This window comes from Nelumbo nucifera, chromosome 3 (genome assembly GCF_055504915.1).
Source record: "Nelumbo nucifera cultivar China Antique chromosome 3, China Antique-T2T, whole genome shotgun sequence".
In the NCBI taxonomy this organism is placed as follows: Eukaryota; Viridiplantae; Streptophyta; class Magnoliopsida; order Proteales; family Nelumbonaceae; genus Nelumbo; species Nelumbo nucifera.
In genome coordinates, this window is record NC_142651.1 from 28,040,536 (window position 1) to 28,157,614 (window position 117,079).

A 117,079-nucleotide genomic window follows, 5' to 3' on the forward strand; every position below is an offset into this window, starting at 1 on the left:
TGTTCATCCCGTTCTGCCTTCAATAAGAATGTTAAATCCAAACATGATAAGACTTGTGCAGGTCACATTCATGCATATGATGAAGCTAACTTCTTCACTTGCATGTTTATAAATGGCCCTAAGGAAGTCCGAGTGAAGTTTCCTTTGTTGCTTTCATTACATTATGGAATCTTCCCGATATTACAAAGGGTTTCTTTCTTTTCTTTTATCTTCTGCGCCGGGCCCCCCCGGGAGTTTGATTTGCAATTTGGGTTGGTCCCAACTCCCAACCATCATTTTACATTGCTTTGGACTTGACCTTTCAGTTGACACCATTCAAATAAATTTTGACACAAGTACAATCCCAGCCACCCAAATCTTAATTTGTACTTTCTTATGAAAATCTTGACATATCTCAGTACTAAACTTGGCTGGCCACAACGCCATTAATCACTTGGAAGAACAAGTACAAGACCGACGTACCCAATTCATATAAGTGTCATTTCTAGTTGTTAAGGTTGTGTATTTTCAAAACACAAAAAGGGTCTATTAGAAACCTTTGTTCTCGCCCGGCCTATACGGGTTGAACTACTTCACTTCACAGTGCAAAAGTTTTCTTCCTCTTCTCCGTTCAAATAAAAAAAAAAAAAAGATCTCGCAGAAACTACTTGATCAAATGAAATCTTCTTTCAAGTTTTAACAACCGGAGTTGGAATTACTGTGGATGCTTAAATTGTTGTGTAGGAAACATTTTATGAAGAAAAATCAATGGTATATATGAAATGTTATATTGATTAATTCAAAGCATTTGTGGTAGAAAAAAAAAAAAAAAAAACATATCATTTCACAAATTTTCGTTGACTAACCCCAAACCTGACCTGGAGAATCCTTCCAGAATCTTCTATATGTTAGACAGTTATGTCAAGATGGCAAGTTGCTATTGCCAACTGGAAACCAATGACAGACAAGTACGCCAAATCAGTAGCAAAAGTGCGGTCGTACTGCTTTGGTGACCCGTCATCCTTCTATTACTGACCCCTGATTGCTATTTGGCAACTTGGGGCGCTTTGTATTTGAATGTTAGACTCTCTCCTGTTTCACCGGATTGTATATCTGATCTATAGAAAAAATCACAATGAGACAAGATAATTTCATTCGTATTAAGCATATACCAATCAAAAACTAAAGCCCACTCAATCAATTCACTTATACTAGATCAAAACATGTATCAGCAGAGTTGTTTGTAAACTTAACCACATGATCATTTCCTTAGATCTAATTCTTATTTATTTAGTGTTTATGTGCTTAAAAATGCACCATACATGACACATACAAGACGATATTACATATCTACTAAAATTAATTTGGGGGGACCCGCATAAAATGTCAAATTATTAATGCTGCAAATGTGTGGTTGTTGTGTGTTCATACAAAAGAACTATATACAGTGGTCCTCGTTTACTTGTTTTATCTTCTCTTTTGATTTTATGCTTAAATGTATTAACTAAAAGTTAAGTACTTGGTCACCCTCTTCATGCACGTTACTTCATAACCAGGCATTTTAGCTCGTTGAATAACCTACTACTTCGATCTCTAATTTGTATTTATTTAATTATTTATAAGTAGCTCTTGACCCTACCAAATGATGACATGGAAGGAATTGTGCTACGTTCATGCACTCTCTGGTCCCACAATAGGAAGGAATTGGTATGGGTAAGGTGAGTTGTTTGTTGGAAAGAAATCCTTTGATTGATCAATATAAATGGGTGTTATTCCATTAATTGATAGACTTTTGACTTTGGAGATCCACTACTGGGTCCCACCTTTACCTTTGTTATGCCACGTGCCCTCACAATAGTGGTATGGTGATTCAAACCTCTAATGAGGAAAGAAAAGATATATGTGAATAATACCCTAAAATTTATTGACTTGAGAATGATTTATTACATCTTCTCCATTCAATACAAACAAGGGAACCATCTGTAACCTATGCTTTACATAATTTATATAAGGAAGAGAACTGAACACACACAAGTTATATATATTACAACTTCTTTAGCTGCATATCTCATCTGCCATGAGATCTATGATCCTAAACCCAATACCTATATATGACAGTTGAAAGATAAGCCAGCTGCATGCAGCATCTTTGTGAATTCACAGCCCGGAAGTGAAGGGAACTCCGGCAGACCCAATCCAAGAGCCTCCGCCCAAGAAACTTCCGACTGTAAACTTTCCGGCATCTGCAGCACTCATGACATGGTACCCTGCCCACTTTACTCGCCCACCGGTGCTTGCACCGGCACCCGTGTTCATGTACTCCCCGTAGTACAAAGTGCTTAATGCAAAGCTGCCACTCCACTCAAGCCACCCTGCTGGGTCGATCAAGCTATCGAGAGATGTCTTCATGAAGACAGTCCTTGAGTACTTCTGCCATGGGCGACCCAGGTATGTCTTGAATGAGCCCTGGACAGCTCTCAGGTCGGAAGCGGCAGTGACACGGGAGTTGTGGATGGAGATGCCTGTGTTTTCATTGGGGTCTGTCCGTCCCTGAGCCGTCACGGTGTTCTTCTGCCCGCTCATGGGCTTCCTAACATAGATGTTGCAGTTCTGGATGACAGCAACAGCATCCCCAAAAATGAAATCAACTGTGCCGTAGATGTCACAGTCGCGGTAGAATTGGCGTTGAGAGTAGACGTATAAGGTGTCCTGGTAACCCTTAAGGCTACAACGGTAGAACACTGAGAGATCCGAACCCGAGCGGAGAGCAACTGCTTGGTGTTTCTGGGGCCCCGCTGTGTTTTCAAATGTCATATCTCGAGCAATAAAACCACCACCGGTGACCGCTGAGTATATGAAATAGACCATGTAAGTGATTGATATATAGCTGCTAGCTTCAATTTTATTCGAATTCACATCTCCGCCCCACAACGTCCAACAGCACATCCCCGCCGGGTATTGGAAGCATCTCCCGATGATGATGACATCATTGGTTCTGGTATTATCATCGGGAGATGTTCCCGGTACACAGCGGGAGATGTGCTGTGGGACGTTGTGGGGCGGTCCGTAATATTTTGCTTCTTTTTTCTCCTTTTGACTACGCAAAATTCACACAAGTCAGAGAGAGTTAGGGCAAGGCATCCCTATCATCATAATACTATGGGCCTATGGCAACATAATAAAAAGGTAATAAGACAATAACCACGACAGCAGCTTGGTTGGTGGTCGCCGGCCTGCCGGTTTGTTCGTTATCTCTTGATGACTTAAGCCATGCAATAAAAATGGCTTTTAGTCTTTTTTTTATTAGTTTGACAAAGATGAAAACAAAAAGTTTATATAGAACAGTACAGCCAAGAACAGCATAAGAGACACGGAAAAACTTATGTCGTTATGACCAGAGCGTGAGGCCTTAGAATTGAAAACGCCATCAGTGGTTAAATATTAAAAGCTAAAGATTCAGAGATGTTTTAGTTACTTATATAAAGATTGCAACAAAGTCTCATCTGGATTGGCCCGCCAGTTATATATCCACCAAAGAAAACAATTTTTATATAAAATATTTATCTGTTTAGAAACTGGACTGATGATAAAGCACTAACGATCAATATTATCATCCATTAACAGGGACACAATTTGATAGTCCATGAATAGAACTTACCAACTGTTGCTGATCGAAAGGTGGTGGAACCATCTTGGACATTCCTACTGCCTGTAACAATGGTAGCGTCGATGCCGTCTCCAATCAACATGATGTTCGATGCCTTAATTTCAACGTTTTCTTTGTAAACACCTCTCTTCACGTATATAACAAATCTCGACCCACTTCTCTTGGATGAAGCAGCGACCGCCTCCGAGATGGTCTTGTAATTCCCAGACCCATCGGCGGCCACCACGACATCAGCTTGCGAAGCTGCACCAGATGACTGGAGAAGCTTCCTGTCAGCGGCGGAGACCCATGTCGGGAATCCATCGGAAAGCAAGCGGCGATTATTAGCACCTTGCTTGCCAAACAGCGACGCCGACGACGTAGAGGCTGCAGCCTTGTTTATAGCAAGCGAGTTGCTAACCATCTTGGATAAGTTAGTCAACATGAAGGGAAAGGACGACAGTTGAGAAGACGAGCTTAGTTCGATGAACCCATTTCGGCACGTCTGCTCATTGGTGATAGCAGCACTCAACCATGTTTGAGCATCAGACCAGATCAAAGGATTCTTGGACGCCATGGAGCGGTTTAGCTGGCTAACTGTGTCAGCATAAAGCTCCACACAATCAGCCCATGCCATCTTGGACTTGTCATCAAAGGAGCCCAAGTCCATGGCGGAAATGAGCCCATGGGCTCGTTGAGCTTGGTCCAGGGTGACAGTAAGGGCAGTCTCACGGAAATTGAATTGGGTTTCGTCTAAGGTGACTAGAGGTTTAGAAGTAATGAAGGACTCACATATTTCAGGATATGGGGTTTGGCTGCATGATGATATTGCATCAGCATTCACCACCCCAATAATAGCAAAATAAGCAAGAGAAACACTCATCACAAAACCTAATAATGCAAGCTTATCCATGGATCCCCGGCCCAATTAGTTTGCTACTAATAACTAATATATATATATATATTGATCCCCTGACTCTTGTATTTCCAATGATTCACAAATGCAAGATTGAGCTCCTTTTATAGGCAAAATTTTGGCTCAATGGGGAACTACTGTTAGTAATAGAATTGTTTGAACGCGTATGGGATTTTGAAAATCTGTTGGGTCTGGTCTGCATGATGTTTACGTGAAGAGAATCATGGTGTAACGTAGTTTTTGAATATTCCAAATTAATATACGCGCCAATGGATTAATGCATGCAGCCCAAGTCAAAACTGATCAATTTCCGTGGACACCCACGTCAATAGTCGATACAATATTGATGACCAGCCAATATCCTTTAATAATTTGTTACTTTGATCTTTCGATTCCAATCTATTAGGCTTCAATGAAATCCCTTGATGAGAATACAATTACATAATAAATAAAGAGATATATTAAAGAAAGCAGCGTGAATCATATATATACAAGTCAATTAGAAAATATTATTTTATAATGATTTTAATATTCGTCCTCTGTCTTCTTATATTAATTATATTCTTTTTTCCCTTATCCCATTTTTGTGGCCCTGAGAGAGTATTCTGATTTGTGGGCATGGATGCCAGACGGCTTCATGCATGGTTTGGTGAACATACCTAAGCTTGGTTTGTTGGGGAGATATTTTGGTGAACAACAAAAGCCATCCTATCCTATGTGTGGCTGTTGGGGTTTATTTGCTCAGGTTTCGGGACTCCGTACATAACATTTGCTTGTTTCTGATTTTTAAGTATATATATATATATAGACTAGGATTATCTGTTTTTGGAAAATTGGTAACTAAAATCAAATTAAAATTAATCAATTAAATAGTTAACCAATTTTGTTAATCATCGGTTAAGTTTATTGTTTTTTTATTATTTACAATATATTTGCAATATATTATAAAAAATATATATAAATATATAATAAACACTAGAAATATATACAAAATATTATATTTTAAATAATAAATAATATATTATATATTATAAATATAATATTTATACACACACACATATATATATATATATATATATATATATATATATATATTGCATATCTATTAATTTATAATGTATAAAAAATATAAAATATCTATAATATATATAATATACATAAAAATACATAAAATATATAAATATATGTATACCAGTTGGTTTGGTTAACTGCCAGTTTTCTATTTTGGTTAATCAAAACCGAACCGATACCTTCGATTTTTTAAAATACTGAACCATCCGATTTGGTTTCGGTCAATTTTTTGTCAATTCAATTTTTGGTTTTTCTTGCTCACGTATGTAGAACTTGATGCAATTAATAGTAAATCTTTGATATAAGAGTTAATATTAGGGAATTAAGTATTGATGGGTCCCCATTATATTAACATTTTTTTAATCCTATGAGCAGTGGACGTATCTTGTATCCTTGCAATTAAGAACTTACCAAACAATGATGTGGATAGTATTTCAATAACTAATTAAATTACCTTTTTATGATATCTCCCAATCATAATAACTTGTAAGATTAATCTACCAAGTTCAACAGCATCTAAGGCTTGTTCGAACTATATACATGATCAGGTCAACTACATGGATCTGCTATTCAATTCAGTACCATATCCATTGTTAAATTAATCACGTACTCTAAAATAATTTCTAACTACTTCAATCCTTAATTAATAGATTATGTTTAGTGATAAATTCGATGTATGTTTTCAAAATTCATATTTTCTGGGGGATAAAAAGATTAAGATGAGGTTTAGCACTCCGACTTTATCCCTTAAAATAGTATTATATTAACTAGTCCTAGTCAGGACTCAAGAGTTTAATACATGCATATGACTACTGCTATGGTATATATATCTATCTATCTATCCATGCTATTGTAAAATAGATATTTGTCTTGATTTTGATACAGGTCATAAAAATTAATTTTAATTATATAATGTCAGTTTATATTTTTATTTTTTTTTTACTTGCACAAGTTATATAGATAGATTTGCCCGGTGGAAATGGTTGGAATCATCAAGGGAAAATGGCTTGACCTTATGGAAAACTGGTGTAGCACAAATATATGTAACTACAGTGGTTATAATATGTTAGCACCAGTATATTTAGATATCATTCATTGAGACGATAGAGAACTGATGGAATGTTTTACCAGATGATTAATTCTAGATGTTCATGTATACCAACTAGAGTAGTTATAAAACGATTTGTATGATAAACCATACACACACATGATCGCCATCAATCGATGCTGTAGATCTAAATGTCATTGACATATATATAATCAGTGATCGGAAACTAATTAATGAATCAAATATAATGATATAATAACGATTCGAGCTTTATCAGCCTATTGTTTGAATTGGATTATTAGTGCGGAAATGCTTAAATGTTTCCTACAAGTAGACGTGCCTAATTATTTAGCTAATTAAGTTTTAACTTGTGCTTATATATATATATATATATATATATATATATATATATCTGAATTGTCAATTAGATTACTGTAAACAGCGTCCATCAAAAAGGCTGTTGTTAGGTGGTGAGGATCAACTGATTGATACGACCGGTATAGAAATGGAAATGGATGGCTGGAATACAGTGACTTGGCACCAAGGGTGCCGTGTACTGATTTATGGGTCTAAGTTGTGAGACTTGGACGATTAGTAATGTAGATCGAATTAATTAAGAAGCTGAAAATCTGATTATTAATTTGTTGTATACTTGTATCAAGCAGTCTGTTTCAAGGACAAAGACCCATTTAAATTCTCATTATTTGTGTTAAATCTGTTCAAGGATAAAGACCCATTTTATCTTTCCAAATACTACAGTTCTAAAATCTGGTACTTAGTAATAAGTGTCTGTTCATGGACAAGGACCCATTTCAATTTTCATCTGCCAAACAGTACTTCTGGCGTGTTTGTTTAGCAATTAAGCAAGTATTTTTTTATCATTTTTTCTTACCATGAATAGGATATAATGATCAAAGAAACGAATGCATCTTGATTTTGTTTAGCATTTATTCAAAGAGCCAATATCTTCTTGATGATGGGGATTCTTTGCATGTAAACAAATATATCATTTAAGCCCTATAGACTGAGTCTCCACAAATAATGTCTCATTTAGACCATTATGTAGGGTAAGCAGGCAATATATAGTAAGACACAAGACATATAGGGGGCTGTGGGGGAACTAAAAATCTGGTGTGGGAATTATAATTTCGAATTAAAAGGCAATACTAAATAGTGAAATAATAATGGATATATTAATATGTAAGCTGCTTGTAGTTTAGGTCAGATAGCTAATCATGGTTATTGGTTACATTTCATTGTATTTTTTATTTCTTTTCCCAACTTATAGCTTATTAAACAATTTCTTAATAATTTTTCCTCAAGAAAAAGAAAAAAAAAAAGCAATTTCTTAATATTAGAGGAGGGACCATTAACAATGGCATTACTTGCACGAAACACCCTTTAATTGTCCTTATTCCAACATTACCTAATAAATTTTGATCAAATGGGGCCTTGTTTTTACTTGATGTATGGCTATTGAATTGATATTGCTATCTGAAATATTAAAATCCAGTTTATAAATTTCCACCAAGAAATCTCCTCGCTTCATGAGCTTAATTTTTGCATTTTTTTTTCTGATGATCAATGGCATAAAGTTCATGATTCATCACGAAGAAGCCCAGTTTCTCATTTCGGAACTAGTTCTGCAATTGATATACCCTCTTGTATTTGTAACTTAGCTCAGTTTGAAAAGAATAACAAATATTGCCAATAGGGAGGTTATTGTCAATAGGAAGGTTGCTTACCTAGCTAAAAGATTTTAAGACTGGCTTGGGTTTATTTGGAACCACAAGACCGGCAGCTAGTTCCCTCATAACTTGCCACGTATTGGTTACTTGGAAGATCAGAACCAACCATTAAATGGGTCCTACTCCTACCTAAGATAGGGCATAAAGAAAAGTCAAAACAATTATACGACTTTAATTAATCCACCAATCTGATGGGTTTGCATTATCGTCAAAGCTTTCAAAGCGTTTTAATATTTTTGTTGCATCCTTGAAATATTTGCAGCACGAACTGATATATCCTGATCATATATACTTTAAAGCTGAAAATGTTGCCCATCAATGGTGGGTCCTATCATCTGATGTGGATATTATGGTCGGCTTGGGAGCCAAGTTTTTGCTAAAGAACTATTATATATCTATAGAGTGAAAGTTTCACGTGGCTGATATCAATTCCGTGATGAGAGATTCCAAAGCAATGGCTCTTGTGCAATCTCTAGAAACAGAAGACCAAGCCAATTAGAGGCCCATCCATGGCTTCTCTTTCTGTCAAGTATCACATATAATTGACAAGCAACTAAGTTGGTATAAGGTTGTACATGGAAGAGAGAATCATATCTTTAAGAGGAGAACAACGAACCCCTTGTCTCCACTCTGCAACACACAAGTTGCCAAGAAGAATCCAACTTCAACAAAGTTCATGTGTCACTTTCTTGATGTGTTGGTTTCAACCACTTTAAATCTAAATTTCTTCATATTAATACGTTTTCTCTGGTCTAAATGTGTTCTTTTTTCTTGGTTACCAGCCCCTTTTCACAACTAATTAATTAATGCGTTTCTCGTTTAGATACTAAATCAAAATGCGTGTGAGAAGTAACACAAAAATGGTGAGTCTTGTGGCTCTTGCCCATTGTTTTTGTTCTTAATTAAAGCCATGCATGTTCAGAGAAACTAGTAACTGAAGCCTGAAGGTGGTCCTAATATCAGATTGGACTAGATTAGTTGGCCGGTTTTCACAGGCTAAGCTATTAATTAGACGAAGATGGTTGAATTAGACTTTTTTTCTTTTCTTTTCTGGGTGCAAGACTTCTCCTTTTTCCTTTCTCGTGAAAGTTTGTCAATGGTGAGTTATTAGAGGGTGGATATGAGGTCTGAAAATATAATTTTTTTCACATGCCTTCGAACCTAAAAGAGGTATAAAACGGGCCATGCTGCCCGTGGCCCGGCACGACAGTCCGCAGACCGTGCCAAATCCAGAACCGCCGTGCAGGCTGTGTTGGGCTTGGGGTTTTAGGTCTATGGGCCGGGTCAGCACGGCACGACTGTGCGGGCCATGCTGTCCATGGCCCACGTGCTGGTACAGCTCAGCATGGCCCATATATATTATATTATATAAATTATAATTATATAATAATACATAGCATATCATATATTAATAAAATAAATATTTTTTTAATTTTATTATACTAATTTATTTAATTATTATATATATAAGCAATTTTATACATCAAAATTCATATAAAATTAAAATTTGAAATTTTTTATCAATTTTTTTAAAAATAGCTTTGGCCCAATACATAACCCAATCTGACCCAAGGCTCAGCCCACAGGCCAGATTGGCCCGCGGCACGGCACGGGCCTAGGCCGTGGGCTAGGCCGAGCCAAGCCAACCCCCCAAGTTATCCCAGGGGGTGGCATGGCTCGGGACGGCCCGTTGGCCGACACCGTACACCTCTAGGTTGACGGTCTCAAAGTCTTTTGGGTTAGCTTAGGAGGAGGGAAAGACATCCTTATCCTTATCCGTAGGCACAAAGTCAATCAAACATGTTTTGTGAGAAAAGGCAAAGAGATGTCACTAGTTTCTTACCCTGATTTTTTGGTTTGGTGCTGCCCTTTTTGTTCTGTTTCTTTGTATATTCCTATTATGTACAAGTTTGTATCTTAGGTTTCATTCGTTTTTCAGAAAGTGGGGGCAGATAAGTTGGTGGGTTTCATGGAAGAGAAATAAACCTGTATTTGTATTTCAGTTTTAGTAGGATGGAAAACAATAATTCCCTAGTGGCTTATTTACCTGGCCAATTTTTATCCTCTTAAGGCTTGAGTGAATCATTTATCCATTCACATCGAGAATTGCTAATATATGATGGGAAAATAATAATGTCAATTTTTATTTTTTGGATAAAACAATTATTGTAGAACTCGGAAAATAAAAGAATATTGATAAATGATAAATACACTTATTTGGGTAAATGCATTTACCAAGATAAATGACTTCATAAAACTCGAACAAGGCCTCAATACAATTTAAAGTTACTCTTCCCTTAACAAAAAAGCATCACCACCCAATAACCATTACAAGTATTCATGCCTTCGGCATTTTTTACAAAAAGGCCGCTTTTAGACTTAAACCCACATTCTCGCGCTTACCACCAGCCCGAGATGTTAATATTAGACCAAAAAGCATGGCCCTACCAGGGGCTTTATAATACAACTCAATTAAGATTAATTAAGTCATCAGAACGTAGAGTCCACATTGCAAACAAAGAGCCGCCAAGGACTTTGTATCTTGCAGCTGTTTGTGTCAAATAAAGAACATTGGAACCAAAGCTGGCGTTGCATAAATAAAGACCAATAAACAAGCAACAAGTTGGTTTGGTAGTCAACGAGAAAAACTTGTCTTTTAGTGAAAATGAGAAAATAATTTTCCTTTATGGATGATATATATATATATATGCAGAATAAATGGGCTATAAATATAGGAAAAACTTTGACTGTTTTCAATATTCCCAAACAGCCCAAGTTGCCCATTAAAATAATAAAATTAAGCTAGTTTTCTCTCAGCTCAAGAATGACTAGTTTAGATTATCTGAGCAGATAATTCATCAAAAGAAACAATAAAAGATTATTGAGGAGATAGAGCATGTAAGTACCATTGAAGAGCTATAAACACAATTATGTTTAAAATAGAACGGTGTCTATTTAAGTGACAAGAGCCACTAACCCTATGGTCCTACAGGGGTGTATCGGAGGTCTGACCAGTTCAGGGGGGTTGAAGAGACCTAAACCGACCCCTTAAACCGGATGTGAAAAAAAATAAAGAAAAAAATAATAAAAATGTATTTGCCCAATATGCCCCTACCAACGTATCAGTATTTTGAACCTTGGGTAGGGCTATTACACATTTTTTTCTCCCTCGTTGGTTCCTTCAAAGAGTGATACCGCAAAACACTTGTTTAAAATTAGATCTGTGGAACTGAATGTAGGGACCATTGTTTGGTTTAATGATAAAATTGTGAGATCGGGTACTAGAGTCTCAGAGCAATCACTTCATGAAAAAAAAAAAAAGGATAGGCCTATATCCAATCGGACCAATCCACCCTCCAATCCAAAGACCCCAGATAGTTGGGACTAGAAAAGGTTTGGTTGTCTATGTTCGACAGCCTGGGCTATAGACAGGACGGTCCATGCATGGCATGTTAGTTCAGACTCAGTGTAACAGTAATGTTTCCAGATGAATGGCTGCATGAACTACCATGTCCTGCAGGTAGAGCCCAGGCTGTCAAACGCGGACAGCCAGACTTTTATCATTGGAACCAACACAACATTGGGTAATGGCTTTTTTTAACCTCTGGAGCTGAATGTGCACAATGAATACATGTTACTTGTAATGCATTTCAACTTGATCTTAGACCTCTTTTTAAGTCTCACCTCTAGCATTAGCATTGAGACGATGAGACACAGGTGGCTACAGGATTATTCAATATGTACTGGACCCGGACTAGTGTATTATCATTTATACTGCAAGATAAAATGAAAAAAGAATACGTATAAGCTCCTGGATGCCTCAGCTGAGCATACGTGCTTGAGATAAACGAGGCCTCATCATACAAATATGTCACAAAGATGAATGGCTTTAATTTTTTTTCTTACTTTCAAGGGAAACAAAAACATCCTTAAAATTTTCTTCAGATTTGTGACTCAGGACCATATTTTACATATTGCCACCAAGCTATGTACATTCCCTTTGCTCCATTTCTAACCGAGATCTACAACGAGAAAGTGAGAAACAAAATCTCCAAGCTGCTAAGTATGCACGTGTTTTCTACAATGGCAAAACAAATTGTACTCTTGCGTCGCAGCACTTCAGTTGCTCATGACAACTCTCTCCGTTGAGTCACAGGAAGGTTGTATCTGATTAAGGTGCTAAAGTTCCTCCACTTGAACTGAAAACCCACAAGGGCAGCGTTTGGTTCGCACTGAACTTTCTTCATCAAAACTCTGGTCTTCTACTGGAAATACATGTTCATGGTCATCACCAAGCACAGCTGATTGAGTATCAGAATTGGCACCTCGTACATGGCCATGGCATCCAAGAGATTGCACATCATCCTTGCTAGTACAAGTCTTAGGTCCATATTTTTCATCCTTTGGGAGGATGCGTTCAGATGCCTGTGAAAATGAATCACCCCCATAGCAGTTATTCAACCGTTGTCGTGTTATAATTGATGAAAGAAGCTGATACCATCTAGAAATAGATTGGGCTTCAATCCGTCTCTTCTCTTCAGCATCTCTTCTCTCTCCTTCTTCTGCATATGCCTGAAGAACAGAAAAGATCACATAAAAAATAATATTCATTACCTCTAGAAACTTGCAGTTCCAAAGATCTCTCATTAACCTAAAGGATAAACAAAAAATGGTCAAGGACTTTACCTCCAATATTGCACCTTTAAATTCTTTGCACACTACAATCCCTTCAAAGATGGGAATGGATCGGCCATTCCGAAATTCAAACCCAACCATTGCAGGGGCAAAATCAATCTCCAGCCTCTTTACAACAGGGACCACCCTAGGTAACCTCAGGTGCACAGTGCCAGGTGGGAGACACTTCTCGGACCACACATCCACTTGACCGCGCTCGTTCTATAAGAAAATTCAAATCAAGAATTAACTTGAGGACATCCATATAACAGAATACAGATTTTTCCATTTCAATATCCTCAAGTAGTATAGAGCATGACATCATGGTAGCAATGCCTCAAGATATATCATACCAGAGTGGTGCCCTTGGGGTAATGTTAAGCGCTAAAATAGGAGTATATCCCCCCAAGAATGGATTGCAAGTCAGGCACTACATGATTAGTAGCTCATTCACCGGTGTCAGTTGTTATTTTACCATACTGTCTAGAAATTTGGCAAATCAGGAAGAGATAATCTTCCCATCCAGCTTGAGTTAGAAGATCAAGATGTATTCCAACAACTTGAATCGATTAGTTGTTACTGGCATTTACTAACAGAACCCTTGGTCTTATTTATCACTTCTCATAACATAATGGGATCCTCTAAAACACTCATCATCTATTATACCCTGACTGACACAGACAGATACGACTCCCCATTTCCTAAAACTGCACACACATATACGGGTACAGCACCCCATATCATTTGTTTATTCATGCTTCTATATCCACTTTTGAAGTTAAATGCTATTTCTCAAGGCTTATGTCTTGCCAAACTTAATTAATTGCCAACGTATATAGTTTTTTACTATTACTTGGTGTAATAGTCAATTCCCAAGGTGAGAAGCATGAAGAGGCAGGTTTGAGTATGAGAATGACCACTTTGTGCAAAAGAAAAAAAGGTCAAAGGTCAGATCCTTATCCAGACCTCCCCTCCCAAGACCCTAGATAGATGGGACCAACATAGGGTAATACCCTTTAAAATTCTTTATAGTATGATTAGTTCAAATACACCAATTTACATATTTTAAAAGTGTTAATAGAGTATATATATAAGTGCCCATGCTGTGTCTGCCATCATATTGAGTGTGGATCACATCAGACACCATTATGCTAGGCATGTACAAGTATTCAGATAACCATAGCTCATCATAATATCATGCCAACTGAAAATGGATCTGAAACTGGAACACAACCATACCATGTATAAGATGATTTTGGTCAAGTTGGTCAAGTTAGCTAAAGAGAATACCAAAGAGAGAAAAAATGAAATTTATAAACTTGGAAAGATGAGAAAAAAGAAACAAAAATTTTCAATCAAGTTAGGAGCATCAAAGAAAAAAATCAAAGAGCCTTATCGAAGGGTAGGGTAAGGAAATCTTGGAAAATGGAATAGTTTTTTTTTAATTACTAAATAAAGAAAATATAGAGACTGCGAGCTAGGGAGGGGTTCATAGCCCCAATAATAACTAGAAGCTATAGTACTTTCATAAAATTAGATCTTTAGAGGCAAGAGACGATTTAAATAAGATGAACAAGGGGAAGGAATTAGAAGTATCTCAAATAACAATCTGGAAAGGTATGGGAGAGGTAGGGTTATCATGGTTAATAGTGTCTGGCTGGTTGAAGTGGAGACTTGGGATCAAAGTCCATCATCACCTGGGTGGAGGGGATGGACTACCCCCCATTGTGTAGTCTCACAAAGCAAAAAGGTTAACCAAACAATTTAATAAGATAATGAAAATAAAATAAATGTTAGATGAATGGAGAAAGAACACCATGGTGCCTATTATTAAAAACAAAGGCAATGTACAATGTTATAATAATTATTGCAGGATTAGACTTGTGTACACTATAAAATTTTGGGAGAAAGTGATTGAGTCATTGATAAAAGATCATTACATGGAACATATACATTAGAAAACCAATTTGGTTTTAAGCTAGGGAGACATAGAAGCTATCTTTTTCTTGAGTTTTTTTTTTTTTTTGAGAATGGAAAAGTATAATTGTATTAATGATGTATAAATGAGAGAGACTTCCAAGATGGAGAAGTTCCATAATAAAGGATCTTGAGAAATGGCAAAGTATAATTGTGTAAATGATGTATAAATGGGAGAGGCTCACAAGATGGAAAAGTTCCATGATAAAAGAGATCTTCACTTTGTTTCACCATTCCATTTGATGGTGCCATATCCATTGTTAAGTTATTAGCATTTAAATCATTTATTACTACTTTGAGGCATGCCCTTTTTGGTATGTGAACCTAATTAAGAACATATTTGATGGTGCAATGACTAATGTCAAAACACCCAGAGCGGAGACATCAGAGTACCCTAGGATTTATATTGTTTATTTTAAAAATCCCAGCACCTAGGTGCCTAGGCGTCAAGGTGTCTCCATGTCACCTAGCTTTTTCTTAGCGCCTTGAAAACAATGTTATTAATTCACGAAACTAAAGAGGGATCATACAAAATTAGATCTGACAAGAGATACTTCAAAAAATAAAAAACAAAGTATTAAGATAAGTAGGACTAAAATGAAACAAATGCTATGTAAATTTAATAATATAGGAGCACAATTCAGTATATAATTAGGATCCAAGAGAAGAGATACCTCAATGTATGACATATTTTATTACCTTGATTTGATAATGAGAGAGAGAGAGAGAGAGATTGAAGAGGATATCATCCAATAGAATTAGAGCAGGATGTGCAGAAGGGGTGTGTATCCAGAGTCCTATAAGATAGGGGAATACCACTTGAACTAAAACAAAAATTTTTTAAAGTGGCTATAAGGCTAGCAATGTTATATAAAGCAAAGTGTTGGGCATTCAAGAAACATGTCCAAAAGATGAGCGCAATAGAGATACAAATTTTGAGATGAATGAGTGAGAAAATTAGAAACGATAGAACCAGAAATAAGCAGATTTATTAGAATGTTGTAGCCTTGACAAGTGATAAAATCAGGTAAAGTAGATTAAGATGCTTGTTTATGTACAGAGAAGACCATCTACAGCAGTAGCAAGGATAACTAACCTATTGCAAGTTGAAAGGTCTAGAAGAACCAGGAGCAGGCCAAAACAAACATGTGTTGAAGTAGTGAGTGTTAATGTCGACTGTGTAGAGGTATTTTAGTCTTTATCTTTATGTTTAAGTTGCTGATGTGTAATGTTCTATTAGTAGTTGTGTCCCTCACTTAAGTAGGGGCAAAGGAGTCTTTTTATGATTTAATAGAAACATATAAATTGATCTGGCCGACTAGAGAGAGACAGATTTCTCTCTTGTTCGAACCAGATTTCTTTCCCTCTCTATTTTCTTCGCTTCTTCTTCTTCTTCTTCTTCTTCTCATCTTTCTCTTACTTCTACAGTCACTATTCTAACAGAATTCAAAGGCAGATTGGATTATAATAGTGAGAAATAATTTGAAGGCCCATACTTGCCAATGGACATAGCAATAAACAGAGCAGAATTGTGGAACAGAAAAACATAATTCATGTAGCCAACCCCATATAGTTGAGACAAGGCTTTGTCAAGCTGAGTTAAGTTGACCAGCTTAGATCTAGCAGAATATATCTTTTTTTTATTGCAACTTTTTTTTTGATCAATAACCACAGATTTCATTAAATGGTAGTAAACTTGCAAAGAATAGGAGCTAAGGTATCTTAACTCCCCAGAAGTTGGGAATGCACCCAAACTGATAAAAACAACAATTACAACTGAGCCCAGAACCCAGAAACCCTATTAACCCCTTGCCTAGCTAATCCATCAGCAAAGGAGTTGGCATTTCTCTTTACCCAGGTACACTGAACTTCCATATTCTTGATCAGCCATTTGAACTCTCTTTTCATTACTGTAGCTCCACATCTTAGAGGTGTCTTCTTTTAGCCAGACCACTACAATCACAGAATCTCCCTCTATAATCAATTTCTTGACATTAAGGTCTTTGGCCCTTTGTGCCCCTTCCAAAGCTGCTAACACCTCAGCCCTCAAAGAGTCTCCCACTCCAATTGGGCCAGAGAACTATTACATTACCTTTCTCTCTTAGCACCCCCCCAATACCCGAGGGCCCTGGATTCCCCATGCTACTGCCATCAAAATTTAGTTTGATAAAACCAGGAGGTGGAGGGTTCCATGTGAGATTCGAGGTCTTGTTACTTGAGACTGAACTAGCAATTTCTTTCCATTTTCTTAACATATCATCTGTTGAAAAATCTGTGAACTCATCCATTGTTTTCAGCCAGTGTATTACCCTTATATGAATCACTTCTAGCATAGTTTCCAAACCTCTCTCCTTTTCTGAAAAGATCCTTGAATTTCTTTCTTCCCATATTGTCCAACAAACAGCAGCTCTCACACATCTCCACATGATTCTTGATCTTTTTGTTGAGCAGTCAAGAGAGGAAGAGGAAAACAAGCTTTGCACGTTTGTTGGGGAGATCCACCTGCACCCAAACAAAGAAGCAAACCATTCCCAAATATTTTTTGCCAAAATACAGGATATTAGTAAGTGGTAACCAGACTCACCAGCGGCTTTGCAAAGAACACACCAGTGTGGAGATAAACAGCTATTGGGTCTTTTTCTTTGAAGTAAATCACCTGTGCTAACACTTTCTAGGAAAGCTTCCCAACAGAAACTCCCAATCCTCGGAGGTATAGGTTGACACCACACTTCCTTGATAGGGAATGACAAACCAATAGGAATTTCCGATTGTATTAGGGCTTTAAAGAAGGAGGCACAAGTAAAGGATCCGGAAGGAGACAAAGTCCAAATCCTACTATATGTTTTTGTAGGCTCCAAGAAAATCCCATCAAGAATGGACAAGAGAGTTGAGGTACTATCCAATTCGATATCCCTGAGTGCTCTTCTCAAGCCCAAGTTCCAACCAAACCCAGAATTTGAATTTGAGGGAACAAGGAATGTGGCAATTGGTTCATTTTTGAAAGTGGAGATTGCAAAAGGGCAGGAAATTGGTCTTTCAAAGGAGACTCCCTAACCCAAACATGTTCCCAAAACTTTATGAGGTTACCCGAGTGCAAGTCATACCTGATCCAAGGAGAAAATAGAGGCAAAATAGCTTGGATTGATTTCCAAGGTGATGCTCTTGTAGACATAGCCAGAATCCCAGAGTCCCAACCATTCTCTGCAAGCCCGTGAATACTACAAATTATCTTAGCCCACAATTTTCCTTCTCCAATGAAAATCTCCATAGCCATTTCCCTAGTAAAGCCAAGTTCCTCTTCCTTATGTTCCCAATGCCTAGCCCTCCATCTTGCTTACTCCTACACACCATCTCCCATCTAACCCTATGGTCCTTTTTCTCCTCCCCTGGCTCCCACAGGAAATCTCTCATTAGCTTTTCCAACTTGCTAGCCACCCCTACAGGCACCTTAAAAACTGAAAGGTAATAAATGGGCAAGTTAGCTAAAGTAGAACTAATTAAGGTAATTCTTCCTCCAAGAGGTAGATAGTTTTTCTTCCAAGATGCAAGTCTCTTTTCAAACCCCTCCACAACTAGAGTCCTAAAACGTCATTTTTGAGGATTATCTCCTAGAGGAAGACCAAGGTAAATTAGAGGCCAATTCGACACTTCACAATCCAAAATGTTTGCACACGCAAGGATCTCACTTTCCCCCATATTCACACCTACAACACAACTTTTATCAAAGTTTACTTTCAGATTTGGCATTTGCTCAAAGAGTTGTATTGTAAGTTTCAAATTCCTAATCCAATTTATGTCCCCTCCCTCACGGAAGAGAATCGTATCATCTGCAAACTGCAAATGTGTGAGTTGTATGTACTCCCTGCCAACTCTCCACCCTTTGATTAGACTTCTAGAATCTGCCCTACAGATCAATCTCCCTAAGACTTCAGCAACCAAAGTGAACAAGAAATGAGAAAGGGGGTCTCCTTCTCTTATTCCCCTCAAAGCTGGGAAGAAGTCCACCATCGTTCCTATTTCGACTGCTGCTACAGTAGTCCGAACAGGAAGAGGAGAAGAAGAAGAAGAAGAAGAAGAAGAGGGGTCAGTCGAAAATCTGATGGTTAACCCATTCAGTCGACCCCCTTAATCTATATTAGCTTCTAATCATGTTTACAAAGACAAATGCCCTTACTTAAGTGTGGGGCAGAGTAACTCTAATAACACAGCCACATAAGCAAGTTACTTAATAAACAGAAGAAGACTAAACTACCCCTATTCGACATATCTTAACACTCCCCCTCAAGCTGGAGAATATATGTCATATAATCCCAACTTGTTACATAGATAGTTCACTTTCCCTGAGCTTAGAGCTTTTGTAAACAAGTCTGCCCACTGGTCATTGGAGCTCACATGTTCTGTATTTATCTCTCCGGCAAGAACCTTCTCTCTCACAAAGTGGCAATCAACCTCTATGTGCTTTGTTCTCTCATGAAAGACAGGATTGGAAGAGATATAGAGTGCAGCTTGGTTGTCACAGTACAATTTCATAGGTTTATCCATGTGAAACCCAATTTCTTGTAGAAGATTCCTCAGCCACACTAATTCACAGGTAGTGTGAGCCATGGCCCTATATTCGGCTTCAGCACTGCTTCTGGCTACAACCGTCTGCTTTTTACTCTTCCATGTCACAAGGTTTCCTCCCAGAAATGTGCAATAGCCTGTAGATCTTCTGTCACTCACTGAGCCTGCCCAGTCTGCATCTGTATACCCAACTACTTCAAGTTTTCCTCCTGGTTTATACAATAGCCCACGGCCTGGAGCTCCTTTCAGATACCTCACAATTCTAAGGACTGCATCCCAGTGAGGTATACGAGGGTTCTGCATGAATTGGCTCACCACACTGACTGCAAAGGAGATGCCGGGTCTCGTGATAGTCAGATAGTTCAGCTTTCCCACTAGTCGTCTATACCTTCCAGGATCTTCAAATACTTCTCCTGTATCACTGCTCAACTTAACATTTGGTTCCATAGGGGTTTCAGCCGGTTTTGCACCTAACAGTCCTGTTTCTTCCAATAGATCAAGGACATATTTCCTTTGACACAGATTCACACCTTGTTTTGACCTAGCAACCTCAATTCCCAAGAAATACTTTAATGTTCCAAGGTCCTTTGTTTGAAAATGATTTTGCAGAAATGCCTTTAGTTTGCCAATCCCCAATTTATCACTACCAGTGATGACAATATCATCCACATAGACCACTAATAAAATCTTCCCAGCTTCTGAGTCATAGCTGAACACGGAGTGATCAACCTGGCATTGCTTCATTCCAAAACTCTTCACCACTTCACTGAACTTCCCAAACCAAGCACGTGGAGATTGCTTCAACCCATAAATTGCTTTCTTCAGCTTGCACACCTTACCACCCTCCCCCTGAGCAACAAACCCAGGTGGTTGCTCCATATATACCTCCTCCTCTAGATCACCATGAAGGAAGGCATTCTTTATGTCAAGTTGAAGGAGAGGCCAATCATACATAACTGCCAAAGAAATTAGAACACGAACGGAACCAATTTTAGCCACCGGAGAGAATGTCTCCATATAGTCCACACCATACGACTGTGAGTAACCTTTAGCAACAAGTCTGGCCTTCAGACGCTCCACACTACCATCTGGCAAGTATTTCACAGTATACACCCATTTACAGCCCACAGCATGCTTCCCAAGTGGGAGAGTAGTGAGTTCCCACGTTTGAGTATGTTGAAGAGCAGAAAGTTCCTCCTCCATTGCCCGCCGCCATCCAGGTGAACTAAGAGCTTCTTGAACATTGTTAGGTATGGAAATAGAAGACAAAAGTGAAACAAACTGGCGATGTGAGGTAGAAAGACGAGATAATGAAACAAAATTGGAAATGGGATGGAGTGTAGAACTACGTTTACCTTTCCGTAAGGCAATGGGTAGGTCAAGATCTGAAGGTTCAGCAATAGGAGCCATGAGAGGATCCGCAGACGAGGTAGAAGTAGGAGGGGCCGGTGTCGTTCGACGTGTATACACTTGTCGGATCGGTGGTCGTTCAGTGGTGACCTGCACTGGATGAGGAGATGTGTCTACTCCAACAACAGCCTCTGGAACTGAATCACTGACAGGAAGAGGAAGAGGAGGTAAGGGTGAGGACAAGGGTGCTTCAGGACGGGAGAAGAAGGGAACAGACTCAAAAAAGGTGACATCAGGGCAGACATAGCATTTTCGGGCAATGGGATTATAACACTTGTATCCTTTTTGAGTCCGAGAGTAGCCAAGGAAGACACATTTAATTGAGCGTGCATCTAGCTTGTCTATTCCAGGACTCAGATTATGAACAAAGCACACACAACCAAAGACACGAGGAGTTAATGGAAACGGAGATAAAGTGGGAAACAAGATGGAGAAGGGTGACCGACCATGAAGAATAAAAGAGGGTATCCGATTAATGAGAAAACATGCAGTGAGTACAGCATCACTCCAAAACCGTTTAGGAACATTCATGTGGTGAAGCATAGACCGAGCAATTTCAAGAAGATGACGATTCTTCCGTTCAGCCACCCCATTTTGTTGAGGGGTGAAAGCACATGATGTCTGATGAATAATGCCATGCTGTTCTAAATACTGTTGAAATGCAGTAAGAAAATATTCACGACCATTATCTGAACGGAGAACTTTGATTGGAACACCAAATTGTGTACGTATTTCAGCATGAAATTTTTGAAAAATGGAAAATAATTCACTTCTTTCTTTCATTAAGTAAATCCATGTCATTCTTGAACAATCATCAATAAAGGAGACAAAATACTTGTACCCATTGTAAGACTCAATTTTGATTGGACCCCAAACATCTGAATGAACCAAAGAAAAAGGACTCAACATGCGACTCTCAACTCTCGGACTAAAGGACACACGACGGTGTTTACCAAACTGACAACTGACTCAATGATGGAACCAACATCTTGAGAACCTTGAGAGATGGATGTCCCAGTCGACAATGCCATTGTAGAGGAGTAAGGGAGGTCTGAAGTGCAATTGAAGATCCACCGCCGTCAAGGTAATACAATCCACCAGCTTCATGCCCCCCACCAATCTTCTTCCCCGTCTTGAGATCCTGAAAAACACAAGTGGAAGGAGAGAAGGTAACAGAACAGTTAAGAGCTTTGGTTATTTTACTAACAGACATAAGATTGAATGGAAACTTAGGTACATATAAAACAGATGATAAGGGGACAGAAACTTTATCAGTTTATTACTCTGACTTGACAACTGTTTGGAAGGAATTGGACCATTACCAGAATATTGATTGGAAGTGTGATGAAGATGCAAAATTGTACAAGAAACTTGTCTCACAGCAAAGGGTGTTTGCCTTTTTACATGGTCTCAATCCTATCTATGAATCCATCAAAGTACAAATTCTAAGTTCTAAGGATCTTCCTTCAATTCAGGAGGTCTATGCTCTTGTCCAGTCTAAAGAGAGCAGAAGAAACTTGATGAACAGCACCGGAGGAGATGCAATTGTGTTGGCGGCAAAGGGGGGTTCCTCTACTAGTGGTGGCCCTTCTTCCAAGAGAGGGGATCTCCAGAAGAAAGCAGAAGATAAGGAAAAATTGTGGTGCACTAATTGTCAGAAGCCCCAGCACACCAAAGATACTTGTTGGGATCTCCATGGAAAACCAAAGTGGGCTCAAGATCTACCTAAGAAGCAAGGCTCAGATGTAATTAGAAGACCCGGGCAACAAAGTACCAAGAAACACCACATGGCCAATATGGTTACTCGGGAGAATCAGCCCTCCACTTCTACTGTGACTCAAACACCACATGGCCAACATAGCTACTCTGGATCTGACCCAAGGGAGGATATTGTAAACTCCTTCCGTGACCATTTGGATCTTTATGGTAGAGCTATTCGCCAGATGGATGCTCCTCCCACCACCTCTTTTGCATCCACATCAGGTAATCCCGCACAGCTTTCCATGTTGCTTCTCACAACCTTGACTCTCCATGGATCATTGATTCTGGAGCGTCAAAACACATGACTGGTATGTCTTCTTACTTTCAAACTTATCACCCTATTTCCGGAAGAGATAAAGTGAGACTAGCTGATGGATCATACACTTCCATAGTTGGTCAAGGAACTCTCTCTCTTCCCCTCGGCCTTACTCTTTCTAATGTTCTTCATGTTCCAAAATTCCCTATGAATTTGTTTTCAGTCAGTAGTGTTACAAATTCCTTAAACTGTTCTGTGACCTTTTTCCCTTCCTATTGTGTGATTCAGGATCTGGCCTCGAGGAGGACGATTGGTGGGGGATGTATGGTTGATGGACTCTATATGCTGGAGAATACGGTTGGCCTTCATGTTACAGAGTCTCTGAGTCAGTTCAGAAAGAGTAAAATGTATTTGTGGCATTGTCGTCTGGGTCATTTGTCTTTTGAGTCCTTGAAAGTTGTTTTCCCAGAACTGTGTAAGTCTGTGTCTGTTTCTAATTTTTCTTGTCAAACGTGTCAGTTAAGCAATCATTGTAGAACTCAATTTCCTCAAAGAAATAGTAAATCTGAGTTTCCTTTTCACATTGTGCATTCTGATGTGTGGGGCTCTGTTACTTTACCTTCTGAGAGTGGCTACAAGTACTTCATTACCTTCATTGACGATTATTCCAGATACACTTGGGTATATCCAATGCAAACCCGTGAGGAAGTACCGAAAATTATCCAAGATTTTCAGCAGATGGTCTTCACCCAATTTCAGACCGAAATCCAAATATTTCAATCAGACAATGCAAAAGAATTTTTTCATAGTGACCTCACGGAGTTCTTTGCTTCACATGGCTCACTTCATCGGAGCTCTTGTGCCCGCACACCACAACAAAATGGTGTGGCTGAACGGAAGAACCGACACCTTCTTGAAGTGGCACAGGGTTTACTACTCCACATGAATGTTCCCAAACGATTTTGGCTTGAGGCTATCATTTGTTCTACATACCTCATTAACCGAATGCCCTCTCGTTGGTTAGAGTACAAAGCCCCACATCAGCTTCTCTTTCCTAAGGCCCCTCTTCTTTCTATTCCTCCTCGTGTTTTTGGTTGTCGGTGTTTTGTCCAAAACCTATCTCCCACCCGGGGGAAATTGGACTCTCGTGCTATCCCGTGCATATTTCTTGGCTACTCATTCTCTCAGAAAGGGTATCGTTGCTTTGATCCTATTTCTCGGAAATTCTATGTCTCCATGGATGTTACATTTTTTGAGGATGAGCCCTTCTTTCCTGTTTCTCCCCAGGGGGAGTGTAGGCATGAGGAGAAACTGGTTCAACTGCCTCCTTTTCCTACTCCTTCTCCCCCTTCCCCTTCTGATCCTCCACCTTTCCGTGTTTTTTCTCGTCGTCGTAAAGGCCAACCAGGTTCAAGTGCTGTGGAGAATCCAGAAGTCGTACCTCAAATGCCATCAAATTCCTTGGGGGAAGATCATACTCACTCAGGTAACTTGACTCCCAACCTCCCTGTTGCTAATGATCTTGACCTTCCCATTGCCCACAGGAAAGGTGTTAGGTCGTGCACCACTAAACACCCCATTTCCATTTTTGTTTCCTATGAGAAAATCTCACCTTCATTTCGTGCTTTTCTTACCTCCATTGACAGTATCCCTATTCCCAAGAATGTGGCAGAAGCTCTCTCAGTACCAGAATGGACGAAGGCCATGAAGGAAGAAATTGATGCTCTTCATAAGAATGGCACGTGGGAACTTGTTGATCTCCTTAAGAGAAAGGATACAGTTTGATGTAAATGGGTGTTCACTGTTAAGCATGGGGTTGATGGAACCGTGGAGAGGTATAAAGCTCGTTTAGTGGCAAAGGGTTTTACTCAAGTGTATGGGGTTGATTATGCTGAAACCTTTGCCCCTGTTGCCAAAATGAACTCTATTAGAGTCCTTTTTTCTCTTGCTGCCAATCTGAATTGGGATCTACATCAGTTTGACATCAAGAATGCCTTCTTGAATGGTGACCTTGAAGAGGAAGTTTATATGGTTCAATCCCCCGGTTTTTTGGCTCAAGGAAGTGAACAAAAGGTGTGCAAGTTGAAGAAGTCTTTATATGGGCTGAAGCAATCTCCAAGAGCTTGGTTCAGCAGATTTCATACTGCAGTTCAGCAAAGGGGATACAAGCAATGTCAGTCAGATCACACACTGTTTGTAAAAAGAGTAGAAGGTAAAATGGCTGCCCTAATAGTATATGTGGATGACATAATTGTTACTGGTGACTGGAAGGATGAAATTCAAAGTTTGAAGGACTTCCTTGCCACTCAACTCGAAGTGAAAGATCTAGGACCCGCAAAATACTTCCTTGGAATTGAGGTTGCCCGATCAAAAAAGGGTATCTTCATCTCCCAAAGGAAATATGTCCTAGATTTGCTTAAGAACACTAGAAAGATTGGGGCTAAACCAACTGACTTTCCCATTGACCCCAACCACAAGTTAAGTGACAGCCAAGGTGAACCTCTTAAGGATGTGAAGCAATTTCAGAGGCTTGTAGGGAGACTGTTGTACCTCTCTATGACTCGTCCAGACATAGCATATGTTGTTGGTGTCCTCAGCCAATTCATGCATGCACCTAGGTCCACTCATCTTGAAGTAGCGGAGAGAATACTGCTGTATCTTAAGAAGTTCCCGGGTGCTGGCTTATTATTCCAGAAACATGGACATTTGAGAGTTGAAATTTACACAGATGCGGATTGGGCTGGATCTCAAAGTGACAGAAGGTCTACTAGTGGTTACTGCACCTTTGTAGGAGGGAACCTTGTTACTTGGAGGAATAAGAAGCAAACCGTGGTAGCTAGATCTAGTGCTGAAGCTGAGTATCGTGCAATGGCACACGGAGTAGCCGAAGGTATGTGGATAAGGAATTTATTGGGAGAGTTTGGTAAACCCATGACTCTACTCTGTGACAACAAGGCAGCTATAAGTATCGCTGCCAACCCGGTACTACATGATAGAACAAAGCACATTGAAGTTGACAAGCACTTTATCAGAGAGAAAATCATCACAGGCGAAGTATGCACTCCATACATCAGCTCTAAAGACCAACTAGCAGACATCTTTACAAAAGGGCTAAACCATTACAGACACCAAGGTCTCTGTGACAAGTTGGGCATGATTGATATCTATGCCCCAACTTGACGGGGAGTGTTGACAGGTGTATTATATGTATTGTACACAAGTTTAGTACCTGCAGGGGTATTCTTGTAATTTTGCAGTCCTATTGTGTTGTACGGCCAGTATAGTATAAATACAATGCTTCACTCGACTGAAGTAGAACTTTTGAGGCCTCAACTCAGTTGCCTCTTCTTCTTCTTCTTCCTCTTCCTTCCTCCTTTCTTCTTCTCCTGCTCAACACCTACGATCACATAAATTGGGGTTTCTTGGATAATATACTAAGGAGGAAGAATTTCACCTCCAAGTGGAGGAATTGGATGAAGGCGTTTGTTACAACTCCTTCATCCTCAGTTTTGGTCATTTCAGGAGTTCAAGGAGTCTAAGACAAGGTGACCCCTTGTCTCCCCTACTATTTCTTTATGTGATGGGAGTTTTGGGAAAATTGACTCTGAGAGCAGTATCGAGTGGTCTTTTGAGGGTTTTACGGTGGGAGAGAACAGTTTATACATTCCCTTGCTACAGTTTGCAGATGACTTGGTTTTCCTGTACAATGCTTCTCAGGAGCAACTTAATTTTTTGATGGCAATGCTATGGTGGTTTGACGTAGTCTCGGGACTACGTTAGAATGTGCACAAAAGTAAGCTGGTAGCAGTAGGTGAGGTACAAGATTTGCAACTCTGGGCTGATTCCTAGGGTTTCAAAGTGGACAAGTTCCCTTTAAAATATCTGGGAGTGCTCTTGGGTGCCAAATGCAATGCTAAATCTATTTGGGAACCAATTGTGGAAAGGATTGAGAAAAATCTGGCTGGATGGAAAGCGAGGTACCTATCAAAAGGGGGTAAGATTACTCTAACAAAGAGTGTTCTGTCTTCTTTACCTGTTCATTTATTATCGCTATACTCAATTCCAGCAAGGATAGCCTCTTAGATTGAGAGACAAATGAGAGAATTCTTATGGAGAGGCTGGAAGGATGGTAAAAAAAGTTCATACAGTCAATTGGGGAAAGGTGTGCAAATCAAAGAAGAATGGGGGATTGGGTATTAGAAGATTTCAAGAACTAAACCTAGCATTACATGGCAAGTGGTTTTGGAGGTTCGAACAACAAGGGAGCTGTCTATGGAAAAGAGTAATTCAAGCAAAGTACAGAACAAGAAATGAGGGGTGGGATCCAGGAGGGGCAAATCAGTTGTTTGGTTGCTCGATTTGAAAAGGGGTTGAAAAGAGCTACAGTTCTTTTAGCAAGGAAAACAAGTTTAAAAGTAGGAAGAGGATGCAGGGTTCGGTTCTGGATGGATTGCTGGTGTGGAAACAGCTTGTGAAAGGAGGATTTTCCATATCTGTTTGCAATTGCAGTGGACAAGGAGACAAAAGTGGCTGATTATGTGCATTTTTAAAATGGTGATCATGTTTGGAGCCTGCAGTTTAGAAGAGTTCTGAATGATTGGGAAATTGAACCTTTTGGGCAGCTACTTCAGAACTTGTATACCATGCAAATTGATTTCAACTCAGAGGACAGAAGATTGTGGTCAGAAGATAAAAGGGGTCAGTTCACAGTAAAGTCTTTTTATAATAAATTGACTCGAGGACATGCAGGATTTCCCTTGGCATATAATCTGGAGCAAGCATATCCCTTCAAAGGTGCCTTTCTTTGTTTGGTCTGCCTATCTCAACAAGATTCTTACAAAAGATAACCTGATCAGGAGGATAATGGCGATTGACTCACCTGTTTGCATGTTATGTAATGGAGTAGAAGAATAAGCTGACCACCTGTTGCTATATTGCAGTTTTACATACAACATATGGGTGAAAATCTTTGGCATATTTGCCATTAAAAGTTGCTGCCATGCAACAGTAGAAGTTTTTGTAAAAGGCTGGTGGATACAAGGTCTGAGTAAGAGAGGGAAAAGTCTATGGAAAATGGTCACAGGATCTTTTTTCTGGTCAATTTGGCAGGAAAGAAACTCAAGGCCCTTTCAAAGTAAAGGCTGTCAAGAAGAGGAAGTGTGGCAGAAAATAGTTGGGAAACTTCTATGTCAAGGCGTCGCCTAGGCGACTAATGGGCGCCTTGACTTTTAGCAACTAGGCGCCCTTCTAGGCGACTAGGCACCCGCCTAGGTGACTGAGCGCCCGCCTAGGCAACAAAAATGACAAGGCGGGTACCTTTTATAATATCATTTATATTGCTATATCTTATTAATGTATGTGTTAATACATTTTATTATATGCTATATATATATATATATATCAATTATACTTTGTTTTAATGTTTTACTATTGAAATTTAAAAGATCAAAGGGTTTTGAGAAGAGAAAAAGAGAGAAAGAAAGAAAGAAAAGAAAGAGGAAAGACAGAATAGAATAATAAAGTTATTTTTTCTACTCTCTCTCTCTCTAATTAAATAAAACAGAAACTCCATCCTTGTTTTTTTTTCTATTTTACTTTCCATCTTGAATATTTATCATATAAAGTTGATAACCATCTTTAGCTGCTAATTAATATGAATTTTCTCTATTAAATACTAATTATAGTAGTATTATTTTTTAAAATAATGAAATTAATATATGTAAAAGATTTTTATCTTTTAGATGTGATGATTTGCACATTTTTAGAGGAAATTTAATGTTCTTAATAAAGAGAATTGCTATTTTTTCAATTAACATGCATGCTGAATGGTATATAAAACTAGGAAACTAGCCAAAAGTCATATTTTTATCGCCAAGGCGACGCCTAGGCGACTAGGCACCCCAGTGTCACCTAGACGCCTTGAAAACTATGCTTCTATCCTTGTCATCTGCACATCTATCAAGGAATAGTATTCCCCTTAGTTCTCTCTTTCAATTTGAAAACCTTTTTGTAATGACAAATGGGATAGTGATCTAATGTTTGTTGTATCTCCCACTGTATAGCCTTTGGTTGCACATGGATCATGTTGCTTTTTCTTAATGAATTAATACTTTACCTCTTCTCAAAAAAATGTGTATATCCTATCATTGATAAAAAAAAAACACACCTGCTCCTTCCTCCCTAGGCTGGGGAAAAGTCTATCTGCTGGCTCCTAGTTGATTTATCTTTTAAAGTCATTAGGTGTTCTTTCCCTCTTTTCAAGTGTGTATTTGATATACAAAGATTGTTTGGCATGGCAAACTCAAGGATCGCTTCCTATCTGTAGAAAGAAGTGAGCTTTTATGTTTATATTTGTTGGGCGTTAGTGGGCTGTTACGTTTCTTTATTGGCCCTAATGGGCCTGTTACTTTTAAGACATTGTAACTGCTACCGCCTAAGAAGGGGCAGACATGTAGTTCTATTTTTTTATTACATAAAGTATAATATAGACTAATAGGGGTCTCTATCAAGCCCACCATCTCTTCTTCCCAATCTCTCTTCTCCTCTTCTTTCTACTTAGTTTTTGGTGCTGCAACTGTTTCTTTTCTGATTCAAATACATAGAAAGCTAAAATAATCATGACTGAAGTGTGTTTGGATCAACAACTCTATCTTATTTTCTTCTTGTAATTCATGTCCTTCCCGTATCGATCATCCATTATTCTCTAACCCCCCCCACACCTTTTCAAGCATCCATTTAGTTCCCTCCTACTGTCCGACGTAACTGGACAAATTTTCCAACTTTCCACTTGCATTTAAGTTCCTACCATAGAGAGATAACAGCCGTAAAATAGTAAACAAAAGACTACAATATTCATTGCAAAAAAAAAAAGACAACACTTACTGATCATTTATGTGATAAGGTCATTTTACTAAAAGTTAATAACATCTATGAGAAATAGAAAAGTTTGCACCTTTGGTACAATCCCATTAACAGCCTGAGGAAGGCATAATGGTTCCATTTGCCATTTTCCATAAAGCTCAAGAGTTCCTTCACTATTATCTTCATTACAATTACCAAACTCCAAATCTTGAGTTTTGACAAGTTTTAGAGAACGTCTAACCACCTGAAGAAAAGCACCAACAAACTGGCATTCATGAACTGTAGCAGTGAAATACCATATGAATCCACATATTAATTACCACAAAAGTAGTCCCATGTCCCAGACCTTTGCAGGAAGCTCATTTTCTTTAACTTGCAACCCCTCTCGCAGCCACCTCTGTTTTGTTTGTAGCGTCTGGACAGATGATCGAGGATAGACTGGATGACCAGAACAAAAACCAAGTATAGGGCCCTTTGGATGAAGTATCTGATACTTGGTAAGCCATCTTTCAATGGCATAAAGGTGATGATTTTTATATGCCTGAATTTAACAAAAAGAAAAGTACTGAAACAACCAACCAGGGCCAGGATGCAAAACCCATAATGTAATTATGATCTAGTTGTACACCATAAATCCAACTTTATTAGTTCATACCTGTTGGTTAGTTGGAAGAGGCTCTGTTAATGCCCTAGTTTCCAGCTCCATATCCTCAAGAACGTTCCTGGTAGCAATTGTAGAATTCTGTGTGGAAATTTCCACATTGATATTTGCACCATGCTCTTTAGACACTTCCCTACTGGACATTTCAGGCATGCTTTCATTGCTTTGAAGATCTTTTCGAGTTGAAGCACTCTCTTGGTGCACTTCCAACTGGACTACACCACCAGTTGCATGTGACTCCAGCTCCCTCAATGGTGCCAAAACTGTATCCCACCAATGTGAATTTATACGTTGTGATGCAATCTTGTACCACTTCATACAATACCTGAAATGTGCGAAAACATTTTATTGATTCTCATTATAATGAGAAACACAACATATAAGTTATGAATGTCTAGTGCAAGCTATACCAGCCTATTTACAATTATTTGCAGCAAATATCAAAAGAAAACCACAGTAAACAAGGATTTACAATTTTTTCAGAAAAATCCAATCTGTAGTATAAAGTTCATCACAACACCCCACCTAGAGACAAGCCACCATTTCTCTCATTATCCAAAAAAAAGGTAAATTACAACAACCCCCCTGTACTATGGGGTCTGTGATAAAGACCCCCCTGTACTTTGTTTTGCAACAAAGACCCCCCCTGTACTATGACCGTGAGACAAAAAACCCCTTCCGTTAGCTTTCTGTTGAAATCTGCCGTTGCAATATTTTTTAATCCCCATACTACCCTTGTAGACAATTGGGAGAAAAACATTGTTCATCTTCCCCGACCTCACGATACACAAACAGCAGTGGCGGTAATCCACATTTCTCTCTCTCTCCCCAGACCAAAACCCAAATGCAGCAGATTCTACAGAGTCCTGTTCTCTCCCTTTCCCCAAGTTTTAACAGTTATTCCTTCAAATCCCTCCCTGGAGGCTTCTTACTGTGCGAATCGAGATCCTTCATTTTCTTCACTAAAGATCTGGTGATGATTTTACAACTTCTATTGTCCATTGAACTGATGGAAGAATGGGAGAAGATGATGGAGACGAACTGGGCTGGGGGTAGCGACTGATTCGGCGGTGACAGAGGGCGCGACAACTGTGGGAAGGAGCAGGAATAGAAAAAGAACACGAATAATAAAAGATGGAGAGAGAGGGAGAGAGGCCGGTGGTGGATTCGCCGCCACTGCAATCAGTTGCAGCGGTGGAAGTCGGTGACGGGTTCGAAGGCGGAGGCGGCGGTGGAAGTGGAGGAGGAGGGGTTGCTCTTCCGGCTGCTATTGGGGAGGAGAGAAGAGCCCAATTCAGTTAAGGAAGACGAGATCCAAGTCGATTCGATCTTCTGACGAGTCTTGTTAGGAGCTTGGAATGCTGGCTGATGGGATTGAAAGAAGCCCAATTCAGATGAAGAAGATTAGATCTGAGTCCCCCAAGGTTCCTGAAGAGAATTGCAATGAGTTCGGCGTTTGCAAGGAGAAGACAATTTCAACCAGTTATAGTAATGTGGGTGAGATTGGATCTCCTGAAAAACAAGGTTTGGACGGTGATGGGGTTGATGATGTTGAAGAAAGTGATTGGGACGATGAGGAAGATGTTGCAGAAATTGAGATAGAGAAGAAGAGCATTGATGTTAAGGAAATTAACATGGAAGAACGGAAACCCCAAAATGCCATTAATGAAGAGAAGAAGGTTGATCAGGTCCATGAAACCTCCATTTCCACCTCTTCCAACTTCAATGAACAACCCACCCCAGTAGCAGACCGACCTGTAATTGTTGACAGTCCCGTAAAACCTCAGAAGGTTTTGGATGAAGAGGAGAAGATTCAACTGACTGATGAAGCACCAAAGCCCCTCTCTCCAATTGTGAATAAACAGCCACCCCCTGTTCCAGATCAGCCTGTAATTTCCCCAAGTCCCGTAAAACCCCAAAAGGTTGTGAATGAAGAGAAGAAGATTGCACAGGTCAATGAAACACCGAAACCCATCTCCCCAATTCTGAATAAAAAGCCATCACCTGTTGCAGACCACTCCCTAATTGCCCATAAATTTGCAAAACTGAAAAGAGCCATGGATGAGGAAAGCAAGCTTCAACGGGGCCATGATAAACCGGCACCCATCTCGCCAAATGTGAATAAGCAGCAACACTCTGTTTTTGTTCGTCCTGTGATTGATCAAGATCTTAGAAAATCACCTCCAAGTAAGTCATTTCCAATTACAGTTTGCTGATATTAGTTCCTGGTTTCAGGTACTATTTTTCTTTTGGTTTTGTATCTCACTTCTTCAAATTTGTTGGCCTTTCATGGATGAAGTTTCAGAAGTAAACGGTAAACCAGAAACCCATGGAAAATTACAAAGCATTGGTGAGTCTCTCTTCTGATTCATTTAGTAAAATTCTCTTCCAGGAGATGATGAAGAAGAGGTTCTTCCAGGATGTGTTGAAGAGAGGAAAATGGAAGCGGCCCAAGGACTTGCAGAGGATTGTCTTGTACGACACCCTGGTGGAACCCCATTTGCAGAGGTAGAGAACAGCAGCGGCGGTAATCCCCAATCTCCCTCTCTCCCCTTATCGCACTGCTGTTCGTGTATCGTGAGGTCAGGGAAGATGAGCAGTGCTTTTTTTATTACAAGAGTAGTATGGGAATTAAAAAATATTGTAACGGCAGATTTCAACGGAAAGCTAATGGAAGGGGGGTTTGGTCTCACGGTCATAGTACAGGAGGGTCTTTGTCGCAAAACAAAGTACAGGGGGATCTTTGTCACAGACCCCATAGTACAGGGGGGTCTTTGTAATTTACGAAAAAGGAAACTAAAGATTTAAAAAATTGGTCGATTAACAGGCTCAAATTCAGACCTGGGACATTACGCACTCATGCAAGTTCAGAAATGTGATTAGAAAATGGTAATGTATAAAACTTCTTTGTTTGTGTCTATACAAAATAGTAACCACCTTTATAAATCTACCTATGTTTAATGAAATTCACCATTTACCAAAGGCCTCTTTATCTCCTAAATCCCCATGCTAGAAAATTTGTTAAATCTTCTCCAACAATTACCGGTCCAAGGTGAAGGAGGACTGAAGGAGAACTTTTATAATTCTTCAAGGGCAACTTCAACCTCCACCACATTAGAGTCCCATAGGAATGTGCTACAACCAGCCTTCCAGTTCCAGGATTGCCATGATAGTAACAATCAAAAGTTACCTCTATCCTCTCATTTTCCTTAATTTCTTTGTCTTAAGGCTCCTATCTGATTAGTTGGACCAAGGGTGAATTCAAGCACAGCCCCAAGAGTTAAACAGCTACCTTAAGGTTTCGCTCTAACCCAAGCTATAAACTGTTAAATCCAAGCATAAATCAGGTTAAGTGGGGGCATATTTGCTCAGGTTGTAGTGCTTTATCCTAAAAGAACACATTAATTAAAGTTTGGAAAGACTCAAAACCAACCAGCCTAAAACAAACTCTCCAGGCCATTAAACATCTTTATGAAAGCATACAAAAATATAATCCCATAGTACGATGTTGGGCTGGGATCAGGTCAACCCACCCTAATCCAAGTCCAACTCAAGCATACATCAGATTTAAATTTTCTAACCCAAGCCCAGAAATGCTCTCAACCAACCCAAACTAATGATATATTGAGTCAGGCTGGGATGGTCAAGACTTAGTCTCAATGATGGAATGATTGGAGTTTTTTTTTCTTTTTTGATAAATGAAGGATTGGAGTTTATTGCTAACCTTGAAATTCTTTACTGAGCCTATATAACATATATACAAACCAACTTGATGGGGAGTATTGAGAGAATAGCTAATATGTTATTTATGGTGTTCTATTCTCATTTAGATCAGGGATATACATGTATTTTCATTATTACTTAAATGGGGTAGTTTAGGAAACACAATAAGTTCTTAAACAGTATATATATACATATTTGCTTTCAGTTATTACCTGGCCAACTGGGAGATTTGAGTTTTCTCTCAGTCGGAAGGTACTCTCTTCACATTCCTGCTATGTTCTTTCTCTTCTCTCTTCTGCTCTATTCTTTCTTTCTTTATTATCTGTGTACCATATACAGATTTTGCACAGTTAGAGAGCCTAAGTCATTGAGCATAGCCTCTCATCGATCTTTATACTAATAAAAGTAAATTACAAATAAGCCCTCCATTTGTATAAAGTAGAAAAAGACAAATTTTCCAATTAAGTAGCACTTGTCAACAGATGAGATACTTGCCCAATCTCAGAGGTTCATAACACAACATTGAAAATAAAATAACACCTGTACGATCTTTCATCTCAAAAATCTATTGGAATTGATATTGTCATTTAATTTACTGTAAAGTTATAAAAATGAATGAAATTTACATAGAAAATTAGGAGGCAAAACCTGCGAGTCACATCTTTGGCCCCATGCCCAGCAAAAGCAACTACATATCTCAGAGACGTTCTGCAGGCAGTTACTGCAGCTTCTACTTTGTGCTCACCATCAAGAAATGCATTGGCAGCATCAATATGCACCCACTTCCCTGTCAAGTTTTCTCCATTACAATAGACTTCTGCCCAATGCAGTGGAGGTCCTACTTTTCTTGATCCAAGTGCAGTAGAGACTCCTTGGGAAGAAACTATGGAATCTTCAGTTTTAATTCTTTTCAACCTTCTCAATGAAGGAAAACCTGATGTAGTATGCAGCTCTTTTAAATCTGGGCCTGCATCACCCTCACAAATACCTGCTGCAGTGGCAGAAAGAGCCATTTCCAATTGTAGCTCAAACTCTAGATCGCCTTTCCTCTTTGAACCTTCAGCTTTTTTGGTAAGACATGATTCAGTATTATCATTGCTTGCCTTTGAATCTAAAAACCCAGTTATGTCATTCAACTAATCAGGAAGTGCAATATCACTAGATCCATTGGTCTTGCATGTTTAGTTTCTTTCTGTGATTTCACATTTACCTTTATGAGAAGATTCATGGGCAATGTCTCCTTTGGGCGTTGTTTTGTCTAATGATAACTGAATGGGAGAGGGAGACAATGCAGCCTGATTCAGCCTGGAAACCATCAATGTGGAAGAATTAAAAATCCCCATCTCCTTCCTAGTTGCATCTTGGTTTGAACAGCCAGGCATGTCAACTTCTGGTTTGAGAGAGGCCACATCCAGCACAGACACGAACCTGAAATATATTCACAATTGCAATTGTTGTACTGTTTTTGCTAAATTGCAATATGTACTTCAGATTACCTTTATTTATTTATAAGTTAAAAAGAAAATCAGCAGACAATATTCTAGATTCCCAAGTTCTTATTACTATTAAGCATAGTATTCAGGTATCATACACATATTGACATCTTTAACAAAGCAAACCAAATTTTGAACTTTTTTAAAAACACAGAAAGAATACATGGATTATTCAGGAAACTATAATAATACAGATTTGCAGAGTTAGGGAGACTCTTTGGTATCACTTCAGATTTTTAGGTTGAATCGGTGCTTCCCAGAAAACTACATCTTCTCTTTTTGGTCCAGCATTAAAGGGGCTCAGCAAATACAGTAGCATCTTATGGTCTATGCTGCCTTTTGTGATTATATGGACAATATGGTTGGGGTGGAACTGACATATTTTTGAACACAACATTTCCTCTGAAGATCTGATCCTTAGAAAAGCAGTAGGTACTCTTGTGCTTGTTTATAAGTAAAGCAGTACTTATATCATGGCTTTCAATGTAGCAGCTTTTCAAGGAATATCCCAGTACTTGTTCCTTTTGTAAAGCCTGACCTCTTATACAGAACCTCTATGTACATGAAAACCAAAAAGAGATAAAACCAGTGTGTATATGTAGACAAACACACACAGTTTACCTTCATCAAAAAGATTAAAAATCTGAAATTGGGTTGCCCACAGTTTGGTTGTACAATTCCAGAACTTCACCACTTGCCTCATTTCTATATTTTTAGTAGTTTCAGTCTTTATTAACTTCTGCTTTATCTTTATGGTGAAAAATTTTGTTTATAAGGTGTTAAAAACAAGTAAGATTCATTTTAAACAAGTCTTCTGATTTTCTTTTTTTGACTAAAGGTAAGGTAAAAATTTGTTAAATCAGAGATAATAATACAAGAGGGTCCCCCCAAAATTATCTTTTAGGTCAAGACAGCATGGATTTCAAGCCATTACAAATTCCAGAAATTCCCAGAACCCAACCTAGCCCCCAGTTGGGTGGTCTGAAACCCCTTGACAGCCGAGACCCAAGACAGGAGTTTTCCAAAGACAAAAGCAATAAGATCTTCTGAATCTTTGCATGTGTTACAGAAAATCCTTTTGTCTCTCTCTGTCCATATAAAGCTAATAACAGCAGCCAGAATGATCTCCCAGATGTTTCTTGCAAGCTTTAACAGTCCCTGCAGCTCCCAGCTATTCAGCAGCTCCTTCACAGTGCTTGGCATGACCCAGCTAATACCCAGTGCTGAAAGAAAGTGATTCCTTTTTTTCTTTTCTTATCAATAACTGATCAAGCAACTAGGGCTGAATTGCTTTGGTGAGTCAGAAGTTGGGGGTGCAAATGTGCAATTACGGACAACAATGGTAATATTTTACTGAATTGCTATGGGCCAATTTACATTGGTAACTCTTTAAGAGCTGAATTGCAGGCCTTGGTTCAAGGTTAAAACCGATGACGTTGAAAGGAATGAAGGATAAACTCTTTCTTTCATCACCTAATGGGTGAATGTATTGTTGCACAGTTCTCTTTTAGTTAGTTAATAAAATGGTTGGTTACTGATAAAAAAAAAGAAAAGGAATGAAGGATGTGCAAATAGAGGAAGACTGAAACAATAATCAGCTGCATGAGAAGTCAAGCATGACCCCTTGAAATTTCAGGTTGATGGTGAGATTGGCACATCCTCTAGCTTTTGAATAGCTCATTCAATTTGGTTCCTAGAAGTGCTAATACATTGGCAGATTCTTTAGCTAGGGCAGAGGAGGTAAGAAAACAGCTTTAATGAGGTTACCCAGGGCCAGGTTGTAATCTGTATTTTTTATGGTAGTTTGGGCTCCTTCATTTTAGGGGCTAGCCTCGTACTATTGGGCCTGCTGCCCATCTTGGTGAGCAGTTAGGTATTTCAGTTTTAATGAAATGCTTCAGTTATTCATCAAAAAAATATAACTCTTTTTTTGATAAATAATATATAGATAACTAATCAAGCAAGTCTGTTAGTGACATAAAGAAAAATACTAGTACATCAGAAACATAGTGCCAAGCATCTCAACAGAAAAAAGCAGGCTATCTACCTACCCCTACCCCAGACAATGGGTGCATGTTTCAATTATTATGATTATATGAGAATTACGAAGAGTATGAATTGACATTCCTACGCCATAATTGATAGATGATAGCCCTAGTTTTCTTCACAAACTCTAGTTAATGGAGCACTCCATCAGGAGTCCATCCAACATCCTAATTTCATCAGTGAACATCCCTCGTACAAAACAATCAACTTTAAACTAGACCCTAATTCTATCAAGAAATCTATCCTAAAATTATTCCTAATTGTATAGAACTAAAACATTTTTCAACTTTCTTTTGAATCTTTTCCCCTATTCCATAATCCTTAATTCCTTATACCCTAGCTCACACCTAAAATACCTACCAAAAAAACCATAGTAAGCTCATTCATGCTCCATTCATTGTAACAGGTTTTGCATATTTATCCTGTGGAAGATTGCCTAGATGATCAACAACCATATTCTATAATTTTTCAGATTCACATCAAAAGAAATGGTCATAAAAATCACTATTTGCAAGGGTCCCATGCTGTGTTCATTGCCAAAAAAGCAACAGTGTCATACCGGGTTGTAAGATCAAGAGCTCTGAATAGTGCCACAGACAATGCAGCAACCTGCAAAATGGATAAACCTGTAACTTCCCAAAAAATGAAAAAAAAAACAAATTTTTTAACTTCTTCCACAATAAAACATTCTCAATCTCTAACCTTCCTACAGAGACATAGCAGTCACCCCTAGCAGAGATATATGCACAGAAACACCATCCCTGATCAAAACATATGCACGTGCGTGTGTGTGTGTATGTGGAAACACCATTGTCATCAGAACCTTATTAGTATAAGGTATCGATGTCAATAGGTCGGAATCTGGTTCGGGACAGGATGCATCAGTCCCATTCCAATTACTAATCGGACAAATATGAAAGATGCAAAACCAAACCAATTATTAATTGGGACAATCAGGTCTGGCCTGATTAGACCCAATTATACATTGCACCTATAATTACCAATGATAATAACAAATTAGAACTTCATCTTGATAACATAACCTTAATAAAACTGAAACTAAAATAGTAAACTGTTTATATGTTGATAAAATGTGTTGTTATGTTTATGAAATTTACTCTTTTAGATATAAAATATAACAAAAATTACAAAAAAAAAACAAGAGACCTTTATATATTATTAACTATATAATCAATTCAGGTCTGAATCAGTTCGGAACAGCAAGAACCGGTCCTGATCCAATGACTAATTGGTACAAAATCACAGAGCCAGAACAAACATAACTGGTTCAGTCAATTCGGATCTGTCAGGTAGATCCAACCCATTGACAGCCCTATGATTAGGTATTCCAATCCTACTTGGGGTGAATAATGAGTAAAAACTTCCAAGTAAAGCAGCATGTGGATTCTTGGCCAGTTTAAGAAATACAATAGAACAGAAATGCACATTCTGGCTAAGGAACCTTCAACTCAATGAGATTAATGTAAATTTATTAAATGTGTATTTGAGACTAAGCAAGGCATCTGGCTAAGTCTAAAAGGTGCTTAATATCAAAGACTAATGTGACAATCATTATGAAACATAATTTGAAAATAAGATATCATCAATGGTTATCATGAGTAAATGAGTAACACAAGCTGCTCCAGTTTGTAGTAAAAATGGGCTTTCTTGAGAAAATGTATTAATGTAATTAGTCAACTCCAGCTTAAATTGACCTTATTTGTTTTAAACAAAATCAAAGTTTCATAGCTCATCAATACATAGTTTGTGTAGAATTACATGATTATGATTAATTATTCGTTACATTAGGCTGCATGGTGCTCTATTCAGGTGACCTGCATTTGATCCATTAGGTTGTTATGTTTCACAGTTCATTGTTTCTAATGTCAATTTGCACATAATGACACTTGACCAGTTGACCCGACCATCTTAACCAACTTTCTCAAAATTTATCACCTTTTGCAGCTCACCCTAAGTTCTCTGAATACATTCATTTCTAATTTGAAATAGTTTATTGACCTTTATTCCCAATTGATCGTTGGTCATCTTCAATGTTCCACACAATTTTTTTTATCAATAACACACTTCAAATGTTCCATACAATTATTGTATAAAAGAAAGTAGAGAATGGACAAGAATGCTAGTAAAATCAACACACACATCACATGAATTATGCCCTAACAAGACCATCATTGCTTCAGGAAACAATGTCGAGTGTTTGCCAGGTCAATATTCTTCAGAAGTAGATAAACTATAAAATTCAGTATTTAATATGTACTTTCAGTTGCATGATATTAGAAACAAGATCAACATACCTCCTCTGCTGCCCCTGCACGTGTTTCAAGAGCATGGGCAAGGGCAGCCTTAAAGGATCTATCTGAATCTGAACTGCTTGGGCCTTTAAGATGGAAGTTATCATGGAACTGCAGATATACATAAGCATCCATAAGGAATCAAAATAATCTATAGGAATAACATCAACAAACTGAAAGTGAAATTAACTAGATTTTCAAATGGAAATAGCACATACCCAACTGACAAGAGGTGCCAATACATTAACAGTCAGTTTTGGGACTTCTGCTATCCTCATTAGGTGTTTTGGAAGAAGTGAAAGTAATGAAGCCTGACATAAGAAAGTGAATCTCCTTAGAACTAACATATCATGCAAACCCTGTATTACTTGGTGGATACAAGAGATAAAATTAAAAAAAGAAAACAAATTATAATAAAATTTTCAGAGGAATAACCATTGTTTATGAACCCAAAAAGAGTTTGTGCCACTGCCACCAAAGGACAAAGTCAACCAGTCAGATATGGATTGCCAACTAAAGACATTTTTCCTCATTTGGTAAACTATATACAAAAGTGCTTAATGTAGATTGCAAACTGTAAAAACAAAGTATCCATAAAGCTGCAAAGTCCTTAAAAGAGATTAATGGAATTATGAAGAATCTTGCATGAGGAGTTGCAGATGATGTCTCCTTGGTTGAAATGAAAAAACATGATCGACTTCCAAAAAGTAAAAGACATGCACATGTACAAGAAAAAAAACAGATGTGACTGAGTTCATGTGAACTAGATATGACTGACAATAGTAGATTAGAAGAAGAAAACGCCTAAGTCGCATCAATATTAACAAAAGAAGTAACTGTTGAGACACAAATAAAGGGAGTAGAGAGACAAGTGTACAAGAAAAGGCCACATCAGCCTTTAAGTAATGTAATTGACAACCAACCACTAGAACAAACTAAATAACAAACTGGACAAGTGGAGAGGCTGATATAACAGAATTTAAATAAGGAAAGGAAGCCAGAAGAGGAATTATTGATTTTGGGAATACAATCTCTCTCTCTCTCTCTCTCTGTGCCGAATCGGGAAGGGCAAGAAGAACGTAGTCACACCAGTCATCGAAGCGGATCAAGAACGGCAAGAATCGAGTTTCCCGTCTTCGCAGGGGGAGATCCCACGTCCTGGCTTCTGCGAACTGAAAGGTACTTCGATTACCACGATACGCAGGGACCTGATTGTGTTCCATTAGCTTTCCGCACACCTGGAAGGGGAGGCGATCGCCTGGTATCAGTGGTACCGGCGACGGCACCCAAGAGCCACATGGGTGGACTTCACCGATGCCTTAACCATGAGATTTGGAGTCTCGGCTTTTGAAAACTATGATGAAATCCTCGCTAAGCTACGACAGACCGGCTCCGTCCAAGATTATCAGATGGCGTTCGAAAGGTTAGTTGTGCGCATGCAAGGGTGGCCAGAAAACGCACTTGTCGGCAGTTTTGTTGGTGGACTCAGGGAAGAATTACGGCTGGAGGTTAAAGCCATGCAACCCACCACCGTTCTTGACGCACAGCCTTAGCTCGACTCCATGAAGACAAACTAAATCGGGCAAGAAGGATTAATCGACCTTTGGGAGCTGCGGTCAGACCAGGTATACCGAATCCATAACCGGGTATCTTGGGTGAACTGGAGTCCAGACCAGGAGTAGGAATCACAAGCAAGGAAGCCAACTCTGGTTCAGGCCCTGGCTCAGCCAAGAGGTTAACCTGGGCTGAAATGCAAGCCCAACGAGAAAAGGGCCTTTGTTATGCATGTGGAGACAAATTCGGACTGGGCCATCGCTGTAAGATCCCGCAAGTATTCTTCCTTCAGCCCGAAACCAAAAACGCCGAGCAATCAGTAGACATTGATGAGCCAGTGGACAACCAAGAATGGGGGCAATGGACAAAGGAATACCCGGAAGTATCCCTACAAGCCTTGACCAGTCTTGCCTCCTCTCAAACTATGAGAGTAACCAGACTGGTATAAGGGCGCCATGTGTCGGTTCTTATAGATAGTGGTAGCACTCTCAACTTCATTACCCAAACATTGGTCAAACAACTAGGGATTCCGGTCCAACCATGTACAGCATTCCGGGTGCACGTAGCTAATGGGAGCAACCTGGTGTGCGATAGTACATGCACAGGATTAAAAGTGAAGATACAAGGACACGAGTTCGAGGTAGATCTACATCCCCTAGAAATCAGTGGAGCAGATGTAGTTCTCGGAGTCCAATGGTTAAGGCAACTAGGGCCGGTGATATGTGACTAGGCCCGTCTCACAATGGACTTTCAAGTGAGCAGCTCACAGGTGCATATTCAAGGACAGCTGTCCAAGGATCCAGGACCCATTAGTTTCGCCACACTAAGAAAACAGGCAGCAGACCCAGCCCACATCATTTTAATGCAGATAGACTCCCACGGGAACGGCCCAATTCTAGCCCAAGGAAGTAACTCTAGCAGATCCGAAGAAGCCCACATACAACTACAGCAGCTACTTCAGAAGTTTTTAGTGATCTTCCAAGAGCCTAAGGAACTACCACCGAGACATGCCCATGATCATTGCATTCCATTGCTGCCCAGAACGGCACCCACAAATGTAAGGCCCTATCGTTACCCCTATTTTCAAAAACTAGAGATTGAGAGACAAGTGCAAGATATGCTTGATAGAAAAATTATACAACCCAGCCAAAGCCCATTCTCCTTGCCGGTATTACTTGTGAAAAAGAAGGATGGGACATGGCAGTTTTGTATAGACTATAGGGCCCTGAACAACATTACTGTGAAGGATCAATTTCCCATACCGGTAATCAATGAACTACTAGATGAACTCGGTCGGGCCACAATATTCTCTAAACTAGACCTGAGATCGGGATATCATCAAATTCGGGTCCATGAGGGTGACATTCACAAGACCGCCTTTCGTACACACGAGGGGCATTATGAGTTTTTGGTCATGCCGTTTGGGTTGACCAATGCGCCAGCTACGTTCCAAGCACTTATGAATGACATATTTCGACCCCATTTGCGCAAATTTATACTCATTTTTTTATGATATACTTGTATATAGCACTACATGGGACGAACACCTAGTACATCTACAAATCACCTTGGAACTACTAAGGACTCATAAACTCTTTGCAAAGGAGTCAAAGTGCGCATTGGGACAGACTCAAGTACACTACTTAGGGCACGTAGTCGAAAACGGCATTGTAGCAACAGACCCGGAAAAGATCTCAAGCATGATAAATTGGCCCCGACCTCAAAATGTTAAGGAGTTACGGGGCTTCTTGGGTCTAACAGGGTACTACCGGCAATTCATCAGAGGGTATGGACTGATTGCTGCCCCCTTGACAAGTTTACTTAAGAAGAATGGTTTCTGCTGGACTAGGGAGGCCCAACAGGCCTTCGAGATGCTCAAAACAACTGTCTTGTCCCCACCGACGCTCGCACTTCCAAACTTCTCAAAGGACTTCATCATTGAATGCGATGTGTCAAGCCAAGGAGTAGGTGCGGTCCTCATGCAAGAAGAAAGGCCACTAGCATTTTTCAACAAAGCAATGACAGCACAAAAATGGGCCAAGTCAGTATACGAACGCGAACTGATAGCAATTGTTCTCGCAGTTCAGAGGTGGCAACCCTACCTTCTAGGGAGAAGGTTCATCATACGAACTAACCACCATAGCCTGAAATTTCTGTTAGAGTAGTCCGTACTATCCCCGGAACAATAGCGATGGATAGCCAAATTACTCGGCTACGATTATGTCATTAAATACAAGGCAGGGCACAGTAACAAGGTGGCGGATGCGTTGTCACGCCAACCACAACTATTTCCATTACTTCTCACGGGCCCAATGTGTTCCATCATGAGTCAGTTAAGGGAAGAAGCTGAAAGACACCCACAACTGAACAAGCTGCGTTCACAGGTTCAAGAGAACCCTTCTAGCCACCCAGGGTACACAGTGGAGAATAACTTGCTATTGTATAAATGTCGAATGGTGATACCACAAGATTCAGCCCATATTCAGCAGCTTCTTGAAGTGTTCCACTCATCACCAGCAGGAGGACACTCAGGGATTTTGCACACTTACAAGAGACTAGCCACCCAATTCCACTGGAAAGGCATACGGAATTCGGTCCAAAAATTCATAGCCGAATGCGTCATTTTCCAGAAAAATAAGGCTGATACCTAGTCTCCAGCAGGTCTACTACAACCACTCCCAATTCCTACACAAGTGTAGGCGGATATATCCATGGACTTCATAACAGGGCTTCCCCTTTCCTATGGCAAGTCCGTCATTCTCGTAGTTGTTGATAGATTCACCAAATACTGCCATTTTCTCCCTCTTTCCCACCCCTTTACAGCTTCAATGGTAGCTAAGATTTTTACTAAGGAGGTGGCACGACTGCATGGTACCCCTAACTCTATTGTCTCAAACCACGACCCAATTTTTATGAGTCGTTTCTGGGCAGAACTTTTTCGACTACAGGGAGTGAAACTCTTCAAATCTACCAGCTACTATCCTCAAACAGATGGGCAAGCTGAGGTGGTCAACCGAAGTTTGGAAACCTATCTAAGGTGCTATGTAGGGGATAGGCCATGTCAGTGGCTCAAGTGGCTTCATTGGGCGGAATGGTGGTACAATACCACGTATCACAGCGCAGCAAGAATGACTCCCTTCTGGGATCTATATGGACAGGACCCACCTCCCCTACTCCCATATGAGAAAGGGTCTACAGCAGTAGCAGCAATGGAAGACCAACTCCTCTAGCGAGATAGGGTGTTACAAGATCTCAAATCCCACCTCCGTCGAGCCCAACAATGGATGGCACTCTTACAACAAAAAGCATAGGCCTGTCCAGCACCAGATTGGGGAGCAAGTCTTCCTTAAACTACAACCACACATGCAAGTTTCAGTAGCAGGCCACAGGTGGAACAAACTGAGCCCAAGGTACTTCGGCCCATTTCGGATTGTGGAACGCATTGGGTCTGTGGCATACAGGCTTGACCTTCCAGCAACATCAAAATTGCACCCTGTATTTCATGTATCTCTATTAAAGAAATGGCCAAAAACAGGAGCAATAACAACAACCACCCTCCCATCATTCTCAGAAGATGGCCAAGTCCAAACTAAGCCCACCTAGATAACAGATTTCAGGTGGATACGCAAAGGGAATCACATCGAACCAGAGGCATTGGTGGTATGGTCAGGTCTCCCACTTGAAGATGCAACTTGGGAACCTTACTTGGACTTACAGAATAGATTTCCACATCTTGACCTTGAGGGCAAGGTCGCTTTCGAGGGAGGAGGGACTGTTGAGACACAAATAAAGGGAATAGAGAGACAAGTGTATAAGAAAAGGCCACGTCAGCCTTTAAGTAATGTAACTGACAGCCAACCACTAGAACAAACTAAATAACAAAATTGTATCGAAAGTGTTATAAATAACGAAAGGAAGCCAGAAGAGGAATTATTGATTTTGGGAATACAATCTCTCTCTCTCTCTCTCTCTCTCGTTCAGGAGGCAGGCTTCCTCGAAAAGTCCCCGAGTTAGGCAGTTACCTAACAGTAACAATAGACTAAACAAGAGAAAACAAAATAACAAGGAATTGAAAGTGTACACAAGCATTCCATGCCTCTATGTTGCACAATGCAAGGAAGTACCTGAATAAGAGGATCATTGCAAGCTTTGTCAATTAATCTTCCTCGTGCTATTAAGCATAGCAAATGCACCTTATGCACAAGCTCAGCCAATTCCTGGAAGGATGGCAAAGGGGAAAAATCTTAAAACTGTTCATAAAAGAAAAGTCACAATCAGAAGAATAAAATCCCCAACAAAACTTTCAAAAATGTTACATAATGCTTTTTGAGTTACCTTGTCTTCAACAGAAGCTCTTCGAATAGACTTCCGCTTAGCAGGAGACAGTGACTCACTGAATTCAACAGTCACCTCCCCTGTGAGATTATTAAGATGATAGGATCTAGAATTTGAGACGGGTATAGAACCATCCTCCCAGTCTGACTCATCCATATCTTCTTCCTGACCAGGATAAGTACAGGAAATAATTGGCTCCTCAACTTTTCTTTCCAGCTGAGTGCTTTTATTTGGATCTTGACCTCTAGCTCCAACTACCTTTGCACCAAATGTAGCTTTCATGTTTATATCTTGTTTATCACTCCCATTCTGTCCATCTTCTGGCTGGATACGTAAACAATTAGAAGTCATCAATAGGTAGGAAGTGGGAAATGAAAGCATAATTGACTGTTGCTGTAGTCAGACCTTTTCTTAATACTTCACAGAGAATAGAACAAATACCAACTAGCACATGGAACTTGAAATCAAGTAAAATGGGTGGACCTCAGTAATAACACATGAATAAAAGTGCCACTAGGATACATTTATTCTAGAGAGAAATTGAATATATATCTATATCTATATATACATACATATATATATGCACAAACATAGTTAAAAACTGTAAGTTGCTTGTAATTGTCCTCGATATCTATCAGTTGGAAAGCAAGGTTTTTTCTGATAATGAATAGAATTTAATTCTGTTGACTTTCAGAAAAAGAAATTCAATTGAAAGAAGTAGTACGATGCTTCACCTTCTAAACTACAAGTATCCTTACGTTTTCTGTACAAAAAAAGTGGAAAAGAGGAACCACTGAGACTAACCATTGCATCAGACTCAGAATTACTAATGGAGCTCCCTTTTTTCTTCTTCCCTAGTGAGTTGCAAAAACTTGCTTGTTTCAGAAGGCTGCCTTCATCCCCTCTCGACAAACCATTATCATGATATAATGTTGTGCAACTGTTGCATTCCATAACATCTTTAGCCTTCGTTGCATCCTTCTTTCCTGCCAAAAGGAAAACTGACCGTTACGTGCTTGATGCTACATCAATAAACATGTCCATGTACTTGCATGCAATGGTTCAGAGTTCGGTTATCTTCATGGAGGGGAATTATTTAATATTTCAATTTCAATTTCAACTTATGTTTATATGTCTTTTTGGTTTAGATACTTAAGAATAAAAAAGAATTTTCTTTGGCTTAACAGCCCACTGGTGAGAAATCTATTGTTAATCTCCTAGTCTCTCTATAAATGAGAGAAAACATGCAAGTTAAATTATCTTATCTATGAAATATCAATCCATTAGAGACCCATCTCCTTGAAGAACGAATCTCTTTCATTTGTTTCTCTCTCCCTCTATCTCTATTGTGTCCTCTCTTCTGATTCTACGAGTTCACCATTGTTCAAGATGGGTCCTAATCCAAAGCAGGCCAAGCAGAAGAGTAAGTACGATCTTCTTGACACTCAGCCCCACTTTAATTTTTTTCTAGTTAAAGTTAACAGAGTATAGCCCACGAAGCAGAAACAAAAAGTGTCAATATTAACTCATTTCTCATTCTATTCTCCTAGGTATGAATGACACTTACCATTCTACATGTTGAGATATTAATGTAATTGAAAATAATTAAATCCCAGCTCTCATAATCAATTACACCAACTCCACAAGTGGAACAATTCAGTGCCAACTCAACCGAGTTGCCACCACAACCATATTGAGCTAATCGACCCACAGCCCACCCCTAGCGCAATGAACCTAAAACGAAAACAAATTTCAATAGCCACCATCTTGTTTCTTGCCTAAACAGAACTAGACGATACGATGGAAGCAAGTGCAATAACAGAGTTACTTCCGAGTTCATAGGAATCTAAACCCTAGCAGAGAACGTGCCACTATCATCTTCTTTTCGTAAACAAGTTCACGTCCCCACTCCCTCAATTTACCTACCACCAATATAAAGCATAACAAAAGCAGATACAACAGCTAGGGAAAAGCAAAAGGAAAAGAATGAGAGAAAATAAGGAAATTAAAAAAAAGAAAAATAATTTTTTGAACGTTCACTAGCCAAATAGATCATCTTCGCAATGAAAGCTTTCATTTCGAACCAAAGAATATTTCAGGGTTCAGATTCCGGACATACGAGTTGATAACATATTTTCAACCAAGGAGAGAAAAATTAAGGGGGAAATGTGTGGTTTTGGAACAAAATTTCTGAAGATAGAAAGGGAGCCGAAGAGGGAGAAAGAAAGTTTGATGGAGATATCAATTAGGAGGAAAAGGAAACCACAGTAAGATGAATTTGGAAGTGCGTACCCGTTGATTCCCGTTGCCGTTTCGACTGATTTCTAGGTCGCATTTTGAACGTTTCCTTTGGTCACTAAGAGTTGCAGAAGAACGAACAAAAAAAATGCACGTCTTAACTTTGCACGGGTAGACCTTGGAAAGACATTCTTCCCGGGAAAAACAAAACAAACTCGGCAATTACTGACCCGGACTATATCAGAGTCGACCTAACTCGGAGTGAAACACACTGACGTCTCGTACTCTCGTCAGTCATGACTCGTGAGTCGTGAACTCGTGAATCGTGATCTCTCGGGCTTCCTTCTGCGGGTTTCTTTAGGGTATGACCGTACGGGAAATAGATCATACGGTTTAGGTCCCGTTGGCTTTAAGTTACTTATCCGGGTAAGTATAGTTACGTGGTAAGGTCTAAAGCGCCTGTTTCCACGTGTTTTGGATCCTCAATTTTTTTTAATATTAAAAGGCATGTTAAAAGCTTTTTAAAAAACCAAAATGTGAAAAAAAAAACTAAAAAAAATAAAATTTCGGCCGTTTCTAAATATCGATACGATACAATTGAAACTCGTATCATATCGATACTTTGAACCTTGCATTCAAGTGTTGACAACTTTTCCCCTAGGTGGGAAAGTTATTTACCCACCTAGGAAATGGATATCACTTATCCGAATAAATGATACCCAGAAAATAAACTTTCCCTGATCCCCACATAAATTTCAAAAAAAAAAACATAGAATTCTTGGTCATTGGGAACCAAAATACCATTGACCAACTTTCCCCTTTTTCAAAATCCGAAAAAAGATCACCCCCTTAAAGTCACTTCAATATGCATCCCATATGTTAAACTGTTCGTAGAGACCTAGAGGGATGGGTATGAGTTTGCCTCCACATGAACCCGCGACTCAGTAACATGTAGTTTTCTGAACTTGTCACACACTGTAGGGTTCAACCCAATACGATCCATTCTGATTTCAGCCTTCTAATTACATATTTTATTTTTATAATTATAATAAGTATGGTTTTCAACCATCATTGATTTGGGCAATTGGACCGTTTGGCTCAGAACCGTTCAAGCAATTAGTTCTATTTAACCTATAACCCATATCTTGGCCAAAAACTATTGACTTAGTCCTTGACTCACTAACGTGGGCAGTTAATCCATCAATCTGTTTAACCCGAACTAACGGCTTTTAGTTGTTTTTTATTTTTTTTAAATTGGAATAGACCATCCGTTTGACCTGAATGATTGAACCGCTGACCCAGAAATTCATGACCAAAGCGGTTCTATTTCTAGGTTGGTTTTTAAAACGTTGATAATAAGTTTTGAAAACTTAAATACCATTGATTTGAATTGAAATTTGATTTATTTTTATTGGTTTTTAGGTGTCACTTTTAGAAATAATGGAGGGCAATCCTAACCCCACTATATACCTGAATAAACCTGATCCTAGTGTCAAGTGACTCAAGTCAAGTTTAGCAATTAGCTAAATCCATTAACATCGCTTAAGGCTGTAATTGGTTTGAAGGAAAATGTAGAGAAACCTTTACAAACCCTGTATAGGTTTCCCTACGTTTCTCTTCTTTTCCTTACCCTTTTCTTCACACCAAACATAGCCTAACTGTTTTAACATGATCTTTTTATTTTTCTATCAGCATGAATTTTTTCACTTATTCAGTGGGCTTGAATAAGCCCAACTTGTGGGATTGAGTTGGGCTTAGGTTGGGTCTGGGTTCATCTAATTTCTCTACTTCCTTTTGCCAAATGTTCTTATTTCCAAGACTCAAAGGTTGAGGTTGATTTACTTTTAGCATTATCTATACTATTATAAAGTTTGATACTTGTATTGATTTTGGTGCAGATTATAAAAATTAAATTCAATATACACTAATTATATATAAAAGGGCATACATAAACTTTTTACCATATACATACATACAAGGATTGAGGTTGGTTTATTTTTGTCATGCTTAAAAAAAAAGAAAAAAGCTTTTCCTTTAAGCTTACAACTAGCGGGGACCCGTGCGATGCACGGGATTTATTAAGAGAAAGCTAAATAATAAAAAGGGTCATACACTAAAATACCCCTTATAGTTTCATGGATTTACTAAAATCTACCTTATAGTTAGCATTTTACTAAAACACCACTTATAATTTGCATTGGATTTAATCAATCTTCCATTAGATGACAGTGAAAAATGATAGTGTTGACCTAATGTTCATTTAAATAAATTTAATCAAAAGAAAATAAAAATAGAAATACCATTTTTGCCCTTAATAAGACATGGGCAACCACTCTATTGGCTACATTTGTTCAATTTTGTTTTTTATACAAAAAAAAGTGTTAGGGGTATTTTTGGAATAAAAAATCATGGGCCTAAGGGCAAAACAAACACTCCTTAATAAAATCGTGGGCCTAAGGCCCCAACCTCGATTCTGAAATTAACCCCCATCTCCGATCCCTAACGAGGATGGGTTCCCCGTGGGGACCTGAATCCCCAAAATATTTTCAGATAATAGTATTTTTTAAAATAAATAAAATTTTTAAATTATAAATAATCTTTTAAATATGTTTTGATATATATAGTTGGGGTCGAGGTGGGGCAGGGACCTCAATCCCCATCCCCAACCCCAACCTCGATGGGGGATTCCTATTAATCCTCATCCCCTCCCCCGCCCCACCAAAACAATCCCCACCCCCAGCCCCATTGGGTCAAGGAAGTCAGGTCCCCGTCAGGGATGGGAAAATTGCCATCCCTAAAAGTGTGTTCTAATAAATGACCATAATAGAAACACATAATAGTATACAATTGTTTTATATTTTCAACTTTTTAAATAATTAATAATTATTCATATTTTATACACTACTTTTAATACAATTTTAATAATACAAAAATAATAATAATTAATTTCAAATAGGTTTATTTATCAAACTGATGAAACCAACAAGCCCAATTAACTCAACCCGAGTTGGTCAGTTTTCTAGCATTTTATGTTGGCTTTGGTTAAAAAATTTCCCAATTTAACCAAATTGGATCAGTTCCACTTTGGCCATTTATAAACCGACCAAAATCGAACGACCTAACCATGATATATATTATTTTATATTTTAAATATAATTTTTAATATGGAAAAGTGGGAAATTTCCCATATTTCTTAGTCTAAAATGTTTTATATCATAAATCTAATTTTAAATTTATTTTTTAATAATTGCACTGTAATTTTTAAAATTTAATTTAATTTTTAAGTTCAAATCTTTTGAATAAATTGACCAAACCAATACAACTTGAGTTGGCCAACTCCCTAACATGACCAGGTCAATTTGGTTGGCCAAATAAACTACGACTGTACCGAACCAACTCATGAACACTCATATTTTCAGCTAAATTAATAGTCTTATCTCTAATAAATAACAATAGTTTAATTTCCCATAATTATTGAAAATTTATAGAAAAATACACAATTATTGAAAATATATTGATAATGAAAACTACAATAATTACAGAAATTACAAAAATACAATAAGTACTAAAAATATATTAACTTAGTCAATAAATAGTATAATCTCAAATAATAGTTTAATCTCTACTAAATATTAATCAATAACTTATAACAAAAACACAATAAATACAATAAGTACAATAAATTAATTTTAAAAATTTCAATGATAGTAATGTAATCTCCAATAATTATTGAAAGTTTTTTATTAAATAACTTAACAAAATAAAATTATACATACTTATTGAAAATACATTTATCACAAAAGATAATAAATATTAATTTTAGTATATATAATTATATAATAAATATAGATTAAGAGTTTAAATTATTGTTAATAAATATTATTTGTTTGAAAGTTATTTTCTCGAATTATTACTTGATATAAGTAAAATTAATTATTTATAATATTATGTAAAAATATTAAATTATTATTAATTTCAATATTGTGTTATAACTATTTTTCTACTTCTTAGATTTTTTTTTTTTAAATTTGTTACATAATTTATTTATGTTAACTATTTAAAATCTAGTTATGTTAAATATTTTGTTATTTAAAATACTTAGTTATTTAAATACTTAAATAATATGTAAAATATTTAAGTTTTAAAATATTAATTATTTATTGAATTTAATTTTCCATAAAATCATAATTTATACTATTATTACATAATTTCCTTATTAAATTTGTAATATATTAAATTATTATTCATTTAAATATTATGTTATAATTATTTTTCTACTTTGAAGATTTTTTTTTTAATTTATTACATAATTTCGTTATTTTAACTATTTAAAATCTAGTTATGATAAATATTTTATTATTATTATTATTATTTTGAGGCAAAGTGATGGGGAACTCTTAATAATCATTTGGAATCCAATTCTAATAATAAGTTTCTGTTTGCTGTAAAAGGACCGTGAATAATCAGAAATGGCCTAATGGATCCAGAATTAAGATATTTCTACTCTAAATGAACATCTCTCTTTTCTTCCTGGGTCTCTCTCCCTTCTACCTAGTGTGGACTCTAGTTCCTCTCTTTGTGTTACATTTGTCTATCTTTCTTTTGGTCATGTAAATATATAGAGAACTAACTACTTGGCTCATATTATGGCCTTTGTGGCCAAGCCTTTTGTTAGGGAGGAAATTTGGTTTGATCCTCCCCCTTTTTTCGGACTTTAATCTCCATATGCAATAGAAGTATTTTTTTATCAAAAAAATTGCATATATATAAACATTAAATAAATGCTAATATAATAGTTATACATACATTATCAAGTTATATTTTGGTTGGTTCTGATTGACTAAGGCCTCAATTTTAATCCAACTTAAAGTTAAGTCAAGTTCATACTTTTAACCCTAATCCTAACTGAATCTTCAACCCAACCCAACTTTTTTTCTAACTGAGTTTGGGATATCCCAGCCCAAATTACAGCCCTGGCTGATGGACATTGAATGGTCTGTAACCCAAATGTGATTATACTTGTTTTTAATGATTTACTTGTTTGCATTGTAAATAAAGTAAAGTAAAGTAAAGACTAAAATAAAGTAGAATAAAACCGGCTCTGTTAATTGTTTTGAATGCAATTTCAGTTGTTTAATACAAATGCCTTTATTTTGTTTCATGTTTTAGTAAAAATCTAACAAGAACAAACCAGAAATTACATCAAATCATTTGCACTTTCATAATTTTGTGCCAGTGCAAATGAAAATGCACTGCAAACAAATAAAGAAAATTTTGTAAGGTATGAAAACTGCTTCAAGTTCAAGTTTGCGCTCCACAGAAAACCCCAACCATGTAATTAAATGGGCCGGAGATGTTCCCATGCACAGCTTAGATGTGAACGTGGGGCATGGGGCGCAAATCCAAACTCGACCACTTCAGCTTCTTCTTCTTGTTATATGATACAACTACTTAATCAAAGATAAGAGTAATAGACGTCAATAGAGAACGAGTTGTGACAGATCAGCTCGTTTCAATAACTAGGGCCTAGCCTACCACAGTACCAACCAACCTCTGATTTATAGAAATGATATAGGAATTGAGCAAGGAATTGTTGGGGAAGCTTCATTTTAACGCTTCCCCCAATGGTTAAGCAATTATTCATTGTTATGCTGATGTGGTGCCTAATGGCACCGTTGTGAATAAACGATTTTATTATTATTTTTTTCAATTTTGCAAACAAATCAAATACAAATGTTTAATGAATAAACGAAAGTTGTACTAAACACATACTTAGTGTACCAGCTTGTGTTGCACATTAGGCTTAGACTTGAGTACACAATGATGCTTTGGAACAAGATGAGGCCAATGGCCCCATAGTTGAGTACGGCATCCCTCCTACAGTGGAGTTGCAGGATCAAACTCACGTATCTGAATGTGGTCATTAAGGGCAACTAAACCCCAGTTGTTAATGCTCATTAGACCAAGTAAGTTGTAACTTCAGTCCTAGTTCAACAGATGCAATCCATCAAACCAATGAAATAGATAATGCTGTAGGTTAGAAAGAAGTCCCAAGGGAGAAAATGAGCTATTGAAAAGTGTAGGATATCCAGAAATCAACATGATAGATATAACTTCCAAAAACTTGTAGAGAGTAGTTAAATGTAGGAGATTAATAACTATAGCAACCTATGAAATAATTGATGTCATTGTGCTTGCTGCATCCTCTGAACAGAAAAACAGGAAACAGGATTCATAGAGTAGCCAACCCCATATAGGTGGGACAACCCCATTGCGCTTGCTGCAGCTTGCTATTTTTGTTGGAGACTAAGAAGACATACTTTCAATTCCATTAATGGAGTTTCCACACCATCTTCTTCTCGAGTAGAGATAACAAAGGTTGCAAACAATCACTACCACGATTTTCCGAGTATGGGTTGGATTGGATGTTATTGGTCCCAAGATGTAGCCTTTTCCAGGTTTATGCATTCATGGAAATTAAAATGGGAATTACAGTATTTTCTGGCAAATGCTTTTGGACATGCATGGGCACCGGGCAGTGACCAACATTCCCACCGAAGTCGAGATTCATACAAGTCATGTGTAGACAGGTATCAATATATCATGATTTAAGAAGTCTTGTCACAGTAGGAACTGTTTGAAAGAGAAGCTATACTGTGAGAAAGTAAACTTCAAAAGAGGAAAATAATGCAGTACTTGTTCCGTGTGAAATTCTTTTGCCTTGCACCTGGTTTACTGGTCTTAACATTGTTATTAAGACATGATGATACGATTGCTTCCAAGGAATTGCCGATATTTCGAAGAGTAAGTTTTAACAAAATTTTCAGTTGAATTGTGTTGCTGAGGTCCATTGAATAAGATTTATTTTCCTTTTCCTTCTGTGAACCTTTTAACTGTCGAACAAGTAGCAACTGATGTTTAGATGAAGCAAAATATCAACATTTTTTCTCAAGAATCTCAATAGTTTTAGCGATGGATAGTCAATTAGAAATTTGAAGGCAATATTGACAAGATTATCCTCTGCCCAAGTATCTATTAAATTCGTGATTTGTTTAGCTTGTAATCCAAACAGATCTACAGGAAGGAACCCTTTTCATTCTAGCCATTCATTTCTAAGATTTTCCCTTCTTTTTCTTACTTCTATGGACATCTCTGTTGTCTTTATAGCAAATAAAAAATTGAATAAAAGGAAAGAAGACAAGTGAAAGTATACAAGCTTCATGACTTTCTTTATGAAAAAAGGTAGTCAACAAATTTGAGTATACAAAAATGTATGAACAAGGGTGGAGGATGAACAAAGCAAATTCAAGAAGTAACCTTAGGGTACATACAACTGTTGATGAAAGAAATGGTTGTCATTAGGGAACACCAACATCTTTCTTCAGATGAAGCTCTCCTGATTCCGTCCTGTTGAAAAGCTTCTCAACCACTTCATTCCAGTTGGTTCTTCCTTGACTGGACTTTGATGTTGCATTTGAGACCTCTTCAGCTTGATTATGGGAAGCCAGCCCATCTGGTTCCCCAGAGGCAGAGGGTTCTTCTGGTTTCACGGCATGAGGTACATTCAAACTGACAGCTCTTTCTAATGCATCCTTGTGTTCTTTTTCAAGGGTCTGTAACCTCTGGATCTTTTGGGTTTGAGGAGGAACTGTCACAGTTAAAGCACTACTTTCCCTCATTCTCTGCATTAAATAAACAGTACTATTAAATTTAGGAGCAATTTGTTCCCTCCAAGAGAAAGATAGAAAGATATTGAAGAAAAACTCACAGCAACAGAATCCAAGAGCAATCAGTTCCAGAATGGGTGCTATAATTCATTTTCACAGAGAGCAGAGAGGAAAGGAAAAGAAAAAATTTACAAGGAAGATGCTCTGCAATGGAATACACAACAATCAAGAGATACTTGGACAAAAAGACCTGGGTTTTCCTTGGTGCTTGATTCTTATGATGCATGATATGCTCAATTACTCAAAGATAAGAAAACAGGGTGAAACCTTCATAAGATTTGGTTGACACTTGACAATTTCTAAAGAAATAATCGAAGACATTTTCAGCATTTACGAGATTCCAATTAATGGTTATTTATGACTTTCTAAAATTATGCAAGTATATGACTATCAGTCTTTTTCTTAAATAAACAATTTCATAAGTTATAAATGAGCCACATAAGGAGAGTTGAGAAGTTGATTGCTAGCAATTGAACCTTTTCTCCATTTCAGAGTTTATGCAAAAGGTCATATCAAGTCTACCTTAAGACATATTGCGCAAAGCATTTAATAGACTAGATATCTATAGTAGGTGGATTTTGTTAGCCAACTATTTTCTAAATATTGAAATTCTAGTTAATTACATGTACTGACAGAATTCTAAGTTTAGACTTCTTTTGCACTTGCTTTAGCAACAACATAAGGTTAATTCTGTATAGGAACTCATTTATGAAAAAAAGCACAAGTGACAGATCACCAATCACAGCTATAGTGTAATCAGTAAAGAAAAGGTATGAAATAGCAAATAAGCATGTAAATGCACTCCCCCCATCACCACCCAAGAAAAGGAGAAAATAAAATAAATGTAAGCCTAGTATACGATTGATATTTATAGTGAATAAATTCTCAAATCTTGCTAGGGATTGCATAGAATGCAATAAAGATGCCTACATTCAACATGTTGATATGGCTATTTTTCCCATAGTCCATTACTGCTAACACTAACTTTCTGACACGTACTGTATGAGCAGCAATTACTTTGGCATACAGCATCGGTGACGAATTTCAAATATCTATAAGTACCTGATGTGTCATCCTCTAGGAAGTAGGAATCATGGCTTGGGACATGGACCTCAGTTAAATATTGAGTTATATAAATTATTAAATATTCTAAGCATGGAATATAAGCAAGGCAATTAAAGAACTTGGAAAATCAAAGCATTGGGATGACATCTAAAATTGATGAGTGCCATTATTTTTATTTCCTTTAAGCTTGGAGCATCATCATTGGTGTGGCAAGACCCATGATTTTTGAGGTCTCCTTGTACCATTGCAGAATGAAAATAATTGAGTTCTTGTTTCTTGATATAGATATAGTGAAGTATCGAACATCAGACTATTAAGAATCAAAGTTGTCTGTCTTGCTAATGGAAATCACTGTAACTCATTTATTTCTTCAGATATGTGCCACAATCTAGTAATTCATTATACCCAAACCTTGGAAGATTATGCAACAAAGTTTGCAGTTCAACTTTTTAACTAAACCAAACTACCAAAGTTGGGTCCAGTTTCTAGAACATCAATGTCCTTTATTCTTACACATGTAATTTCTTCTTATCATACAGAGTTACAGTACTCTGTTAGCTATTCATAATTTAAATATGATAGAACTTTTTGTTGGAGATCTAGGGAACAACATAAAACCTTGGAAGACAATCTCGCTGCTTCAAGCTTCTTTTCCTGGAACATGCTTAAGGGGTTTTCCACCACATTTTATGGTTGCCATTCACCTGATTTAAATGTTTCAAACTCTCTGGAATATTGATTATTTGTGAACTACTTCACAAAAATTTGTGCCATAAGAAAGGGAGGTCGCACCTTGTGCCTCTCAGTGGGATGCTTGTAACAGTTCTCATATTTACTTAATAAAATTCCTCTTCAATTATCAAAAAAAAATGATTTGTGCCATACGAAGTGTACATCCAGCCCTGACTTTTCTATGCCAATACTTATATATGGTAAGGTAAACTAGCCAAGTATGCAGAAGGAAACTAGTGATGAGAATTGATGTAGGGAGAACCTGCAAAACAAGGGAAATCTAATTAAACTACTAAAAAGGATTGTTAGGCTTGATGATCTATAAGGGATGGTTACGTTACAGAAGAAATTAGGACAAGTGCATGGTTTTTCTTGGATGATGTTAGTTGACCTAGGGAAACTTCTCTCAAAAGAGTATGTGAAGGGAAATGCAGAATTGTTCTGAATTATTGGAAGCACTTGCTAGAGTCTGATTATATCAATCCTATTAGTGTTGAGCAGTCCTATCCAAGGGTTTGATGCTCTTCAGTGCTGAAATCCAAGAAAACAGACAAAAACAAGACTAAAGAGCCTTAGAATAGCTCTAGGGTCAATGCTCAGAATATTCTCCAAACTTCATTACATATTTTGCAATCAATACAAAGATATACAGACTCCTATGGTCAGCCAGACTACACCTACTTTGACTTCAACTAAAAAATTACAAAATTGACCACTCTTGATAAAAAAAGGCCAGTACCCAATGTTAGTCCCAGCTATTGGGAGTCTTGGGGGTGGGGGACTGGAAGTGTCTTCTCTCTCAGCTATCCGGAGTCTTGACCACTCTTGATAAAAATAGGCCAGTACCCAATGTTAGTCCCAACTATCAGGAGTCTTGGGGGCGGGGGACTGGAAGTGTGTTCTCTCAGACTCAAGCCCATATTCTCACACTTGTCAGACTGAGATTTTACCATTACACCAAGTGATGGCCACTTGGCAACTCCACCTTAATGCAAAAGAAAATTTTAAACACCTCCTCTTCTACTTAATAACACATGAAATTTAAGTACAACTGATGGACAATTAGATCAAATAATCCCTAAAACCAGATCTAACACAAAAAAAAATGTTAATGGCTAAATGTGTTGAGGAAAGAGAAACCAAGTGTAGTGTCGTCACAAGAAACAAAAAATTGCAAAGGTGGACAGAAGAAGTTGGTCCTTTGCCCCATCCTAGGGAGCTCCTGGAGGAATTCTTACAATATGAAAAGATGAAGAATTGGAGTGTAAGGAGGAATTAGTTGGGCAATTCTCAGTTTCAGTGAAGTTCAAAAAGGAGACTAATAGTAAAGATTGGGTGTTGACAAATGTGTATGGCTCTAACTCTTATAGAGATAGAGACCTTTTCTGGGAGGAATTAGCTGCATTTAGGGGATTTTGGGAGGCCATGGTGTGTGGGTGGTGACTTCAATGCTATTAGGTATACAAGTGAAACAAATAACCCCAATCAAGGCATAACCACAAGTATGGGGAACTTTAATGCTTTGGTGGAGTCTTTGGAATTGAAGGAACCCCCTATATTGCAAGCTACCTTTACTTGGTCTAATTTCCAAAAGTTCTAGTGTGTTCTAAATTGGACAAGTTCCTAGAGTGACCTCAGACCACTGCCCACTTTGCCTTTCTGAGGAGTCCTACCAAGGGGGCTCCACCCCGTTTAGGTTTGAAAATATGTGGTTGGAGGACCCTAAATTTATTGAAAAAATTAAAGGGTGGTGGTTGAATTGTGGGATCAACATTGATAATAAGGGGGTGAGGTTCTCCAAAAAGTTGAAATTTTTGAAAGAAAGAATCAAAGAGTGGAACAAGCAAGAATTTGGAAGATTAGAGGAGATAAAGGATAAAACTGCAAAATGAACAGAGGAAATTGATCTTAAGGAGGCTCGGAGAGAGTGCTTGGAGAAGGAGAGATCTGAAAGATGGAGACTAAAGGTGGAGTTAGAGGAGGTTCTTATAAAAGAATAAATTTCCTAGAGGCAAAAATCGAGATGTAAGTGACTTTTGGAAGGAGATGGAAATACTAGATTTTTCCATTAGCTAATGGAAGAAGAAGGAAGAATTCGATCTCCAACATTGAGGTGGAAGGACAAATTTTTAGCCAAGAAAGAGGATATTGTTAAGGTTTTTGTGGATCACTTTAAAGCAATCTTTGCCACCTTAGGTAGAAGGGATCTGGAGTGGGCAAAGGTACCGACATTAAATACTATTAGAAAGAAGTTTCAACCTGGATGAAATCCATGAAACAATGTTCTCAATGGAAAGATCAAGAGCTCTAGGCCCTAATGGCTTCTCAATGGATTTTTACCAGGATTGCTAGGAAATTATAAAGGGTGACTTGATGAATGTTCTTGGGGAATTTCATGAAAAATGAGAAATCTCACCTGGAGCAAATGTAACATTCATAGTCTTGGTTCCTAAGAGAAAAGAAGCAAAAACCCCAACGGACTTTAGGCTTATTAGTCTTGTTGGAAGCTTGTAAAGAATCATCGCCAAGGTCTTGGCTAGAAGATTGAAGACTTGTCTACCCCTGGTGATATATCAATTTCAAGGAGTTTTTGTTGATGGGAGGCAAATGAGTGTATGGAGGAAAAAAGAAAGAAAGGGGGAAAGGGATTGATTTGTAAACTAGATCTAGAAAAAGCATATGACATGGTAGATTGGGATTTACTTATTTGGTTGTTTGGGAAGATAGGGATAGGGGTCAGAGGATGTATTAGCTCGGTATATTTCTTAATCATGATTAATGGGGTTGCTAGGGATTTTTCCCAGCAAAAAGAGGTTTAAGACAAGGAGACCCCTTATCCCCTTTTTTATTCACTCTAATAGCTGAAGTCCTAAGTAGAATGATTATCAAAGTTGATTTGGACAACTTGATTAGGGCTTGGATGGTATGGAGAAATGATGTGATAGTATCTCATCTACAGTTTGCAGATGACATAATAAGGGTAAGAGTTGTTGGTAGGAATTAATATAGAGGAGGGTAACATCCAATTGCTGAAACTCTAGGATGTGAGGTGAGAGGTTGTCCCCTAGAATACCTTGGCCTACCACTAGGGGGGAGGGGGGACCCAAGATCAAAAAGTTTTTGGATTCCTATCCTAGAAAGATTTGGCAATGTGGAAAAAGAATTACATTTCGCCGAGAGGAAGAATAACATTAATTAAGTCCACATTAATAAATCTGCCCACATACTACCTATCTACCTTTAGGATCCCAGTCAAAGTAGCTAAATGGTTAGAAAAGATTCTGAGGAATTTTTTGTGGGAATCGGGGGATGAAAGGAAGAATCACTTGATATAATGGGAACATGTAAATCTAAGGAGTAGGGTGGGTTAGGAATTGGAAATCTTATCAAGAGGAATACGACTCTGTTAGGGAAGTAGCTATAGAGGTTTCCTCTCAAAGGAGATAGACTGTGGCACATGGTCATTGAAAGCATACATGGACTAGGAGAGAATGGCTGGGATGCAAAGCTGGACTTACACACATCTTCAAAAGCCCTAAAGAAATCAAAAATAGAGGTACTACCTCCTTCTTGTGCTTTGTCAGTTTTGATGTGGGTTGTGGGAATAAAGTTTTGTTTTGGGAGGACCTATGGGTGGGTGATGAGCCTCTTTGTCAACAATTTCAATTATTTTACTCCCTTTCAACCTATAAGTTTGAACCTGTGTCCAAGTTTGGTGTTACATCTCTAACTGGGGTTTAGGAGGGGCCTCAAGGACAATGAATGTGAGTCACTAATATCTTTGCTTTCTTCTCTGGAGACTATCTTCTTAGACCAAAATACACTTGATGCTAGGGTTTGGATCCCATACCTTGACAGTTTGTTCTCTTGTGCTTCCTTCTTTAGCCTTTTAGTTCATTCAAATTTGGGGGGAGGGGGATATCTCTCCTTGTAAATGAAATTGGGTGTAAACATATCCCTCATAAAGTACAAGCCCTATGTTGGGAAGTGTTCCTTGGTAAGATTAACACCTATGACATGCTACAGAAAAGGAGGCCTAACTCTTGCTTCTCCCCTCATGTGTATGTCTTCTGTAAAGCTAGTGGTGAAACCATGAAACCATACCTCACTTATTATTCTCTTGTCATTTTGGTTTGGCATTTTGGAATATGTCTATTTTCTTTTCAGTTGCAAATGGGTTCCACCACAAGAAGTGGTAAGTTTATTCAACCCCAACTTCCTCAGGCACAAGGAGAAGAGAGGGAAGATCATGTGGAGGACAGTTAGAGAAGCACTGGTTTGTACGATATGGGAAGAAGGAAATAATAAAATTTTCAATGAGAAAAACTAGGACAAAAGAGGAGCTAATGGAAGCTACCCTAGTGAGAGTTGCACATTGGGTAAAAACATTGAAGCTTTTTAGAGTGTTTTCAACCAATGACATTCTTAGATCTTGATCTAAAGTAATGCAAACAGGTGGACACATTGGAGAAATGCAGGTGGATTGGAAGCCCCTATTTGCTAATAAGCTGAAACTGAATTTTGATGGTAGCTCTATGGGCAACTTAGGTGTTTGTGCCATGGTAAGGCTATGGAGGTTGGTCAAGTCTCCGAAGGTCTAGAGAGGGCAACGAGAAAGAGAGAGGACGCGGGGAAGAGAGAAGAAGAGAGGAGGGAGAGTCCCTTTCTCAGAAACCCTAGGTCAAAGTTATAATGTATTATCTCCCTTAGGGAAGAGTTTCTCTCCCTTTTTATAGAGAGAAACCCAAAGCTATACGGAGAAGGATTTAAAAGATGACCTTTCCTGTTAGGAAATGAGATATTTTCTTTATGTTAACTATTAAGGGAACATTATTGGGGTTTCGCCACGTGTCTAGCGAGATCCTTCAAAGACAGGGTTTCCTTTCCCTTAAAGATTCTCTACGTATTCTACTTCTTTTCGTGACCCTTTTATACTGACGTGGTGCGAGTGACGTTGTTATTTGCATTGCTTGCCTTTACTAGGCCCACAGGGTGTCCTATTATGCGCGTAATTTAAAAACACACGTGTATCTAATATTTATTCCTGGTTGTACAATAATTCCACGTTTGTCATGGGCCTGCGATGGCTTCGAGCTCCGCAGGTCCGCACGCATCCAAAACTCATCGCGGATTCGCGCATGTCTGAGACTTATCGCAAGTCTGCGCGTATCTGAAACTCATCGCAAATTTACCTAAGCCAAAGTTCATTGCAACTCGTTTCGGGCACAACTTCATCGCAATCATGCGATGAGTTCATAACTCATCACAAATGCCCGATGAGTTGTGAACTCATCGCAAGCATCCGTGTGGTATTAATTCAACATATTCTGTGCTCTGATGGTCTGAGTGACCACTATGTACCTACACCAAGAAGAGCAGGCATTGGGGGATCATCAACGTGTGACGGTACTGATGTATTCAGGTCCAGTTGGTTTAGGAGATGCTGTCAAGGGCCTCAAGGCAGAAATCCTAGAATTGTTACAAGGATTGCAATTAGCAGGCCAGTTGGGGCTCAAAGACTTGGAAATAGAAGGCGGCTCACAACTAGTAATTCATTGGGCAAAACAACTCAAAGCAGCACCTTGGAAATACAGTCATTCTTTTAGGGAAATTGATGTTATTGCAAAACAATTAAATTCAAATTTCAGCTGGGTAAGAGGATCTGCAAATGGGGCTGCTGATGGTCTAGCTAAACAGGGAGTTGACAGACCAATTTGTTTTGAGCAAACCTGTAAATTCTTGGCTGGAATCATCCAACAATTTAAATCTAGTGAATTTCATTTTCTGATAAAAAAAACCCCGGTCATCAAATTAGCCTAAATACTAAGATCCAAGAACCATTGACATGCCATATGGCCTGCTGGATCGTTTTATTTTTCCTAGAATAAGTCTTTATGGGATGTTCTGATCACTAACATATATTTCATGGTACAAAAATATTTAACATGAACTACAAAATGGCATGACAATCTTATAGAAATAAAAGGAACTGAAACTACTTCTTACCTGTAAAACTTTTTCTGCTTCTCTTTCAATCCATATAATTGCATGATCTGATGTGGCATTGGCTGATAGAACAATGTGTTCAAATCTTCCTTCAACTGGAATGGCAGTCCGCACCTCTGGAGGAAACCTTCCACATCTATATACCAAATATTGAAGAACTCAGTTTCACAAAAAATCAGAATCTTTATGCACTAAGAAACCACTGAAAGCTTCTACGGCTAGGTTTACAATGGTTAATGGATAGTTAATAAATAAAACTAGAGGAAAATTATATTGAGCTAGTACATTAAAGAAAAACTGCATCAATTATGCAAATTTCCACACCAGTTGTTTAGTAGGGCTACAAGTCCAATTTTTTAAGGAAAAAACCATACATCAAGCCAGCAATGGATGATCAGTCACTCTTAGCCTCTTGTGGGAAAATAAGACATAAAAATCAAGCAAATCCAACTTGATCAATATCTTGCCCTTTTCCATAAGAAAGAACTCCTTAAAGGAAAAAAGGCCTGTATGAACTGAAATGAGGAACATTAATTTTCACAGTTCACCTAACGCCTTACTTGGTTCAATTCTTCCACATGTATGGAGACTAATAGTAAAGTGGTTAATTGTTAGGCAATTTCAAAGATAATTGATATTTTTGATAATATAGTGACACAATATGTGGCTACTCTTTGGTATTTTTTATAAGCTGTAATATCTTTTTTGATCAGTAACAGATCAAAGATTATTGATGAATAAGCAAAAAATATAGATACAGAAATACAAAAAAACTGAGCTGAGAACAGCCTGCTACCCCCAACAATACAGCATACACCATATATAGAACAAACCCTCCAAACAGATCCCCTCCCTGCCACCTGTTGAGGTGGGGAGGAGGACCGAGGACTACAATTCATCTCTATTAGCTCTTTTTACAATGAATGATCATTGGTAGACCTTTGAGTCCATCTAAGCTGTAATGTGGTTCAAAGGAATGGCCTTCTCTTCATGCAAGTGGTTGTCTCTCCAGTATGCAATATACCCATTATTACCCCAAAGTAAAAGAAGCATGTACCACTGGATTGCCATAGTAAGGCAGTTAATACGTCTCCTTTGAGCCAACCTCTCATAAAAACATCTTCAGCTACATTAAATGGTGGGATCAGACATGCAATGGCTGTCACTTGGTAGAAGGTGCGAACCGACTCAGTTAGTAAGGTCTATGGCTGGTTAACAGAGACTTAGGATTGAATCCCACCTTCACCAGGGTTGGGGATTGTGATGCCACTCTCATAAGTGCACTACTGTTCAGAAAAACATACAGTTTCACCCTCAATTAAATTGAATCATGTAGTAACCTGGTAAATAAGCAGCATAATGATTTCTTATGACCCACATGTAAAAACTGTTGAGTTGGTCCGGTTTGTTTTTATTTAGTTAGGAAGTTGTTGGGCTTTAGGCCCATTAGTTTATGTTTTTTTTAAGTTGTGACTGTTCAGCTTTTAGTAGCCGCCCTACTAAGGGCATCCTTGTAATATCTCATCTTTTTAAGTTAAGTATAAATATAATGAGAGGGGGGCGGCTAGGGTTGATTTCAGAATCCTGGTTGACTTCCTACTCTCTTCTTCTCCTTTCTTCTCTACTGCTGAAATCTTCATCTTTCCCCTCTTTCCCTCACAAGAAACTCGACTAAATCTGCAATTAGTGATCTCTACTTGGTATCAGAGCAGGCCGAAGGTTCCTTGAAGTTGTTTTCTCATGCAGCCCTAGATCGGCCGACTGCATGGTGATTTAAGAGGCTGATCGAAGTTCTCAGGTAAGCCCAGTTTTTGGATTTTTTGGTGGATATGTGTGCCCTGTAGCCGGTCTAGGGTGTCTCATCAAAATCAGGAAAAACTGGAGAAAGGGGAAGAGTCCTGTTTCTGTTGGACTCTTCAATTTTGACCTAGGAAGTGGTGCCCTAATTTTTTAGGGTTCCTTGGAGTTTTTTGTAAGGGGCGATTCAAGTCCTGCCTGATTTGGAGGCTTCTAGAGAAGGCGGCTGCCTCTTCTCTCTCTTCTCCTGTCCCACAGAAAATGAATCTTTTGTGGGAAGAAAGTATAGGACACTAGAAAGGTGTTGTTGGTTCCAAAAGGTGTTTTGTTTGATCTTGCTGCAAATTTCAGTTATTTTCTTTACATTTTTTGAGAAGCATGGAGGGCCACAGAGTTGAAAATAAGCCCGGGAGTGAAATGGGACCAGTGGGAGGAGGTACTGGAGACCCTTTCGGGGCTGGGACCATTACTACAGTTAGGTTGGATGGTGCAAATTACTTAGAATGGTCACAATCTGCAAAGATGGCCATTGGTGCTCGTGGGAAATTATGGTATATCACTGGTGAAGAGGTGAAACCCGAAACTAGCAACTCTCGGTGGGTACAGGAGAATTATATGGTGATGACTTGGTTGTGTAATTCCATGTTGCCACATATAAGTAAAATTTTTTTATGGGCAAATACAGCTAAGGAGATATGGGATGGGGTTGCAGAAACCTATTCACAGAGGGAGAATGTTGCTAGGGCTTATCAATTGAGAAATCAGATTATTGCTACAAGGCAGGGAGATAGATCTGTTGCAACCTATTTTTCAGTCCTTAAAACCCTGTGGCAGGAGATTGACCATTTAGAGACATTTGCTTGGGAAACCACTAAGGATGCAACTACCTATTAGAAACATCTAGAGAAGTATAGGGTGTTTGAATTCCTTGCTGGCCTTAATCCTGAGTATGATATTGCACGACAACACCTTCTTTCCAGGGACAGTGTTACTCTCTCCCAAGCATATGCCTTTGTGTCAGGGGAGGAGTGCAGGAGAGATGTGATGATGAAAAACCTTATTTCTGATCAGTCTTCCATGATAAGTGCTGTGAAACCTAAACAAAGTGGCAGTGACATCAAGAAGGAAGATAAAAGAGATCTGATCTGTGACTACTATAAAAAGCCTAAACATACAAGAGATACTTGTTGGAAGCTTCACCCACATCTTGTGCCGACTAGATTGAAAAATAAGAAGGGAAATGCGCACATGGCAGTTACTGGTGACATTCCGGCCCCTCCTACTACAGCTGCTCTGGAGTCTGTTGCAGTTGCTGCAGTAAGGGCCGAACTTGAGAGGTATGGGCTACTTCTGAACCAGCGGGATACAGCCAATTCCAGTTCAGCCGCAAGCGGACAACAAGGTAAAGGTGGCACTGGTGGAGTCCACTCTACTTCCTTTGCTCACACAGGTAGTTCACACATCACTACAAATTATGTTTCCACTTCAAGTAAGGAGGGACCTCCTTGGATTATAGATTCTGGAGCCTCAGAGCACATGACCCAGAGCTCTACTATTTTTTCAACTTACTAGCTTTGTTCTGGCAGAGATAGGGTCTCCACAGCTGATGGATCCCATGTTCCTATTGCTGGGAAGGGATCTGTCAACATTAGCGATTCTATTTCTCTACCCTCTGTCCTTCATATTCCCAGATTGAGCACCAATTTGTTATCTGTTAATAGTTTGACTAAGAACCTGAACTGTTCAGTAATTTTTTCTCCTGGTCGTTGTATTTTGCAGGATCTGGATTCAAAGAGGACGATTGGGAGTGGTCGTGAAGTGAATGGAATCTACCTCCTAGATGTACTTCCTTCTCATCAGAGTCATCATGTTAGCAGTGATAGTGAGTCAGGGTCTGTGAGTCAAATTTTGCTTTGGCATAATCGTTTGGGTCATTTACCGTTTTCTTCTTTGAGTTTTTTGTTTCCAAAACTTTTTGAGTCTGTTAGTTTGTCAAGTCTGGAGTGTGAAGGTTGTCAATTTAGAAAGCATTGTAGACATTCATTTAAGCCTAGTAATAAAAGATGTTCTTCTTCTTTTGATGTTATTCATTCGGATGTGTGGGGCCCTTACCATGTTCCTTCTATGGGAGGCTATCGCTATTTTCTCTTATTTGTGGATGATTTCTCACGATACTCTTGGATTTACCTGATGAGATCCCGCGATGAGGTACCATCCTTGGTGAGGCAATTTCATCAGATGGTACTAACACAATTTGGAACAAGAATAAAGGTGTTCAGATCTGACAATGCCAGGGAGTATTTTGAAAGACATCTTGCCTCATATCTGTTAGAATATGGTATTGTCCATCAGAGCAGTTGCCCCTACAGTCCACAGCAGAATGGTGTTGTAGAAAGGAAGAACAGACACATTGTTGAGATTGCAAGAAGCATGATGATCACATCTATAGTTCCAGTTCGGTTTTGGGGTGATGCAGTTTTCACAGCAGTATATCTGATTAACAGGGTGCCCTCTCGTATACTTGGATTCAGCACCCCATTCAGTCTTCTTTTTCCTCAAGGGGAGATGTTTCATATTCCTCTCAGGGTGTTTGGGTGTGTCTTCTTTGCACATATCCTTGGTCCTCACCGCTCGAAGCTTGACCCCAAGGCAAAGAATTGTGTCTTCCTTGGATATGCAGAGAATCAGAAAGGGTACTGCTACTATGATTCAGTCTCTGGGAGCCGGTATGTTACCATGGATGTCACCTTTTTTGAATCCACGTACTTCTTCTCAAAAAATCCTTCTTAGGGGGAGTGTTTTGGGGAAGTGAGTCAGCAATCTATTCCTCTCCCAGTTCCAGTCCCTGTGTCTACTCCTGTGCTTGACCACCACCCTGTGGCACCTACCTTGCCACCTCCTTTGCGTTCTGCTTCTCAACATTACTTACGACAGAGACTTCACAAGGAGGTTGATTCCACTACAGCAGAACTCACATCACTTCATGTCAATTCCTTGGAGACTCCAGATTCGGCTGCCATGGATTCAGGTATTCCTCTTGGTTCCACTACTGTTTCATTTCCCATTGATCCTACTAACTCTGTTACAGATAACCTTGATCTTCCTATTGCTCTCAGAAAAGGGAAGAGAAAGTGTAATGCTCATTGTATTTCACAGTATCCTTCTTACCGTGTTTTTCTCTCCTCTCTTGATTTAGTATCTATACCCAAGGGTGTTAGTGAGGCTCTCTCCAAATCTGAGTGGAAGACAGCTATGTAGGAAGAGATGGCAGCTTTGATTAAGAATCAGACATGGGACATTGTGGATCTACCAGAAGGCAAGGAGACAGTTGGATGCAGATGGGTTTACACAGTAAAATATAAGGCAGATGGAAGTATAGAAAGGTACAAGGCAAGACTTGTTGCAAAAGGGTACACACAGACCTATGACATTGATTACTTAGAGACCTTTGCGCCAGTTGCAAAGATGACCTCTGTTCGGATACTTCTTTTTCTTGCTGCCTCATACTCTTGGCCCTTGTTTCAACTTGATGTGAAGAATGCTTTCCTAAATGGGGATCTGCAAGAAGAAGTGTATATAGATCTTTCTGTTGGTTTTTACAATGATACTGAAAAGGGAAAGGTATGCAGGCTTAAGAAGTCAGTTTATGGCTTGAAACAATCTCCCAAAGCATGGTTTGACAGATTCAGATAGGCCTTGATTGCTTTTGGCTACACTCAAACTCAATCCGATAACACCTTGTTTGTGAAGCGAAGGGGATCTTTGGTGTCAGTCCTAATTGTTTATGTGGATAATATTGTTGTCACCGGGAATGATCTGAGTGAGATTGATGGTCTGAAAAAGAACCTACATAAAGAATTTGAAATTAAGGATCTTGGAGAATTGAGATACTTCTTAGGCATTGAAGTTGCAAGATCAGAACATGGAATTTTTATCTCACAAAGGAAGTATGTCTTGGATCTTCTTCAATAGACAAGGAAGCTTGGAACAAAGGCAATCAGCACCCCTATTGATCAGAACCATAAAATCAATGCATCAGAAGGTGAACCAGTAAAGGACATTGGGAGATATCAGAGACGTGTGGGTCGGCTGCTATACTTGTGTATGACAAGACCAGACATCTCCTATGCAGTAAGTGTAGTAAGTCAATACATGCATGCTCCACGAGTCCAGCATTGGGAGGCAGTTTACAGGATTCTTGCTTATCTGAAGGGACACCTGGCAGAGGCATATTGTTTACTGATCATGGACAGTTGAAACTAGATGCTTATACAGATGCAGACTGGGCAAGATGCCTTGATGACAAGAGATCAACTTCAGGAGTGTGCACCCTAGTTGGGGGTAACCTTGTCTCGTGGAAGAGTAAGAAACAAACAGTGGTGGCAAGATCAAGTGCTAAAGCCGAATACAGGGCCATGGCACATGGAGTTTCAGAACTTCTCTAGATCCATTCCCTATTAGAAGAGATTGGTGTACAGGCAGAAGAACCTATGATGCTATACTGTGATAACCAGGCAGCAATTAACATTGCCCATAACCTAGTCCAGCATGACCGAACTAAGCACATTGAAGTGGATAGACATTTTATCAGAGAAAGGGTAACTTCTGTAGAAGTTTGTCTTCTATACATTGCTTCTGATCTGCAGCTCGCTGATGTTCTCACAAAAGGTGTTGCAAAGAACAAGCTGGAGCATGATCTACGCAAGTTGGGAATGTGTGACATTTACTCCCAACTTGAGGGGGAGTGTTGAGTTGGTCCGGTTTGTTTTTATTTAGTTAGGAAGTTGTTGGGCTTTAGGCCCATTAGTTTATGTTTTTTTTAAGTTGTGACTGTTCAGCTTTTAGTAGCCGCCCTACTAAGGGCATCCTTGTAATATCTCATCTTTTTAAGTTAAGTATAAATATAATGAGAGGGGGGCGGCTAGGGTTGATTTCAGAATCCTGGTTGACTTCCTACTCTCTTCTTCTTCTCCTTTCTTCTCTACTGCTGAAACTTTCATCTTTCCCCTCTTTCCTTCACAAGAAACTCGACTAAATCTGCAATTAGTGATCTCTACTAAAACAAATAGTGAATGATGCAACATCAAGAGAATGTGATCATCAAATAATAATTAATAATCTTGTTCCTGTAGTTTCAGTAACCATAGATGTAGAATATACTCAATATAGTGTCAGTACTGACACAAGAAAAAAAAAATTATCATTCCAAACATTCAGGAAATGAAATTTAAAATTAACTCCTCAAAAAATAAAAGTTCTGGTACCTGCAAAATTTTCTTTCTACTATGTGATACATCCTTCCAGGAGCATAAAGTCTTCTTGGATCTCTCAGCTTCCTATCTTCTGGTATAAAGGTATCTCTCATGCAAACAAAAAATAACAAACATGGCAAGCTGTCCAAAGCATTAACCCATAAATGATGAAAGGACAATCTGCTAGCTCAAAGTATAACATTTGTAATGAAAGGAAGCCATTAAATTATTGACAGCCATAGCCTTGGAAAGTGGAAACAAGACTACTAACCAGAAAATTGACTTAAAAATATCTTCCAATGGTGTTGGCGTTCTTGGTAAGAAGTCATCCTGGATTATCATCACTTTGAGATATAATGTCAATTTCTATATAAGAGACCCAGCGGGGGGGGGGGGGGGGGGGGGGGGGGGGGTGTGACTTTTAACTCAGCATGGATAATAAGAGTAAGACTGTAAGCTTGCAACTACTGAAAATAAGTTGAATAAGCACCTACAAGTATATCATCCTTGCATGGTAATTGATCGAGCATAGTACACACACTAACAGAATGTTATATATAGAGTTAGAATGATAGAATCAAGTTAAGAGATTGGCTTGGTCATCCACTGTGCGCCATGGCAGGGCCATGCAAGCTGCCCCAATCATCGCACTTGAGTTTGAAAAGCATTTGGAGGGCATTGGAGGAAGCAACCAGGTGCGGTATTTCAAGGATTGTGGTGCAGGCTCATTCCATGGGGCTGATTCAGTGCATCTATGGTGCAGCTAGGTGGCCATGGTGTGCGTGGTGGCAGTTGCATGAAATCCAGGCAATGAGCGGCCTTTTTGAGGAAATCCATTTTGTTCATATTTTCAGAGAGGCCAATAAGTCAGCTGACTTTTTGTCAAAATTTTGCATTGATGTACAGGAGTTAGTGTTGCTCCCCAAGGACTTACTACCTGAACTATCCCGGCTGGTTTTTGCGGATGCTCAGGGGGCAGGGGTCCTTTGGTCGTAAACTTTTCTTTCTTTGAATAAATTTTTCTGCTTTCCTTCTCCTTAAAAACAAATCAAGTTAAGAGAGAACAAGGGACCCTCTTTCTCCTTTCCTTTTCACCCTGACAGTTGATGTGTTGAGTGTCCAGATTACTAGAGCCGATGCTAGATATTTGCTTAGAGGGTGGAGAGTAGGGAGAGAGGAAATAGTTGTAGCCCACCTTCAATTTGTTGATGAATTGATTCTTTTTTGTGAAGGAGATCCAGAGGAGTTGGAAAATTTAAAGGTCTTGGTAGAGAATTTTGAAAAGGTCTCCAACTTGAGAGTAAATTGGAATAAAAGTTGTGTAGCTGGAATTAATAGGCAAGAAGTAGAGGTGGCATCTTTGGCTAGATCTTTAGGTTGTGAGGTAAGTGATTGGCCTCTTAAGTATTTAGGCATACCTTTGGGAGGAAACCCGAGGTCAAATAGCTTTTGGTACCCGGTTTTGGAAAGATTCTCCAAAAGACTAGCAGGTTGGAAAAGGAACTACATCTCTTTAGGGGGTAGAATCACTCTAATTAAATCAACACTAGCAAAGGGATTGGAAATATTAGAATAAGAAACACAGCTTTGTTAGGCAAATGGTTGTAGAGGCTTCCTAAGAAGCAAGAGAGTTTATGGCATAAGGTGATAAGAAGTATTCATGGAATAGCAGCAAATGGATGGGATGTTGGACTCGACCCAAGGGCTTCACGCTTTTCCCCGTGGAAAGATATTGTTTGGTATCTTGCCTGTATTCTCTCCTTTCATCAAGTACGATGCTTGCGTGGGTAATTGTGGAGACTCTATAACTTGATGTATCTTATTAGTATAGTCCTTGTTGTACATTACTTATACTTCTTATTCTTCTTTTCTCTTTCAGCCCTATATGGGCATTCTTGTAATTGTACATATCTTTTAATATATAAGAGACTCTTTGAGGTGGGGGTCATTCATTCTTGACACCTCTAAGATTATTCTTGTTCTTCTCTCTATTCAGACAAGAGTGTTGACAGTAATAAGATTCTTTTTTGGGAGGACTTGTGGATTCGGGAATCTCCCCTTAAGGATAGATTCCCAAACCTTTATTCCCTTTCTTTGAAAGAATCTCAATTTATCTCTTCTTTTCGTGTTTTTAAGGATTCTGGGATGTGGAACTAAGGAGAGGTTTGAGGGACTCAGAAGTGGATTCGGCAAATGATATTTTTTCTCTTCTAAATTCAGTTTTTCTAGACCACTCTTCTCCTAACGGTAGAATTTGGACTGAAACTTCTACAAGTAGTTTTTTTTGTTCTTTGTTTTTCAATGCTTTGGTCCTTCCTTTTAACCCAGTTTCCTCCTTTCCTGTTAAAGAAGTATGGAGCGCTCCGGTACCCCCAAAAGTAAGGGCTTTTTGTTGGGAAGTGGTTCTCTAAAAAACCAATACCTTGGAAGTGCTTCAACGAAAGAGACCAAATTGGTGCTTGTCACCTCATGTCTGTAGCCTTTGCTTGAGGAATGGTGAGACGGTGAATCACCTATGAATTTCTTGTCCTTTTAGTGCTCTAATTTGGGATTGGCTCTCTCCTCTCTCTTTGATTGTAGGTGGACCCTTCCCACAAGTGTAGCGGATTTATTTGACCCTAGATTTTTCCGACTACCAAAGAAGAAAGGAAGGGTAATGTGGAGAACAACAAGGGCAGCTATCTTGTGGGCAGTGTGGGAAGAGAGAAATAATAGGATTTTCCAAGGGAAAGAAAAATCAGCTCCTGAAGTTATCGAAGGGATCACCATCAAGGCAGTACATTGGTTGAAAACTCTTGACTTGTTCAAGGATGTCTCTATAGATGATTTGACTAGAGGTTGGAGTATTTTAGCAAGATCTTCTACTTCATCACGTGCCATACAAGCAGTTTGGTCCCCTCCTTTGCAGTGTAATGTCAAATTGAGCTGTGATGGCAGCTCTCTTGGGAACCCTGGACCTTCTGGAATAGGGGGTGTGTTTAGAGATGCGGAAGGAAAAATCCTAGCTATATATTCTGGTCCAATAGGTTTGGGGGACTCGCTTAGAACTGAAGTATTGACTCTCCTCCAGGGGTTCAGATGGGCCAAGCAATTGGGTTTTCAACAGTTAGAAGTGGAGGGGGATTCAAAATTAGTAGTAGGTTGGATGCAATCAAATAGTTTGGGAACATGGTCCCTTAGACAACATGTAAGGGGATTATTGAGCCTCATAAAGGAGCTGGGTGCACAAGTGTATTGGTCTAGGAGGTCAGCAAATGCTTTAGCTAACAACTTAGCAAAACAAGGGGTGAATCGGGAGGTTTTGTTTTGCGCAGTATTGTAAGTTATTTGTTATTCAGGGATCACCTTTTACTTTAGAAGGTGACAGTTGTTTTTTATGGTTTTATCTAATGAAAGTTACCGTTTCCTATCAAGAGAGAGAGAGAGAGAGAGAGAACAAAACCAAGTCTGATAACAAAAGACAATGAAACCTCAGATCATCAAGCATGTATTTGAGTATGTCAAGATGATTTCAGAAGCACTTTAGGAAAAAGTATCTCAATAGATTTTTAGAATATTTTTTTCTTGCAGCATGAGAACAGTAGTCTAGGCAAGTTTGTACTTTTTACTAGTCCTTCCCTGGAAAAGATGTGGCATTGAACATATGCTACTCTCTTCCATTTTATTGTTCAGAGCATCTAATCCACAGTAAATTTAAGGCGACTGAGATGTTATTTCCAAGCTTATCCCTGAAGGTATGGAATCAACTTGAGGAACTTGAAATGTTATTTCCAAGCTTAACTCCGAAAACCATCACATTACTGGGAATTTTCTTGCTAGTAGCATTCCAGTCATGAGTGGTGTATATGTTCATTTTGATGTCAGCATCAATTTGAGGTGCATGACTTATTGCTTTGTTGTGAGTATGAAGATGAAATTGGGTTGGTTACTATACCCTCAATGTTTTATTACTTGATTACTTTATCCACAAAATGACAAAGAAATAGTCATTCAGTTCAGCCACTTGAGACATTATCAAATGGCCCCTAATATGGTTTGGGCACATGAGAAGACCTTCAACAGCAGCAGTAAGAAATGATCTATTAACAAGTTGAAGGGACTAGAAGAGTAAGGGGCATACCAAAAAGGGCATGGGTTGAAGCAGTTAGAAATGATTTAAGGGCCCATAGTTTAACAATGGATATAGCACTAAATAGAAAAGAATGGTGAAACGGTATAGTGTAGGGCCACAAACGGATTTGATCACATCGGATATACCTAGATTCAAATTGAATCTTATCCATCAGATTTATATCGGATTCGCATCAAACTCAGATTGCAATTGGATATTGAACAACATTAATAAATTAAACTAAAAGTGGTCAAAATATTATATATGATTAATAAAATGAAATGAACCAAAAGATGGTATATATAAGCATATATACTTGAATTGAATCGAATCAGATCGGACAGGGGTGGATCCATATTCAATCCGATTAATAATGGATTATATTCGGATCACCCTTAACCGGATTGAATTCAAATTTGGACAAATGGATACCATTTGGAACCCCTACTTCAACAACGGTCGATTGAAAAGATAAATGTAAGTTTTGATTCCTCAACGATGCTCCAAGGATTGTATTGTGATAATAATCACTCTATACATAAAGGCATAAAATTTAATAATACCCAGAAAACCTCAAGAACTAGTCCATTCAGTCAATTCGACAAATGCAAAAAGAAGAAAAATTCATCAAAGAAATCGGACTCTACAAGCCTATGCTTTACCTGCAATACAACAGAGTAAATCACGTCCGCATACTTGACCGCCAAATTAAGCGACATACACCTCGCCGGCGCAACCGCATAGCACCGCAGATTACTTCTGGGAATCGCACCAAGTCGGTCCCGGTTGTTAACCACCACCACCGTTAATAAGGCGGCGACGCCGGAACCCAACGAATGTCCGGCAAAGACCATCTTATACGACGAGCCATTATCGACCCACAACTTCCTCAGCGTCTCGGACTCCTGATCCAACAACCAAACTGCTGACTTCAACAACCCATGATGAACATACCCTCCATCAAACATCTGTATTCCCAGCTTATTGTCTAGCAGCACCTTGTAGTCGCTCCCCTTGCCGAGATTGAGACCTCTAATAACTAGAACGATCTCGCAATTGTTGTGGTCGACGTAGATGAGGTAAGGTGGAGCGTGGCCGTCAGTCTGCTCGTACGTAACGCGCTTCACGACCCAGTCCGGGTTCATGCGGTACCCACCGCTGGGGGGGAATTTGGGGTTGCGCAGGTCTTCTTCATAGACGGAGAGGATGTAACGGCAGATATGAGGGACTGGTTCGAATTCATCCAGGGTGGCAGGGGGCCAAGTGGAGCTGTCGTCGGAGCCGACGTAGGTGCAGCGCTTCCACGCCCAGCGAGCGAAGCCTGCGTAGACGATACACTCGACTCCACACGACAGAGACATTCTCTTGTTTCCTTGGTGGGGAAGGAGAGAAGGCTGAGAAACTACTGTACTTTTCTGGTCTCTGAAAGAGAGAGCGGAGTCTCGAATCTCGATACTAACAAGAGAGAGAGAGAGAGAGAGAGAGACAGCGCTCACGTGGGCTGCTCCATTTGAGAAAGGGCGACACGGTGTCAAAGTTTCTGACTTTTGACAATGAAGGGCTCGCTGATTTGCTTTAACGTCTAATCTTGGATTGATTCAGTTCATGGCTGAGAAATCTCAATTCAGCTGATAAGGGTTCGCTTGAGGTTGCCATGTTGTACTTTTTAATTTTTAGTGTGAAGATGCTCCATTGTCTTCGGATTCGAATTGGAACCGGATCCATGTTGTACTTTATAAATAGTGTCAACTGTTAAAAGTTTTTAATCTTTTTCAGGGGTAGGTTGGAGTATTTTAATAGATAGGTGTAAAAAAAAATTTGAAAGTCCTCATTTAACGTATTTATAATGACGTGCTTATCTAATATGAACCGAATCAACCTTCAAGTTTGGATCGGATTCCAATAAATTAATTTGAAAATTAATCGATATTAGGCTGCATTTGCCACTCTTTATATTAAGGATTTATTTCCTTTTTGAAATTAAAAATTAAATGTTAATAGAGACGTTTTAACTACAAAAAGGAGATAAATCCTTGTCAAATGCAGTTAAAAGTATAAGATTATGCATACCCATTTTAGTAATAAATGCATGCTAGTATTAGTTTTTCATAGATATCCCTTGTCCCAATTATATGGATAAACTATATGAATAATGTTTTGTTATTACGAAATATTAAGTGTCATATTCACATAATTTATCTTTTAAATTATGAATGATTAAATCATTTCTTATTATTTTCATTTAAGTCTTTTTTAATTTATTTTTTTCTCATTCTATCACTTATTGAAATTATTTCTAGGTTTTTTTATATGGGAAAATCTATGATGCAGAAAATATATGATATGGAAAGAGTTTTGACCAATCAAAACCCACCCATGAATTTTTGATAAATAACACCTTATTTGCTACCACATTTGTGATTTTAGTTTACTCGTCAGTTGTTTTTCCCATATCATATCTTTTCTATGTCATGGTTGAACCCTTTTTCTATTTATATATTTTTTTAACCTTAAATATTCCCCGTGGAGGGGTAACCACCATAAATTTTATTAATTTTCAAGAAAAAAAATAAAAAGAGGAGATGAATTTTTTTAGGTGGATCCATATTCTAACTTATTATCAATGGATAAATTAGAATTGCATTATTTGAATCTGGTCTCAAGTTTAAGTGAGTATTTTGCCATATCCATATATATCAACATGATCCGACACTATACTATCTTAAGATGAGATTGTGAGTGAGACCTTCCATATATAAGATGTACAGTGTCAAATCATACTCTTAAGAGATAGATTCCTCGGTATGGCGGTGTTGAATGTCCTTTGTGATTTTGTTTTAGTAACACAATCAATACCAAGCCATTATGCTTGAATCTAGTTTGTTAGACTGATTGGATACTTTTATTATCTCTATTATAATTCAATCTCTTTCATTTTGTTTTTATTTTGCCTTCATTGGGGCGTAATAAACAACTATTGCATTGTATTGTGTGCCCATTTTGTCGGATGCATAAATGCAACATAGATGCACAACGGCACAACACCAAAACTCATTCTCACTCTCCACTTGCAAAAGTCATATTCACTCTCCACAACGGCACAACATAAATGTAACATATCCCAACCGTGTATTGGGAATATCTCCTACTAACAACTTCGAGAAATGTTCCTAATGCATGTCGAGATGTACATGCACGAAGTTTGCAGGGCGCCATTTGTGGGGCACAAGTGTGATTTTGAAAGAGAAAGGATAGGTTCATAAGTCCCTCTTTTTCTAGTCTTTTTGTGTCTGGCGGGTAAAAGAACTGTTGTATTGTTCACTCATTCTAGTTTTTTTTTTTTTTTTGAATGGAAAATCTATAATGCCCAAAAAACATGATATGGGAAAGAGTTTTCACAAATCAAAAAATCCACCCATGAGTTGTAATGAATAATCATAAGTGATTTGCATATTATGTCTTTTTATTATCATAGTCGAACCCTTTTCTGATAGGTATGTTCAATCATTCTAGTTACGTGGAAAAAAAATCTCAGTCCTTTTATATTACTAGTATGTGTGTATGTGCTTTACACATGACAAATTTTGAGATGACGATGATAGTATATTATATGTTTTCAAAGTTTTCTATAATTTTGTTATATTTCTATGTCTATAAAATTTATTCTCATTTGTCACACTTATTACGGTTCATTAATATAGAGATATGCCCAAATGTTTTCTACATAAGTTATATGTTTTTGTACATTTTGTATATTTTACTTTTAAAATTTTATTATTTAATTATAACTTTACGAGTTGATACCCAAAATATTGAATTAATCTACCAAGAAATAGGGAAATAATTTCACTTTGGGGTTAGTTTTGAATTTTTTATTTTATTTATATCACTAATGAAAGGTTAAAAAAATATTATTTATCATGTATAATTTTTAATATTATCAATTTAAAATGTTAGAGATGTATCCAAATGTTTTTCTATAGTTTCTACCTTTTTCATATTTTTTTTATTTTTTTTCTTTTTAATTTTTATTATTTAAGTATGAATGGTTGACACATATGACCCGAAAGGTTGAACTATTAATCCACCATTAGGAAAACAATTTCATTTTTGGGTTGGTTTCAAAATTTATATTTTATTCCCAACATCAATAAAGTAACTATTATTAGTCATACTTAATTTTCTTTAATATGAAAAATTAGATAAGTGCCAAAATGTTATTTACAAATTTTTTGTATTATTATATAATATTTTATGCTACACACACACATACATATACTAGTCAAAGTGTACATACATTTCACGCGGCAATATCAAATGATGATGATGATGATGATAATCAGAAACCAAATGACCTTACTGGTTGAACCATTAACCTATTTAACCAGGAAAATGGACTATTATTAAGACATTAATTCATTTTTTTTCTTTATATTTTAGCCATTTCTATCTTTACTAATAATATTTCTTATTTTTCAAACATATTTTTGTTTAATATGAAGAATATATAATATTAATGCATGTTCAAAATTTTCTATAAAATTTATAAAAATTATAGATTTTTATTTATTATTATTTAATTTATGAGATAATAAAAAATACTTATTTACCAAGAGGAAATGCAATTCTAATATATTGTTTGAATATTTATTTATAAAAATGTTATTCATATTGCATTTTTGTAAACTTCTTATGTGATGAAAATAGTTGAAAAATACTTATATTTTTGCTTTTATTTATTTCACCTATTAAATTTTATTTTTTGCTTAATAATTTATTATTTTTTAAAATTAAAATAGATCGTATCAAATTCGGATATCCAACATCTTTATCGGATTCATATTAGAAGCAATATTTATGAGATCCGATCAAATATTCGGATCGGATCGAATCAAATTCAAATATACCGTGATTCAAATCTGATCCGATATATTTGCATCTCTACCAAACCACTTTCCTACAATGACCTAGCTAATTAAATCATTGAACCATTTGACATGTTTAGTGGGGTCTTGTGTTAGACATTAATGTTCTTTATTTTTATCCTATTTCTATCATTAATGAAAATCATTCTCATTAATGAAAATAATTCTCATTAATCACATTTTTTTTATATGATGAATATAATATTATAGAATGTACCCAAATTATCTATAAATTTTTACATTTTCCAGAATTTTATGTATTTTATTATTTAATAATAACATCATGATTTGATCCATTTGACATGGATAGCTAAACCACTAACCCACCACTTGGATGAAAAAGCTATTTTTATCTTTTTTCAGTTGATTTGAAATCATGTATTACATTTTCATCATCAATAAAAGTAAGTCTTATTTTCACATTTATTTTTGCACGTGACAATATCAAATGATGATGATAATAATAATCTGTAACCAAAGGACCTTAGTGGTTGAACCGTTAACTTATTTAACTAGGAAAATGGGCTATGATTAACACATTAATTCATTTTTTTTCTTTGTATTTTAGCCATTTTTATCTTTACTAATAATAATTCTCATTTTTTAAATATATTTTTGTTTAATACGAAAAATATATAATATTAATGTATGCTCATTCTTTTATAAAATTTATAAAAAATCTATATTCTTATTTTTTATTATTTAATTTATGAGATAATAAAAATTACTTATTTACCAAGAGGAAATACAATTCCAATATATTGTTTGAACATTGGTTTTTAATATTGTAGTCAAATCAATTATTTATATATAGCATATATAATATATATATGTTATTTATTATTTATTTATAAATATGTTATTTATATTGCATTTTTGTAAACTTTTTATATGATGACAAAAATAAAAAAAATACTTATATTTTTGTTTTTTATTTCAACTATTATATTTTTTTTCTTTTAATAATTTATTAATTTTTTAAAAAATTAAGTCGAATTGTATCAGAATCGAATATCTGACATATTGATCGGATTCAGATTCAAATCAATATTTATGAAATCCAGTGGAATCTTTGGATCATATTAGATTTGAATATATCATAATTCAAATCTAACCTGATCTATTTGCATTCCTACCAAACCACTTGCCTACAATGACTTAGCTAATTAAATTATTGAACCATTTGACATGGCTAGTCGGGTCATGTGTTAGACATTAATGCTCTTTATTTTTTATCCCATTTCTATCATTAATGAAAATAATTCTCATTAATCACACCTTGTTATATGATGAATATATAATATTATAGAATGTACCCAAAATTATTGACAAATTTCTACATTTTCTAGAATTTTATGTATTTTCTTATTTATTAATAACATCCATTTGACATGGATAGTTTAACTAATAACCCACCACTTGGATAGAAAAACAATTTTGTTTTTCTGGTTGATTTTAAATCATGTATTTCATTTTCATCATCGATAAAAGTAATTCATATTTTCACATTTATTTTTGTTTAATATAGTGAATATATAATAATAGAATTGTATCAAAATGCTTTATATATGTGTGTGTGTGTGTGTTTGTGTGTATGTATTTAATATTCGTTACTTATTTATGGAAATAGTTATTTTTGTTTATATTATTAGTATAGATTGACCCATTTGACCCGGAATGTTAGATCATTGACCTACCTACCATCTAGTTATGGAAATAGTTTCATTTTTAAAGTGGTTTAAAATTTTTCATTTCATTTATATCATTGATAAAATAATTATTATTTATCATACTTATTTTTGTTTATATTATTAGTATATAATATTATAGATGTGCCCAAAATTGTTTCATATTTTTTGTACTATTCTATTTAAAAAAAAATATTTTTAATTATACATCATGGGTTAACGTATTTGACCTGAAAGGTTAAACCACTAACCCACCCCTAGATAGGAAGATGGTTTAATTTCCCATCAGTTTTAAGTTGTATAGTTGATGTTCGTCATTAATAAAATTATGTCTATTTTATCATAGTTATTTTTTTAATATGACAAATATATAATGATAGAAACATGTTCATTTTTTTTTTCAAAATTTCTTTTTTTTTTCTATATATATTTTTTTGTATTTTTATATTTCTAAATTTGTATTATTTATTTATGACATCATGAAATTATCCATTTGACTCAAATGGTTGGAGTACTTACCCATGATCTCGGTGGAAAATATAATTTCATTTCTAGGTTTATTTAAAAAATATAAAATTTCATTATATTAATAATTATTGTATATGGATTTATTAGTAGAATTTAATAATGATAAACAAAAATATTTTTATATTTCTAAATTTGTATTATTTATTTATGACATAATGGAATTATCCATTTGACCCAAATAGTTGAACTACCTACCCACCACCTAGATGAAAAATATAATTTCATTTTCATGCTTATTTTAAAAATATAAATTTTCATTCTATTAATAATTATTGTGTATGGATTTATTAGTGGAATTTAATGATGATAAACAAAAGTATAAATGTTGGATTCAATGAGAGAATGCGATTTATTTAATGACTTAAATGTGAGGCTTAATGAGAGGTAATCGAATGTACTTAATGGTATTATTTTAATTATATTTTTTGCCCTTTCAATGGAGATGAACTAAATTCAATATGAGGGGTATTTCAGTAAAGAAAAATTCTAAAAGCCAATACTTCCTCATTCACACTTTTATAAATAGTATAGATATAGATATATAACATTAGAGATGTGGTCAAATTCTCTACATTTGTTATTTATTTAATTATGACATCATGGAGTAGCCGACTTGGCCTTAATGGTTAAATTATTTACTCGCCACCGTGATGGAAAAATAGTTTCATTTTGGGGTAAATTTTAAAAAACATGTATTTTATATCATTAGAAGTATTGGATGTAGATCTAATTGATAAAATTTATTTATTGTTATTTTATGAAAATAATATCTTAAAAATAAGATTCAATAAATGAATGGGAGTTAATACCCTAAGATAAGACTTGATGAGAGGGGATTTAATGAGGAGAAATGTGGTAGTTCAAATTACATTTTATGCCCTCACAATTGAAGAAGGACCAAATTCAGAAAATAGGGGTATTTTAGTTAGGAATAGGATTCAATGAATGCTAATGGGTGTTAATACTTTAAATATGATATTTATTGAGGGGGATTTTAATGAGGAGAAAGGTGATTTTTCAAAATACATTTCCATTCTTAAAATTAGAAAATGACCAAATTAAAAAGTTGGGGCAATTTAATCAAACAAAAGCTTCACACCATTATTCACACTTTTAATATTAGTATAGGTAAGCATGAAATGAAAATGTAAAATGATATTTTTGCTATAACTTGTTTTCCAATTGTGAACAAAACAAGTATTTTTGTATTTTTCTTATCAAATAAGCACTAAATGAAGGTGTAAAATAACAATTTTGAATTTGCTTGTTTTCCATTTCAAACTTTAAAGGGGGGCATTTGTTGTCCAATAAAAATTCCAAAAGCCAAGGATACCTATTTGCACTTCTATAGATAGTATAGATAGGTATGGTTGCTTTTAATGGTGGATAGACCTGTTCATGGGTCGGGTTCAAGCCGAGCTTTGCCTCTTTATAAACAAAAAATTACTAGACCCAAGCCCAAACCCAACTCGACCATCGGGCCTAGATCTTGAGCTCGGGCCCGACAATCCTATATAAAGCCTGAAGCCCGACTTTGATAGGTATTTTATAACATATTAATTGTATATTATTAATAATATATTATATATGATGTAATATTTTATACATTTAATATATATATATATATATTATACTTTTTTGCTATTAATTTTATTACTATATAATATATATTATGTATTATTAACATATATATTATATTTTTGTTATATATTTAATATTATCGGGTCGAGCTCGGGCAGGGCTTATTTGGGAAAGCCTAAGCTCAGCCCAAAAAATAGTCGGGCCTGATTTTTAGAGCCCAACCCATGCCTACAAGTTTAAAATTTTGTCCAAGCCCGATTTAAGACGAGCTGGACCAGGCCAGCCCGTTGGGCTACCCAGCCCATGAACAGGTCTAATGGTGGATGATGAATTTATATCTACTTACTTTTTGTCAAAATTTTTGAATGTTCAATAAGGTGGCTTTAAATCTACGTAAAGAGGTGATGCACCCACAATTTAATTAGAGCCAAAGTTCTCTTTGCTTATTCAAAATCGACTAATTTATATTCAAAATCAAATTGGATCTTATTCACTAGAATTGAATGATATAAATAAATTAAATTAAAAATTATCAAATTTTTATTATTAATAAAATGAACTAAAAATGATTTTAATATTGTATTTCATGAACAAAATTAATTAAAAACTACTTGTATGAAACCTATAGGAATTTAATAAAAACACAAAATTCAATCTAAATATAAATTTTAAGTATATATATTTAAATTGACCCAAATCGGACTCCATGGTATCCATATAGCAAAACAATTCCAAACCTTGTTATTTCAAGGAAAATACTGCCTCCTCTCTATGATGACTTCACCTGAGCCCAAATCAGCCATTTCTTTTTTTTGTCTCATAGGTTAATGAGCTTTGTGCCAATCTCCGGTAGGGCTGTAATCGGATCCAGCTACATCGCACACCCCGATCCAAAATCTGATGTATCAAATTCAAATTAAATTCAGATTTAGGCTATGTGTGGGAGTGCTTAAAAATAAGTATTTATTCAAAATAAGTGCTTATTTGGGTCATTTGACACTTATTGGTATTTGGGAAATAAGCCTGAAAAAAGTGTTTATTTTAAAAATAAGGGCTTATTTTTTAAGCCCAAATTTTCAGTTTTTTTAAAGTGCTTATACAATAAGCACTTATTCAACTTTTTTTCTTCCAGATTTATCCCTAGTTGAATTTAAAATACTACTTATAAAGTTATCACTAGTTGAATTTTATAAAAGTACTTTAATGAAAGCATTTTTAAGAGAGTGCCTTCATAAAATTACTTTCATAAAAATGCTTTCGTAAAAATACTTTCATAAAAATGCTTTTGTAAAAATGCTTTCATAAAAGTACTTTCATAAAAGTGTTTTTATAAATGTAACTTAATAAGTGTTCTTTCAAAGGGTATATTTTGAAAATTTGAAAGAAAATGAAAGACAAAATAATCACAAATGCTTATTTAAGTACTTAATAGTGAAAAAAACTACCAAACACCCAATACAAAATAAGTGCTTATTTTAAAAAATAAGCACTTGAAAAAGTTGGTGCCAAATGCAAATAAGTGCTTATTCGAATAAGCACTTATTTTTAACATAAGCAATCCCACACATGGCCTTAATCTACATCCATTTTACTGTATTTAAAATAATAAAAAATTAATATTTCGTATAAATATAAAATATAAAATTTATAATTATAAAACTTTCTATAATTCCATAATTAAATTATACATAATATGTATGTATGTATGTATGTATGTATGTATGTATGTATGTATGTATGTATGTATGTATGTATGTATGTATGTATGTATGTATGTATGTATTATGGTTTTCAAAACCAGACCAGACCGGATGGTCAGACTAGAAAAACCGGGAACCGGTCATGGTTCCGTTTTACCCTAGAATTGTCTTTTGGCCAAAAACCGTTGACCCGAGCGATCGAACTATTCGAACAATCCAACATTTTTTGGCTGCTTTTTAAATTTTTATTTTTTTGTCAGAATGGGCCATCCGTTCAGTTCAAATGGTTGGACCATTTAACTCGAGAATTAGACCCATGAACGATTCATTGTTCGATTCGATTTTAAAAACCTTGGTATATATACTTGCATGCATGTATAAAATAATGAATTTTATTTGATTTTGGACTTTAATTGAATATGATCCGATTAACTAAATGCAATATATGCAACTTCTGAATTTCAAATATGTATGGGCTAACCGGATTCGGAGTCGAATTGGACATCTCATATCGAACCAAGTCCATTATTAACAGCCATAAATTGCCCTCCTCATAATGACCACGTAGCTTGTCGGTTGTCACTTCAGAGAAGCCATAGAAGTAAGAGGCAACTATTTCTACCCCAGCCCAACCCCAAATATGCATTAGTATAATAGTATCGTAAATATTTAAGGTATGCAAACCTGAGCCTGGATTAGGAAACTTATCATAAAGCTATGCCCGGCCTGCCTAGGCCCAACCCATGATAAAAACTCAAACGGTAGCCAAAAGGGATAATCTATGATATGGAAAAGTTATGATATGGAAATAGTTTTGACCAATCAAAATTCATCCATAAATTTTGATAAATAACATGTGACGTTTATAATTCCAATTGACTAGTCAGAAGTTTTTCAGATATGATATTTTTTCTATATCATAGTTGAACCCTAGCTAAAATCGTTGTTCATATGAAATGATACTATAGATTCGAATAGATATATACTATTTTAATAGTCTCTGGAATATTTCTATAATTTTTTAAGGATAAAATTTATCTTTCCATATTTTAATTTGTTGAAAAAAAATGAGGGCAAAAGGGTAATCAAGTATTGATACTAAATGAGTTGAAAAGAGACAATTATAAGATATTCAATGCATTCAATTTTCTCTAATTAAATCCAACACTTGAGGTATTAACTTGCATTCACATTCATTTAATCATATATTTAAGGATTTTTTGTTTATTCTCATCATTAAATTCTATTAATTAAATTAATAATTCCAATTGCATAAAAATATACTTTTAAAATCTAACTGAAAAAGTAGTATTTTCATCTAGGTGGTGGTAAGAAATTAAACCATTTTGGGTCAGATGGGCCAATCCATGTTGACACAATTAAATAATAAAATCTAAAAGCATATAAAATGTAAAATTTAAAACCAATTAGAAATAAAACTATTTTCCTATTCTCTCTCATTAAATTTCATATTAAGGTATATTATCTCATTAAATCCACAAAATTAATTTTAATAGTATAAAAATAAATATTTTGAAAATTAATTTAAAAATAAAACTATTTTCTTCCCTCCCAATGGTGGGTAAGCAATTCATCTATTTGGGGTCAAATGGGTTAATAAATAATGTCATAATTGAATAATAAAAATTAAAATAAATAAAAATATATATCACAAAAACTAAAAAACTGGATATATCTCTAATATTGTATATTCACTATACTAAATAAAAATACATATGAAATGTGAAAAGTAATTTTATTAATGATGAAAATGGAATGCCAAATTTAAAATCAACATAGAAATGAAATGATGTCATAGTCAAATAATAAATTTTTCAAAAATATAAAATATAAAAAATCACAAAAATAAAAAATATAAAAAATGTTATATATTCATAAAAATAAATATTGGGTACATCTTTAATATTATACATCATTATATTGAACAAAAATAAGTATTATACATACGAAATAATTTTATCAAAGATGGAAATGTAACACATGAGTTTATTTTTAATCATAATGTTACTTTTGCTAATTTTCAATTTTTATCTTAACTATGATATATCTAAAATTTAAACAATTAATACGAAAGGCTTTTCTCATGTGCAATGCACATGCTTAATTACTAAATGCACAGAATGGTCAATTGAATTGGGATGGCAGTTTTCCCTATAAAATCAGGCCCCAAGCTATATGGGTAAGGTTTTCCCTGCTCTTAAATGGGGACTGGGTTTGCATTCCCTAAACCCGCCCCAAAACAATTGGTAAATTATTAAAATATTCCTAGGGTTAATATTCATTTCTAAATTATCCTTGAATTCCCCCTAAATTCCAAAAACCTAGGATTCCATAATCACATTTCTTAAATACCCCAAATTCCCATAATCCTATTTTTAAAACATCATTGATATTTTGATGTGTTTTTAGGTAGTTTTCTAAGGGTGGGAAAATTATAGGATTCCATCTCCTCAATGAGGGAAGGTTTCCTACCTCGAACCCACCCTAGCACTAAGGACAAGATGGGGATGGGGTAGGAGATTTTGGCTATGTGGTGGAGACGGGGAGGGGTTGCCTTGCCCCATCCCATGAATCTTCTTTGAGAGAAGCAATTTATCTATTTTCTTTTCTATTTTTTTATTTTCTTTTGTTTTAAAATATAAAAAAGTATTCATTGCCTATTTTGACTAGATTAATAAAGTTGTACACTATTAGAGAGAGAGAGAGAGAGAGAGAGAAGGGACAAAGGGAGTAGTAATAATAACTACTGTATTTTAAAATTTACAATATTTATAATAATTAACAGTTTTTATTAATTAATAGTATTAACAATATTTATAAAAAATAATGTATTTATTAATTAAAATAATTTTAATAATTATAGATTTTTTTAAATAATTATAGGTATTTATTAAAAAAATAGTAATAAATACAGTATTTTTATTAATTATATTAATACTAATTAATTAAAAGTATTTATTAAAATACTGAATTTATTAATTAACAGTATTTTTAATTAATATAGTAATTTTAATAATTATAACAATTTTAATGATTATAGTATTTTAATTAATAATTACAATACTTTTAATAAATATTGTAAATTTAATAATTACAATAGTTTTATTAAAAATAATGTATTCTTAATTAATAGTATTTTTAATAATTACAATATTAATAATTAAGCACATTTTACAGTATTTTCAATGATTGTAGTGTTGTTAATTACAATATTTATTAAAAAAGTATTAATATTTTTTATTAATTCATTGACTAAAAGTTTTTTAAGTTGTTAATTAATGTAAGTTATAACTTAAATTTTATTTTAAATATTATTTAAATCATATTTGAAATTGTAAGAAATATAATTAAATTTTAAACTATAATTAAAATTAATTATATTTAAATAAGTAAATTTACATTTAAAGAACATAAATTAGCCAAGAAAATAACCAAAAATAAAGTACCAATAATTTTTTCATAAATACCAAAAATTGTCCAAGAAATTACCAAAAAATGGATTAACATGATTTCCAATAAATATGATAAATTACCAAAAATTAAAAAATATAACCATTAAAATTACTTTTTTGAGCAAAGCTATTTATCTATTTTCTCAATTTTTTGCATTGTTCCTATTTTCTTTTGTTTTAAATATAAAAAAGTAACCATTAAAGCTGCACGATATTAGAGAGAGACCTTTGGGTTTTTCAAGGCCTCTTATTTTAATGCATATTATTTTTACATTTAAAAAAGACATTTAAGAGAAAGAGAGAGAGAGGGGGGGGGGGAGTAGTGCTAATAATTATTGTATTTTACTAAAGATAATTACAATATTTTTATTAATGAATAGTATTAATAGTATTTATTAATTAACAGTATTTTTAATAATTATAGTATTTTAAATAATTATCAAAATTTATTCAGAAAATAGTAATAAATACAACATTTTTATTTAATATAGTATTTTAATTAATACAATATTTTTAATAATTATAGTATTATTAATTAAATAAAAGTATTAAAATACTAAAGTTATTAATTAACATCATTTTTAATTAATATAGTACTTTTATTAATTACAATAGTTTTAATAATAACAATATTTTAATTAAATATAATTATTTATTAAAATTAATGTATTCTTTATTAACATTATTTTCAATAGTTAACCATATTTTATAGTATTTTCACTAAATGTAGTATTGTTAATCGCAGTATTTATAAATTAATAATGTTTATTAAAAATATTAATATTTTTATTAATTCATTAATTAATAGTAATATAAGCTATAATTTAAATTATATTTGAAACTATAAGTAATATATAATTAAATTTTAAACTGTAATTAAAAGTAATTATAGTTAAATTATTTATTTAAATATAATTGAAGCTATAAATAGCATAAAATTACATTTAATGAACAGAAATTAGCCAAGAAAATACCCAAAAATAAAGTACCAATACTTTTGTCATAATTACCAAAAATTGTCCAAGAAATTACCAAAAATGGATCAACATGATTTTCAATAAATATAATAAATTACCAAAAGTTAAAAAATATAACCATTAAAATTACATTTTGAGAGAAGGTATTTTTCTATTTTCTCATTTTTTTTGCATTGTTCCTATTTTTTTTTTGCTTTAAAAATATAAAAAAGTAATCATTGCTTATCTTGATTAGATTAATAAAGCTGCACACTATTAGAGAGAGAGACCTTTGGGTTTCCCAATGCCTCTTATTTTAATGTATGTTATTATTGCATTTAAAAAAGACATTTAAGAGAGAGAGATGGGGGGGGGGGGAGGGGGAGTAGTAATAATAATTACTGTATTTTAAAATTTATAATATTAATAATAATTAATAGTATTTTTATTAATTAACATCATTGTATTTATTAATTAACAATATTGTTAATTAATATAGTACTTTTAATAATTGCAACATTTTTAATAATTACAATATTTTAATTAATTAACATAATTTATTAAAAATAATGTATTTTTATTAATAGTATTTTTAATAATTATATTATTAATAATTAATCATATTTTATAGTATTTTCAATAATTGCATTATTATTAATTATTGTGTTTATTAATTAGCAGTGTTTATTGAAATATTGTATTATTAAAAAACATTAATATTTTTTATTAATTCATTAATTAACAATTTTTTAAATTGTTAGTTAATGCAAGTTATGATTTAAATTGTATTTCAGATATTATTTAAATTATATTTGAAACTGTAAGTAATATAGTTAAATTTTAAATTGTAATTAAAAGTAATTATATTAAAATGATTTATTTAAATATAATTTCAGATATAAGTAGCAGAAAATTACATTTAATGAGCCAAAATTATCCAAGAAAATAACCAAAAATAAAGGTACCAATAATTTTGTCATAGTTACCAAAATTTATCAAATAAATTATCAAAAATGGATTAACATGATTTCCAATAAATATGATAAATTACTAAAAATAAAAAAATATAACCATTAAAATTACTTTTTGAAAATATGTACTAATTATCAACAATCTTCAATAAATAAATGTAATTAGTTCATAGTGTATTTAAAATAATTTGTTTTTAGACATTAGTGCTTCACATTTTGCTCCAACTTTCAAACGTTTCCAGACATCATATACACTACTATAAATTACTGAAAAATGTTTTTTTTTTAAAAGCAAAAAACATGTAAAAAAATGTTGTAAAGTAATCGGGTTGATGCGAGACCCATTTTGATCGTCCGGGTGAAGAAGATGATCAAAATGGGTCTGTGATGGCCTATTTTCAATAGATCTGAGTGCAAAAAGACGGGTCATCATGGACCCATTTGTGTAAGGTTTGGGTTCAATGGATCCGTGTGATGTATGAAATAATAATAATAATAATAATAATAATAATAATAATGCACGGGTATGATTAATATTTAATTATTCATTCATTATAATCAATTATTTTTTATGCTATGGCTTCATTTGTGATTAGATGTACTTGAACCTTTCATTACCATTATGTGGCTTCTTTGTGTTTGCTATAGTTACTTTCAAGAATATTATATGCCTTCTTTGTACATTTTCATTCATGTCCATAAACCAAGCAATTGATTTTGTTTTGGCCATTATTTTTATAATTTGTTTATAAATCTTGATTGATTTATTTTTTATTGGGAAAATTCTCGATTAGTATCCAATACTTTGAGTATAGTGCCACTTTAGTCTCCAAACTTTAAAATGTGACAATTTAATACCCAAACTTTAAAAACATGACAATCTAGTACTTGTTGTTAACTAACTGATAATCAGTTGCTAAGTGGCATTTGAAAAAGACACAAATGTCCTTCAAGTGTCTTCTAATTTTCTTTATCAACCATCTAAACATTGACATAAAATTAACAGTCCCAAATCCTTGCCTTTTCCATTTAAGAAAGTTGGGACTTGAAGGGCATTTGTGTCCTTTTCAAATGCCACTTTATGACTGGTTAACAGTTAATTAACGGCAGGTATTGAATTGTCACATTTTAAAGTTCAGAGACCAAAGTCACGGTAGGCCCAAATTACAGGGTACTAATTGGGAATTTTCTATTTTTTATTAACAAAACCCGTACATCGCACGGATCCGCTTAAATAAAAGTACGGAACCATTCGGATTCGTTGAGTTTCATGGGGTGGGAAATTGGGAATGGGACCGCGATCGAGTCGTCCGGATACGGATACGGTAAAAGTTGTATTCTTCGTCCGTCCTCCGGTCCTCAATCTTTCATGGTTACTGGTTAGCAAACGAAACAGCAATCGCCATGTGATGTAGCTCCACTGCCACAGCTGTTCAGTTCAGCTCCTACACTTACAGGCTAGAAGAGGAAGAGGATTTTGAAGTCTGCAGCCAATGGCGCCCCGTCCTCCTTCCGCTGCTTAATCGAAATCTCTTGCCTTGGCCATTCCCCTTCCTGCTCTGGTTCATCCTCACTACCCATTGAATGGGTGGAACATCCCAATTGCTGCAGAACTTCCTCAAAAATGGACGCGGGCCAGCTTCTCTTTGTGTTGAAGACGCGTTGCTTTTATTCGATGAGATGGTTCGGTTGCGACCCTTCCCACCGGTTTGGGCTTTTGATAAACTTTTGGCTTCTCTTGGGAAAGCGAAGCTTTATACAACAGCTATTTCCCTGTATAGAAAGATGGGTTCTTTACCAATCCGTCCCACTCTCTATACTCTGAACATGGTAATGAATTTCTTCTGCCACTCGAATCGAGCCGATTTGGGCTTCTCTCTATTTGGAATCATCCTGAAACGAGGCTATGAACCAGATGTTGTGACTTTTACTACCATGATTAGGGGACTCTGTGCTGGAAATGAGATCGCCCAGGCGATGGAGTTGTTCTACAAGATTATAGACAATGGCAGCTACATGTACGGCGTGGTCACTTATGGAACTATCATTAATGGGCTTTGCAAGACTCGAAACACCTGCAGGGCTCTTAGAATCCTCAGAGAGATGGAGAAAAAAGGTCAGTGTAAACCTGACTTACCAATGTATAGCACAATCATTGATGGATTGTGCAAATTAAGGAGGGACTGGTAAACGACGCCCTGAACCTCTTCTCAGAAATGAAAGAAAAATACATATCACCTAATGTTATCACCTACAGTTCTTTAATTTATGGGCTCTGCAATCTTGGCCGGTGGAAAGAAGCTTCAAGCATTTTTAACGAGATGGTGGACCGTGGAGTCTCACCAAACGTGGTGGCATACAACATTTTGGTGGATTCTTTGGCCAAAGAAGGGAGGATTAGTGAAGCACGTGATGTGTTTGAAGTAATGCTGCAAAAAGGGAGAGGAGCCTGATTGTATCACTTACAATGCTTTGATTCATGGCATGTGTCATTCAGAGATGTGGGAAGAAGCCATGAGGTTGTTAAATGAAATGGTGGAGCGAGGACTCTCACCAGATACTGTGACCTACAATTCGTTGTTGGATGCTCTTTGCAAGAAAGGAATGACTACAAAAGCACACAAGCTATTAGAAGTAATGATTCAAGCAGGGGTGGAGCCTGATATTATAACATACACTGCATTGATAGATGGATACTGTTCACATGGTAAAATGGATGAAAGCAAAAGAGGTCTTTACTTCCATGGTGAGTAGGGGTCTTGAGCCTGATATATTTTCTTATAACAGGTTAATTAAAGGTTATTGCAAAAGTGGGAGAATAAACCAGGCAATGCAGCTCCATAGAAAAATTCATCAGAGAAGATTGATGCCTGATTCTTTTACTTACAACGCTCTCATACGTGGATTATGCCAAGTGGGCCATGTTGGATCCGCACAAGAGGTGTTGAAGGAAATGTGTGTTAATGGTAAAAATCCTGATCTGTGGACCTATTCCATATTGATAGATGAACTTTGCAAAAACAAACTTATTGATGAGGCAGTAGAGTTACTGCATGAGATGGAGCAAAGTGGATTAGAACCAAATAATGTTATTCTCAACATCCTTCTTAATGGAATGCTCAAAGCTTCTAAATTTGAAGATGCTTGGACATTTTTCACTACCATTGTTGATAAAGGTTTACAACCTGATTTTACAACGTTTACAATAATGATAAATGGCTTACGTACCAAGGGCTTGCTGAATGAAGCTCAAGATTTGTTGATGACAATGGAAGAGAAGGGTTTTCCTCCAGATGATTGCACTTTCAATATCATAGTTCGTGGATTTCTCCAAAAACATGACATAGATAAGTCATTCCAACTTCTTAATGAAATGGCTAAGAGAGGATTCTTACCAGATGCAAAGACTTCATGTATGATAGTGGACTTGATTGCAAAAGATGGGTTGGATCATAAATCCCTTCAAATGCTTCGCACATTTTTGCAGTATGTAGAATGAAAGGTAGTGTTGATTGCCAAACCAATACTGATCTCTTTCAATCAGTCAAAATGGGTCAATGGAGTAATTAGTTTTATCTTACATTATTGAAAATCAATCCCCCAATACAAAATCGGGAAAGAATGTTAATTTCATAGCAGGGAATGGATGTTGATAATCTTTTACCATGTGAAGCTTTGTGGATCTGAAAAGTGCATCTTTTCAAAGGAATAAGTACAAATATATCCTTGCTTTGTTTATTTTGTTTTCAATCATGATTAATGTTACATTGACCTGAATTTGTAGGGATGTCAGCAGGTTTGGTTTGGTAAGGGTTGGGCTTAACTGGAACCTTACCCACCTTGACCATGCCCCTCCTCATGAAGCACATGAAGCACATAAAGGAGGGGCTAGATAAAAGAGAATAATGTTAACAAAAAACATAATACATATAAAACAATAGGCAAGAAATGAAAAAAAAAAAGAACAAGAAAGACTTGAAATCTACATAAAACCACCAAAAGAAGTTGATGAATTATGAAACAGCAATCTATGATTAGTAGACACTAACATGAACCTCACCTGAACTGTGAAAGGTTAACCCAATTAATTACATTACAATTTACAAACCTGATCCACCCAATTGACATTCCCATTGAATATGCAGTATCAAGTTAAGTTGCATCCTGAACACTATTTTGGTTTGTATCGGCAAAAAAGATCTGTTACCAAAGATAAGTTGCACTGTACTTGATTCAACCTAGTAAGATCAAATGCACCATACACCATACCACACATCTAGGACATAGTAATGAGACCTACAGACTGCCATTTGCTCTTATTGCCGTAGAACGGGAAAGTGAGCCTGCTTCGGAAATCAGAATCCTCTAATCCTCCCAAAACAGATGTCTACGGTCTGCCATGAAGCCTTTACTTGAAACAACAGGGAAGTCACTTGACTTCTAACTTTCTAAGGATAATTATGCCATTTTCTTAGATGTATTCAGAGGTCTAATGTTCATCATCATGGACCCTAGACCCTAGTCCCATGTTAAGTTGGGGTCACTAGAATGCCCACTCAAATGTAACTCAACTTTCTTGAATGGAAGAAGCAAGGATTTGGGATTATTAATTTTTTTTTTTGTCAATGTTTGGATAGTTGATAAAGAAAATTAGATGACACTTGAACGGTATTTGTGTCTTTTTAAAATGTCACTTAACGACTGATTAACAGCTAATTAACAACAGGTACTGGATTGTCACGTTTTGAAAGTTTGGATACTGAATTATCGCAATTTAAAATTTGGGAACCGAAGTGGCACTAGGCACAAAGTATAGGGTACTAAAAAGTAAGACTCAAGATTCTCGGTGGGGGATTCCCATTCCCTAAACCCAACAATTGGATCAGAATCCTAGGTGGTAGATGAAGTGCCGTTCTGTTTGTATTTTTGCTATAAAAAGTAGGGAAAATCCTTGATTAGTACCCTATACTTTGGGCCTAGTGCCACTTTGGTCCCCGAACTTTAAAATGCGATAATTCAGTACCCGACCTTCCAAAACATGATACTCTAGTACCTGTTGTTAACTAGCTGTTAACCAGCCGTTAAGTGGCATTTGAAAAAGACACAAATGCCCTTTGAGTGCCATCTAACTTTCTTTATCAACCATCCAAACATTGACAAAAAATTAACAGTCTCAAATCCTTGTCTCGGCCCCAACTTTCTTGAATGGAAAAGGCAAAGATTTGGGACTATTAATTTTTTTGTCAACGTTTAGATGGTTAATAAAGAAAATTAAATAACACTTAAAGGGTATTTGTGTCTTTTTCAAATGCCACTTAATGGTTGATTAACAGCTAGTTAACGACAGGTACTGGATTGTCATGTTTTAAAAGTTTGGGTACTGAATTATCGCATTTTAAAATTCAGGAACCAAAGTGGCATTGGGCCCAAAGTTCAGGAATTTTCCCTAAAAATTATTCTTCTTAAAGCATAGGAAAGGGAGTGAGTCAAATGGATTTAAAAGTCGAAATCTTTTGATTTTGATATTTAGAACGGTAAAGATTGTTCCAATTTTGATTTTATATGTTTTTGTTTTGTACTTTCCAAAAAATGCATATTAAAACTCCCACAGAGATAAAGAGAGAGATTAATTTTTGGAACGAAACCATAGGATCCTGAGAGTAGTGGAATTGAGGACTGAGGTTTCAATTTTCAAATAGTCCCTCTCCCTCCCCAAATTTTGTGAATGTTTGGATTTTGTAATTTGGATTCATTTCTGTCAACAAGAACTCAACATCAACAAAGGAAGGATTCTAATTCCAGAAAATTAGGAATGTAAAACCATTTCGGTTCCAGGGAATGGAGATGCAGATGGAATTCAAATCCAGTTCTGTTCCTGCAATCCGAATGCAACCAAAAAGGTTTAAATTTGATCTTTTTAGTTTTCTTATTTTTCTGAACTGGGGTCGACATGTAACATTAAACAAAGTGAAATAATGGATGAAAGAGAGTAGAACTAGAAAAGGTTTTCAGTTGGAGGAAATATAGAAATAGCTTGCTGAAATTGGGAGTTAATAGTCGATATGTCTACAATGGTTGAAATTGAGAATATTTCCAGGGACATTCAACAAGTTTAAATGTCCGTTGAACTGTGAACGTACACAGCGAACCAGGCCCTGTCCGGCTGGTTCAGTGCTTGGTCAAGTTTTCAAAACAAAAGTGGCCGAATGGATGTTCAGTAATGGAACAATAACATATTCGAGATGAGAGTATAAATAGTAATCAACCCAACAGGCCCAACACTCACAAGGTCATAACCCTCCTCAATAACTTCTCATTCTAACAGGACTAGTGGATCTAGAGCTACCCCCTCGTCTAGGGAGTGTCAAGGGCTTGTAGCATTTTTATTCCAATTAAAACGATTGCATGCCAAATGAACCCAAGTCAGCTGGTCTGGTTCATTGGTTCAACCAACCCGATTTAACTGATTGAGAAGGTCATTAATTTGGCTCAACTTGAATCTACCCCTAGTTGGCTTTGTCAAAGTTACTAAACTGGCTTGATCATATTGAATTGGGTTTACTTAGATAATTCGGGTTGAATTGGGATCGAAAGAAAATAACTCCTTGATTGTGGAATGAGTTGACATTATAAGAAAAAGCAGAGGGTATTTCAAGTTGCAGATGTTTGATAGAAATGACATTGGTTCCAACTTGGGCTGAGCTGAATGAATGACCTCGGTTAGTAGGGCTTGGCCTGCGAAGAAGTTCAACTGACTTTTATGGGGTTGGAAAAAGTTAGATACGGCGTGGTTCAATTCAACTTTTGGCTTTGGGCGCTTGGAGCGCATAGTCTTGGTCGAGTTGTAGGCAGAAATTAATTTTGAGGCCCATTGTACATGTTTTGGAACAGTTAAAAACCTGCTACTTCTCCAAGAATTTAAACTTGGTCTCCTCGCCTCCTCAGTGGAAGGAGAGTTGAACCAAGAATTCCTCGGCAACCAGGTTGCATTTGATAGAGTTCCAAGGAATCTTTGAAAGAGCCCAGATTTCTTGCACTTCTGCTCTTCTTGCCACGTCTGGTTCATTCTCACAATATCATGTTCACACCATACTCACAGCCAATTCTAACCGTGTGTTGGGGAATATTTCTATACTTGTATGGGCCCAATTCACAGCTACAAGGGGCTATTAATAGGTGTTAGTACCGTCTTGTGAGGACTGAATCTGAATTCCTTACTGGTTATAATGAGGTAACACCAACTGGTTGGTTGGTACAATTGCTTATAACGAAAACTTGGGATCGAATCCTACCTACACCAGGGGAGTTACGAGTTTAAGGGATGGGTCATGGGTTACCCTATGACACAACACATAAATAGAAAAAGTCATTCAGCCATTATCAAAAGGCCCCCTACAAATGAAGTTATAGGGTATCACTAGATCATATTCTTGTCATGTACCAAGTAACAGACAGTCACAGTTCCATATTCTAGGCCCCTGTATTTGTGATTGTGGATTGTGGGCAGTTGGTTTCTTGACATATTATGGACTGTAGTTGTGGACTTACAACCTACAAGTAGAGCTGTGAATGGGTGGATTAGTCCCAAAATGATTATTAGCTGATTCTTTAAAATAAACCAATAACCAAACAAATTATTAATTGGAATAATCAGGGCTGACCCGATTACACTCGACATCTATAAACCTTTGATCTATGATGTAACAGTTTGAAATTTCATTCTATGATAACTTAATCAAAAACAGTAAACTGTATATGCGTGTGTTTTGTTCCGTGGGCATTTTGTGATAGGCGTTTATCAAAACATCATTATATCATCATTAAATCAGCATTTTTTTTCATCATAATCATCTGTACGCATTGATATTCACAAAAATGAGTTTGGATTTTTGTGCATTCCAACCTTTAGGGGAATCTTCATTTTAATGCTTCCCCCAATAATTGAGTGTTTATTTACTGTTCTGCTAATATTAATACGACGCCTGATTGTCAGTAAATAGTTTATTAAGTACTTTTCTCGGTTTTAAAGACAAATCAAATACAAATGCTTACTTAATAAATGGATGCTATACCAAACACATACTATAGGATAGATAAAACAAGTGTTTTAATCAAAATTATCTTATATTCTATGTATTAAATTTACCCTTTTAAACATAAAATATAATAAAAATTATAAATAATCAGTTAGAAAAACCAAAAACTGGTCCTAACCCAATCATAATTGGAACACAAAGCTGAGAACCAAAACCATATAGTTGATCTGGTAATTTTATCGGATAGGCAAGGCCCATTTAAGGTCTAGAACCCCTGTCAGTGTTTTTTGGTAAAACGTCTAATGATAGTTTGGGGATCACAAGAGAATGAATGGAAATAGAAGCCTAAAACAAAACATGAAAAATAATAAAAAATTACAATTAACTCATCCTGTATACTTTTACTTTATGCAAATAGAAGCCTAAAACAATAAATACATGGCATAGCATAATAGTTTTTTTTTTTAAAAAGATAAGTTTGTAACAAGTACAAACTTTACTCTAGGATGGTCACCTTAAAAAATTTTATTAATTGTTGTTATATATATATATATATAGAGAGAGAGAAAATGAATAAAACAAAAGAAGATATAACCCGCCGTGATCCTAATTCTGAATATATAAGATAAAACACTGCCTTACGAATGTCGATCCCAATCTGCATGAAGCAACAACGATCGAAACAAAAGAAACCATTTCAAATACAAGGAAAAAAAAAAGGCAAAACACGCATCTTATTCGATTCTTACTCAACAACTCTCTAGGAAAGTTGCTACCTCATACTTGGGTCAATGCAATGGTCACATAGTATAAAACTTGGTAAGATGACTATTTATATATGTAACTTTTGTCCAGTCACCAGTGTCAGGACTGGGTTGCAGTGCAAATGGTCCGATCATCTGGTTGGGTCGTACATTTATACCATTTTCAAATTCTATTACAAATACATCGTATGCAACAGAATCTATATATGGGTCTGATCTCTTTCATTAATTTGTATCCCAGGAGCTCACAAGTAACAAAAGAAATTGTAATTTCACTCTTTCTTCCGAAAGGCTTGGAGTTGGGCCTGAACAAAGAGGGGTTCTCTTGGGTTATTCAGACAGAATTCTCGCTGATGATCTTCACTCAGCCTGCACATTTGGTTGGGCTGGTTCAATTATAATTATTTGTATTGCCATTTATCTATTTATGTAAAAATCACCTTTGTGGCCCTTCAATTTTTGGATTTTGAGAGGATAAAGTTGGGTTTATTTTCATTGATTAAACATTTAAAATATTCATGTTTCTTTTTAGATTTATATAAAATTTATTTTCCTTAGGTATCACTTTTATATTCATCTCCAAGATGAATAATTAATTTTTCCACTTGGAGAGAAATTACCAACATTGGGAAGGGACAAAATTGTCTCTTTTAATAATGACTTTTTATAGTTAAAACGGTCATTATCTTATTTACTTGAAAAAAAAGAAGAAGATTAAATACACTTATCAAGTAAGTATTTCCTATGAAACACTTGTCCAAATAAACAGTTGAAGAGACATTTTAATCTATATATATATATATATATGTATGTATGTATATATGAAAAATAATAGTAAACACAATTGCGGTATTATACTTTGTGTAAACATTTTTCCCAATTTTTTATGCTTATATCAAGTAGAAAGGAAACACCTAGACAACACCACGCAAACGGCCAAACAGCCAGTTGGTGCACACATGTCGATGGTTGTTGTTGCTTGTAAGGTGAGTTTAGGTTTGCCATACAATTTGTTATGAAATGTGATTTGTTTGTTGGATTTTAGCAACAAAAGAGCTCGGTGTGTGAAATCATTTGGGACCCATTTGAATTATTGAAATCAGTTCACGACTTGGTGTCTGAAGAGTAGCTTTTCTTGTGAGAAAAGCTCTAGGGTGCTCATTCGATAATAATATTATTACAGCCTTACAGGTGATACAGAAGTTAAGGTTGTGTACCTTGTGTTTCGATAAGCTTCGGAATTTATGTTTTTAAAGTCAAAGAGCACAAAGCCCCAATTTTAGGCTTGCTTTGGAAAAACTGTAATATTTCTAAAGGCGATTCAGGATTCTTACCAATACCCATTTTATTTTCGACAGGCCAAAACTCAAAAGCAAAAGCAAAAGCAAATGCTTATCCAAACGGGGCCTTTAACTTAGTCATAAGTTAGTTAATCGCTATCAGAAGCCTTATTTGGACACCAAGCCAAACAGGCAGGCACTTTAATTTGCCACATGATATGTGATTCCTTCAATTACTTACGTGTTCTATAACAGTGCACATGCCCATCTAAGTACTTAATTCAATAAATGATGTATGTTCTATTTCTGGCATTGGCATTGCTAGCTTATTTCATGTGAACATGACATCAAACTAAGGAGATCTTAACAACCCAAAATCAAGCCATTCATTGTGTTAGAATGTTGAAAAGTAATTTAACTTCAAATCAAAAAGTGATATATCATGTAACTGATCCCATGAAATAAGGCTTGCATATATCATTTATTAGAATGGTAAAACAGGATACATGCAACACATCCCATATACTAGGGACAAGGCTTATGATGATAAGGAATGGGGAGTCTAAGAATGACGATGATACCAAAGAATTCATCGTGTGGTCTTTCCCATTCAAATGGAAGTGGTACTCAGTTTGGTTGCTTCTACTTTACTGTAAAATGAACACAAATTTTCCAACTAAAAAATTTCAACTATTATTTTTTTTTGGGTAAATTACACAGACACATTCCGTACCTAGAGGTGTCACTACCATTATCACAGTTAACTACATTGAATATTCCCATATGACCATTATGTGCATATTTAAATATCGGGTAAGCACAATCTAAGGCTGTATTTGGTTGGAGAGCAAATAAATTTATACTTGTGTAAAACCATGGCAGTGCAGATGAGTTAAATGTAAATTTAGACTTATTTTTGTTTTGAAGTTTAGCTTATTTTATTTGGTTTCAGTATAAATAAAGTAAATTAAGATATGAAGCAAAATAAAGTAAAATCTAAAATAAAATTAAATGAGAATTTGTATTTTTTACATTTATACTCTTTTTTTTATTCATTTATACTGGTGCAAATAAAAGTGCACTGCAATCAAACACAGCCTAAAGTATAAAATCTTATATTTTAGGGTAAATTACAAAGACCCCCTATACTTTGCTTTGCAACAAAGACCCCCCCTGTACTATGACCGTGAGACAAAGACCCCCTTCCGTTAGCCTTCTGTCCGAAAAGGCCATTGCAATATTTTTTAATCCCCATACTACCCTTGCAATAACTATTCGAACAATTGGGAGAAAAACACTATTCATCTTCCTTGACCACATGATACACGAACAATAGCGGTGATAATCCTCTCTACCTCAGATTCCTTCACATTTTTCTCTCTCCCCCGATCTCCTTTCTTCCCCTTCACCTTTCCCTCCTCCTCTTTCTTCTTTCCGCTTTCCTCTGTTTTCTATTCCTCTCGACCATAGCCGCCACACCTCGTTGCAGCGGCTAATTTGGGCATACCCCCTCCTCTGGCTTCTTCTCTCACTATGTCCCTTCTTCTTCCTCTTTCTTTTTTTTCTTCATTTTCTTCTTCCCCTTCTTCTTGTCCGTCTGTTTTTCAATCTTGAAAGAGATTACACAGTCCATGACTATGCCTATAGTCAAATCTTTAGAGCTCCAACTTAGCCCCATAAATCCAACTTTTATAACATCACGCTCACTGATCATTAACACTCCCTTGGATCTTGATAGGGGTGGATTCGAGCCGAGCCAAGCCAAATAGTACCAAGCTCGAGTTCAGCTCGAGACTATTCTACAAGGCTCGAGCTCAATTCGAGCCAGAACCTTGAGCTCGAGCTCGGCTTGAGTCAAAAGTTCATAAGCTCAAGCTCGGCTTGACTCGTTTTATATTTTATAAAAATATTTAGAAAAATATTTTATAAAAATAAATTATATATATAAAAAAATTATTTTATATTTAAACAATTAAGAATTATAATACTTTTATTTATATATTATTTTCTATAATTTTATTTTACATATATATGCTCGCGAGCCTCACGAGCCGAGCTCTAGTAGGCTCGAGCTTGAGCTTGAGCTCGGTTGAAACCGTGCCGAGCCGAGCTTTTCACCAGCTGAGCTCGAGTAGCTTGTGAAAATCTCGACTCGTTGCCACCTGTAGATCTCGATTCAATTTCCTATTATCTGAAGAAAATGATTAGTGCATATGTGGATTTGCTTGATAGTTTTTGTCTTCTAGGTGGATGAGTTTCATTCACCGGAAACACTGATTTTCTATTGTAGCTTGAACAATAGTTCACCTCATTGACTGTTTAAATGATTTGGATTTTTGTTACCTGGAAATTAGATTTCCGTGGAATATCTTCTCTCATATCTACTGGGAATCGTTAGGTTTGGGAACCTTGTTTTTTATCTCTAACATGCTTTAGAAGGAGGTTTTGCTCAAAATTTCTGATTCCTTCTTTCTGATACTTTTACTGATCGTTGTCTATGAAATATAATGTTTAGATCAGCAATTAACTTTGTCAATAATCAATTGTTATTTCTATTTTCTTTAGTTTGTTTTATTGTCTGACTTCGGTACATGAACTTAATAAATGATCATTTTATGGCTCTTGAGGGGTGAACTCGAAATGTGTGTGCAAAGATGGGAATGACGTAAGTGGTTCAAGTAGCAGGGCCTCAACTACTTCTATGCCTCTAACTCCTTGTGGTGTAGGGGAGATCATTCCGTCCTCCAATTTAAAGAGTTTTAGTTTCAGTGAACTCAAAATGATCACAAGAAACTTTCGGCCAGACAGTGTTTTGGGAGAAGGGGATTTGGATCAGTTTTTAAGGGTTGGATTAATGAAAATGCACTTACTGCTACCAAGCCTGGAACTGGCATGATTATCGCCATGAAAAGGCTTAACCAAGAAGGCCATCACGGTCATAGGGAATGGCTGGTGAGTATTCCCATTAGGCCTTGCATTTTTCAATATCTGATTCATCCTCTTACTTTAGGGGATTGTATCTTCATGCTCAAGTGGCAATACTTAGTAAGGATTTCCCATCACTCATCAAGGCAATTGACATTGAAGAGCCCATTTCTGATACCTCTACCCGCAAATCAGAAGCTATGGATTGGGTATGATGTTCGTGTCCTCTCTTCTTTACGTTAAGCAAAGCTTCTTCTATGGTCATTTTCTTGGTTGATGATCTCTAATGTTACGGACAAGAAGAAGGGGGAGAATAAAATCAAGAAAAAAAGAAAGAGGAAGAAGGAACAAAGGGAGAGAAGAAGCCAGAGGAGGGGGTTTGCCTGAATTAGCCGTTGCTACGAGTTGTGGTGGCTTTGGCCGAGAGGAATGGAAAACAGAGGAAAGGAAGAATAAAGAGGAAGAGAGAAAGGGGAAGATGAAATGTGAAAGAAGCTGAGGTAGAGGGAGTTACCGCTGCTGCTATTAGTGTATTGTGAGGTCAGGAAAGATAAACAATGTTTTTCTTTCAATTGTCTAATAGTTATTACAAGGATAATATAGAGATTAAAAAATATTGTAACAACCCTTTTAGACAGAAGGCTAATATAAGAGGGTCTTTGTCTCACGGTCATAGTACAGGGGTCTTTGTCACGAACCCATAGTACAGCGGGTCTTTATAATTTACCCTATATTTTATATGTATTTGCATTGTATATGTGGGTCTCTTTAATTTACCATGCCCTTAAGGAGAAAATTTTCTTAGGAACATGTAATTGGTAAGGGAAAAAAATTATGATCCCTCTATCTCAATAATCATCGACAGAAATCGAGAGAGTGAGAGAGGACTCAATAACTCACTTGGTTGAACTTGAAACGAAGCTTCATTCTTTCCGTTACCACTTACCACTCACAGAGGAGAACGAACACAAAAAGCTTGATTATATATTTCAGTGATATAGTCCATTTTTACAAATTTTCCAAAACGACAGATAAAAGCTTCTAATTTCGCACACTTCCACTGTAGACTGTAGAAACTGTATACGTCTTCAATATAATAAATAAAAAAAAAAAAACTGTATATGTCTTCTACACTACATCAGACGACCAGAAATCGTCAATCAAGGCGACAAGGCGTCGCATTAGTTACCGAAGCAACATAGGAGTTCACCAGAGCAAGCGCATTACTCGTGAACTTCGTAGCATACTCCACTCGATTACAGACGTCGGATTTCACTGGCCCATCAGGCACATCCTCGAACTCGTCCGTACACGTGTCCTCATTCGTCAGGGCAGCGCTCATCCACGTCTGCACGTTGCTCATACGGTATGCGAACGACTCTCTTGAGTTGGGACGCGGACGCCGCATCTCCCTCATCGAACTCCGCATCTGGTCGACCGCGTCGCCGAAGGTGCTTAAGCAGTCCTCCAGCACGGCGGCGGCTCCCTGATCGCCTCCGGTCACGGCTTGGCGCGACAGTTGGGACAAGTAGAAGCTCGTCCGGTTGGCTTTGGAGAGGCTAACGGCGATAGCCACTCGAGCCAGCTTGCCGGGGCTCCGTCGGACGTAGTGGGCGTAGCGGGAGAGGGAGGTATAGCAGAGATCAGGATATAATGTTGAGCTACAGCTTGTACGGATGAAATCGGTGGCATTTTTTCTGCTACATGCTGCATCGACGGATGAAATTTCCGGTAGAAGAAGTAAGGCTGTCGCCACCGCGAGAAGAGGGAGGAGGAGGTGGAGGAAGAGAGGTTTCGCTGCCATTTTTGAATTTTTTTTTTCGGTCGGAGCCGGGAGGAGTTTTCGACTGCTGGGAAGGCGGGAGGGGACTTGTCTGGAGTCTCCAGCAGCGAGTAGTAGGGCTTTATAAGTAGGCTGATTCCTTGACCTTGAGAGTTATAGGTATAGCTGCCTACAGCCGTTCACGGATCGGGTTGGTTGGTTTAGTGACGTTTTTTGAATCGATCCGATCTGATCGATTTACTTAAAAATGAAACTAAAACCGATCCACTATTAACTAAAATCGATCTGATCTGTTTGAATTAAATGATTCTCTTCATGTGAACGGTAAACTATTTAAGTCTAAAAAGACATTAGAACCCGCGCGTGCCGTGAAAAAAAAAAAAAAAGGAAAAAGGAAAGGACCGCCGCTTTTAGTGGAAGGAAGGAAGGCTACTTTTTGCGGCGAGTGCGGGTGGCCGGTGACGCGTGCAAACGAAACAATAACGGTCGGCGTAGTCCACGTAATCAACGGTTATCCATAATGATTTCACTAGTGGGTTCAACTATGATGCCGGAAATACGTAAGGTTGAAAAAAGTTACAACCACTCAACCGGCATCATAAAAGTAGAAACCAATCAAATGGATTTTCAGCAAAATTAACGCGGTAGTGATTGTTCAAAGCCTTTCTGGTAGTTTGTATTTACCGCATCATAGATTTTCCCTCCACGAGTAATTATCTGCATTATGTATGTATCTTAGTTTAGTGAAACCACTTAAATCTTGTAAGTTAATTAATTAAAAGCTTCGATAGTTAATCAGAAGGTTAATAGAGATGATGGGTCCACGTCCACAACTAACTTGTAAGTTGTAACTTATAGCTATGTATTGACCACCTTTGGATTGTGTAGGCTTTACTTGTTAAAATCATTGTTAAAAGAGTTTTTTTTTTTTTGAAAGGGATTTAGGATGCTAAAAGAGCTTTAACCAATCAAAATCAGTTAGTGATTTGCAAAATAGGGAAAATTCACAACCTACGCTTATGGGATCCCCATCAACCCATAGAGGGTGCAACTTGTGCAGGATCACATTTATATCAAAAAAATGATTTTTAATTTGAAAAAATTATAAAAATAAAAGTATTAATAATGGAATAATAATTTTAGTAATAAAAATTATGATTTTTCATATCATATTTATCTTAGAAATTTCAATAGATTTGATATATTTGAAGTTGAGATTATACAATTTTATAAATTATTAAATGATATTTCAATTTACATTTGAGGATGCAATATTTGGTTGACTTTTTTGTTAATGTAAAAAAAATTGATATAATAATTAAAATATAATAGGTGCATATATTTTGTGTTTTGTACTTTTGATTGATACATTATCAATAAAATTATATGATATTTATGTATCCTATTATATGCATTATAGTATATTTTTTCATATACACCATTAAAATATGCATTTTCTATATATTTATACATTATTTGTATCCATTTAATTTTAAATGTAGTATTATTAACGTATCTATGAAATTTATATGTAATTCTCTAGCATATTCAAGCGTTTTTATATTTTTCATCCACATCCATGTCTTTCCAAAGCGTATCTATATTCAACTTGTCCAATACCTGATACCAATACTTTAATCCTTAAGTATTTTATATATTGTACAATAACTTTTTAAATACGTATTTTTGTAATGATGAATATAAAGTTAAATTAAAATTAGGCCAGGGGTGCAGCGCAGGCTGGCCTGGGACTGTGCTAGGGCATGTAATATTAGGCCCGGGGTGTAGACCAGGTTGGGTTTGGGAAACATTAATATTGTTGATACCCTATAAAACCCCAGCCCAGGCCTAGGCCATGATCATCCTTGGTTTTCCCCATCCCCGCACTCCATGCCATTTTTATGATACCAAAATTCATTTTGTTTATTTCTTTATAATTTTTTTTTAAGAATAAAATAACTACAATTTTCAATTTTATAAAAATAAATCTAAATATATCCACACACACATATATATATATATATATATATATATATATAATCCCTATAAGTAGAGAATAGGGAGTATTCTCCTCATTCCGCCTCATCCCTACCAATGATTCAAGGTATGGGGCTTTGGAAGAAATTCTAAAATGGTGTTTCTTGAATCTAAACTTGTGAAGGATGTTTCCGCTTCCTTTGGAAAGAATAGATCCTCAAAAAGATTCTACTTTTAAACATCATCCCTCGCTTCCACTTCTCTGTAACTTGAAACACCACATTACCAAACACCATTTAAGTTGTTTTTTATTGGCTTATAAAATGCATAAAGAAGCCTCCTCTCATCATCCCAAACGCAATCTAAGCATGCAATTGCGTGCAATTGATGATTTGGCCTAGGTGATAGGTGATAGGTGATGCACCACACAACTGCAACTCTGCAACAACAATGATGATTCCATTGTTGCTGTCACGCCATGAGAGATGAGAGATGGAAACCAGGCAACGGATTTCTTGGCCGATGAAAGGAATTCTGGGCCCTGATGATCTAGTTTAGTTTCTTTTTTATTTTTTTGCAAAAGGACCCAAATTGAAGCATACTAATACAAGACAAGCAAGGGCATTCACCATGTTTTCTTGCAATTGCATGGCTCAGGAAATTTCCCTTGAGGGGCCGCTGTCCGCCTGTCCCAGTCCCACTACCTTATCATATCTTATGCATCATAATTTCTACTTTGTCTTTTGAAAATTTTTGGGCCCAAGCCTGCCCCATAGGTCCTTGCTACTGTCGGGCCCACCATCCAATCAGTCCTCTTTGTTTTCTTGATTAAGCTAAAGAAGTCTCATGTTTTTCTAGTCGTTCCTTGTGGTTAATCAAGACAATTTTCTCTTGTCCTAAACATTATTCCTAAAAATAACTACTTCTTGTTGGGAAATATCTAATCCATGCACACCATATATTTCCTTATGGTGGGGATAAGAGAGAGCCAATGTTTCATTGACACATGGCGCGGATAGATGATAGCTGTTTATTGCATGTAGGGGCGTTCTATAAGTGAACTATTTTTCTTTTTCTTTTTTGTTCTAATGTTGTTGTTGGTTTCAAAAATAAATCAAAATTAACTGGTTTGAAAACAGGTTGTTTCTCGAAACAAAAACACAAAAAAATATATATCTTTTATTGTGTATGTGTTTTTTCATCCAGATATTAATATCATATTCTATAAATCGTATAATTTCTATATTAAATTCATCTTGATTTAGATTGGTTTCAGCCCAAATCCAGTCCATTGACATATATATTCTTATTCTATATCAATGAATTAGATTTTTGACTTAATCCAACTCAATCCAATATAAATTTATTATAGATGAATCAGGTCCGATCCAATCTAATAAATATTTTGGATCGGATTGATCCAATCCAATATGTCTTATTGGTTTATCTAAATTAACACTCTTACACATAGGGCCCACTTCATCACACAGAGAGTCTGCCCTACTATGGGTTTGAAAAATTGAAGTTAGAAGTTTGAACCAATGGGGCGCACCAAAAAGGGAGGGAAGAGGGATGCCAAATGACCAAACGAACTATTGGGTCATTGATTACTGGCTAGCTACATTGTTAAAATGTGCATTGCATGTGATATTATAAAAAAGGATAAAGAACTCTATTCCAATTCCAAGAGATCGAAATCATCGGCAATGATTTAGATTTAGAGAAACAATTAAAAGTCTAGATAGAGAAATGATGTGAACTGAAAGTGAAAACCATCCTTTTACACCTCTCTTGGGCAAAGTCTAAATCTTACAACATGCTAGTCAAGGGGGCAGTTGGAGAAATCATGTCTTGGGTGATGGGTTAGTCTCAATTAATCTCAATCTCTATCTTATCATCATAATGGTGTTTATCACATTATAAGCTTATCTGTAATTGCTCAGTACCTAAAAATTAATTGTATTTCGACTTTGTTTAGTTATTAAGAGAAATGTTATATATATCCATATGAACTATAAGTCAAACGTCATATCATATAGGCCAATCTGTTTTTAATAGCTACTTAGGAGCTCAGCCTCCAACGGTCCAACCTATTGGATTAAAACTTTCTCCTCCTTTCACTGTTTCTTCTTTTCAGACTTGAATTAAAGTTTGACCTGTTGTGTTTAAATAGTTTTGAAGGAACCAATTTAAAAAAGTTGTTTATATATAACATGTCCAAAAGGAATTTTGGCAGAGGAAATTTTGAAATAATTATAGGAAATCTATTTTATTGGTCAGTTTGGGGGTGTTAAGAATAGGAGAAGTTTTAGGAGATTTCTATTCATTAATATTAACCCCATTATTCTCTTTCTTGTCTCCTTTTGGAATAGTTGATTTGATGCCAAGGCGATTTAGGCAATTACGATGCAATCTACTTCCAAAATAAAGAGCTAGCATATATATAACTTTACATGGACCCATGTTTAATCAAAACCATTTCTTTGACTTTGCTACTTTTATCTCTTCTTTTCAACAACAATCATCATTACTGCTTTCTTTGGTAGTAAATTTTAGCTGAGGTAAAATTCTACTCTACAGGATGCTGATCTCCATGATCACTCTTCTCATATACCAGAAGTCCAGCCCAATGAGCCCATTATCAGCTTAGTAGGCCTTTGGGCTATGTTTGGTGTTAGAATTGAACAACAGAAATAATGTAATCTGTACGTACATAAAAAGAAAATAAAAAGCAGATAACAATAGAGAAAGAAAAAAGAAAGAGAGAACACTAGATTTACGTGGTTCAGCCAAAATGCTTACGTCTACAGGCAGCAATTCGGAGCTTCCTTCTTACTATAAACAGGAGAAAATACAAAGATGACCTCACCGAAATCACACCCGTACCCGGTACCCAATACACCCAAACACAATACTCCTCTCAACACACTGCATACACTATACACTGAAATGAAATGGAGTATGTTTGAAATAACATAGGGGGACCCCTATTTATACTTGAGCTGAGGGGTATAATGGGGTTTTTTAAAAAAAATTCTTCAACGTTAAGTAAACAACAAAAATGGTGTACCACCATTCAATATGGTGGGCTCGGCTCGGTGGGCCACCAATTGTAAATTCGATGAGCCACCGACTGGCCCACCTTTTTTACTTTTCAACATTCTCCCACTTGAAGACAATTTTCATAGTGAAAAAACTTGCTCGAGAATATCTGCCGATCATCTCTTGCTATGTGGCTTCAAGTCCTAGAGAAGTTCTGCACTAGATGGCTTCAAGTCCTAGACGAAGCCTGCACAATCTTCTTTTACCAACACAGCATGCATCTTCAGCTTCCAAATTGCATAGTTGGATCCGTTGAATTTCGGTATGTCGAACCGGGTAGAACTCGAACTTGCCATATTCAACACGTGCAATACCGGAACAACAAATACAGATTTCGGCAGAATCCCGGAACAGAACCGTGTGGCTCTGATACCAATTGTTGGAATTGCACAGCGGAAATAATGTAATCTGTACATGCACAGAAAGAAAATAAAAAGCAGATAGCAATAGAGAAAGAAAAAAGAAAGAGAAAATACCAGATTTACGTGGTTCGGCCAAAATGCCTACGTCCAGGGGCAGCAGCTCGGAGCTTCCTTCTTACTATAAACAGGAGAAAATACAAAGATGACCTCACCGAAATCACACCCGTACCCGGTACTCAATACACCCAAACACAATATTCCTCTCAGCACACTGCATACACTATACACTGAAATGAAATAGAGTATGTTTGAAATAACATAGGGGGACCCCTATTTATACTTGAGCTGAGGGGTATAATGGGGTTTTTTTAAAAAAATTCTTCAACGTTAAATAAACAACAAAAATGGTATGCCACCGTTCGATATGGTGGGCTCAGCTCGGTGGGGCCACCGATTGTAAATTCGATGAGCCATCGACTGGCCCACCTTTTTTACTTTTCAACATTTGGCTTCAAGGAAAAAGTAGGGAAACGTAAGGAGACCTATATAACGCTTATAAAGGTTTCCCTACATTTGCCTTCATTTCTTTACTTTTTCCTTCAAACCAAACACAACCTTGGTGATCCTCCTTTTCCCGTCCATTGTCCACAAGGCTGACTTCGCTTTTGCTCCAGTGGATCACTTCCCCTCCACACTACACGTCATTTCTTTCTCTTTAATAGAAGAAATGGGCAGGTGATGCGGGAGTAGTGTGTTGTGAGTAGACGTGGGCAGGTGATGCGGAGTCACATAACCCAACCCAAGAAACAAACTTGAGTAAGAGGGATTCTTCGGCTACCATGATTACGACCCCGTGCTTTTGCCCCCTCTTGGACCAGAACGAACCGCCTTGTCCACATGGACATTCACAAGTTTCCTGCTACCAGGTAAGCCCCCGTAACCATAACTTTCATCTTCAGCTAACCATTTGTCATCCTTGCTGGGTTCTTCTTCCAACCCATACCATGAATTTTTGGGAGGTAGCCTCTGTAACTCTTCCTGCTCCAGTATTGGGCCTAGGCCCGCTCTAGAAATTTCCGGGCCAAGCTGGGCCAGACTATAAATTATTGATGACCAGCCCTAGTTTTACCATCTCTAAGTTTTATTATTTTTTAAATTTCCTAAACCTATTTTGAACTATTATTCATTCTCACCAGAAAAAAAAATCTATCTTCGAGATTTGTATTTTTTTTCCATATAGCATATAAGGTGCGAGAAAAAGGATAGAAAGAACTCCTAAACAGTTTCAAATGTCATACAAGGCCTAAGCACTGTTTTTTCGGTAATTATCTAAGACTCACTATCAGTACAACAAGCACTACTTGCTATTTAAGCACTTTTTTTTGGTAATAAATTTTATAATTTATGAATCATTTTCTATTTTGGATGTATGAAAATATAGTAAACTACTTCTTTTGGGGGGCTTAAAACTCATTATATATATAGTTAAGATTTGATTCTTTTAAGTTAAAAAAAAATTAGATTTAAAAAGGAATAACTTTTGTTCTAAAACTCATTTTTCGAATTGTGATTCTTTGGAACAGAATTATAACCAAGCCTAACCTAAATGATTCAATTGTATATATGGGCTTAGCTGAAGGAGGACAACATCACCAACATGATTCAATGGCTCTCCATAACTAGAAATTTTAAACTTGCTTTAACCAGTATTATTATTTTATTATCATACTGGAATGTCTACTTGACCTACCAAGTCAATGGAATGCATTCAATAGATGGTGGTAGGTGAAATCTTTATCTTAAAACAAAAGGTTTTCTTTTGAAAAAATATAATGCAAATTCTACAATGCAGAGAGTAGTTTAAATGAAAGCATGAACCCCATTTTTTGGTTAAATAAAAGCACTATAAGGTGTAAATGTTTAAACGAAAATTCTACACAGACATGTTGCAGTTTATATATATATATATATATATATATATATATATAGTGTTCTTGGGGTGCAATATTTGTAGCCTGAGCATGCGTGATTTGCAGCACATAAGTGCTTTCAAGATTTGTACTGTAAAAATGTGCGACAATAAGCAACATTTGATAATTAATGTGATTAATTAATTATTCGTAAGGAATCGATCATTAATTTTCATGGAGTTGTTGAGCTTTTGAATAATTCTATACATTTCGATCATTATCTTCATAGATGTTAGGGTTGCATACTTGCACTTACGTTAGCCGATGTTCATACATTCAAACAAGTAATCGGACATAAAATCTCTCTCTCTCTCTCTTATACACAATCAAACCTTGCAACAGCTGATCAACAGGAACTGCCTCAAGTTACTTTCTCCAACACCCAACATTCAAAATCTAATTAACTAATGGGTTTGAAATCTTAATAACAGGTTTTTGATAACTTTTGTTCTCCCGTGCATTACATTCGGCCAGATTGCAGAGATTGTGGACCAAGGAGCCAATTGTGAGTACTGGTATTTGATTTTTAATTATTCTTACTACATATATTCTGTGATTATCAAACTGATGCAATAAAGAGGTGTAGGTGTTGGTTTGGGCTCTTTCTGATTCATGCAGCCTGTCGATTACATGCTGCTCTGACTGCATTGTGTCATGATGTGTGTATGTATATTATAACATATATAATTTGCCCCATCAATATAACACCTCTCTCTCTCTCTGCAAAGAAATCGAGATATCATTTATTCCAAACCTAAACATGTTTTCTAAGACTTGGGTAGTGGGTTGAGTTCGTCAGAGATTTTTCTATGGGGCCGGCTGGGCTTAGTGGGCTGTATGTTCATCATGTAAAGTTCGGGGTGGGTGGCTGGTTTGCACGATTTTCTGTATCCTTTTTTTCCTTTGTTAATATTTTTTTTTCTTTATTACCCAAACAAACAAACAAACAAAAAAAAAAGAAGAAAATGTTAGAAACTGAATTTTACATAAAACCCTAGGTTCAATTAAATTTAAAAGCCATATAATTAGTTAATTCCATGCAATAGAGTTTATTTTCATAACAAAACAAAGGTTTTTTTAGATATTTTCCTAAAAAGACATTTGTTTTTTCAAAAATCTCTTCTTTGTAACCCAACAAGTTCCATTTGTCTCAGACATATACTATATAATCAGCAATTAACTACATTCTCAACATTATTCACTTGAAGCTGATAAATGGACCAATTTATTGGAAATAATAATGTAGATCCTAGAGAGCACCATGGTACTTGGACTTGTAGTCGTTCCATAGCTGGTCTACAGTCTTGCCAAGGAGGTCGACGAAGAAATGGTCACTGTAATTAGTTTTCATCATAGCATTCAATTTGGCCACAAACCCATTAGAGAGAGTGTTGCAATACTCCAAGAAGCGGGCTGTCACACTGTAGCCTTCATCCCACTTTTGTCCATCTCCTGGTTTGGCCCATTGTGGTGCAGCATACCCGGCTGCGAACCTTACATAATCTCCAATTCCTTCAACCAAACCCGGTGGGGTTTGTCCATTGCCATTCCATTGCCACACGTGTGTCATCTCATGGTAGATTATCCCGATGAACATCGTCTTCAAATCTCCCTCATACTTGGCAATGAAGTCTTCGCTCAAATGAATCTCATTGTTAAATTCATAGGCCAATGCCACGTCCATCACCTCTACAATCAGGGTCACCTTCTCCACATTCTTTCTATCCGCCTCCGATTGCTGCAACGTTTTCCAGATGAATTCAGACGCAGATGTCATTGTGCTTATACTTAGTTGCGTATCGATCTCTCTAGCAAATCGATCCCCACCTGGTGTTCCCACAGCCTTATTCATTACTGCATATTGAACACCAGCATGTGTTCTTTGGAGGGATGCTAGAATCAACAAGGATGATAGGAAGAAGAACAACATTTGAGACATGGGGAATGTTGAAAAATACTTATGCTATTACCAGACACAACACCCTTTTGTTTTGCAAAATAGAAAGAACGAAAAAAAAAAAAAAACAAATCAACTCTATGGAATTTTCATTACAATAGATCACATATAAATAGACAACTTGAGATGATTCAAAACACAAGCACTTATTGACAACGGTTAAGGCATTTATAACTCAAATTTAATTTGCTTCTTATTTGAAATTTTAATGCATTCACATTAATTATAGCTGTTGGACAATTAAATTTTAAGATTTCTTGCCTTTCTTGTTACCTGAATCAATATTACAAGAAAAACGACCTTAGTGGATAAAACTGTAACTCAAAGGCAAAAAAGAAACATTGGGGTGAGCTGCATATACATTTGATAGGATTACTAAGGCTGTGTTTGGAAACGATGCAAATAAGTGCGAATGTAAATATGTAGAGTGTAAAGTGGTTCATATAAATTGTAAAATTGGATTAGTTTTGCACTCACAAATTTACTTCTTACCAAACAGACTTTTAGCTGTAATGAAAGCAAACATGAATTCCAATAAAGTATATGTTTTTTTTTTAATCAAAACCCCACTTGAATGCAAATTTACTTCTTTTTTATTAATGTATTTTTACATCTTATTATCAATGTAAATATGCATTGGTCTGTCATTTGTCAATGCATAAATGTAATGTTACCAAACACATGCAAAAGTGAACCAAAATGTAAATTTACCCTGATCCGGGATTTACACTCCATTTGCATGGTTTCCTAACGCAGCCTAAGGAGAAAAATATTTTTAATCTAATAATAGGATTTATTTATATACATTTGATTGTGCATGTACATGTGTATGTGGTGCCTACTGAGATGCATATTCATGCTTACACTTGGCATTTGGTTTGCACAAAAGGCAATAAAAGTGTAATTTGAACTTCAAGTGTGAGTGAGGTCACATTGAACTCCTTCTAGATGGCATGGGTCTTAATTAGCTTCTGGTGGAATTTTAGGAATCCTGATTTTGTCCTCACAATATATTATTTGCTACTAACATTATTATTACATAGTATTATATAATATATATTATAGTTTTTTACTATGTATATATTATTATTAAGTCGGACTTGGGCTGGGGCTCGACTTATTTAGGAAAGCCCAAGCCTGTAGGCTTAAAAGTTTGTCTAAATCTAACATAGAGCGAGCTAGGATGGGCCAACTCGTTGAGCTGCCCAACTCATGATCAGGTCTATTACATGGGGAAGAATCATCCTTAATCTCTCCACTAGAATTTTAGCAAAATTTTTATGGTAAAATCCACTAGCACTAAATAGGCCTGAATTCAGTAAATTGCCTAGGAATTTCACATTTATGGATAAGGACAGTGAAAGTTGAAGTATAATCAGGAACGACTTCATAATAAAAATTTATCTGATTACTTTGCAAACATCTCCCCCAATTATATTCCAGCAATGAGCGAAGAAAAGGCCATCAAAAACTAGGGGTGCCCACAGCAATAATCGAACCGTGGGAATTTTTTGAAATCAAACTAGTACTACCGGTTTTTAGAAAACCGGTAATTAGAATTGAACCAAAGCCAGTTAGTTAATTGGTTGACCAGTTTGATTAACCGTTAGTTTTTCGGTTTTTTTAGTTTTTACAATATATATTATAAAAATATATAATAAAAATTTATAAATATATTATAAATATGTATATTTATATACATATATATAATGCATATTTATTCATTTATAATATAAAAATATATGTATACCGATCGGTTCGATTAACCACCAGTTTTCTATATTGGTTAACCGAAACTGAAGCGGTACCTTCGGTTTTCTAAAAATACTGAACCAAAACCAAACCAACCAATTTGATTAACTAATTTTTTGGTTTTTTTGCTCACCCCTAATCAAAACCATTCATTCCTATAGATAAGGCCACCTTTTTTCATTGTCCTCCTCAGTAATTAAATGAGGAATACATTGTCACGAAGTATGATGCATTAGCATCCAAAAGACAATAAAACTCTCAATAAAATTTTGAATCACACTATAAAATTACAGGAAAAATCTATGATGCATAAAATGTATGGTATGGAAAGAGTTTTGACCAATCAAAATCCACCCATGAATTTTGATAAATAATACCATGTTCCCT

General features: G+C 36.5%; 5 protein-coding genes and 1 pseudogene across 8 annotated transcripts; 1 reads left to right on the top strand and 5 right to left on the bottom strand.

The window, feature by feature from the left end:
• Nucleotides 1-1,878: 1,878 nt before the first annotated feature.
• Nucleotides 1,879-4,628, bottom strand: LOC104603793 (pectinesterase-like). The gene is made up of 2 exons (XM_010267978.2): nt 3,638-4,628; nt 1,879-2,825 (listed from the first exon to the last, which is right to left on the bottom strand). The coding sequence occupies exons 1-2, from the start codon at nt 4,536-4,538 to the stop codon at nt 2,137-2,139; spliced, it is 1,590 nt and encodes a 529-aa protein (XP_010266280.1). The 5' UTR covers nt 4,539-4,628; the 3' UTR covers nt 1,879-2,136.
• A 7,664-nt stretch (nt 4,629-12,292) lies between these two features.
• On the bottom strand, nt 12,293-48,599 carry RAD4 (DNA repair protein Rad4 family). 3 transcript variants are annotated; one of them, XM_010268143.3, is made up of 14 exons: nt 48,327-48,599; nt 46,839-47,020; nt 46,035-46,358; nt 45,824-45,916; nt 40,364-40,456; nt 40,149-40,256; nt 38,393-38,442; nt 35,505-35,722; nt 34,943-35,357; nt 30,566-30,896; nt 30,257-30,451; nt 30,002-30,154; nt 13,095-13,304; nt 12,293-12,980 (listed from the first exon to the last, which is right to left on the bottom strand). In XM_010268143.3, exons 1-14 carry the CDS (start codon nt 48,367-48,369, stop codon nt 12,588-12,590), a joined length of 2,808 nt encoding a protein of 935 aa, XP_010266445.1. In that variant the 5' UTR covers nt 48,370-48,599; the 3' UTR covers nt 12,293-12,587. The 3 variants fall into 3 exon arrangements, 2 of the variants coding, with proteins under 2 accessions (XP_010266445.1, XP_010266370.1); XM_010268068.3 differs by having other exon boundaries at nt 34,943-35,405; nt 48,327-48,486; XR_736313.3 differs by lacking the exon at nt 12,293-12,980 and adding an exon at nt 15,759-15,856 and having other exon boundaries at nt 13,167-13,304; nt 34,943-35,405; nt 48,327-48,486.
• A 6,875-nt stretch (nt 48,600-55,474) lies between these two features.
• Nucleotides 55,475-76,452, bottom strand: LOC104604039 (uncharacterized). The gene is made up of 5 exons (XM_010268294.3): nt 75,625-76,452; nt 71,123-71,181; nt 70,864-70,992; nt 63,803-63,938; nt 55,475-55,954 (listed from the first exon to the last, which is right to left on the bottom strand). The coding sequence occupies exons 1-5, from the start codon at nt 76,321-76,323 to the stop codon at nt 55,631-55,633; spliced, it is 1,347 nt and encodes a 448-aa protein (XP_010266596.1). The 5' UTR covers nt 76,324-76,452; the 3' UTR covers nt 55,475-55,630.
• A 15,458-nt stretch (nt 76,453-91,910) lies between these two features.
• LOC104594631 (uncharacterized) lies at nt 91,911-94,512 on the top strand. The gene is given in 4 exon segments (XM_019196160.2): nt 91,911-92,953; nt 92,956-93,219; nt 93,221-93,505; nt 93,507-94,512. Coding segments are annotated over 4 exon segments (1,911 nt in total). The 5' UTR covers nt 91,911-92,368; the 3' UTR covers nt 94,284-94,512.
• A 10,241-nt stretch (nt 94,513-104,753) lies between these two features.
• On the bottom strand, nt 104,754-105,792 carry LOC104604121 (21 kDa protein pseudogene; annotated as a pseudogene). Its single transcript, XR_016083642.1, has one exon. The product of XR_016083642.1 is annotated as a 21 kDa protein pseudogene (transcript).
• An 8,403-nt stretch (nt 105,793-114,195) lies between these two features.
• Nucleotides 114,196-114,972, bottom strand: LOC104594638 (uncharacterized). Its single transcript, XM_010255027.2, has one exon. It carries the CDS (start codon nt 114,920-114,922, stop codon nt 114,233-114,235), a length of 690 nt encoding a protein of 229 aa, XP_010253329.1. The 5' UTR covers nt 114,923-114,972; the 3' UTR covers nt 114,196-114,232.
• Nucleotides 114,973-117,079: the final 2,107 nt, after the last annotated feature.

Bases quoted from the DNA above. Each gene is read 5' to 3' on its own strand.
- LOC104603793 (XM_010267978.2), bottom strand. From the start codon at position 4,538: ATGGATAAGCTTGCATTATTAGGTTTTGTGATGAGTGTTTCTCTTGCT. The intron at 2,826-3,637 runs GTAAGTTCTATT...TCATATACTCAG, and splicing joins CTTTCGATCAGCAACAGTTG to CGGTCACCGGTGGTGGTTTT.
- RAD4 (XM_010268068.3), bottom strand. From the start codon at position 48,369: ATGCGACCTAGAAATCAGTCGAAACGGCAACGGGAATCAACGG. The intron at 30,452-30,565 runs GTATGAACTAAT...TGTTAAATTCAG, and splicing joins CTCTTCCAACTAACCAACAG to GCATATAAAAATCATCACCT. The intron at 13,305-30,001 runs GTGCAAACTTTT...ATTTTCTTATAG, and splicing joins TTAATGGGATTGTACCAAAG to AACGAGCGCGGTCAAGTGGA.
- LOC104604039 (XM_010268294.3), bottom strand. From the start codon at position 76,323: ATGTCTCTGTCGTGTGGAGTCGAGTGTATCGTCTACGCAGGCTTCGCT. The intron at 71,182-75,624 runs GTAAAGCATAGG...ATGATAATCCAG, and splicing joins TTTACTCTGTTGTATTGCAG to GATGACTTCTTACCAAGAAC. The intron at 63,939-70,863 runs GTACCAGAACTT...TTTGGTATATAG, and splicing joins GTAGAAAGAAAATTTTGCAG to ATGTGGAAGGTTTCCTCCAG.
- LOC104594638 (XM_010255027.2), bottom strand. From the start codon at position 114,922: ATGTCTCAAATGTTGTTCTTCTTCCTATCATCCTTGTTGATTCTAGCA.